The following is a 127,288-nucleotide window of genomic DNA, read 5'->3' as shown; positions in this document are numbered from 1 at the left end:
AATTACAAATCGTAGCAAATTTTTCTCAATGTTGTGAGTGCTAAAACTTCGCAAACAGTTGGATTAAGTACAACTGATTTCCGTATTGCTCAAATAATCGACTTCCCGAGAATTAAGCAGCCCGGCGACCTCTAGAACGTTACATAACGCAGTTCACGAAAACACGTTTAGTTTTCACTTTATAACTTACCAAAAGCTGTTTAGGCAGTCAGAAATGTTGGTTGTGCCGTTTTGCTGGCTGTCTTCAAAGAGTCGTACACTTGTAATTCGTAAGGGTAAGCTGTTAGCAGGAAATCTGTGTTCAAGAGATGTTGCTCTGAACTGACGACTGCTCGGAGGCAATGAACGGAATAAACAACTTGTTTTTCTGCATTGAAATATATAGAGGACCCGACACGAGCGGGGTATTATAGCTATTAAGACCATTTAACACCTCTTTCTTAGGCAAAAAGTGCGCCGCATACGATTAAAGAAAATTACTACTCGTCCGCTAATTACCAGGAACAGGGCTCAAGTTCATAATTCAGAACTAATTGCGAGTTAATTTATTTCAATGGAAGTGTTTCTATTGACAAGAACACTAGTTTTGCTGATGGAAATGGTCACCCATTTTTTTAACCCCGCAATCTTCATCAGCTACAAATTGAAAACACTAAAATAATAAGTGTGTTCAGTGGATGGGGCGGTGATTCCGTCCCTTAAAATCAGCTGCATAGCTCTGTTGATACCGCTGTAAATGTTAAACAAAGAAATACTGGCTCCTTGCCTCATAGCTTTTGTTGACTTGTTCATAGTCAGACGAAGCGCTGAGATTCAAAAACGCTTTGCTGTCGAGGATGTATGCTAATCTACAGTTCAACAATTCCAGCGCATATTTTCAATCTTTGTGGAGTGAATGCTACTCAAACAATGAACTCGACCTGGATTTTCGTTGTGTGGCCTCCTTAAACAACGCTTTTCAACTTAAAGAGGTAATTAGACTGTTAAAAAAGAATGAGACATGGCGTGTCTCTAGAAGGCTACTCCATATCAAGTCGGAGTTTCATTGACTTTAAAAAGATTCCCGTGAGCATTAAATTTCGGTTATCTGCGATTCCCTTTTTCAAAAACTAAAGAGAAAAATCATTTAATGGACGAACTTCGGCTTTAATTATAACCATGACTGATAACGTTAAGTTCGAACAATAGAGATTGGAAAAAATGATTGTCTCAATCGCCTCAGAACGCGCACGGCACGCTTTACACAATACATTGCACCAATGTAACAATTACACTAGTAATATCTCCATACAGAATATACCAGCAAGAATAATTTATTTGCCAGCAGATTAAATCAGGGTAAGATTGTCTCGTGCTAAAGTTACTCAAATTGAGTTTGAATAATTTTGCACAAAAGGACTTGTAACTTTGCTAGAGGCGATAATTGTAAAGCGCATTGTTTAAGTGGCGAAGCGACACGTGTTGTCCACGACTTGACACGCGCGCGAACGATAGTAACTTCTCGCTCGCGAAAAATTAGTAAATAAACAATGATCAGTTATAACGTATCAATAGCTTAGCGTCAATTTTCACAAAACGTTAGCGATAGAGAGAAATAAGCCTGAACAAGACAATGAAAATGGCATTTTACCTGGTATAGAATATCTCGCTTTCATATGCACCTGCTGAAGTTGTGCAAGTCAAAGAACAGACATGGCGACGAAACGGATCAAAGTTTTCCTATCTCTGTAAATTTTGAAATCGCGAAGGTTGGATAATATTTTTTTGATCTTTTGCTTAGTTATTTGAAAAGAGATAAAAGAAACCTTTCCGAGGATCAAGTGGGCAAATCTGAATTGCTAAATAATACAGCGACAAACATTCGCATCTGGTCGTCTTGTCGGCAAATTCTTGTTTTTCTGTCAACCACCCTCAAATTAAAATAAAAGATGGGCTGAGATTTTGAAGTGCTTTCGATTAAAAAATATATATCAGCTCTGTTCTGAAAAGCCGTACAAAAGTTTTGATGAGAAAAGTCTAGGTTCCGGCTGACGGCAAATTTGAATTGGCTGCAATTTTGCTTCCATGCATGGGCTTGTAAATTTCTACAAATGATGAAACATTTGATGACCCAAAACGATGTCATATCTCCATCATCGAAGTTTACTTAGCATCCGAGCCGAAGCTGAAAATCTATGCCGTGTTTCCTCCAATAAAAACCATGAACGATACGTTTTCTAACGTGGTTGTTGTTGTTTTGTTAAATAAAAAAAATAAATAAATAAGTCACTTTATTTAAGTGTCAATGTATTTACGAAGAGCACTAATTGAGGACACTATCCAGATCGAATTGGAATTTAGAAATGTTGGTTTTTGAGAAGAGGGGAAAACCGGAGTACCCGGAGAAAAACCCTCGGAGCAAGGACAAGACCAGCAACAAACTCAACCCACACATAACGCCAAGTCCAGGAAACCCGGGCCACATTGGTGGGAGGCCGCGAGTGCTCTCACCATTGCACCATCCCTGCTACCCCTCCCCTTGTTGTTGTTGTTGTTGTTGTTGTTGTTGTTATTGCTGCTGTTGTTGAAAACAAACTTTGGAGAGCGAATAAATCTGTAGGACATTTGAACAAAGAGCCCTGTTTTGATGGACTAAGACAAAAAAAGTTGAACACAGGTTTGCGAAAATACCCTTGGTCGATTCGAAAGATGTAATGAATGCTGTAATGTGGCAATAACAACAAGGATCATTAATGTTTCAAATAGGAAAACACGATGCAAAATTAACCCTAAGGGAGAGGACATAGAAAAAAGAAGTAATAAAAGAAAAGTAGTTGATAGTAAAGGAAATTAAACCTTTAAACCTTCTTTGTAAGTACGGCGTTTATTAATCAGTAAAGCATAACTTGGGAAAGCGAAACAGGCTATCGCGGGGAATTTTGCGACATTAATGAGATTTTCGACGGCCACCTTGTTGAGTTTGTTTCAAGTGAAGGAAATATGATGGCGCGAATTAGAGGAATTTAGAATCGCGTTTACGGCAAACGGCAAAAGTAAGATTCACGTTTATGTTCTCTTGAAATAATTAGTACATAGCTGAGAATAGTGCAAAACAATTCTGAAAAACTACTCAATTTTACTGAGAAACTGATGCAAGATCCAAAGATCGTTGGTTCGAGGGTTGGTTTCTACCTTTGCGTCAAACGAAGAAACTCCACTTGATATGTGACGAACTAACTTGAGCAAACTTTATTAATGATAAGTTAAACCGCGTTTGATCCAGTTAAATTCGTCAGACTGTTTTTGGATCGTCTCTGCTACGAACGTTGATCTTTCCATGCGTCGAGGACAATAAATACTAATGGTAATGTCATTTTCTTACTGAGAATGAAATCCAGGTTATCCAAAGATTTGTTTTTGCTCTTAATTTGGTTCGACGCTAAGTTCGACGTTCGACCCAACGACCTTCGTCAATTGAGTCGACCAATTTCGTTTCATACGATGACCCGACCCTTAGACAAGAACTTTTGCCGCCTAGAGGGAGGTACCAATATTCCTAGTTGCTTCATTCATACTACAGTCTTAGCTCCGACTGTGTAGGCCACCTGAGGCTCGTGTGTGTCTCTTTTTACTCAGGTTTTTTGAAACTTAAGCTTGCCATGTATCCCTCTGTAATAATCATGAAAAGTAATTAAGTCGATGATGTAGAAAGTGAAAAGGAAATACTTTTCCCGAAGGCTTTTTTCTGATCGCGTTTTCCTGTAATAATAGCTGCGATAACTTGAGAATTTGGGGCAACGACACATGTATGTCATATCTCTTTTCCAGGGAACAAATAGGCCAGCTACGGCCTTACTGAAAAGCAGACCCCAGAAGACGGAAGCGAAAACGTACGCTATATAATGTTATCTAACACATAAAAGGTGATGTAAGTATCAGACAGTCAATCATTTATGGCTGATTAAATGCACGGGGAACTCGGCTTAACATTGCATCAACATCTTGCGCGCAACTTCATAATTTTCTTCAAGCTTCAAACAAAGTGGCCTCAACTTTCTGTCGGCAACAATATCAATCAAAAACAGAATTGGAGATTGAAGTAACGGATGAAGGAAATGAACGCAAACTGAAACTGTTCCATGTGATTTTAGCGGTTGCACCGTCTAACAGAGCCTTGGGAGAAATTTAAATTTTCGGGCTTCCGCAAACCAGCGGGTTTACAATTCTACCTCTCTTTGGAAAAACAATCAGGACTAACAGCGCTAGAGTATGCAAGGGCCTCGCTTTTTATCTTTTACTTTGTTGTGTTCTTTCTGATTCAAGATTCAACGATTAATTTGCAGTCCTACGATTGTAACTTCTCAGCATATATATATACTTTTTGAGGGGATGTTTTCTTAGGTTAAACTGCCCATGTTAAATTGTCGGCGCGCAATCGAAAAACGTTAAAATGTTTTTTTTTTTTTTGGTTTTTTGGAAACAGCGAGATATATTGAAATATTTGAGGGATACTGTCTCTAAAGAAGCTAGAGTCAATTTTTAGCATGTTTTGTTTTTTTGACCATAAACACTAATTTTTATCGCTCAAAGCAGTATCTTAGTCACCTTCGCGTGGAATTAATTTAGCGAGAAAACAATACAGAACTGACTGTTTTTCAGGCACTGACATTGGCAAAGTTTTCTCTCACCATCACTGATTAAAAAAAAAACTACTGATGAGCAGCGAGCACTTTTTAGATTTTTAAAGCAAAATTGTTGAAATTTTATTTTATCAGTTTTTAAGTAGTATGTCAAAATGGATGTACGCTAACGTAACTTGAAACGATGATATAAGTCTTACAGAGTTAGACATTCGCTTGTCGGTTTTAATTTTCCCGTGATTTTGACAGCCATATGACGGTAGATTTACGGCGAAAACTTAAGCACTTGAATTTCGCAACCTGAGCACACGAGTACTTACGAAGGTTCTGCGAGCAAAAACAAGCGAGTACCTTTCAAAATTACGCGAGCACTTAGAGTAGAGGACAATATTCGGGCGATCGAACATAAGGGATTATTCAATACCCCTGCAATATTGGATAAGACAACGATTCTATGGAACTGTAAGTTAGAATTAAAAGTAACTGCTATACCACTATATGAGCTGCCAAATCAATGTGCTCTTCCAAATCGTGTTTAGCAAAGTGTTACGTCTTGTTTGTTTGATTTCTTGATTCCTCGATCGGTAGGCGACGCGCACCTGTGTTTGTGAAACAATCGAGGCGACTGCGCGCATGTTCAGTAAAGTTTGCGCAACACGTGATATTTCGAATCATAGCAATATATGCATCGCTAAGTTTACATTGTTGCAGCAAATACTATAATTTCCCATGTTCACTAGAAACTCGTGCCTCGCAAAACCTTCACTGAAGAAGCGGATGAGATGTAATAAGTCTTGTTGGAAAGACGTCAAAATTGGAATTCATTTTAATAAATGTGGAACTTCGCGGTACTTTCTTGGTAAAAGCCGTGAACTAAATAAAGATTTTAATTGCTCAATAGTTTAAAACTCATTGAAACAATTTAGGTGAATTACGTCTACTAGCCATGTGCTGTCGACGTGGATAACAAATTGTCTGTAAAGAGAAACCTCGCAGTTTTTTTTATTCTTTTCAATGTCTAATTTTTCGAGACAACTTCGATCAACTTTCACCCTCTGCAATGAAAATCTCTACCTCCAAGTTCTGAAACAGTCGCATAAAAAGACTGTTTTAGAGTTATTTATCTTACATTCGCCCCTTTGTTGGCAAAGCGTTCTTCTTTTGTACTGGTAGTGTTTGTGAATGGGAAGAAAATAAACTTTATGCACTGGGCTTCTGAGAAATCCGCTGTGGTTACAAGTATTATTCGAGACAGGATGCGCCTTTCACAACCAGGCGCTTAAACAGCTGACTGTTGTAATCTTATTACAAAGCTGTAATTACAATCAAAAGGCTGTTAATTTTCTCTATTATTGTCTGAGTTTTGGAGAATTAGAAGGTAATTGTAACTGCAACAGAACTTAGCAGGAAAAAAGCGAGTACACGATCAAGAGAATTATTTACGATCAGTTTGTATTGTTGAAGCAAAAAGTTATATACGCCATCGTCAGAAAATTGTTTAATTTGCTCTGTTGCATGTTTACGCTTTACTTTTTGTAAGTTATACTTTGCGCTTTCATGCTTGGCTAACTCAAGAAGCTAAAATAATAATTTAAAACGACGTACTCAAAGTTATAATTTTTTAAAGCCAGCCATTGTCCAAAATTTTACACTGCCTTGTGTCTATTTGTGGAGATAAATTGTTAGCTCAAAGCGTCATCATCGTGTGACGGTATTGTTAAATTCGTTTGGCCAACACGTAAAAAGTCGGCCAAAACATGTTTTCAAAGGCAATTGTTGGCGATGCTTTAAGAAAAGGTGAAGAACTTTTAATGATTTGGCTGCAGCTTTTGCTGGCGTCCATCTTAAGTGGTACGCCAGGTCATATACACGTGCTAAAAGAATACAAAACGCCATTATTGTTTAAAAAGACAATCGACTGAATGAATCTATGTATTAAACAATGGTGAATCGTGTTATTTGTCAAAAGTAAGGGTTCATTAGCTAGTTATTGTACCAAAACGAGAGCTGCATGGTAATCAGGTTTTATTCTTAGCGATCGCTGACAGTTGCCTGTGCTTCGTAAGATTCCTTGATAATTTTAGTCACCAATCGAGCAAACATTCTTTTAACAATTCCAGCAAATCAAACACTGTTACTCAAACGTTCAATCTATTCAATGAAATTTGGTCGAACTAAATCTAACAAGAATACTCCATTCGCGAGCTGAAATGCGTTTTCAAAAGTTGTCGCCCATCCGTTTTGCAATGGTTTCAACCGTAAAAAGAATATTTTCGTCTACGCCGGAGCGTCCAGAATAAAACATATTCCTTTCAATGCGTTTGGCTTTTTTAAGACGCAACCAGTTGCTCCCTTCCCACGATGTGTTTACAAAACAGGGCATGCAGTTTCGTAAGGGAACGAGATCGTTTGGTTTCTAAAAATCTACTGGTTTGAAACTGTTTTCACGTTATGCATAACGGAAGTTAGTTTAGTTCGTTTGGAGCTTGACAAAGTTACTTTATAGATAAGCAGCTACCTTAGAGCAATTTATACTAATTGTGGTCGAATTGTAATTTATGGTGAGAGGAGTTTTTACTCGTTGCTGTTGTTTGCTGCTTCCGCTGCGAGAGGAGCCCACTAATTATATAACAGGGAAAACATGCAGAGTTGTAGCAGAGAAATCACAGTTTGGTGTTCGTTGACAGTTGTTACGGGACAGTTTTCAGTAAAACTAGCCCTCGTTCAGTTTAGGAAATATCGCAAGTCTTTGTAATCGAGAAGCAAATCGTATAGTAGCGGGCTCGAGCAGACGCTTTTTCCAGATCAGTATTGCTTTTGCCCCGCCTCGGGTGGAAGGAAAACTATCCAGTCCCCACACACATCCCCCGCCCCCTCCAGGAAAAGGGGAAGAATTTTCAATTATAAGCTAGTCAAGTAAGGCTTCTCTACAGAAAGTTTTGAAGAGGTTAATAAAATGACACAATTGCGCGTAGTTTGGACAGATATATTTAAAGTCAAGAAGTAAGTTGGTAAATAAGTGAAGATACTCTTTAGCTGTAATTTTAAGGGGTTGCGTCAAGCAGTTTATGTAATTTTATCCCATGAAAGCTGCTCAAAGAATGGAATAGATTCAGTCAATGATAGTTTAAAAAGAACATATGGATGGACAAAAGAGGACTAGTCTGAAATGGCAGCCGTCTCAGCTGTAAAACAAATTTACTTCGATTTCGCTCGATAATGTTCAGAATCATCTTTGTTTGTCACGTGGCCATGATCATATAATATATCAAACACGAAAAAGTGTGTTTCATCAGATATCCAAACACCGCGAATTGGGTTAAAAAACGACGCAGCCGAGTTTTTAAATGAACTTCGAGGTGTTACGCTTGGAAATTAATCGGATGAAACACTCTTTTGAGTGTTTCATATAGTTTGTCAAACCATTAATAATTCTTGCAGAAATTTCAAGCTAGAGTTCATCAAATTTTAAGATAATTAAGACCACATTTCCAGCCCCGGCGCGAAGCGCATGCACGGGCCATAAATCAACGGGAATAAACGAGGATCCCTAACTTAGAGTACGGACCTAGAAAACGAGGTTAGTAAGATATTTATTATATCTCTGAAGTTAATCGTGCACGCGGGAAAGGAAACTATAGTTGAAGTTGAGTGAGCCGCACAGTAAAATGTCGCCCGCAAAATTGACCAATCACACCGCGCGTTATAACGGAGAGATACAATAAATTACCGTATTTCACTGTGTGGCTCGCTTAATTTGAAATTTTCCTTTCCCGCACGCCCGATTAACCTCAGAGATGTAATAAATATCTTACTAACCTCGTTTTCTCGGTCCATACTGTTAGTTACCAATCCTCGTTTTTTCCCGTTGATTTATGGCGCGCTTGGGTCATAAGTCAACGGGAGAAGACTCGGTCCGTAACTTACAGTATGGACCTCGAACTCGGTTGGTTAGAGGTATATACAGCTGTTTCGACAAAGGTTGTCCAAAAACAAAGTGTAAAAGCGTACGCGACAATGCCGAAAGGTAATACCCAATAAATTTCAATAAAAAATTTCGATAAAAGCTCAGAATCCATAATGCCTTGACTGTACAGCGTAGACTTGAGATGGCGGGCAATATGGATTCTGAGCTTTTATTGAAATTTATTGGGTATTACCTTTCGGCATTGTCGCGTGCGCTTTTACGCTTTGTTTTTGGACAACCTTTGCCGAAACAGCTGTAATCATCCTCATCGAGCGCTGCAAGTGGAAATTGATGAATTTTGTTCAATCTCTTATTATAGAAGATAAACGAAAAGGTATCACAGTGCAGACATTTCCAAAGGAAAACAAATTAGCGTGAACATACCCAAACTGCAAAACAGGCGAACATCTAAAAATTGTGCTTTGAGTTAGCTATCAGAAAACTTGTAAATTCGATACTAAAGTCCAATATACTCTTTGAAATACATAGGGTATAAATTGCCAGACCTTGTCGGGGAGTCAATACATTTCCCTTAAAAACAATGGTTCATCGAAAGTAGGTTCCTAATTTTTCTTTCATTCCTGTTGTTTCTACCTTGCGCGCCCATAGGTGTGAATATATAAATTATGAAAACTTTTAAAATCATCATAACCTACATTGTCTTCATTCTAATAGAAGGGCAATGTTTAGATCATTTGACAGGAACATCGTTTAAGTGAACAGCCAGGGTTACACCTGTAACCCGCGGGACAGTAGTGCTTCCCGTCTCCACACGGGACGGCTTGGGGAGCAAAACAACATCCCTGTCCCGAGGAGGAAAACACTGATTCGCAACACGTGGAATTGGAAGGACACATTGTCACCACTTTGCCAGAGTTGTTTTTACAGGGAACAGAATCTGTACTTGTTGCCTGCTAAAAAAAATGCAACAGAAAAACAAAACACGCTTTTTTAAAGTGTGGTCACACTGATAGTTGTCGTTTTGTGGCTGTTCCTGAATTAGAATGGACATGAGATGTTCAATTGATCCATTGTGCTAGTTGATAAGTGGGGATTGAAGCATTCAAGATCTGTTTTCTAACCGAATAAAAAAAGACAAAGCTACCTCACACAATCTACATCCTTTTTTGACAATTGTCTATGAACTATAAATTCTTTCTCATACATATAGTTCTCTTAATTACTCTCCTGGGCATAAATAAGGCTGGGAATAGCCTCTTGGAAGGCTGCCGAAGAACTGCTGATTTTGAGTGGCAGATTACCCGTGACGCAATGTCTCCAAGAGAGAACCGGGATGTGTAAGACTTAGCGAATAGAATGCTCGGGGTCCACCTACATAAAGCAACCGTAAGCGTAAGATCAAGCGGGAGGAGTGGGGGGGGGGGGGGGGGGGGGAGCTCCTACAACCGCTTTCTGTGCTTAAGGATTTTCTTGAGTCCTATGAACAGGAATAGGAATAGGAAAATAAAGTAAGAGAAATGTTTCGGAACGCAGAGAACGATGCGCCTACTGTTTCCGTCTTTCAGTCTTTTTCTCCTGTCTAACGCAGCCTGAATGCCAACGAAATAAGAACGCTTACCAGCCATTTCGGACACTTTGGATTCTCCTGTTCTGTATGACTTTTTTCATCAAGGCTCTGAGAAAGTTCCAAAATGAAACCGTTCACCCTCCCACTAAGATACTCCCATCCTTGCGGGGTGTAGTGAGGGCGCCAATATTTGTCAACAATGATGCAATCAGGAAACGGAACATCACCACAAGCTTCAACGATCCAGTTGTACAAGTCAGCGATCGCCACTGTAGGCCGTTGTTTCATCACGTTGCTTGCTATACTGTTGTAGAGTTTGACGCGATTGTTCATTTCCACATTATCGGGGATAGGTGTAGCAAGAACATACCCAACTTTAGCTCCGGTTGACAACAGTAGCGACTTTATTTCTCTTAGATTCTCAGCGTAATTAGTTGGTGATGTGTATTCCTCGGGCCAAACGTCCATGTAGTTAATGTCGTGAATTCCAAAGTTGAAGATAATCACGTCATAACTCGTTGGTTCTAACATGGCGGTCAACAGAAACATCTGCAGGCATTTAAGGCCATATTTGGAGTCCAGGGCTCCCCCATAATAGTCGTCCCAAGGAGCATGTTGGACTTGATGGCTGTCGCCTAATGCTTCTGTGACCCAAGGGGTGTAACTAGAAAGTAAATAAAAAGATTTAAAAGACCATTTAGCAGTAAGTGATGTGCTGGTTACCGCGTTCAACTTTCTATCGTGGTGTTTCAGGATTACGTTGGTCATTGTCACAAGCCCGGTTGTTTCCTTTAAACGTAAAGAGAAACTATTCAGCTCCACAATAAAAAAATGAATAAATAATAAAAAAAAAACCAAAAACTTACTGGGAGATTACCTTGTCATGAAGTATCCTCCCATCCATTTACCTGTCGGGTTGATGGAGGCATAGAGGGAAAAAGGAAAGTGGGAAAGGAGAAGAAGAAGATGGAGTTGGGAGAAGTAAGAATAGCAATATCACTTGCGAGTTTTTCGAATTTCTTTCAGTACGATCAGCAAACATAATTTACTTCTCGCAAATTGTTTTCATTATAGAAGTAGCATGTGATCATGAATTGGAACATTTTAATATTTGTGCGTTAACACTACTCCGAAATTAAAACATTGATCTTTCTATTTTTTCCCCAGTCAAGAGGACATACCGAATCTAGTCGGCCGGTTAAGTTTTCAAAGTCGGGATAGTTGCCTCTGTTATTTACTGTTTTAGTGAGTTCGCCAGTCACCTTTTTCAAAGTCTCGAGGCTAAAGGTCACTTCGTAAATGAGTGGAAATTATAGGAAACTTTTGTATATCAAATATGGCGGCCATTCTGGTAGTGATATGCCATGATTTTTGCAAATGGAAAACGACAAAAAGTAGGGCAAAATTCTTGATAACCAATTTGTCTTCGTTCCTTTCCCTGTGTTGAATCCAGATCGTCTTTTAAATGTCAGACTATAGTATTTCTAGCTTAACAGTTTTGACAAACATAGCAATTTTCAGTTAAATAAAAAATAAAATACCGCATACCCAATACTGATGGAATCACCAATAACAAGGCAGTTAATCTTTCCAGGCGTTCTTTTCAATGGCGGTCCAGGTAGGCACAAGCGCTCAGCCGGTATTAAGGACCGACTGTCATCCGTCTTCACTGAGGAGGCAAAAACCAACAGGAACACACAGCATACCAAGGAGAAACACAAATTCATCTTTTGATCCTACGCTGTTGATTGAAATTAAGTTTTAGCTACCAACTGAGGAGTTGAAATGTCGGAAGATTGAGTCGGAGACTGAAAAACATAGCTACCAAGTAACATATTATTTTGTTGATTAAAAATTTTAAAACGTTCTCTGGTTAAAAATTGAAAAGGTATGAGCTTTTGACAACCATCCTGTTGTCTTCAACGCGGAATAAAATATGAAGAGAATATAAAATGAGGACTAATAAATACAAAAAATGTACAATACAGGTGATAAGTGTGAAAAACATTATTTGTTAAGAAGAATAAGGTATTGATTGGGGAGTGGGCATGAGTTACTGTCAGCGCATTATATTTTGTCTTCTGTTGTATCTAGCGAAAGCGGACTCATTGGGACCGAGCGTAGATTTCCGCTAACGGGAGGTTGAAAAACATAAAGCGCAAATAGAGGGTAGTCCTTTTGACTCAAATCAGTGTTTCGCGATTAACTGAATAGCATAGGAAAGGGTGACACATAGCTTAGTCATTCACAGTCAGGATATTACACTGTGGAAGTCATGTCTTTCAATTCAAGTAACCGTTCAAATTTCAGTCACAAAACGTTCAACAACGGTGAGGGGCTCCTTACCTTCCACAGCAATGCCGTCGACTCGGTCCAGTGCAAAGGAGCATGAACTACTCAGTTAGGCGGACAAAGCTGACGGCAAACCTAAAAATCGTGAATTTCAAAATTGGTTAGAAGTTTGAAGACATAAGCCGTGCATAGATGCAAAATAAAATCGAATCAAAGACAGAAAATCCACTTATTAACAACTGCTGAAGAGGCCTTACTAAACCGGCACCCTTCATGGCAGGCGAGTTCAAGATGAGCTTGTAGCAGGCATAATGATCAAAGCGAAGTATAACATATGCGCACAGAGTATGAGAAAATCATTTTTAGAGAACGCCGATTTTCATATTCCAAGCTTTAATACTGTCACTTACGGTTAACATTCATTAACATATCTTGGAACTCAGATATGGAATAACCTAGCCGCATCCCTGAGAAATATCACCTCTATTGATTCCTTTGAAAGACAAATTCGAAGGATTGAACTTTTGTCAAGAATAATATATGTGCACGCACGGACTGACCTCTCTGCACCATCCGACTTTTTATTACCCTGTTGTACTTTCTCAGTCAAATGTAATATTGTTATATTAATTCATATTTATTGTGTTTCTTAGTTAGGTAACTAAGTGTCCTCAATACACAGAGGGTCTTATCCCCGGTGGTGATGTTTCACACGCCACATAATTAAGTTATGTAACTTACTTGTTTTCCAATGAATCCAACTTTCTGATCCCGAACATTGTGACTGGGCCAAGCGTGCTATGACGGAAACTTTTTCATTTGATTTCCAAATTGAAAGCTGTCAAGTGCATTGTTCACCTACCTTGGCTCTCCACTGAGCTGTTTATCGAGTGCCTATCCACACAAAAAAGCACGCAAGCGCTCGTATTTTACCAGGGATCTTCCCGCATTTGCAGGGTCAATCACAAGAGAGAAGCATACCGTATAATTGCACACTTTCAGTCAAAACATATTCGTAATTCATATTTTTTATAATTTTAGGGATATTGTTCTTACATCATCCACGGTTGCCTTAGTCACACTAAGCGGGCCTGGAAAAATTTAATTTTCTTTCAGATTTAGTTTTAATCCTTTGCAATATTTTTTTATTTACATGACTTTGAGTTCCCTTGTTATAGATTGATTTTGTAACATTAATAGTGACAGGAAGTGTGTATAACCCGACAAAGAACTTTCGTAGATTTCGGCTTTTATATTGACAAGTGCCCCGCGTGGAGTCATAAGGTCAAATATACCTTTTTTTGGTCTTAGAAAGTGGAGCAAATACATTATCATTCGATGCATGTTTTTATTCCTTTTCATTGGCCGAGAGCAAACCACGTCACCTGCAAATATCTGCCTACAAATAATGGTCTGCTCATGCGCAATACTGACGAACTGTGTTTTGCTGAGTGTTGTGCTGCAAATAATATTCTGCTCATGCGTAATTGAAATCACGCTCTTGTGTGAAAATGGCAGATCACTTCCCTGAGCTATCGGAGAGAAAATAATTATGAAAAACAAACTCGGTGATTGAATGATAAAACGATTATTGAACTCGGTTATCGCCAAATATCGTGGTTTGCCAGTGTCTCGCAGATCAATTCTTTGCCTCAGCCTTCGGCTGCGGCAAACAATTGATCTGCTCGCCACTGACAAATCATGATATTTTGCTCAACCTCGTGCAATAATTGTTGATTATTCTGCCAGGTTGTAACTTGAGGATACAAGCTGGGCGTCGTTTAATGCCTTCCACAATATTCATGGCACGATATTTTACTATTATAGGTGGTTTGCATTGCCGCCATGTTGGTATACAAAACAAAAGAAAATTTGTCCACATAGTTTACATAAAAATGGAAGTTAATTCCTAGAGGAGAAAAATCTTATTGTTCCTGTAAACCAACATGGCCGCCATGGACGACATGCAAACCATCAATTGGATAAATTCGGGTTGCACTTGGTTAATAATTTGTTTGACAGGTGGATATGAAAATAGTTCTTGCTTTCAACTACAGTGGAAGCTCGATTTAATGAAGCCGGCCATGCAAGGGACTAGGGAAATTGGTTCGTTATATTGAAGTGATGTTCCGTATATTTTAAAAGGCCGGGCTGGAGAATATCGTTAATTCGTTAAAAAGAGGACTTCGTTATATAAAGACTCGTTTAATCGAGCTTCCACTGTACCTTGGAAGTACAATGTTCTCTAGAAATTGGAAAAGGACTTCTTCTTCTGGCTGCTGCTAAGAGAAGGATGTATCTAGCATTATTTGTCTTCTGATATAGGCTATGCCTTCCCTATACAGAGCCTGTAAACTTATTATTCGCCCGCGAACGATAAATGTTAACGGGTTAATTACTCGCAGTAAATTTTCCACATTCCTCTCAAGGAAGGACGCGATTCATTTTCTCATTTTTTTAGTAATTTGAATCGCACACGATAAGCCGAACATGGAAACTTTTAAGTTAAATTTCTATACTTTCCCGTCTCTGTACGGCGAGTACAGATCGGGGAGTGGGAGGGTGGGGGCTTAAGGCTCACCCAACTTTGAATCGCGTTTACGGTAAACATCAAACGTGAGATTCGCGTTGACGTGTTCTAGAAAAAATAAGTACATAGATGAGAGTAGAGCAAAATAATAGACCATTTTCGAGTTGCTTTGAACCTCATTATGAAAGCGAGGCTAAGCGCAAAGGTTTTATTATGAAAATTAGTTTTCATTCATATGTAAATAAAACTAATTTTCATATGAAAAGTTTTGCACTTAGCCTTGCTTTTATAGTGAGTTTCTCAGCAACTCGGAAATGGCCTATTCTGGCCTTTGATTTTAACGCAAAACTACTGATCAGAATTTTACTGAGAAACTGAAAACAGAGAGCGGCAAATATAGGATAAACAAGTTCACGTGGTCATTCAGTTTCTGCTGTTTGCCGTGAAAGGAAGGTTAAGATGACGTTTACGGCAAACGGCAAACGTCAGATATGAGCACGTGACCATGTTTATCCTATATTTACCGCTTGCTGTTTTCAGTTTCTTTGTCAAATCGAGTAGTTTTGCGTTAGCATTAAAGGCCAGAATTAGTTTGCACTATTCTCATCTTTCTTCTCTTTATTTCAAGAAAACTTAAAAGCGAATCTCACGTTTGCCGTAAACGTGATTCTTAAAAATGAGTACATAAATGGGAATAGGATATAAATTGAATGTTTTCTTTAATTTTTTACCTTGCGCGCCCGTAGGTGTGAAACCATTATGAGCTATAACTACATTCTAAGACGGATGGTGTTCACATCCTTTGACAGAAACACCAGTAAACTGAACAGTCAGTATCACACCTGTAACCCGCGGGACAATAGTGCTTCCCGTCTCCACACGGGACGGCTTGGGGCGTAAGACAACATCCCTGTCCCGAAGAGGAAAACACTGATTCGCAACACGTGGAATTGGAAGGACACATTGTCACCACTTTGCCAGACTTGTTTGTACAAGGAACAGAACCTCTGCTTATTGCCTGCTAAAAGTTTGTTGTCGACCGCGTGTTGAATGTTCATCCAGAAATTAATAACCTGTGCATCATCCATGACATAGGACCTTACGGTTGCGCTTCAATGGGTCTCAACCTTAACGCCAAACTACAGCACGCGGAAATTTTGCGCGTTGGCCGCAATATTTATGAGATGATTCGTCGACCACAAACTTTCGAAGACTACTTTGCGACGATGGTGTTTCCTTAAGAAAGAGGCCATACGTAAAAGGTTTTTCTTAGTGGATGGTCAGCTTACAGTTCTGCGTTTGTAAAACGACTTGTGTTCTTAATAAGACAGAAATTCGAAAAGGGTTTATCGTAAATTGGACAGGAAAATTACATCATTAGCGAAGTGAATTTTATTTCAGCGTCGATCAATGGAAAACTGTTGGTCTGGAAACTTTCACGCGGGATGTTTTGGTCGATGTAAGCATCAACTTTGTATCGGCCGAGTACCCACGGTCACAATCTGTTTAAACGTACAAAAATAAAAATGCAATTGTAAACATTCAGTACCACAGTACAGTACAGTATTTCAAACGGCATTGTTACGTACTTGTAGTGTCTCCAACAAAATGATAACAGACTGGCTTTCACGTTAATTAAATATGGGCTAAAATCACTCACTCCATTCTATGCCCGCTTAACTCAGGGCTGTCAAAGGGCCTGTTGTTACAACGCCATCATAGACCCTATGCAAAAATGGCTGACATTTTAATATTCTTTTGTCTGCATTCAAATTAGCCTCACTAGCCTCGTTCACGGTGCAACATTCTTTTGATTTTTAAACTCAAGAATGAGGTTAGTTGGGCTCAGTTAAATGCAAACAAAAGAATGTTAAAATGTCAGCCATTTTTGCATAGGGTCTATATTCCATTTGTTTTATCACTGTCTATAAACTGGTAATAGCTATGGCTAAGTGCGAACGGGAAAGGCAGAAAATAGCCGATGTCTTACATATGAATGTATGAAGAGGAGGAAACACACAAACTAATTGCAACAAGTCTATTTTCTAGTTATATAAAATTGAACAGTAATGACTCGACATGCTCAACTGACATCATTCTCAAAGGCCACCTTAGTTTCAGTTTTGTCAGTTCACCAAAAACTATTCTCCCAATTGTTCCTTGTAGGTTTTAGCCCGATTGAACTTGATCACATAAATAAAGAGGCCTAGATCGGCAAATATGGATTAGCTGTCTTGTAGATCAAGATACCTTAACGTGTATCTGGTGGATGATGAAATCTGTAGAATTTCCTGTAAGCAGAAGCTCCATCACAAGTACTTGTGAGAACCGTAAAATCCCTCTCCTCTTACGATAACTCTTCTGCACATTGCCGGTAAGCAAAAATTTTCGTGGGGAGATGGTTTTGAAATTTCAAAGTTCTACACTGGCTACTCAGTTTCGAACTCAATGTCACTATAGGCCACTGTAATTTATTTAGTTCACCATTCAAATGAAAGCTACTTGCTGTGCAACGGTGTTCTCAGTTTCTCTCGACAATTTGTCTCTATTATGAATTAACAGTTAAACATTCAACAGCGGCACTTTTAGAATGGCGACAAACTGGAGGCTTAGATATTACCAATACTTCTTTAACGATTAGAGCGCGGTAAATATAGACCACAAACTTCATTAAATTGTTTGTAAAAAGACCGTAATTATATGTCAAAATACCTGAGAAAGTACGAGGTTCCGTTGAAAAGTTGTCGAGCGTCAGTGTCCACGTGTTTACTTGACAAGGCCTTCTTAATCGTCTGTTGAAGGTTTCGCTATTCCGTTTTTCCCTGACTGGCTTTTAAAAGCAAGAAGAAGGATTTAACGTGGCAGCGATTCGAAAGGAAATATTTTGAAGCAGGAAAACCGAGTTCCCAGAGCGACTTTACTTAACGCTTTTTCTTTTGTTAACATTCGATAACGGTAAGCAAGGCAAATCAGATATAATTTGCAATTCAATAAAATTTCAACAAGCTCCGCGTTGTCTTAAAGGAATATTTTTTACAAACGAAAACAAGTGTTTACAGTAATTGATAGAGTAAAGTCATCGAAACGATTTTCGTATGATTTTCACAGTAAAGTAACAATTTTGGTCTCAATCTAACAGTTAAAACACTTCACGAAAACATCGAAATTACGTATGAACTGTAGAGCATGTACTGCTTCTACACCCCCCGCCCCCCGCCAATACAAACACCTCGCCAATGTTGATCAACATTACAGGGAAAGAAATTAGCTTACGTTCCAACATTTGTGCAGACCGAAGTGTCACGAGACTGTAACACGTAAATTAAAGGATCCTTTCATACAGGGTTTTCTGAAGTTAATTTACAGACACAAACAGAACCGACGAATCCTTGCCCTGAGCGGATTCGTCGGTTCCTTTGATGCACCATGATCCGAGTGATCTTGGATCATAGGCCTGAACAAAGGAATGCAACCATAGTTTTGTGGAGATTAATTATCCTGCGAAACTAACATTGCAACCAAGCAGAACCCAGCAATCTTTCCATTACGCATTATAACAATAATTATAATAATTTCAAAAGTAATTTCCAATTATAAGAACGTTACCAGAATCCTTTGCACCTGACAAATCGCGAGAGCCTGGAGATAGCCTTATATTTTGGCGCCATTTTTTCAAGAGGCAAGGCTTGCCGATCGACAAATCGACGCGTTTCATGAACTGTTCCGTCGCCGACTGGCCAGTTTGGACTTTTGGTAAGCACCCTTAGTAACCGAGCATTCTCTTCGAATCCCAAAAGTGAGCGCTAAGCGTGCGAGCGTTAACTCAAAAATCCCCCTAGTCAGGTTTGGGGGATAACATCAAGCGTTTAGCCGCAGCGCCTTGACTTTGAAAAAAATTTTGGTTACCAAGACCCATCGGAAATACAGTTCGTGAAAGAATTGTTCGAAATGTAGGGGTAGAAACGACGAGAAAAGACAACATTACTTCACTGTGAGTTCAATTTCCTTTATTTAAGACATATCAAACTTACTTTGCTCGAACGGCAGTTTCCCTATAGCCCAAGCTTAGCATCCGAAAAATCTCGCTGTAGCATCAGATCCAAGCGAGATGCACTTATTGAGACAAGGTGACGAAAAGACCGGAAGCGCAAAGGAGCGCGAAAAAGTACAAATACTGCGGAGGAACTCACGAACACAAGCGTGGAAAATGATTGACGTTTGGCAAAAGATGTGCCAACTGTGGAAAAAGCGATCACTAAGCGAACGTAGAATAGCCATAAACTGCTCCGATTAATGCAATGTCAGAGGTGTATTTTCTGTGTCTCCGTGCATTTAGCCGGGAACCGTTAATTTTTTTATGGGATGGTGGGGGGAGGGGGCTGGTAGGTGTTTTTTTGGGAGTGCTAGTTGGAAATTGTATAACCGCCCTCCCTCCACCAAGCTAGCCACTTTTACTCTTAGAAAAAGTGTAAGACGTTTGAATACCTCTATCTTGAGATGTTCTGAACTGTTACATTTCACTTAACATGATTATAATTTTAAATCTCATCCCAAAAGAATGAAAAGTCAATTTCGGACCTCCTAGTCATCGTTCGTCCTGAGTGTGTTGTATCTGGCCGCTCATCGGTGTCTTCCTCATCTGCCGTATCTGCAAGGATGACATCATTTGAGTAATCTCTGTCGAAGTCAATGGCATCACTCTCGTACTCATTGTTACTGTCATGGTCGCTTTCATCTGCTTTCCTGCTGTCACAACAGGGGCCCTGTTGTCTTTTTTTCTCTCACTCCAGTTTGACCAGTTCTGAGAGGACTAATCCGCTGCAAGCAATGTCTTACATTAGCCTTTGCTATTTTATTCTTACTGCTCTTCAGATGCTGCTTCAGTCCATGGTGTTTTACGTATTTGTCTAACTCTGGCTCACGGACCTTTTTCGGCTTGGTTCATGCTCGCTTGGTTACATCGTCAAATAGATCAGCCCATGGATAACCCTGTTACTTCTTTTCTTTTGCCTCCCTACATTCCCTTGTCCTTTCTACCATTCTGTTATTCCTTTAAACTTCATCAACTCAAGATGCTCAAGATGATCTACCACCAACTTCGATTTGAAAAAGAACTTGTCTGCAAATGCAGTAATGCTCTCCAGGTCAGATAAAACCAGCATACTAGTGCTATGTCGTTTCTTTAATCGCACTCTTGGTTATTAATCGTCTGTTTAACGATCCAGGCAGTTCAATTTTTTTTGTCAGAGGATGCCACTTTTCAAAAGGTAGATGGTTGGTCAGAGAGATCAGCAGAGTTGTTAAAACCAGAGTACCAGGTAAAGGCTACTGATGGACGAAGATTGAACTACGTTATAATAAAGCAAGAAGAGGCCTTTGAGAAACTGATTGGTCTTCTAACTGAGAAACTAAAACTCGTGACTCCACGCTCTTCCAGGCCAATAGCATTACTGTGAAGCATGACGAGCAATTCCACTACGATTTCAATATAATGTAGAGCACATCGCTAGCGTTGAGGCAAAGCAGTCACAGGTTTCACGGGAAATAGAAACCCTGAACCGAGAAAAGAAGAAGACCTTTGAACGGATCTTCAAGGGCCTAAAAGGAAACAGTGCATTAAAGAAAAAGAAAATCGGAAATCAAAGGACAGAAAGCTTTGAAAACAACGTCCGACAAGTATATTGCACCTCCGTTGCAAATCCCCTTGCCAATTGCAACGAGCTTCCCCATTGTCTTTTTTTACTTCCCCAACCCCCCTTCTTCCCCATTCTCTGAAGCCTGCATAAACGTGAAAGACGTAGCAACGCTGCTGTTTAGGCGGGATGCATCATCCATTTCTTATCTCTTGCAAGCAAACGTTTTTGCAATACGGCAGGAAGTAGGATGTTCACCAATCTTAAGCCGGACATAAGGGACAGGGTGAACTGTATCCTGGAAATTACCGCACGGAAGACACGAGAGAAGAGGAAGGAGAAGACGATGAGAAGTAGGAAGAGAACGACAAAAAAGAAGAAGAGAACGTCGAAGAGAAAAAGGAAGGAGACGCTTGAAAATTTTAATGATTTGTATAAGAAAGACAACATCTCACCTTTTTCTATTAGAGAGCTATTATTTTTTCCATATCAACGTTGTTAAGGAATTTTTGTTGTTACTTTGGAACTGTTTTAGCATATAATAGATGTATTTCGTGAATAAAGCAGGAGAATTTCTCATCAATTTGTGAAAATTTCATTCCACTTCTTTATCTCAGAATTTCGACCGACCCCTCCCCCCCCCCCCCCCGCCTTTCCTTCAATTTTTTAGGCGGCCCCTCCCACTTAAACATTATTGTTTCGCGTGCCACCTCTCAACCCATCTCATAAAAAAATTAACGGTCCCTTTTCCAAGCGACGAAAGGAAGACTTTCCTTTCTCATAAAAAATCTCCCTTTTTCTCAACACGAAAGTGACTTTATTGTTATACACTGTACTTTTATTCTCATTGCGCTAATACATTATAACTAACTTAAAGATAACTTAAGTGAACGTATCTATACCGTTTTAAAACACTTCATATACTCCCTATACGGTTTATTATAAAATTAGTTTAACAGTTGAAGCCTCTGAAGGCGATCAAGGACAAGTTATTTCCCATTGAATCTATAAACTAAAAACAAACCTTAACTGTTAAGCTGATCTAATATTAATCCATTGAGTATTATACGCCATTTTGAAGCTAAGGTATGTTACTTATTTTACAAATTGCTGTGACCGAGTGCAATGAAAACAATCATTGCCAAAATCTAATAAAGTGTTGACTTATTACCGTCCAAGGCCTTTGTCACCATTTTTGAGTTAGATTGTGTTGGAAGAAACGGATTACGGGAAGGGTTTGAATTTTTGTAGTAAAAAGATCGTAATCTTAGTTTCATAAGGTTTGATCGCACTATTTTTTGTCCAACCTTTTTCAATAAAAATTATGATCAAAATATTACAGTTAAAATTTCAATCGTTTAAAGTTTGCTTATCATTTTTACATAAATTATGACCTAAATTTGGAAAGCGCTACATTTCTCAAACTGGGTAATTGCGATTTTGTTGAAACTTTGTTCAGCGCAAGTCACTAATGCGCACTATGTGTAGCCGAGAGATTCTCACGAAAAAAAGCTGGCAACAGCAGAATTTCGACTCAGACCTCAAAGGGGCGTGGCACTATAACCACGTGACATTTACACCGATCGCCAAATTTTTTTTGCTATATTGTAGATTGATCTATATGTTATACATTCTATGTGTTACACTTACGATAAAAGTAAAGGTGGGGATACCAGAGAGATTCAAAGTAGGGTGGTACCACCAAAAAATAACTGGGTCGAGTCACCTTAAATCGTGTTTTACTGGACCTTTTCTGTCACTTTTCAGTAAGTTCAGCACGCCCCAAGTGCACTGCTTTTAATTTAATCGTAAGCCCACCAAGAAAAAAACCGAGGATAGCCCGACCTATTTCAGTTAAACGAATATTCAATATTCGCTAAGTTAGCCCAGGGATATACTGAATTTAACGCTGCTAAATCTTGTAAATTAAAGTACAAAATATTAAGTAATGGAAATGACCAAAGCATATCACTTTGGAACACTTCTAATGGTAAACATAAATGGAGTTTTTGTCATGATCGAGTACAAGCACATTTCCGTTTTTATTGACGGCAACATTACAAAGACAGCTGGCGTCGAAATGTTGTCCTGTTATTTTAGTTACAAACTTGCCGTCCAGTGTGAAAAGTTGGAGTCTTCTGTTTCCACGATCGCACACAATCAGTTGGTTAAACTTGTCAATGACGAGTCCAATGGGAAACTTCAACTGTCCGTCACCAGATCCCTCACAGCCAATATCATATTGATACACTCCTGCATTGTTGAATACCTTGACACAATGAGCACGAGGATAAGAAACAAAAAATGTGTCCTCGTGATAAACAGCGGAGAATGGCGCATAATCACCATCGGGAGCACTGAAAGACTGAAGCAGGTCATTCCCATCAGGGGAGAGGACTTTGATTTGTTTGTCATTCAAGTCGCACGTAATTATGCAACCATCACTTCCAAAAGATACGTTAATCGTTTCCTTTAGGCGTTTGTTGTTGACGTGTTTGATAAACTGACCACTTTCAGTAAACAGGGAAAATTTATTCTCGACACTGGGAACACAAGCAATGATGTCACCAGACTCGGTAAATGCCGACGAATAAGGCTCAGTTTTGAGTTTAATCTCTCTCAAGAAATTTCCATCAGAGCTAAACATTTGAATTCGCTTATTTTCGGTATCCGCCACTGCAATCATTCCAGTTTTATCGCTCACAGTGATATCCCAAGGTTCGTTAAACTCTCCTTGTCCTTTCCCAGTTGATCCAAACTGAAACGCAAATTGATACTGATGAGGAACAACCTGCACAACCAAGGGACTACCAGTCAGCGGCTGACCATTAACTTGCATCTCCACTCTATGTTGTCCTGCACTCTGTGGTGTGTATGTTACTGTGTACCTTCCGTCTTTGGTCTCTTTCATATCTGTTTTCAGTTGATCGCCTTCTGGCGTTAAGATGTGGACTTTTATGTCATCACCTTCTTGATTACATTGCAATCCATCTGAATCTTTAGTCACAATCGTGAAATTTGTTTCTTTTCCTTCCATTACCTCTTTCTCACTTTGTCTTTCAGCTAACGACATCGAAGGATCGGTGTTACTAACCACAATTCGATCCAAAATATGCAGCTTATTTTCCAGTATGTAATGCACATGTGGCGGCTTATATATTTCAGGTTTCGTTGCATTCAATAGTTCTTCACAACGTCCAACGATGGCCTGATTGGTTTGTAGAATTTCAGCGCTGATGTCTCTTTTTAAGATACTCTCGCCTCGTTCAACGCAGCTTTTCAGTTGAGTGACAATCAACTCAAAGTTTTCCATTCGTGTTGCGTGATGTTTTTGTCGCGCGTCATAAATTTCTGTCAAATTGGCCTTGATTTTGCTTTCATGTTCCCGCAAATCACGAATCATTTCTTCCACTGCCTCAGTCATCTTCTGTTCGGCAGAGAGAATTTCGTTTTTGTTTTTGTCCATCAATTCGATTTGTTTCTTAATTTCATTCTCATAAATAACAGTTTCCGCTTTCACTTTCTTCACAGCTTCCGCCATTTGTATCTTTTGTGCTTGAGCAGCTTTCTGAGTGTCTGTCATGGTGTGTCGATTATGACTCACTACACTGCACTTGTGGCAAATAGGAACTTTGCATTCTTCGCAGTAAAATTCTAGAAGTTGATTTTCATGATATCGCTGTGAACACATGACGGGCCTGTTGATCAACTCTTCGACATCTAGCGTTTGCAATTTGTCGATCAAAACATTGCGATGACCTCTTGTGGCCTTCAAGCGTTGATGAGCCTCAAAACAATCTTTACAGAGAAAATTCTGGCACACGAAACAGTAACTAGTTGCGCTATTCAGGTTGTCGTTACAACTGCCACATTTCTGAGCCTGTGCGCTGCGATCTTTGAGAGCAAGAACATCTACCAGTCGGTTGAGATGAAACGATGTGGGCAAGTTGTTGAACGTATCTCCTTCGGGTATTTGGAATGATGTCTGGCAAACTGGGCATTTGATTGTTGTTTGTAGCTGTCTTCTGGCGAAGCCTGCCAGTTTGTCGAGGCCAGCTAGACAATCTGTACTTTGCGAAATGAAAAAATGAAAATCTGTACTTTGCGAAATGAAAAAAAAAAAAATAAATGAAAATCTGTACTTTGCGGAGTGAATAAATAAAAATCTGTACTTTGCGATTTAAACAAGTAGCAAGTCGGAATTCGCCCTACTGACAATCCACGTTCTTTATCTTTATGTATCTATTGCGTTCCCTGTCGCTTTGCAACATCATAACAGCCGGAAATGTCACGCAAGCAAGAAAATCTGCACTTCGCTGTTGAAGTTGTTACTTTTATGAAAAGGACCATAATCCAAATCTTGCTGTTTTGCGTAATAAGAATAATAAACTGTAATAACAAAACATTACATTATTTATTCATATGGAAATATCTCCAGAAATTGTCAATCAAAATTGTGATAGAAAAATATTTCCCCAAAACAAGATAACCTGTCAAAAGCAAAAAGAAACAAACGAACAAATTGAATTTAACAACATTTCTCAGAAAAAATACATCTGATCTTGATATACCCCAAATAGTAAATGCAAATTGGAGAGTTAAACTGAAACTACTAAACTAACTACTGTTGATCTTATATGGTAATCGATCAACGCTTATATCATATATGTATACTGAACTGAAAACAGTAATCATTCTTCAAACAATCCATTTCTAAAAAAGGTCAAATCAGTTCTGGCCAATGATAGATTGTTAAATTACAAACAGCCAGTGGGATGTAACCCGGAACGATAAACGCGCATATAATCTGTTCATAGGTGTTGAACTCATTACTCTACAATGACACTAACAGCTACTTGAATCGCTCAACAATTTCGGTCCTTTGGAATTAAACCGATTACTCTCGGATCTCAACATAATAACAATTTTGCGGTACTTTTAACAATTCGAAACAGCGATCTACCTGGACATTTTGTCGTAAATGACGTTTGACATCTCAAGTCACGTTCACAATCAGCCTATGGAACTGTTGTGAAAATCTAAATAATAAAGTAATGCAGTTACGACTGAAATTGAAACAAGACGGAGAGGACCACATAAAAGGTAGTTAAATGTACCTCAACAATACGCTTTGGTTTTCGTATCCAGGAAATATAAGAAATGACTATGGGCGGGCTAACTGACGCGGTAACCGGTAAATCAAACTGACGTGTGTAGGGCCTCCCTTAAAAGTTTCACATGGCCTTCTTTTAAGTTCAGTTGGTTAAAATGATGTGACAGGCCTGCCATGACTCCCCTTTTGTGGTCTTGTGGTTGCGACGCATGTTTAGAGGCTTCAGAGTTTCGCTTTGACTAGTATGTCGTTAAGCGATTTCCCTCTTTTGTAGGATTTGATAGGAGGCGTTTTATATATAGTTTTCAGCAAAGGCTGATTTTGAATAAAACTCCATTCGTGCATCAGTATCTTTTTAAGTTCGGTAACTGCTGGGTGGTATGTAGTTACGAACGGTAGGATTTTCTCACGAGCCTTAGCTTTTGTTGTAGTCCCGACTGCCTTCCGGCGAAGGTGATTTCAGATAGTGTGCTCTCTATCAGATGTTTAGGGTATCCACGTGCTGTAAGACGTGTTTTGAATTTAGAGAGAGACTCCTTGAAAGCTGTTTCTGAGGAGTTAGTTCGGAGAAGTCTGATAGCTTCACCTTTGATGAAACCTCTTTTAACACCTGGTGGGTGACAAGAGGTAAAATGGGTATATTGAAAGGTTTCAGTCGGCTTGTAATGCGTTTTGATATCAAGGATAGATTCTTTGGAGAATCTTTCACCCTTGTGCACCACTGTGTCTAGGAATGTGATTTCCTTGTCTGAAATATCAGCCGTGAATTTGATCGTGGGATGGAAGTTGTTGGCTTGTTCTATAAATAATTCTATCTCTTGTTTATTGGTGTCCCATAGAGAGAATATGTCATCAATGAAACGTTTCCATGACAAAGGTTTAATTCTGCTCTGGCCTAGTAACTCTGATTCAATTTCCGCCATGAAAATGTTGGCAAATGAAACTGCCATTTTAGTTCCCATGGCTGTTCCATGAATTTGGAGATAGTTTACTCTGTTAAACCGGAACGAGTTTTCTTTCAGAATAAGGCCAAGCATTTCTTTGAGATGGTGTGATGGAATGGGAGGGCTATCATTGTAGAAACGGTTGTATGCTTTGCATACTGTATTGATACCCTCCTCTTGTGGTATATTAGTGTACAAGCTTGTGACATCCATAGATACTAAAATTGTATCGTGCGATACTTTAGTTTTTTCTATGAAGTTTATGAAATCAGTTGTATCTTTGAGATACGATTTCTGTTTAATGGCAATAGGCTGTAGCAAACGATCAACGAAGGATGAGATTCTCTCTGTTGGACCACTGCAACCGCTTATTATAGGTCTCCCGACCGGTTTCGGTTTGTGGATTTTTGTGAGAGTGTAGAATATCGGTATTCTTGGTGGGTGTGGGGTTTGAAAAAGCCATTTTTTCGTCATGTCATCAATGTGTTTGCCTTGGTGTAGTTGAGTTACGATCTCATTTTTTCATTTCGCAAAGTACAGATTTTCATTTTTTCATTTCGCAAAGTACAGATTGTCTTGCTGGCGTGACATATCCGGCTGGGATGATGTCGCAAGCGATAGGGAAAGCAACAGATTGATAGATAAACAGAAACATCACACAATGATCGTTCAATTCAGTGGATTGTACGGGTACGATGAATTTTGACTTGCTACTTGTTTATTTCGCAAAGTACAGATTTTCATTTATTCATTTCGCAAAGTACAGATTTTCATTTTTTCATTTCGCAAAGTAAGCTTACAGATTTTCTTGCTAACATCATATCCGGCTGGAATGATGTCGTAAGCGACATGCAAAGCAACAGATACGCAGAGGATCATTCATTTCAGTGGATTGTACGGTACGACGAATTTCGACTTGTTACTTGTTTATTTCGCAAAGTACAGATTTCCATTTCGCAAAGTACAGATTTCCATTTCGTTTCGTTCCATTTCGTTTTGCAAAGTACAATAAGCCCTGTAGGGCTGGAATTGGTATCTTGCCAATGAAGGCATCGTAAGAATGTGTAGTCAAGTGTATCCATGTGCTTAGTCGACCCTAGGCTTTGTCGGTGGTGTTGGATGAACAAGAAAATAAATATTGTTTATATGCAAAATAACCCTCCTTGCCTCTGTCTAGGAAAAATATTCTTTTGAATTTTGAGTTTAAGAACGAGGTAAGAAGAGCTAGTTTGCCGGAACACAAACAAATGAATACTATGATGGAAGCCGTTTTGGAATAAGGTTTATGAGAAGCGATGTATGTAAGAATTGAAATTTTATTAGCAGTAATTTATTTTATTACGTTCCACAAAATGAGCAATGGCTCGGTGAAAAGGTCATTCTAGTTGAATTTTTATGTGAAATTGTATGTGAAGCAGTTTAGGATTGCTTAAAACCTCGAACAGATAATAAAGGCAACTTTGGAAACTTCTGAGAATGGCCCCTTGATGAGGGGGGCTAAATTTTCAGACTATGCTATCCCTATACAGAGCATGTAAACTTATTATTCGCCCGCGAACGATAAATGTTAACGGGTTAATTTCTCGCAGTGAATTTTCCACATCCCTCTGAAGGAAAGACGCGATTCATCTTCTCATTTTTTTTAATAATTTGAATCGCACACGAAAAGCTGAACATGGGTGAACTTTTAATTTAAATTTGTATACTTTCCTGTCTCTGTACGATGAGTACAGATCGGGGGGGGGGGGGGAGGGGAGGGTGGGAATTTAAAGCTCACCCCAACTTTGAAGATGTGTAATTACAAAAGCGTTTCACCTACAACCACCTAATTCGATGAGCTTTTACTGGAGATATTTTGATCATTCACTATGCCAATGTCTATTAGCTTCTCGCACGATATGAACTTATATTAAAGCAAATGCACTTCATTTCTATTTTTGTAAATAGAACATAAAATTAATAATAAAAATCCTTGGTTCTCCACTTCGTTCTGTGATTTGTATTCAGCTGGCTTTGACGTGGTAACATAGAATTCTACAGCTCAAAACTCCTTGCCACAGAGTTCCTATTTTAACATATTTTACACATCAGTGAGACTTCAGATCTCAATGAAAAATTTCACATTGATATACTAGGACAAACTAGTGTATCTAATTGAAGGATAACAAATGCTGCGGTTAAAAATGACGTTAACGGCAAACGGCAAATGTGAGATGACCACGTGACCATGTTTATCCTATATTTGCTGCTTGCTGTTTTCAGTTTCTCTGTCCAATCGAGTAGTTTTGCGTTTGCATCAAAGGCCAGAATTAGTTTGCACTATTATCATCTTTGTACTCCTTATTTCAAGAAAACATAAACGTGAATCTCACGTTTGCCTTTTGCCCTAAACGCGATTTTTAAAAATGAGAACATAGATGGGAATAGGATATAAATTGCCAGACCCGAGTCGAGGAGTCAACGCTTTTAATTTTAAATAATAGCTTGTCGGAATGTTTTCTTTAATTTTCTACCTTGCGCGACTCTAGGTGTGAAACCATTATAAGCGTTAACTACATTCTAAGACGAATGGTGTTCACATCCTTTGACAGGAACACCAGTAAATTGAACAGTCAGGGTCACACCTGTAACCCGCGGGACAACAGTGCTTCCCGTCTCCACACGGGACGGCTTGGGGCGCAAGACAACATCCCTGTCCCGAAGAGGAAAACACAGATTCGCAACACGTTGAATTGGAAGGACACATTGTCACCACTTTGCCAGACTTGTTTCTACAAAGAACAGAATCTGTACTTTTTGCCTGCTAAAAAATGGAAACAGAAAAACAAAACACGCTTTGATTGTGATTGTATTGGTAGTCGTCGTTTCGTTGTTGTTCCTGAATTGGACTGGATATGAGATGTCCACTGGGCTCGAGGGATAAGCGGGGATTGACTGTAGCTGTTATAATCTGTTTTCTTAAGAAAATTGCAGCTAATTTTTTTATTATTTTTGAAGTTGTCTTTTAGCTATTCGTTCTGTACAGCGCCCCAAGTTATTCCCAAATTGACCTAAAAATGATCACTATTTTGAAATGATCCTGTAATGATCCCCAAGTAATTTTCGAAACAGAATGGCGTGTTTCACTGCGGAATTGAATCAGGTTTTCTTGATAATTTGAACAACGTCGCGCTTTAAAACTGGTAGGCATTTTGAACACTAGTTACAACTTCAGTTACTCTTAAAATATTTAGTTTTTTGTTGACATGTTCTAATGCTTTCTTAGTACATCTTGTACATAAAAGGAAAATAGAATCGAAAAGGTAGAGCGTTTTTGCATCTTTAACTTTTTTTGTACAATTTATACAAAATTAATCATCTCTCCCAGCTTACAGCGCCGCTTACGACGTCAGATTTAGAGCACACTACCCACCACCTTCAAACGAGGCAAGTAAAACTGATCAAAGAAAAGCTAAATAAATTTTTAAATGAAAGAATTTAAAAGCAACAGAGCCAACAAATTGTCAATTTTACACGATCGTCAACTGAGAGAAGGCAGAGTTCATGCGCGTATTAGTGATAATTTGCACGCCCCTAAATTGTTCATTAATCTCTCATTTGCAAAGTGGACGGCTTTCTATTACCTGTTGCGTACAGCACTACCACAATATTTCAAATTTTCTCTTGAACTGGTAAAAGTTCTGAAAAGCTAAATGCTGAATAGCAAAATTTCCTAGCCGCTCGTGGTTATAATTTATGTGGCTTTTCCCATACAAGGTGGCTCACCGGCGCTGCCCTTTAGTAATAATTTGATCGATTGGTATTGCAATAACCACTCTTTGTCTGTGGATACTACAATAGTTAATGCTATCAATAAAATGCCTAAACATTGGTTAACAAGGCAAGGTCATTTCTTTTTTACCTGATAAGTGGGAGATATGTCCAGAAATGCACGCTAATGAGATTCATGAACTGTGTGATAGGCATCACAAAGTGTCCCCTACCCTAAATTCTTACCAAAACACGAATAATTCGGTCAAACATGAAGTCATATGAAAATGTCAAAAAGGTCTGTCTTATATAAAGTACCCAAAATCAGGGTTAGGTGCATTTCTGGATATGAGTGATCGAATTGTAATCATCATTGGGAGATGCAACTTTTAACAAACTAAAAAATTTCAGGGAAGAGGTCAGAGCCACCGTGGCTTTAAATACCTCTCTATATTTTTTTGAACTCTGCAAAACGTTGCGCCTTGACATGCTGATTAACTCGATTTTGAGTTTCATTTTATATCGTTGCTATGGTAACCTTGTTAACCAATAACTTTGATACCGTTATTGTTGCATCAACCGATAAAGAGTGATAGTATTGATTCGTCAACGCTGGAAACCGGTGCCAGCCACCTTAAAATAGTTTTGTTTTATTGCCGGTAGAAAACTCAAAATGCTAAAGGCACATTTTGAGCATCTCTGAAGTGTAGGTTCGCGGTAGCACCCTTGCATAAAAAACGCTAAAATTAAGAACCTCAGGATGAAATTCTGATTTGTACATTCAGTTATATAACTGAAAAAGCTAGAAAACTATAATGCAAAGCTATACATGCTCAGCGAGGACGACGGCTCGAGTTCAAGCTGCAAGCAGCTTCTTATTGAAAATCAAAGAAGCAGTTTTTTTTTTATATACAGTTAAAAAAAAGTGCGTGAGTAAATTTTTTTAATATCTTTACAGTCAATCCACAACCTCCTGTTTAAACGGCTTTCCAAAAATAACTCTGGAACGTATTACAGGCTGAGGGTAATAAAAAATATTTGGACTGCGGATCTTTGCGGTGTCACGATAATTTCGGGGTCAGAGATCATTTCGCCAGGACTCAGTAACTATACAGTTCACGTATTGTTTTCTTACTCCCCTGAGCATAAATTTGGCTGGGAAAAACATCTGTTGCAACAGTTGCAGACTATCTGGGGACCAAGATCTGAATGAACGGTCCGGGAGGACTTAAGATGCTCATCAGTAGGCCAGTTACATAAGGCAACCTTAAGACAAGGAGAATTCCCACACCTGTTCTTGTGTGCTGAAGGATCATTTCGATCTCTATGATTCATCACCGCACTCAATTGAAGGACAGTTGAAAGGTATAAGGAACACAAAGAAAGGACGGAAAATGCTTTCAAATGCAAGGAACGGCTGCACAAGTAAAAGTAGATTTATACAACGTGGTCCTACTGTTAAAATCTATTTATTTTCTCATTTATTTTTGTCTTGACTTCTACCTCTTCTTATTACCCAGCCTGAAGTGAAGCCATTAACATAAGAAATCCTTACCAGCGATTTCGGACACTCCAGATTCTCATGGTCTGTTTGCAGTAAAGTCTGTTTAGCGCGCCCTTTTTCCAGAAGGCTCTCAGAAAGATCGAGGATAAAGTTTTTTATCTTTTCACTAAGATACTCTGATCCTTGCGGGGTGTAATGTGGGCTCGGTTGCTTAGCAGCAATGATGCAATCGAGATAAGGAGGCTCACCACAAGCTTCAACGACCCAGGTGTACAAGTCAGCAGTCGCCACTATAGGCTGTTCTTTCATCACATTGTTTGCTATACTATTGTACTGTTTGACGCGAGTATTCAGCGTCACGCTATGGTGCACAGGCGTAGTAAGAACAAATCCAACTCTGGCTCCAGTGGACAACAATAGCGACTTTATTTCTCTCAAATTCTCAGTGTATTTAGTTTGTGTTGTGTATTCCTCGGGCCAACTGTCGTTGTAGTTAATATCATATAGAAAATATTAACGGCAGACTGATCCCAACGGCGGAGGTGACAAGCTTGAGAGAGCAAACAACAAAAGCTAGAATAACTGAAATATATTTGTTTTTTAAAAAAACAAATTTTTTTGCCCGATATTTCGGTTTGCAATACAAACCTTCCTCGGGGGCTGAACGAAAAAGAAAAGTGAGAAACATAAAAGGATCGTTACAAAGAAGATTTAAAATATAAAATGCGTGACAATGATTGGTTGTTTAGGACTAAGTGTGAGACATGTCATTGGCGTGTTTCGTCACGTCTATTTATACCAAGAGGGTGCAATGTTTTAGCTTTGTTGATTAAATGAGCTTCACGAGCCTTTCTAACTGAGTCACGTTTGCTGCGTATAAGTTCAAGCGGGATTAGTTGGACGTCGTTGATTGAGTGGCCAGGTTGGCTGAAATGTAGCGAGACAGGAGTGGGGTTGAGTAGTTGATGGTGATTCAGGATAGATCTGCGATGCTCCCCGAACGTTCATTAAGTTTGCGCTTTGTCTCCCCAATGTATTGGGAGTGGCACTTCTTACATTGAATTAAATAGATTAGGTTTTTGGAATTACAAGATATGTAGCCACTACAGCCACAAGAACAGAAAGCCACAAAAACAGACAGAACACCCTTCGTCATATCCTTCAATCCTGCACTTCCCAAAATCTCATCTATTGTGAAAAAACATATCAACATCCTCCAGTCCTCCGCCAACTGCAAACAAGTTTTCCCTCATCCACCAGTTATCGCCTACAAACGTAACGCAAGTCTACGTGATCTCCTGGTCCATTCCGAGCTACCTCAAAACAAGCCCTCCAACCAACAACCCGCTGGAATTCATAAATGCAACCACCCACGATGCCTAACTTGCTCATTTCTCCAAGAAGGTCAAACGAACTACACTTTTTTCAACACTAACGAATCACGCAAAATTTCTGACTACATATCTTGTAATTCCAGCGCCCCTCCGTCAATATCGTCCCAAGGAGCATGCTGGACCTGATGGCTGTTGCCTAATGCTTTTGCGACCCAAGGGGTGTAACTAGAAAGTAAATAAAAAGATTTAAAAGACCTTCTAGCAGTAAGTGATGTGCTGGTTACCGCGTTCAACTTTCCATCGTGGTGTTTCAGGATTAGCTTGGTCATTGTCCACAAGCTCGGTTGTTTCCTTTAAACGTAAAGAGAAACTATTCAGCTCCACGATAATAAAAAAAAATAAATAAATAATACTGGGAGATTGCCTTATCATGAAGTATCCTCCCATCCATTTACCTGTCGGGTTGAAGGAGGTATAAAGGGAGAAAGGAAAGTGGGAAAGGAGGAGTGGCAGATGGAGATGGGAGAAGTAAGAATAGAAATATCACTTGTACGAGTTTTCTGAATTTCTATGGTAAGATCAGCAAAAATCATTTACTTCTCACAAATTGTCTTCATTATAGAAATAGCATGTGATCATGGATTAAAACATTTTCAGATTTGTTATTTTTAAAGTGCTTCGAAATAAATTGTAAGTTTTGTGCGCGTTCTGCTGTTTTCTGCTAAATAGTTCAGGGCTAAGCTCAAACAAAGCAGCCACTCAAGTCACAGACTACTCCGAAATTAAAATATTGATCGTTCTAATTTTCTCTAGTGTCAAGCGGTCATACTGGATCTATAATTGCCTCTGTTATTTACTGTTTAAGTGAGTTCGCCAGTCACCTTCTTCAAAGTCCCAACGCTAAAGGTCACTTCGTGAATGAGTGGAAATTATAGGAAACTTTTGTACATCAAATATGGCGGCCATTCTGGTAGTGATATGCTATTATTTTTGCAAATGGCAAATGACAAAGACGTGCGCAAAACTAGTGATAACCAATTTGTCTTCGTTTCTTTCCCTGCGTTGAATCGTTTGAAATGGTCAATCGGAATTAAGAGGCCAGATAGTCACGCATAATATTGACCTGTCTCATCGTCTTTTACAAGTCAGACTATAGTCTTTCTAGCTTAACAGTGTTGACAAACATAGCAGTTTTCAGTCAAATAAAAAGCAAAAGATCGCATACCCAATACTGATGGAATCACCAATAACAAGGCAGTTAATCTTTCCAGGCGTTCTTTTCAATGGCGGGCCAGGTAGGCACAAGCGCTCAGCCGGTATTACGGACCGACTGTCATCCGTCTTCACTAAGGTGACAAAAACCAACAGGAAAGCGCAGCATACCAAGGGCAAACACAAATTCATCTTTTGATCCTGCGTGGTTAATTGAAAATAAAAGATTGAGCCGGAGACTGAAAAGTATAACTACCGAGTAACATAATATTTTGTCCACTGTTGTATCTAGCGAAAGCGGACTCCTTGGGACCGAGCGTAGATATCCGCTTACGGGAGGTTAAAAACATAAAGTGCTGATAAAGGGTAGTCCTTCTGACTCAAATTGTCAAGCGATTAACTGCATAGCAGCGGAAAGGGTAGCACATAGTTTTGCCATTATACAGTCAGTGTAGTACACTGTGCAAGCCATGTCTTTCAATTCAAGTAACCGTTCAAATTTCAGTCACAAAACGTTCAACAACGGTGAGGGGTCTTCTTTAGTTACCTTCAACAGTTGACCAATGCCGTCGACTCGGTCCAGTGCAAATGAGCATGAACTACTCAGTTAGGCGGGCAAAACTGACGGCAAGCCTAAAAATTGTGAATTTCAAAATTGGTCAGGGGTTTGAAGACATGAGCCGTGCATAGATGCAAAATAAAATCGAATCAAAGACAGAAAATCTACTTATAAACAACTGCTGAAGAGGGCTTACTAGCCCGGCACCCTTTATGGCAGGCGAGTTCAAGATGAGCTTGTAGCAGGCATAATGATCAAAGCGAAGTTTAACATATGCGCACAGAGTATGAGAAACTCACTTTTAGAGAACGCCGATTATCATATTCCAAGCTTTAATACTGTCACTTACGGTTAACATTCATAAACATATCTTGGAACTCAGATATGGAATAACCTAGCCGCATCCCTGAGAAATATCACCTCTATTGATTCCTTTGAAAGACAAATTCGAAGGATTGAACTTTTGTCAAGTACAATATATGTGCACGCACGGACTGACCTCTGTGCACCATCCGACCTTTTATTACCCTGTTTTACTTTCTCAGTCAAATGTCATATTGTTATATTATTTCATAGTTATTGTTTTTCTTACTTAGGTAACTAAGTGTCCTCAATACACAGAGGGTCTTATCCTCGGCTGGGATGTTTCACACGCTACATAATTAAGTTATGTAACTTACTTGTTTTCCAATAAATCCAACTTTCTGATCCCGAACATTGTAACTGGGTTAAGCGTGCTATGACGGAAACGTTTTCCTTTGATTTCCAAATTGAAAGCTGCCAAGTGCATTGTTCACCTACCTTGGCTCTCCAGCTGTTTATCAAGTGCCTATCCACACAAAAAAGCACTCAAGCACTCGTATTTTACCAGCGTTCTTCCGCATTTGCAGGCTCAATCACATAAGAGAAGCATACCGTATAATTGCAGAATTTCAGTGAAGAAATATTCCTAATTCATATGTTTTATAATTTCAGGGATATTGTCCTTACATCATCCACGGTTGCCTTAGTTACACTAAGCGAGCCTGAAAAAATTCAATTTTCTTTCAGATTTAGTTTTAATCCTTTGAAATATCTTTTTATTTACATGATTTTGAGTTCCCTTGTTATAGATTGATTTTGTAACATTAATAGTGACAGGAAGTGTGTATAACCTGAGACAAAGAACTTTCATAGATTTGGGCTTTTATATTGGCAGGTGACCCCCAGTGGAGTCATAAGGTCAAATATACCTCTGTTCATGCGTAATTGAAATCACCCTCTTGTGTGAAAATGGCAGATCGCTTCCCTGAGCTATCAGAGAGAAAATAATTATGAAAAACAAACTCGGGTGATTGAATGATAAAACAATTATTGAACTCAGTTATCGCCAAATATCGTGGTTTGCCAGTGTCTCGCAGATCAATTCTTTGCCTCAGCCTTCAGCTTCGGCAAACAATTGATCTGCTCGCCACTGACAAATCACGATATTTTGTTCAACCTTGTGCAATAATTGTTGATCATTCTGTCAGGTTGTAACTTGAGGATTCAAGCTGGGAGTCGATCTTTTAATGCCTTCCACAATATTCGTGGCACGATATTTTACTATTATAGGTGGTTTGCATTGCCGCCATGTTGATGTACAAAACAAAAGAAAAATTTGTCCACATAGTTTACATAAAAATGGAAGTTAACTCCCAGAGGAGAAAAATCTTATTGTTCCTGTACACCAACATGGCCGCCATGGACGACATGCAAACGATCAATTGGATAAATTCGGGTTGCACTCGGTGAATAATTTTTTCGACAGGTGCGTATGAAAATAGTTCTTGCTTTCAACAACAGTGGAAGCTCGATTTAATAAAGCCGGTCAAAGGACTAGGGAAATTGGTTCGTTATATTGAAGTGAGAACATCTTTCGTTATACCGAGTACTTCATTATATGAAGACTCGTTAAATCAAGGTTCTACTGCACCTTGGAAGTACAATATTTTCTAGAAATTGGCAAAGAACTTCTTCTTCTTGCTGCTGCTAGGAGAAGGATGTATCTGACGTTATTTGTCTTCTAATACAGGCTATGCTTTGCCTACACAGAGCATGTAAACTTACTATTCGCCCGCGAACGATAAATGTTAACGGGTTAAATACTCGAAGTGAATTTTCCTAATCCCTCTAAAAGAAAGAAGGCGATTAACTTTCTCATTTTTTTAAGTAATTCGAATCGCACGCGATAAGCCAAACATGGAAACTTTTAATTTAAATTTCTATACTTTTCCGTCTCTGTACGGCGAGTACAGATCGGGGGGTGGGAGGGTGGGGGCTTAAGGCTCACCCAACTTTGAATCGCGTTTACGGCAAACGGCGTTGACGTGTTCTTGAAAAAATAAGTACATAGATGAGAGTAGAGCAAAATAATTCTGGCTTTTGATGTTAACGCAAAACGATTCAATTTCACTGAGAAACTGAAAACAGAGAGCGGCAAATATAGGATAAACATGGTCACGCAATCATTCAGTTTCTGCCGTTTGCCGTGAAAGAGCAAACGGCAAACGTGAGATATGACCACGTGACCATGGTTATCCTATATTTGCCGCTTGCTGTTTTCAGTTTTTCTGTGAAATCGAGTAGTTTTGCGTTAGCATCAAAGGCCAGAATCAAGTTAACAATTTTTCACCGAAATGGAGGTAAATATCCATCACCTTCACCGACACTGAGGTGAATAATTGTTTTAGTATATGCCACACAAGCTGAATAACTAGTGAACCAAAATTTGTTTTACTTCTGACAATAACCATTATGAGCTATAACTACATTCTAAGACGGATGGTGTTCACATCCTTTGACAGGAACACTAGTAAATTGAACAGTCAGGGTCACACCTGTAACCCGCGGTACAACAGTGCTTCCCGTCTCCACACGGGACAGCTCGGGGCGCAAGACAACATCCCTGTCCCGAAGAGGAAAACGCTGATTCGCAACACGTTGAATTGGAAGGACGCATTGTCACCACTCTGCCAGACTTGTTTCTACAAGGAACAGAATCTGTACTTGTTGCCTGCTAAAAAATGAAAATAGAAAAATAAAACACGCTTTTTAAAGTGTGATTGTATTGGCGGTCGTCGTTTCGTGGTTGTTCCTGAATTGGACTGGATATGAGACGTCGACTGGGCTAATGGGATAAGTGGGCATTGACTGTAGCTGTTATGATCTATTTTCTAAGAGAGTATTAAAAGAAAATCACAACTAACTAATTTTTGTTTCATTGAAGTTGCCTTTTAACTATTCGTTCTGTACAGCGCTCCAACTTATTCCCAAAATTGACCAAAAAAAAAAGATCGCGATCTTGAAATGACCCTGTAATGATCCCCAAGTAATTTTCGGAACGGAGTGGCGTGTTTCACTGCGGAATTGAATCAGGTTTTCTTGATAATTTGAACAACGCCGCGCTTTAAAGCTGGTGGGCATTTTGAACACTATTTTACAACTCAGTTCAGTTACTGGTAATATTTTTTTGTTGAAACTATCGAATTGTAATCATCATTGGGAAATCCAACTTTTTACGAATTAAAAAATTGTAGGGTAGAGGTCAGAGCAACCGTGGCTCTAAATCCCTCTCTACATTTTTTTGAACTCTGTAAAAAGTAGCGCCTTAACACGCTGATTAACTCGATTTTGAGTTTCATTTTATATTGTTGCTATGGTAACTTTGTTCACCAATATTTAGGCATATTTTTGATACCGTTTAGTTATTGCTGCATCAACCGATGAAGAGTGTTTATGTACTGGAAACTGGTGCCAGCCACCTTAAAGTAGTTTTGTTTTATTAGTAGAACACTCAAAATGCTAGAGGCACATTTTGAGCATCTCTTAAGTGTAGCTTTCCAGTAGCACCCTTGTATAAGAAACGCTAAAATTAAGAACCTCCGGATAAAATTCTGATTTGTATCACTGTTGAGTTTTATATCTGAAAAAGCTAGAAAACTATAACGCAAAGCTATACGTGCTAACCAAGGACGGCTCGACTTCAAGCTGCAAGCAGCTTCTTGTTAAAAATTAAAAAAGCGTGTTTTTTTTATATTTTTTTTTATATGGTTGAAAAAAAAATGCGTGAGTAAATATTGTCAATATCTTTACCGTCAATCCACAATCCCCTGTTTAAACACCATTCCAAAAATAACTTGGGAATTATTCCACGTTGAGTGTAATACAAAAAATATTGGGACTGCGGATACGATAATCTCGGGGTTAGAGATCATTTCACCAGGACTCAGTAACTATACAGTTCATGTATAGTTTTCTTAATCCCCTGAGCATAAATTTGGCTGGGAAAAACATCTGTTGCAACAGTTGCAGACTATCTGTGGACAAAGACCTCCATCAACGGTCCAGGAGGATTTAAGTGTAAGAGTAAGAATGAGAATGATGTATTTAATCAGTAGACCAGCAACATAGGGCAACCGTAAGACAAGGGGAGTTCCTACAACTGTTCTTGTGTGCTGAAGGATCATTTCGATCTCTATGATTCATCTCCGCACTCGATCGAAGGACAGTTCAAAGGTATAAGAAACACAAAGAAAGGACAGAAAAATGCTTTCAAATGCAAGAAACGGCAGGACAAGTAAAAGCAGATTTATACAAAGTGGTCCTGTTGTTAAAAGCCATTTATTTTTTTTTTCGTTTTTTGTTTTGACTTCTACCTCTTCTAATTAACCAGCCTGAAGTGAAGCCATTAACATAAGAAATCCTTACCAGCGATTTCGGACACTCCAGATTCTCATGGTCTGTTTGCAGCAAAGTCTGTTTAGCGCGCCCTTTTTCCAGAAGGCTCTCAGAAAGATCGAGGATAAAGTCTTTTATCCTTTCACTAAGATACTCTGATCCTTGCGAGGAGTAATGTGGGCTCGGTTGCTTAGCAGCAATGGTGCAATCAAGATAAGGAGGCTCACCACAAGCTTCAACGACCCAGGTGTACAAGTCAGCAGTCGCCACTATAGGCTGTTCTTTCATCACATTGTTTGCTATATTATTGTACTGTTTGACGCGAGTATTCAGCGTCACGCTATGGTGCACAGGCGTAGTAAGAACAAATCCAACTCTGGCTCCAGTGGACAACAATAGCGACTTTATTTCTCTCAAATTCTCAGTGTATTTAGTTTGTGTTGTGTATTCCTCGGGCCTACTGTCGTTGTAGTTAATATCATGCATACCAAAGTTGAAGGTAATCACGTCATAACTCGTTGGTTCTAACATGACGGTCGAGAGAAACATATGCAGGCATTTAAGGCCATATTTGGAGTCCAGGGCCCCTCCGTCAATATCGTCCCAAGGTGCATGCTGGACTTGATGGCTGTTGTTTAATGCTTTTGCGACCCAAGGGGTGTAACTAGAAAGTAAATAAAAAGATTTAAAAGACCTTTTAGCAGTAAGTGATGTGCTGGTTACCGCGTTCAACTTTCTATCGTGGTGTTTCAGGATTAGGTTGGTCAATGCCACAAGCCCAGTTGTAAAGAGAAACTATTCAGCTCCACAATAAAAAAATGAATAAATAATAAAAAAAAAAACCAAAAACTTACTGGGAGATTACCTTGTCATTAAGTATCCTCCCATCCATTTACCTGTCGGGTTGATGGAGGTATAGAGGGAGAAAGGAAAGTGGGAAAGGAAGAGTGGCAGATGGATATGGGAGAGGTAAGAATAGCAATATCGCTTGCGAGTTTTCCGAATTTCTATGGTAAGTTCAGCAAAAATCATTTACTTCTCACAAATTGTCTTCATTATAGAAATAGCATGTGATCATGGATTGGAACATTTTCAGATTTGTTATTTTTAAAGTGCTTCGAAATAAATTGTAAGTTTTGTGCGCGTTCTGCTGTTTTCTGCTAAATCAGGCGCGTAGGAGCGGGGGGGGGGGGGGGGTTCGAGGGGTTCGAACGAAACCCCTTTGAAGATCAATAATGGCCGAAGAAAAACTTTTAAATAAAGTTTCTGTGGTCGAAATTCATCAACCAAAGAAAATTAGAGATATAAACCCGTTCTTTAGGCCTTATGTCTTATCCTCAGTAAAAATAAAAATTGCATGTGATCCCGACGACTTCCCCAACTTGTACATGCTCCTGAAAATTGCTGCCACCCTTCCAGTCACCACTTGTGAATGTGATCGTTCCATAAGCACAATGAGGAAGTTGAACAACTATATGAGGTGTACCATGGAAGAGAGAGTAGGCTGTTCGCCCCTTGCTCTAATGCATATCAAATGTGATATGCCTGTCAATCTTGACGAGATAGTCAATTTGTTCGAAGGCCTACACCTGAGAATGATGCAGTTTACCAGCTTGGTGTATGACTATCAGCAGATCGAATAGCTATCAGAACTTGACAGGGCGCGGAATGTACATTGAACTTTCTTGTTTAAGTTGAAACAATTATGCCGTCGAAATGATGTATATAGCTTAAAAAGCTGCTGTAAAACAAAGTAGTGATTTGCCTAAAATGGGTCTCAAAATATAGGAAATGAGGTTTCTGGGAACCCAAAAGACCACATACCCAATACTGATGGAATCACCAATAACAAGGCAGTTAATCTTTCCAGGCGTTCTTTTCAATGGCGGTCCAGGTAGGCACAAGCGCTCAGCCAGTATTACGGACCGAATGACATCCGTCTTCACTGAGGTGGCAAAAACCAACAGAAACGCACAGCATACCAAGGAGAAACACAAATTCATCTTTTGATCCTGTGTGGTTGATAAAAAATTAAAAGATTGATCCGGAGACTGAAAAACATAGCTACCGAGTAACATAATATTTTGTCCACTGTTGTATCTAGCGAAAGCGGACTCATTGGGACCGAGCGTAGATTTCCGCTTACGGGAAGTTGAAAAACATAACGCGCAAATAGAGGGTAGTCCTTCTGACTCAAATTGTCAAGCGATTAACTGCATAGTAGCGGAAAGGGTAGCACATAGTTTTGCCATTATACAGTGAGTGTAGTACTCTGTACAAAGCCACGTCTTTTAATTCAAGTAACCGTTCAAATTTCAGTCAGAAAACGTTCAACAACGGTGAGGGGTCTTCTTTAGTTACCTTCAACAGTTGATCAATGCCGTCGACTCAGTCCAGCACAAAGGAACATGAACTACTCAGTTAGGCGGGCAAAACTGACGGAAAGCCTAAAAATCGCCTATTTCGAAATCAGTCAGAAGTTTGAAGATGCAAAATATAATCGAGTCAAATGAGAAAATCCACTTATAAACAACTGCTGAAGAGGGCTAACTAACCCGGCACCCTTCATGGCAGGCGAGTTCAAGTATAACATATGCGCACAGAGTATGAGCAACTTATTTTTAGAGAAAAAATAATAAAAAATAAAAAAACTTATTCTTAGAGAACGCCGATTTTCATATTCCCAGCTTTAAAACTGTCACTTCAGTTCACATTCATTAACGTATCTTGGAACTTAGATATGGAATAACCTACCGCATCCCTGGGAAGTATCACCTCTATTGATTCCTTTGAAAGACAAATTCGAAGGATTGAACTTTCGTCAAGTACAATATATATGCACGCACGGACTGACCTCTGTGCACCATCTGACCTTTTATTACCCTGTTTTACTTTCTCAGTCAAATGTAATATTGTTATATTATTTCATATTTATTGTGTTTCGTAGTTAGGTAACTAAATGTCCTCAATACACAGAGGGTCTTATCCTCGGCTGGGATGTTTCACACGCCACATAATTCATGAAAAGTTATAAACTTACTTGTTTTCCAATAAATCCAACTTTCTTATCCCGACTTTAAGCGTCATTTGATTTCCAAATTGAAAGCTGTCCAGTGTATTGTTCAACTACCTTAGCCCTCCAGTCACTGCAAAGCCCTTTTCAGGGAGTGTCACCAAAGTTTGTATTTCAAGTTATTGTATTGTATTGTTTATCAAGTGCCTATCCACGCAAAAAAGCACGCAAGCGCTCGTATTTTAGCAGGGATCTTCCCGCATTTGCATGGTCAATCACACGAGAGTTGCATAACGTATAATTGCAGACTCTTAGTAAAGAAATATTAATAGTTTTTTTTTTTTTTTTCATAATTTTACTATCCAGTCTTTGAAAACAGTTGCCTTAGTTACACTAAGCGGGCCTAAAAAAAATGTAATTTGTGTTGATCCAAATTAACATAAATTGATATTTTGCCGTCACGTAACAGAAAACCGGGGGGAGGGTAGTAGGTGAAGGCTCACGATTAGTGGTTTGAAAAAGAATCCGTTGAAAAAGTTGTGACATTTTACGGTCAGCCTCCCTTGGCGAGACATTATGTCAAGTTTGTTTGTTTTTAGCTTTTACCTTCGTTTCTTCTGCAGAAACATTGCTTTTTCACCCATTTTATTTCAGTACTGGTGGCTTATGTTAATGTAAACCTTAAACCCCAAAGGTTGCGCCATGGCACTGATTGGTAGGGGGTCCACAGTCGCTATTTTTCCCGTAGCGGTTTTTTAGCCGGCTTACCTGTCCGGCTGTGGCGCATGTAAGCTATCGGTTTGTCTTTATCCACGATATCTTGGGCCTGGCTGACCAACGCGCCCATGCCTCATAGCCGTGTTGTGTTTGATTGTGTGGTGTAGGCAAAATATTCAATTTTCTTTGAGATATTTCTTTGAAATGTCTTTTTATTTACATGGTTTTGAGTTCCCTTGTTATAGATTGACTTTGTAACATTAACAGTGACAGGAAGTGTGTATGTGTGTGTACAAAGAACTTTCATAGATCTTGGCTTTTATATTGACAGGTGACCCCCAGTGGAGTCATAAGGTCAAATATACCCTTTTTTTTTGTTCCTTAAAAGTGGAGAAAATACATTATTCTGTAACAATTAACTCTTGTGATTTTTGCGAATTTCTTCTACGACCACCAAAAATAATTTACTTCTCGCAAATTATCTTCATTATAGAAGTAGCATGTGATCATAAATTGGAACATTTTCAGATTTCTAACCTGAGCAGTTGTGTGTACTTCGAATTAACTTGTAAGGCGTTGAGTTTTAGTTCAGTTTTGTATTCGTTGTTATACAGTTCTCTGCTCTTCATGAAATCCAGTTCGTTGTTTTCTGCTGATATAGTTCAGATGATAAGCTCAAACAAAGCGATCACTTAGGTGACTGAATTACCCAGAAATTATCGATCTCTCTCCTGCGTTAAGCGGTTACCCCTACTCTGGACGGGTCTCAAAGTCCAGATAATTGTATCCATTTTTCTGTCACCAGTCACCTTTTTCAAAGTCCCAACGCTAAAGGTCACTTCGTAATATGGTCATTCTGGTAACGATACCTAATGATATCATGGTAATGATAATGATCATGATATATAATGATATCCAGTAATTTTTGCAAATAACAGAGAAATGTGCAAAACGCTTTATGGCCAATTTGTCTTTGTTGAATCTGCGCTGAATCTTGTGAAAACTCATGAAACTAGACTGCAAGCAGTCCCTTTCTGGATAGTCGAGAGGGCGCGCGAAATAGCCGAGCACGAAAAAACTGGAGCAAACGAGCGGAGGGGAGCTTATTTCTCCTCGCTCCAGTCTCGCTGCGCTGTGAGCGCACCCTCTCGACTGACCAGAAAGGGACTGCTTGCAGTCTATCATGAAACGGACAATCGGAATGAACAGGTAGTTCGGTGACGCGTCATCATTAGGTAACCTTAAACTTATCTCTCTCACCGTGGTTTACATGTCAGACTAGTCTTTCTAGCTTAACAGTGATGTAGTTCTGATCTCCAAACAGGATTACACACAAGCCATGGATATTTTGTTCTCAGACCGTACGAAATTCAAGCCCGTCAAGACAGATCCCACTCATCGACGTCTTATTTCCATCCAGAGGTACCTTAGTACACTTGTGATTCGAGGCGAACTTGACAAAGAAACATATAAGAACATCCGGCCGAAAAATGCCAGAGCTGCCCGCGCACATGGCCTCCCTAAGATCCATAAAGCTTTTGACCGCCTTCCAAAATTTCGTCCCATAATCGATACAACCGGTACCACGCACTATTCCGGCCGTTGGCAAATTCCTAAGTGAACTTCTACAACCACTCACACAGAATGAGTACACACTGAAGGATACCTTCGACGCTGCAAATAGAATCAAGGCAATATCTCCAACCTTATTCACTGAGGGTTATGAATTCGTCTCTTTTGACGTGGAGTCTCTCTTTATTAATGTTCCTCTTCAGCGGACATTAAGAATTATTGAAGATCGAATCTACAACAAGAAGCTTGTCAAAACGAAGCTTAAGAAATCCGCGCTTCGCAAACTTATTCGCGATACATGTACGAAAACCGTCTTTTCTTGTAACAACAAACTGTGCGAACAAACCGATGGTGTCAGTATGGGTGGCTCTCTTGGTCCAGTGCTAGCGAACATCATTATGACAGAATTTGAGCATGAAATTGTGAAGAAACTCATCGATCAGGGCTTAATAGCCTTCTACTGTAGATATGTGGATGACACACTCCTTCTCATCAAACCAACACAATCAACACTTTACTGGAACATTTCCACAAGTTTGACCGAAATATCCGTTTTACCCATGACTTATTCGAGAACACCGCTCCTCACTTTCTGGATATCAACATCGCCAGTGATGGCCTTGGAATTTACCGTAAAGATACTTTTACCGGGCAGTACACTAATTTTGATAGTTTCGTCCCTTGGCGTTTCGCCTTTCGTCCTCTTGGGTTAGAGCACTGATTGACCGCGTACACCGAATCTGCACTCCTAACAAAATTAAAACCGAGCTCAAACTAATCGGACAGTTTTTATCATGGAACGGTTTCCCCAAGCGTATTGCAAAATCGCTAATTAAACGCTTTACTACTATGGCACAAAATAGGGCTCCTGATCATTGCACCAATGTCACCTCCCAAACAAGCCAGGATTCAACTACTATATGGCTTACCATCCCATTCGTTGGTGACCTAACAACACAGCTTACTAAGAAACTTAAGCATAAACTGCGCAGAAGTCTCGTCGACCCGAATGTGGACATTCGAATAAAACAGAAGACCACAAAATTATGCTTCTTCACGAGTACTAAAGACAAAACACCACCATTATGCAAATCAGATCTTGTTTACGAATTCACTTGTCCCGGTTGCAATTGCTCTTACATCGGCAAAACGAACAGAACTCTATTTACTCGCACACAAGAACACGCGCTCACGGATAAAGAAAGTGCTATATACAAACATCTTAGACAGTGTGATAATATCCAACACATTCAAGGCCTGTATAATTTACCAGATATTTTCTCCAATTAGACCGGCCCACCTTCTACGACCACCAGAGAATTTTTCACCGAAACCGTGCGTAGCAACACAAAGATAATTGACAGTGACGACAATTGGAACCTCCTTCTATACAAAGAAGCCTATCACAGAAAACGTTCATCGCCATCCTTGAACAATGGCTTGAAGGCCAGCAGAGAACTCTGCTCATTCTCATGACAGTTTTTTCTCTTTTTGTTTTGTACTCATTTCATTCTCACGTGCCTATTGGTGCTAATTTACCACCCTTTTAGTATTTAAACTTTAGCTACCGCATTGTCACCTAGTCTGACGATGATATAGAATTATATCGAAATATTACTGAAACAAACGACCGTTTCCTTGCACTTATTGCCTAAATATTAGTCTAAATGCACTTATTCGGTTTAACTTTCGTTCTATTTTTAGTGTTGAGAGCATAGCAGTATTTGGTCAAATTAAAAGTAGAAGGCATATCGAATGCCAACGGAATTACCGATAACAAGGCAGTTAATCTTTCCAGGCGTTCGTCTCAATGGCGGTCCTGGTTTGCACAAACTTTCAGCAGGTATCACGGACTGAATGACATCCGCGTTCACTGAGGCGGTAGAAGTATAAAAAGAAGAAACGCAAATCCATATTGTGATCCTGCATGGTGGATTGCGATTTCTTCATATTTTGCCAAAAATTTGTCAGTATACTATCCTGTCTCTGTACGGTGTGCTTAGAAGGACATTTTGTGGTGTATTGCAATTGTGATCATGATCCGCGAATATATACCGGTGTTTTATCACTATGCCACTGTCTATTCGCTTTTTGTACTATGACCTTGGAAATTAAAAATAATGGCTTTCGTCTGTCCTAAATTAGAAGAGATCCTTGCTTTTCAACTTCGTATTCAGCTGGCCTTGGTGCGATATCGTTAAAATTCTAAACCAGGCCCAAAGCTCCCAGTTGCCACCAAGTTCCTCTTTTAACATGTTCTACACACCAGTGAGACGTCAGATCTTCAAGTTAAATAAGAAAACAGAACACTTGGTTATAGCCCCAAAGACGTACAGGAATTCTCCACAAAATGTCTTTCAAACCCAGTGAATGAATATTTCTCAGTACGTTTTTTAAATCGAATGACTTTCGGCACACATCTTACCCGAAAAATGAAGAAAGAAAATTAGACACAAACTAAAACAAAACCAAAGTATGTTTTATCGAGCATGACTCAAATCGACGTTTTCGCGGTTACTAGTCGGGCGTGATAACCACTTAACTATCGGAGAAACCACACTCATTCCACTTCCATTATTTTCATTCCACTTCTTTATCTTAGACTTTTGCCCGACCCCACCCCTCCCCTCCCCTTTTCCTTCATTTTTAAAAGGGCAGCCTCCCTTAAAAGCCTTCTTTTTTCGCGAGCCCTGACAAATGGATAACCGCGCGCTTCGAGGGTTGATTTGCTAGAAATTAGAGATGCCCCTCTGAAAAATTGTTTCCGAGACATTCACTCAAAGAACTAGGCTACTAGCTATTTTGTCACGCTACTATATTTATCTATTTACCAACTGGTAAAGAATTTCAGTGAAGTAATTTTAAAAACTGCGTATTTTAATATCTGTCTACTCAGGCCACGCCAGGAGATGATATTTAATGTCTTCGAACTACACTGAACTCAGCCGATTGGATAATCAGATCGCCCGTTTTGGGCGAAGGCAGACAGGAACGTAACATGACGTTCTCCTTATTACTCCTGTACTATGTTTCAGCTCATTTGGCTTCGGTCAGTTCAGCGCACTCCGCCGACTTACCGTCAGTAATTCCAGCCGAACGCATCTGCAAACCTGGACCGCCATTGAAAAGAACGCCTGGAAAGATTAACTGCCTTGTTATTGGTGATTCCATCAGTATTGGGTATGTCCTTAATCTTAAGCGTATTTCATATACCACAGGAAGTCTGGGTACGGAGTGTTACCGACCGCGTATTATTGCTCGTGTGAACGATCGATTTTGAACCCATTTTTATTTATTGTACTAATTGTGTGCGGACGGATGTTTTTTTTTTCTGATTTGGTCCCAGAATAAAAAGAAAACAAACACAAATACACCAAGAAAAAAGGAATTCGCAGTCCACAGAATCTTAGTTTCGGCCCAAAGACATTCTGTAGATACTTCCACTAGCTCGCTACCTGCTATTTTGTGTAACAAAATACATGCAGGCTCATAAGAAAGCGACCTAAAACTGGCCCGTGCATAGTGTAAGTGCGGTGTAAATAAAACGTTCCAAATCAGGTCCGTAAAATGCTTTTTAGTCGATCTGTGCCCCAGCTTTACCGTGTTAATGGTTTTATTTTTAATATTTTTATTTACCTAGCGGTAAAAACTGAGTCAAAATAAAAACAATACTGCCACCCGCTATGTTGAGCGGTGGTCTATCTCACCAAGTATGCAACCTAGTCACGTGAAACTAAGCTTAGAGTTTGGTTCATTCTATTTTGTTCTCGCATTTTGGACCATTTTCTTCCTATTCCTCTTTTCCTTTTTTTCTGTCATGCAATTTCCTCTTTAGTCACATTATACCAAGGGCTAATCATCAGGCAGGCTCACAAGGTCTTCCCGCTTTGGTTAATTCATGTTTTAGAGTCTGGCACAAGTTAAAGTACGACGTCTGGATATTCCGTCGAATTTTGGTAGCAGAGAAATTAGACAGTTGACCCAGACAATGACATCGAATTTAGTCTTTCGTAATAACTTCGCTGATAAAATTAGAATGTGCTCTCACAAGTATTGAATTGTCCATTTACATGACTGCAATAATCACAGTATATGCATTCGATGTTGCCATTTTCGATTTTAAGGTCACATTTCTGTCGAACGCGTTATCGGGCCCATCGTTCCATGAATCAACTACCTCGAGAGTTGAATTACCAAACTCTTGTAAGCCCTTTCAAAGCTCCCGAGGGAGACGCGAAAGGAGCGGGAGGTAGGGAACGAAAACGAGGGGAACTTGCACTCTCCCCAGTTCAATTCCCCTCGTTTTTGTTCCCTCGTGCCCGCGCCATTCGCGACTCCCCCGGTATACCGAGAGCCTGGAAGAGGCTAAAGTCTTATCCTTCTATATCTTCTCTCCAGTTACATTCCTTGGGTGGCCGAAAGTTTAGGCGATGGTTTTCAAGTCCAGAATGCTCCTTGGGGCAATCTTGACGGAGGGGCCCTGGACTCCAAATATGGCCTTAAATGCCTGCAGATGTTTCTGTCGACCGTCATGTTAGAACCAACGAGTTATGACGTGATTATCTTCAACTTTGGTCTCCACGACTTAAACTTCAACGGCAAATGGCCCGAGGAACAAACATCGCCAAATGAATACGGTGAAAATTTACGAGAGATAAAGTCACTTCTGTTGTCAACAGGAGCCAGAGTTGGATATGTTCTTACTACGCCTATGCCTGAGAACGTCACACTGGACAGTCGCATAAAACATTACAACGCTATAGCAAATCACGTGATGAAAGAATACCCAGCAATTGCAACCGCTGACTTGTATAGTTGGGTGATTGAAGGTTGTGTCAAACACTGCCTTGTTATTAACAAAGACTTGAGCCCTCACTTCACCAAAGGAGGAAACAAGTACCTAAGTAAGAAAGTGAAAGACTTGATTTTAAGCCTCGCTCAAAGTCTTAGCTCCAACAACTCCAACATAGGACATTTTGATCAGAACGTTAGCAGGCTGACTCAAACGCAAGATGAAAATACTCGCTACAAGACAAGGCAGTCACTGGTGAGTTTATCAAAAAACACAATTGGAGGATTGCTTGTGACGTCATGACTGCCATGTTGGGGGATAGGAACAATAGGATTTTTCTCCTCTGCATGGGAGTTAACTTCCATTTTCATGCAAACTATGTGAGCAAATTTTCTTTTGTTTTATCCACCAACATGGCGACAATGCAATCCACCTCTAGAGACTGAACTTAAGTCGTGAGTCATTGACGGTAAACGGGAGTGAAATGTCTCCTTTTGTTGGCTTAGTTTTGCTTCTCGCAAGAGATTGGAAAACCCTCGTTTTGGCGCCCTTTAGTATTCTATTAAGGATGCAGTAGAGTCAGAAGGCGTGCATAAAAAGAGGAGGCAGGAGGGGGGGGGGGGGGGGGGAGGGCAGGGATAGCGTTATGATGACAGCGCCCGCCTCCCACTACTGTGTTCTGGGTGGAGTTTGTTGTTGGTTCTCGTCCCTTTTCTCCGGGGTCTCCTGTATTCCTCCCTCCACAAAACTTCAAAATTCAAATTCGAACTGGAACACATGGGCACCGCTCCTAGAGCTCCTCGGGTAAACAAATAACATTCACTTTTTTTTCTTTTGAATTAATGGTGCACTTCCAGTTGCTGTACCTGACCAACGAACGTCCCTCGGTTCAAACTATGCGAAGTAGAAATCCTATTTTATGTCGCTATTAATATTGTTAATCCGATGACAGTTCGGCCATTCATCGTACAAGTAATTAAAAAAAACTGGTGATCGTGTAGCAGGAGACCAACTTGTTTAAACAGCACAAACCGAAGTTGATGAAACTGAAAGTCATGCTAGAACAAAATGAATAGAAACACTGCAGCTATTTTCTTTTCTAGATTCATAAAAAAGGGAAGATACCCAACTGTCATATTACAGCGCACAGTCTAAACACTTATACATGAGGCGTGCACAGCTATAATCCAGGCTGATTTGAGGATGTTGTTGTATGTTTAACAATTGTTCCACGAGCGCGCATTGGATGTGAGATGGAAGATAGCCAACGAGGCGCGTAGCGTCGAGTTGGCTATCTATCATCTCATATCCAACCAGTGCGCGCGGAATAATTGTTTTATGAAAAGCAATCAAGAAATGTTGCTAGATCGTGCTGATTTCATTTTGGAAGAATGGCCAGAAGACGATTTAATGGCCGCTAGTTCTTGAGCATGGCATAATGGTTGATGTCCCATGGCCTCTTAGCCAATCAAAACTCTTAAATTGCGCTATCCAATGAATCAGTACGTTATAGATATGAATGAGTGAATGACCACAGCAGTTAAGTACGCAACGTAAAAATAGTTGCGTAAGTGGTTATAGTAATTAAACACCTTGGGTATCTTGGATAACGCACAACCTTTGACCTCAGGCTAGCTTTATCAACTACAAAAGCGAATGCAAGGTAAGAGTAGAGTTGTACCGCGCCATAGGTCAAGGAATATTGCTCCCTTACTTTTCCTTTTTCTTAGTGGATGCCAGGCAAACCATCCGTCCCTTGCAGGAACAAGTTTGGCGAAGTGGTGCTAGTGTGTCCCTATAATTCCACATGCTGCAATAATGTCCTCCATACCCCTATGGGGCACGGATGCTGTCTTACACCCCAAGCTGTCCCGTGTGGGGACGGGAAGCACTGCTGTCCCGCGGGTTTCAGCTGTGACCCGAACTGCTCGCCTTATAAAAAGTGCTTTTGTCGAAAGAAGTGAGGAGAGAGGCCGCCATGTCAGTTTGAGCACGTACATTAAATGTCGACCCCAGGGTCGCATGAAAATTCAAAATGGCGATACCTTTGTGAGCCAGTCGTCTTATTGAAAGCGGAGAGGGCCCTGGAGACGAGTTTGGCCACGCAAACTACAAGTAAACAAGCGATATTACTCCGAAAGTTGGGAGTTTACCTCATTTAATCGGTGTGCAGAAAGCACACATAAAAAAACAAGACGGAACAAGATGACTGAACTTTATTAACCATGTATGGGTTGGACGGAGTATCCCCCTATGCTACTACTTTACAATCGACAGTAAGAACTTGATTAAACAAGTGCGTTTTTACACTCCTTTGGGCGGATTTAAGAGCAACATTGGCGTGCCATACAGTACTGTATTAAACCAGTGCCTTGAAAAGGAAGGCTCTTCAGGTGTCTGGTCTGTCTCCCCAGTCTCCTCCTCTGCTGGCGCCGCTTTGTCGTCACCAGTTACGTCCGCCTCGACTTGATGTACGGATTTCGAGCCTCCATCCGATGCAGCCTCTTCCTCTGGTACAGTGTCAGGTGGTTTTGGAAATTGTACCAGACCTCTCACGGCCTGTCCTACTGTTTTGTTCGTTTCAAGGAGGCCTGGAAATTAGTTCATCATTAGCAGCTAAAAGTTGAACATCATTTACTCTACACAAGTACAGTTTATTTTGCAATTCTTAACTCAAATTAAGGAGTAGTTTGTAAAGAAGATGATGTCTTTGGGCTCTTGAGAAGCTAAGGGCTACAACTGCTTGTGCTTTAGACGTCTTGAGACGCTAATGCATTTTAATCACAAAATGTTTCTTACAAAAAGAATTGAAATGTCCAAAAATGTTTCCGTCTGAACAACAAATACATAGTCCGAACATTTTGAATTTGTATGTTTATAAGTAAATATACAAGTTAATGTAGTTTTGGGCATTTTACAACAAACAAGGCTTGGAAAAATTCTCGAGTTGTGACTTCATTCGCTTGGATAACATTGTTAAGAATTTAATTATCGTTTTCTTCAAAGTTTTTGAAATTTGATGGAGTGACATAGAACATTAAATACCTAACCGAGCGAAGAGTCAGTTTCTATGCACTATTCACTCTGTTTCGTGTTATTTTCTCTCAAAGTATTTCTGGTCAGATCGTGTAGATTGTTGTGGACTGTCTAAATGGAACTGTTTTCAATAAATGTAACATAATTTACACGTTGTATAGTCTTAGATTGTTATGTCCGAAGCGTGTCTACGAATCGTCTGAACGTTTGTTATCCGAAGTTTGACATCCGAAAAATTGTCATTCCGAATATCTTTGTACTTAAATTATGTATTCTCTCTGTAGATGTTATTACCTCAATTCTTTATTTATAATGTATTTATTTGTATATGTCTATATCTAATCTTTATCCTCTGTAAATTTGAATCAAAATACATAAATTATCTGAACTGATCTAGAGGCTCATTAAAATTTAACGATTTGTCGACCCAATAGTATCAAAACGCAAACTGCACGTGTATTTTGACACTCCATTTACGGTCGAATAGAGAAAACGAAAGAAGGCCCACAACACCGTTGAAGTGCAACAGACTACTTAAACCAGGCCGACATTCTGGAAGAAACAGGACTTCTTTCGATATACTAATTCTCAGCTTCACAATAAAACAAAAAGGAAATTGAATAGATATGCTTATTCATTCCTCTAGGCCTCGCTTCAGTTAAAAATCGAAAGAAACCTATTGCGGTATCAAAATCCACAATCAAAATCGGCTGTTAAAATCAGTACATGAAATGCTGTACTGCGCAGCACTGGTTATACAGCTGAAAATTCAGAGAATTAATTCTGCAGTAAAAATTTAGAGCTGGAAGGAAAACACATCATTTCCTACTGAATATTGTCCTAGTAAGGAAATGTGGTCCGCACTAGGTAAAGTATTGATAGCACCCGTAAAACCTTTCTAGTATCACCTCAAGAAAAGGCCGTACGCGTTTGTTGTATTACAGATGGGACAGGGCTACCACACATTTGGATAAACAAATCCTGACTCTCCAAAAACAATAAACCGATTTTCAAGCAGATATTTTGAAGGTAAACCACAAAATTAACTGATTAAGATACATTAGTTTACAATGTCCTACATGAAAACTCGTTAAATCACCGTGCCAAGCAGAAAAAAGAAATCTCTGAGTTTTGATTGCGCGCAAAATTGGAATTTTCTTCACTTATTCAGAATTGTTTAAATGGAACAACACTGTTTCTTTCACGACTTCATTAACCGTGGGAAGACAGCTCTTTTTTTACAAGTCACTCCACAATTCACAAGTATAGGTCACTGTTGTACTGGTATATAACCAAGAGGGTTAGCGTGCTCTAGGCCTGAATTAGCACCGTAGGAATGCTAAGAGGAAATGTATGCGGTTTCATTTACAGATCAACTCACCGGTGAGGTAAGTATCAAGCTTGTGCCTGTTATCAGCTAACTGACAGTGCCACTGATTCGACACTACACCAGCTACACCTACTAACGATAACAACATGGCGGTCTCCAAAGGACGCTCAAGCCACAGTTCACCAACACTGACAAAAAGAAAAAAGAAAGACAGAACAAATTTAGATTAAGCTAAACAGACAAACAAACAAAAGCAGCCCCACCCCCTTAGAACAAAAAGACAAAAAGACAAAAAGACAAAAAAAAAAAAAAAAGAAAGAAGGAAAGAAAGAGAACAGATTTTGATACAGCTTACGAACACTGATGTAAACAAACAAACAAATAGAGCCCCACTCCTCCACCTAAAGCAAAATAGAGAGAATCAAAATGATTATCGGAAATGAAAGTAACGTTGTTTCTTACGCTTTAGTGGCATCGTTTTTGCCCTGTCGCAGGAAACTCTGGCCTGTCTGAACCAGATCCAGCAGCACAACTAAGTGACAGTCTGTAATATTAACAAACACATCGGATGTCAGAATCAAGTCAGATTGTACGAAAAAATATATCAGAATTCACTCAACAAAAACAGCAGAATATCCACACAACAAGCCAGAATTTGAATTCAAACTAGGGAATGTTACCAACTTATCCCTGTTCCCTATATAACCAATCTTGTTTCTAGGGTCTCCTTATCTGCTGATAAACAACGGGAAGGAGCGAGAGTTCTGGGGGATGTTACTGATTTGAAATTTGAAAGTCGTACTTGTACTCTGATCTGAAGGTCACTAATATCTTACGCTTGAGAACTCAAGTAAAACACTTTCTGCGATGGGACTAGTGCCATACAGTGCTATGTGTGAAATACCTGTGATGTTCATAGGAGCCAGCATGTTAGGCGACAGACATCCAAGGAAGCGCTCGGTACCGTAAAACACGAAGGCACTGCTTTCAGATACGAGATGTTGAAATTCACCAACACTTTAGGAACAGATGAAAAGGCGTCAATAACAAATGTTTTAATAACTGAAATTAGTAACAGCAGGGGCATGGATAATTGTGTAATAGATACAATACAATGCAATGCAATTCCAATTCAATCCAAAGAATGCAATGCAATACAGTGCAATTTCGAAAACGTAGTGAAGGGATCATGCTGAAAAATGCTCGACTTAACAATCTTAAAACTAAGGAAAGAAACTAAAATGCCATTCATTCAGTGAATAAATAAGTGACTCACTAAATAAACTAATGACTGCAGAGTGGCCTAACTAATTGACTGCTTTGCGAATTCACTGATACCTCCTGGCTGAAAGCTTGGATGGCTACTTGACCACTGACTAACTGACTGACTTACGGATGGACAGACCAAGCAATACTTTATGGTATTTTGCCTGAATACTAACATGAGTTCTTACAGCTTACCTTGGTAGGTGGTCGCTTCCCATGATCCCATTCCATTTGGCTGTGAAGTTCTTAAATTTCGCGACAATGTCATTCATTACTTTAGAAGGATTGTCATCACCTATAACAAGCAAACCAGCAAGAAATAACGAGTAGATACCGACACAAAAATATGCTGGGTAAACTGTGACCGACTATAAACTTTCAAGGTTTCAGTCGCTTGAAGCTTTAATAATTTTGGCATTATTTTTTGGCGATCTTGGGGGCGAATTTTACGAACCGTGAAAGCTAAATCCTATAAAACGGCGATAAAACAGCAGCGTACGGATGTATAAACACTTCTGGATTAAAAAAGACTTTCAGTTTCATAGGAAATAAATATTTTATGGCATTTTCTCAGCACATTCATCGTGCTTGGCTTACCTTCCTCGCTACATTCGTTGTAGGGATCGACAATGTCTAACTTGGTTAAGTTTTATTTTGTTTTGCTTTGCTTTTTACTAAATAATAACTCAGCGTAATTCATACGTGCATGTGGCTAACTATTTTCCACAAAATGTAATTTTTTCACTTTTTTTATCGCTTTCTTCAAAATAGCAAAAGGTGCCGGTTAAACCAAACTAATGTTACACACTGCAAGTATTCAGAGAGTAACTTTGTTACGAATGTTTTATTTGGTTTTAATCAACAGCGTTGATAACTAAAGGTGAATAAAATTTACTAACCGAAAAAAACATTCTGTGGTCATGAAGATCGCATAGTAAGTTTAAACGGCACGAGGAGGTTTGAAGTCTTTTGTGAGATTTGATACATGCGAGAGCGGGAGTTACGCAACGAAGACAACGCATTTAAGAGTAGGGATGGAGGAATTCAAAAAGGGGACACGATCAGTTTTTGATGCTACGGTGCACTTGATGCTACTGTTCACGCACAATGGTCTCGACTGTTTACTTTTCCTGAGCGATCATATCTGCGAAATTCTGTTTGAGTCAGTTCTTCATCAAATGCTACAGGGAAGTACTACTCAATAGGTTGGATACTCAAGGATTTCACTAAAGTTAGCACCAAATTTTAAGATGCAAAAGCTAATTCAATGGGAAGGAAAGGCTTAAAAAAAGCCTAGGCCAATATTTGACGACAGTTTGTAATGCATGCTCTAGCCAGCATTGAAGCTGCTGGTCACAGATCAAAGGATACATCTTATTCCATTGAAGTCCACCACAGAACCTTCTTTGGGAACTCCACTTCCTACTTCTTTACCCTGGTATGAAACAAAATGACAGATCAGGAATCTTGAACCCAAAACTGACAATGTTACAAAAGGCAACGTTCGTGTGAGTAGGCTCGCCACATAAACTACACGAAAAAACTGTCACGCGAAATACATCCTGCATTGGACATATTCCTGTATTTTTCCGTTACTGTGATCATTGCATGAAGTATAACTAAGTTTACTTTAGAAAAAAATGCGGAAATGGAAAATTTACTACATGTCACCTTTGTAAGGTTTGTTAAACTAGACTACTTTTGAGTTGCAATTTTGAGTAGAGAGAAGATGCGCCAAACGTTGCCTCGTACAACTGCCCATGATTCTCAACGCATTTAGGGATTCTTCTTCGCTGTTACCTTTTTCTCGCTCTTTTGTCCGGATTTCGCTGTGGATGGTTTATCCGACTTGGCTTTGTCCGACTTCTTCGCTCCTTTTCCGGCGGCTTTACTTGCACTTTCTTTGAGACATAAAAAAGCTTAAATTGGTTTACAGTACGAGGAAATATTAAGAGCACTCGTCAGGGAGTAGGGTCCATTTCCCTGGCCGTAACACTGTCATGGACTGGCAAGCATGCCTGCAGGCTCTGTTAGAGAAATACGGTTTTCAACACTTGTAAACGTCCGTTGAGCCGTGGACCCTCGGATTCCAGTGACTGTAGTCTGTACTTACTTCTCAAATACTAGCTATATCACTGTGGGCCATGGCTCTTGCTCCATGTCGATATTTCTCTATTGCTTTCAAAGATGCCCTAGGAGTTTTATGACACTCGTCTACATTCTTTTGAAGATGACGTAATAGTTTCTAAGAGAATTGTAAGGCGACAACGTTCCCTTCCAACCAAAGTTTTTAAATTTTGTCTCGATTCGGGTTTTGACTTGAAAAACGACACATTTTCATGTTTTACATTCCACTAAAACTTGCTCTAAAGCTAATGATAAAATTTAACGTAATCTAATCTGGGTTATAATTATCAATTAACGTACACGAATAAGGAATGATAAGACAGAATGGCTTACAGCAAAAGAGAATTACCTTGCCAAGCAGACGAATTCAAGTGCCGGTAAAATCCGGCGCGTGTTAGGCAAGAAAGAATCCCCTTCATTTGATTCACAAGTTACTTAAGGTGATTCCACCGAATTGCATTGCGCATCCTTGCTGCGCATAATTTTTCGCGTCATTTAGCGCGCGCACGAGCGCGCGCACGCACAACATTGCGAGATTTCCTTGAGGTTAAGCTCGACAGGAAAATAAATGGTCCTTTTCTTCTAAACGAGCACGGTGACCCCCATTTTTTATTCAACGAAATTAAAGAAAATACGACTCTCTAAGTTATATCCCAGTTTCAATAATTTTTCATTATTCAATTTCGAAAAATTATTGTGGAATCACTACTACGATCAATTTTGGACGTTTCGCGGGAAGCGTACAACCGCTCGAATGTCCCCTATTATGCCATGGGATTAATTTATTTAGCCACTTTATAGCGTTTTACTACAAAGTTACAGTACTGTTATAAGAAAAATGCTAGTATTTCATTGTCAGTACTAACTTTCTGGAAGTAGTGGGCACTTCTCGCTGAAGACTAGCTCTTTTAATATTGAGGTCACATGCCTAGAAAATAGTGAGATACTACAGCTCTCTAGGGTGAAAACAAGCACGGTGACCCCCTCTTTTTATTTTATTTTTCTGATGTGCTAGATGTACTTAACATCTGTAGAGATTTTCAAACAATTCTTATTACAAACGTTCTTTCGATGGAATCACCTTAAATTCATGTGCCCTAACTCCTAAAAACTGACAATCACCAGTAACTGAATGGAAATGAACCTTCCACCATATTCGTAACAACACAAACAAAATGCTTCACCTGATCGCTCGGCTGGGTGCACGCGGTGATAGTGGAACTGCAGTGAGAAGTCACGTGATATACTCGTGATCTGAGGAACGGCAAAGACCTTGAGCGCTTCGAGTGGCAACTGAAGAAGCCACTCATCCGCCAGCAGGACAACTGATTCGGACACCGTCTCTGGACTGAGTAAAGGAAGCACAAGAACTAGTTTCCTCCTGTTCCTGACAGGGTAAGTAGGGGGGCGCTTTTGAGGATACGCCTAGTACGAGCATTAAGTTCTGAGCGATCGTGTTATGCCAAGCGCCGAAAAAATCCAAACGCCCCAAGTAAAGAAACGAATTGTTTCAACATTTTGAAAGCGGATATTTTTTAAACATAATTACATCCAGAAAGGTGTTCCAACTAAACGCACCCTATGGGGTGGTTTCTTGGCGATTAATTTGAGTGGTTTTAGAAAGTAGCTTGCACTTTCTTTGGTTTTTCTTTTGCACGGGCTCCATAAAACTCCAGGAAAAATGTGCTCGAAAGCAAGAGCAACGGAAAAATTAATCTTGACATATTTAACCTGCGTCTTCCCTCGTTTGGTACAGCCTCACTGTTAAAAATGCACAAGGCAAGACGTTTACTACCGTTTACTCAAGGTTTTGTTTCTTGGTACAATCAACTGCTTCAACTTGAAGTTGAATTGTTGATACATTTCAGGGTTAGCAAGAAGGCACTTAATTAAGAAAAAAGGCAACAAATTTTCATGTCAGAGCCCCAAACATCGCAAGAAGGTCGCACTCCAATCTCCAAGATGGTGGAATTTAAGATCGAGAAAATTACTTACTTCAATGCAGGGTGAAGTTTAGTTAATACAGGATCCATATAAGCCTCAACCGCTGCCACCACGTCTTTGAAATGAGACTGAAAAGAAAAGAAAAGAAAAGAAAAGAAAAGAAAAAAAAACAGGTTTTCTTTACAACAATGTATGACATACTTAGATCCAGGAATTCTGATTGCTATTTTCCCATCAAGAGTCCAACTGTACAGTCTTAAAGCATGTCACGCTTCCTTAAACCCACGGGCCTTGTACATTGTAGAGGAAGGATTTTGATTAAAACCATGTTCATTCCTAGCGTTCAAGGCATATAGTTAGCAATTATTCCACGAGCACACGTTGGATATGAGAGTTAGCTATAATCATCCAATATCCAACAAGCGTGAGTGGAATAATTGTTTTAAAAACAACCCACGAAACATTGCCAAATTTTACTAATTTCCGTTGCAAAATCAACCAGAAGACCATTTAATGGCCGCTCTTTCTCGGGAATGGCATAATAGTTGATATCCCATGGCTGCTAAGCCGATCAAAACTCTGAAATTGCATTATCCAATGACCTAGTCTACATACATATACTAGTAAGATACGGGAGGTTATAGGCTGTTACCTCCAGTTGGGATTCTTTTTCAGCAAAGCTAGAGTCAACACTCAACAGTTCCTGTCAACGAAAATGTATCAAATGAGAAACTAATGCAGCTGAATGTAATTTTTATAGTTTTAAGTCACCTAAAATCGCCACACATTTACAGCAAAGTTTGTTTAGGTCGCCATCCAAAGTCACGAATGCGAACAGCCTCGACCATTCTTTTTTTCATTGCAGCTTAATATACTTCACCCTTGGTGTATTTTTCTACCTTAGTAAACTGTTACTTTGCATGGGAAATCAAAAAATTAACAAAAGGAAACCAAACAAACGCACAAAACAAATCAAAACTCTTTCAAAAGAACACTATGCCAGTCTTTTTGTCTCTTGTGTAAATTCACTTGTTGAATGCTCACTCACTAAACCTGTTCGCAGACAGTAAACTCAAGCAATACAAACATCTAACCTGGCTGTCAGTCTGTAAGCTATTGTCCTCTAGCTTTGCCAGCATCTTTCTTCTTTGTTCTTGTTGTCGTCGCACATAGTTTCGCCTCATGAGTTCAGATGCGGTGTCTGATTTGAACACACTGAATTCCTCAATCAACTGTTCAAGTTCTGCTGCATTCACGGCCGCGCGGGTTATTATGGGTTTTGTAGGAACTGAAGAACAACAAAAACAAGCACTACATAAAGCAGTTTCTGTGGTTAATATTTTGAAATGAAAATCAGAAATATAAAAAATCGACGTTTCGGCATCATCGAGGTCATTTACCAGTTTAGGAAAAACGTATAAAAAATTAGCACATGTAGCTCTTTTCTAACTAACTTGAGCATTTTTATCTCTTTATCGTTTTTGCACGTAACATTCCCAAGTTTTTTAAAAGTAGTATAAACGTATGCTGATGTTCTTTTTTGGAACTTAAAACTTACCTTAGAAAGGTCGAAGCGTCGTTTATTTTACGGATGATTTTTAACCAAATTTGAAACAAACGCGAGCATTGTCAGAAGGGAGAAAGTACACGGATTAGAAAGATTAGAAACATTGTAAATATTAATTTTGATTTATCTACGGCCTGGTAGATTTTTTCAAATTTAACAAACAAGTTTTTAAAGTTGAGTAGTTGGAGAGGATCCTTGAAGACCTTGTCTATGCTACGGCAACAATTGTTGCTTGGAAGCTAATGAGAAAAAAAAAAAAAAGAAAAAAAAATCGAAGCTCGTCTTTTATCTGCAACCTTGGTTTTAAAAAGTGCATCTTTTGAACGTGCAAAAACAAAGACAATTGCTAGCCTCCTTTTTTTTATTTCATCATTTATTTATTTGCCTTATTAAAAATAGAAGAAATGATCGAATTTACAATAATGGCGAGGAGACCTCAAGAAACCACCAGGCTTATAAGAGAGGCCACCTCGGCTGTCATTAATAAGTAGAAAATATGGTGCTGCGTAAGTGCGGCTTGGTCAATTAACTTCCTTAACCTCACATCCTTATCATCAGTTGCGAGCCTCCTTAACATTTCTGTTAAAACCACATCAAAAATCGCCTGTGTAAACGTTCCCTAACTGGCTTCTTTTGTGCAATTGCTATTTCACCATAAAGTTAATCGAAAGTTTTGAAGCTAGCAAGTTTATATGTGCCCATGAAGGACCAAAGAAAATGAGGTAAAGTAACATACCTGGGAGGGTGGAGGATTGCTTGTTTGCCTTGCCACTTGGTATCGGTGAACGGCCCTTGTCTAACACAGCACCGTAAAGATACCGTCTGTAAAAAGAAAGACTGTTCAAACAAAACATCTGCAGGTAAAATCAGTGGCGGAACTTGTGAAGCTGGAAGATCCGGGGTGGGGTGGGAGAGAGGGGGGACTTCAACTTGTGGTGAAAAAAGGGAAAAAACTCATACTTACCCACAACCCCCCGCCCCCCGCGCACCTCTTCTCTCTTCACGCCGAACCCCCACGTCATTGGAAGTTCTAGATCCCCTACGGAATGCACTAATGCACTTTGATGGAGAAACCAAAGAGGTTGGACTTTCCCGATGACAAGAATATAAAAACTAAGGAGCCACGTAATTACGATGGTATTTTTTCGTCATTATTATTCTAGATTAGACTTTACAGGTTTACGGCGAAAGTGATGAAGAAGATCTTCAGTCAAGAAGGCTCCAAGACAACTTACCTATCAGGGGAATGTTGAAGCACGACAAACTGGATATTGGTCGCTGAAAACTCTCGCGTCAGTTCCAAATGATTTCTTGCGATTGTTAACCGTCGCCATGCCTGGAAAAGGAAACCAAGAGTGCAAGTGAGTGCAAAGATAAAGTTTTAGTCCTTTTCTGCCTTTGCTCTGACATCTGCACATGGTTGTCCTCGGACAAGGACAAAAAATCGTAGGCCCCGTATCACAGCACTTTCACTGATCTCCCTTGTGAAACGTAAAAGAACCACTGGGGACGTAACAAATCTCTGGCAGTGACCACCCCTGGGGCGGGTTGTTCGAAAGCCGATTAACGCTAATCTACGATTGAAAGTTAAGAGGTTTTCATCTCGCTCTTTAAAAGTGATTTCAAAGTCTAATTTCAAGCTAAAGGTAAAGAAAAGTTGAAGTCAAAACTGAGGGCCAAAACTATTTTGGAAGAATCTTTATTGGTTAGCTATTAAACTCCAATCAAAGTTCGCGTTAGGATTAGCTTAATCGGGCTTCGAACAACTGGGCCCTAGCGTTTATCTCAAGTTCGTTAATTCGCTTTATCCTGTTTCACAATCACAAAAAGGGGTTGGACCAACAAATGGACTGATAGTGGCGGCATCATCATCATCATCACCACCATCATTATCATCCTCATCACCATCTGACAGGATCAGTTGTATCAATTACCTTAGGAGCATATATCCACACCTAAACAGCAAATGTTACCTCACAGTCGGCTAGATGGTTCGAATTTGAGGCCAAAACACTGGAAGAGGTATCACTCAAGAACTCCATCTCATTAAGCAGTTTCCTCTGATGTAATAAGGCGGCCTGGCGGGAAACAGACGGGTCCAGTTGAACTCGCCTCAATACTCCTTCCAGTACTTGGGACAGGTGACAGCTCTGGTGGTGTAACATAACAAGACTTTAGGGCGAAACTGTGGTTCAGGAATTTCTTTTGATTGTTGGTCAAAGGTGTACTCAATTTATATCTAATTACGTCGCTATAAATTAAACACGTATGACGACTCAACTGACGATTTCAAGTGATGTTTCAAAGAAAGAACGAGCCACTACCTGGTTTGACTGAAGACATAAGGGAAGAAGTTAAAGTGGCCCGACGTGTTTTCAATCCATTTCTATTCGCGGTCCTGTCAAAGATACTTATTGATAGTTTCAGTGCACAGTACTAGTGGTAACAGCACTGGACCATTGATTTCATGATGGTTCAATTCTTACTGTGAATACAAAACTGCTAGGTTTGATTAGCAGCCATAGTTTTGACAACCGTCGAGCACGCGAAGCTTCTCCAGAAAGGAGGAAGAATACCGGATCAGAGAAGACGGCTGCAGCAATCGAGCTTACAGAACTGCTCGAGTCGAAGAAACGAAAATTACCGTAAGGTCCTGTAACAGAGTTGAAGCTCTTGCTTTGAGTGAACATTAAGTCAGCTTAGTAATGGAAAATCAGCGAAACGTTTTACAACGTTTCTAGTGTTTGACAAGATATACTGCTAACATTTGAGAAAAAAGGACTCATAGTAAATATCACTGGTATGATCCCGAGAGGAGAAAGCACCCCCAAAATATTGTAGATCTTTTCATAATCCTTTTCTGATTAATCGAAAACAGCATCCATTTATACTCCAGTTCAAACCCAACCAAAAAAAATACAAAAACCAAACCAACCCAATACCCATACCCTTTGGGGCCGCTAGCTTTTATAAGGGAGTAACCTGCCGACAGTATGACAAATTTACCATGCTTTATTTCAAAGATGAACGATGCGACACATCTTTGATTTGTTCCTCGAAAAAAGGTAACTTTGTTAGCGTGGTAAGGTAAGGCAGAGTCGCACTAGAGCCTAAGTGGCCCACACGGCCGGAGCTTAGCCCAGTTTCTGTAGCATGAAGCAACTAGGAGTACTAGGAGTATTGCTACTCCCCGCTGGATGGGATGCTAGTCTATCGGAGGGTTACCCCCGGCAGTATGTCGCCGGTAGCCATTTATACACAGGGCCCAGTTGCTCGAAGCATGGTTAGCGCTAACCCGGGTTAAATGCCACGACAACCTATAGGTTTTAATACCTCTTAACCAATGGTTAGCGCTAACCATGCTTCGAGCAACTCAGCCCTGGGTAAAAAGAGACAACGTAGAGCAACGTTTCGTGTCTACGGAACCAACACAGTATAATGCAGACGGAGACAAACCTAGCTTCAAACCAGAGTAAACTCTTCCGGCTCCTTGAAGCAACACCCAACTTTAAGTGCCAAGTGTGTAAATTAACCAAGCCCTTCACCAACAGGCGCACACTTTGCTTTACATACCTGATAAAGCGCTAGGTAATGTGATGCACTCAGTGGATCATGTGCTCCTATGGAATCCACCAGTTCACGAGCAGCGTTACAAACAACATCCTACAAGAATTTAAAATAATTAGTGTGTTTGGTTCACAGCTTGATGTGCAAAGAACTCAGAAATCTGAACTTTACTTTACAGTCAATCCACGTCACGCGTGACCGGTATTTTTGAAATTTGAACGGAGTTTTTAAATTTACCTGTCAGTTTTGAACATCGCCAACGAAATTTCAGAGTTCCCCTAGAAATCTCCCTAGTTTACTGACGGTATAAAGCTATGAAGTTTTCTTTAAATTGCTGCATTAAGTATTTCAAGAATAACAATCCTTTTTTTTCCCACGTAATGCGTCTTTTTCGGAAAGATTTCCAGAGAAATGTTGAAGATTCCATTCAATGCCGGACATTACGCGTGACGCGGATTGACTGTAATAATGACAATTTTCTTGTTAAAGATACAAATCCCTGCTTCCTCTCAAAAATTGCACTCGATGAATTTCTTACATCCTTTTTTTTTCACCTGTGGTGTAGGCCTCAATTGGAATTTTCATTATTGTCTGTGCAAGAAAACATTGCTTGTGTACGCGTGACTTTGAGCGATGTTCCCCGCAGGATAGAAAATTAAAGGCGCGAATATTTGGACCAAACTTTATTTTAGTTTAAAATCCTTGGACTAACTAAGAGTGTATTTACATGGAGAACCAAACAATCCGATAAGAAAGTCAAAACAAATTATGGCCTACCATTCCCTCTCCCGTCAACACTCAAATTTCTACGCGGATGGTTACATGTATATGTTTTCAAAGAAGTATTTCCAATCAATTAGTTAAAACCATAATACTAAATAATCTACTAACTCTGTAGCTTTGCTTGAGTCCTAACTGAACACACTGTGCCAAGCATTCCACAGCCTGGCTTAGATATCTTTTGGAAGTTGAGAATTCCGCCTGGAAAAGCAAACGTGAAAAAACTACTTTATAAACAAACTGCTCTTCGACAGTGACCAATTTCTTCCAGTTCAGGAGCTAGATTCACGAAGCACTTCTAAGTCAAGACATACTGTATCCTAAGTATTATTAACAGACAATGGTCTTTGTTCGAATAACAATTGGCTATTGTAGGGGAAGTATCATGGGGTTTTTGATATCTATTGTTAAAAATGATGAAATAAGACGTTCAATCACCTGCAGTGCCAAATAATTCTAGAACGACGAGAGGAACGAAATCAACTTAATTCTTGAAAGAGACAACTCGTGATCTGTTCTAGCGCATTTTGGAAACAAAAATGCGAGAACTTGAAAAACGACCTAATATTTTTCAAGTTTCAATCCAAACCGGCCTACTATGTCTCTGGCCAGAGGCACTAATCGACAGTTTTATTGCACTGGGGTGATAATTTTTAACCAACTTGACAATTATTTCGTTGTTTCTGCTGATAGTCAAACATTTTTGGGTTTTGAAATGACCGCAAATTTTCGGGATACTTCCCCTTTAACAAACAATACTTAGGATACGTCTCAAAAAACTTACGAAGACTTCGTGAATCTAGCTGAAAAATTAGAAGTTATCACTGACAATGACTATCCCCATGCAATGACAAAAATTAAACCGTAGTACCATTTATGAGTAGCACAAGCTCCTGCTACCCACTCTCATCTGAAAAACCCGTTAATAGGACGAAATTTTAAAGGATTTCCACAAAACATTCTGTATAGTTATATACCATATTTATAATTTGTTCGTATTTCAAACCCATGATCACGCAATCGCGAGGATGTCCGTTCTGACAGAAATGGGGATACTAACACCACTAAAAAATCGAACTGCACCGTAGAACCTCAAGAGGCTAGCGGTAATGATGAAGAATAGAAAACGGACTAATTTTATCCGTTTTCAATGTCTGGGATAAGGAGAAGGCGCATTTCTCATCTAAAATGGCACGGAAGAAAGAGCTTTTTCCTTACATTCAACTCAAGGGCTTGATTGGCCAATTTAAGGAACTCCCGCGATGGGTTCTGGGTAGCCTCGTTTTCAGGATCTGCATTGTCCTGGTTGTCGTTCCCAGTTTCCACAGTGGGTGGGTCGGGAGGTGGAACTGGTTTGTCCCCTTCCGGTTCCTGGGATGAAACCTGAATCAGGAAAGGGAAAAATGCTGTAACTCTTCATAACCAACGCGGTTTTAAAGGTTAATACAAATTTACGGAACACAAATTTACAACAAGAGTAAAGGAAGACAAAATTGCGAGGAAGCCTAAGAAAAACCTCGAGATTTATGAAAAATTAGATTTCCTCTCAAGACCCAGGATTTAATGACCTACTATAAATGTAGGTCAACAAGGAAAGAGAGACAAAAACGAAAAAAGAGAAAAATAGAAGATTACAAAGGTTTTTTTAGAAACCTAAAAATAATGGTCCATTTTTGTTACAAATTACCAATCCAGTGTACTAAGGCCGTCATTACTGATTAGTGTCACTGTTCATAGATGGACTGAGTCGGAATGGAATGGATTGGATTTTCGTCTCCAGAATGAGCTACAATATAATTATCATGAGTTGATCCTATCAAGAATTCTGTTGATTTCTCTCTCTGTATTCTAGAATTATTTTGTAACTAAACTAAAGTATTTCTGTACCATTTTCAAGGGAAGGGTCAAAATCCCGTGATAGTTTCCCTTTAAGCCCAAAAGAAACTATGGGTGAGCATCATTATATTAGCAGTTTTTTCTCTCACCTCTATTTCCTTCCACTGTGAGTCTGCATCAGGAGCAGTGTGAGCCGCCAGTACAGCTAGGCAGCGGCCAAGGACGTAGAGCGTCTACAAACAAAAACAAAAGAACGTCAACCTTCGACAGTGATGATCGCCACTGCCTAAGGGACCCTAGTCAGCCTCCGCCATTTTCGATGCCATCGAAATTATTGATATTAGATGGTGAAGCGAAATCTCACTGTAAGTTGTGTTCCTGAAAGTATGTTTCAGTATCTTTAGTAGTTTCACAGTGATTTCGTTCATTTCGACACGCTGCGAATTAAATATTATAGCCAAACTCTCGCATATAAACAAAAACAAAGGTGTGGCTGACTAAGGCCCTTTAAAATGTTAGCAGTCTCTTAGCACAATTACCTTCTAAAGGAAGAAGAAGAAAACAATTTAATGAATTTAATTTAAAAGCTTATAAGGCGCAAATATCTATATAACAACGACAACAATTTATTTGAAAAACAACAGAATGAGTGGCTTGTCCCGCAAATACTTACAAAACTTATCGAGGCAGGACAAGACGAATACAGGAACACTTTAGAAAACTAACAAGAACTTAACAAATACAGACATGCAAAAACTTTACGTAGAAACAGATTTAAAGCATTTTACATTAGTTTACAAGATAAAAGATAACGATGAAACGATGGTTGCATATTTTCTGCAACATTGCTAACACGTTTGCTAGTATTAGCGAAAGCTATCCTGGCCCCAGTTGTTCAAAGAGCGGATAACTTTATCCAGCGGATATGTCTTGTCCAGAGAATAAAATGCATTGGTTGGAATACATTTTATCCACTGGATAGCGATTTATCCACTAGATAGAGTTATCCGCTCTTTGAACAACCGGGGTCAGAAGTGTAACAAACTTAGAACTAAGTACACCGGCACTATTGGAATTTACGTTTTAAAGTTGTGTGCCCAGTGACCCGGCCTTTGAGTGCAAGCGAGGCTGGAGTTAACTTTGTTTTAATACAAACCTTAGTGCTTTTTATGTGTAAATGAAAAGTAGTTAGCATAAGAACACAAAGGTTTCTATCAAAACAACTCAAAGTTAACCCCAGCCTCGCTTTCACTCAAAAGCAAGAACTGTAAAATGGGCTATTCGCTATTATCCTTAAATAGCAAGTGTAGTGCGGAGAAATATCGCACCTTGGCTTTAAGGTATCCTACGTTACCCGTCAGGCCATGTGCCGTCGACAATTGCATCATCGTGTCCTCAGCAAGGGTTCTGCCAGGTGAAAGAAAATAAAGATTATTACATAGAGTTCACAACAAAAGCGAAATAAGACATTTGAAGACGGTCGGTTTACCTTGTAACTTCTCTCCATTTTTGTTCTTTTTCTGTCGGTGATGGCTCCACACCAACAAAGTCATCTATCATCTGAAACAGTTGATGAAACATGTTACCGTGGGTCGGCCACATTCGGGACTAACAAATTATACAAAGAATAACAGCCTAAGAGCGCTTTTTTTTTGGGGGGGGGGGGGGGAAGGGGATCTTAGACTTACACGAAGTACTAAATGTGCCATTTGCATTTCACGCAATTGAGCAGAAAATTTTGGCTAACTTGAAAGCGGTGACGGATCCACATTACCATAGTCATCTATAATCTGAAAAAATGAAATATTTACCATGGGTCGGCCACATTCGGGACTAACAAATTATACAGAGAATAAAAACAGCGCTTACTTTGGGAGCTTAAACCCAAGAAGTACTAAATATTCCAATTGCATTTCGTCTGGTTAAAGAGGAAGTGTCATGGGGTTTTTGATCTCTTTGGGTAAAAATGGTGAAAAATGACCTTCATTTAGCTAGAAAATAGTTCGAGAACAACGAGAGGAAAGAAATCAACTCAATTCTTGAAAGGAACAACTCGTGATCTGTTCTAGCGCATTTTGGAAACAAAAATGCAAAAACTTGAAAAACGTTAGCCTAACATTAATCAAATTTCAATCCATTCCGACCTACTCTGTCTCTAGCCAGAGGCACTAATCGACAGTTTTATTGCACTGGGATAATAATTTATAACAAAACTAGACAACAGTTTTTTGTTTCTATTGACAGACAAACGTTTTTGGGTTTTGAAATGACATTAAATTCGCGTGATACTTCCCCTTTAAGGCGAAAATTTTGGCTAAATGCAAAGCGGCGCAACAGTCCGCACAGGAGTAAACCATCAGTCGTTCGATTGAGCGCGCACAAGCCAAGCATTCTAACTTGCCTTTATGACGTAATTTGTTTTTGAACTTCGTTCTGTTCAGTCGTGTCGTGTTTCTAATGGAGAAAGTCGTTCATGTACAAGATGGAATACGTGTTTATTACTCACAGCTGTAATTCTACGTTGCTTGGAATCTCATCCTCTTCAGGAAAATCAACAGAGAAGGTGAGATTTGTCTTTCAAACTGTAAAATCTTGAACTAGCTTTTTTCTCACATGGCGTAAGCCAACACGAACAGTTCAATGTGCGCGCAAAAAAATCAAAATTTAACCCATTTATCAAGGACTGTCTTAAAGCTAAATTGTTTGAGGCGCAGCTAGTCTGGGTTCTCAATATCCGCAGCTAAAACAAAATGAACAAAAGCGCTTTTTTGCAATATTCTCCTTGCGGACTCGCCGAATGAAAATCCCTCTTTGATTTTGTTGCCATGGCTTCTTTTTCATGAGCACGCGATTCTTTTGCGCGCGCGCACTCGGTTGTTGTTTGAAATTTCATCAGCTGTTTATTTATTATTATGCAATCAATAGAATTAGCCCCGTAACAAGTAGTATTTCTCCACACAGAAATTTCGTGATCTTTTTGCCAGTCCACACTAACGAATTTTTAAGGAGTTCTCAGAACATTTTAAATGTGTTTTTGCCTATAATCCAAGCTAAGAAAAAAAAAAAAAACAGAAAACAAAAACAAAACAGCAGGTTTCCTTTTAAACCGGTAGACACAACAATACATGCGTTTTCAGAGCGATGCGGTGTCATCCATCCACACTAGAAACGGTACGCTTTCAAAACGTTGCACTGCTCCCACTTTTAAAGCCATTTTTCACTTGAGTTTTCGGTCGTTTTGCGTGTGGAGAACAGCTGGCAAAATTGCATCATACAGAGTGAAATTTTTTATAAGAAAATGCGAAGTACCCGAGAATAAGATCTCAGAGAATGATATACTATTCAGTGAATGACACAGGCATACTCGGAAAAAGGAAATCCGAGTGTTCCTATCAGGAGTCGAACCTAAGACCTTCCGATTACTAGTTCGGATGCTCTACCACTGAACTACAGGAGACTCGTGGGAGCTAAGGCCTTTAAACTAGGTTCATGGGACAAACAATAAGATCTTAGTTTGTAAATTTCTGGTACTTATCCCTGGTCTGTTTGATTTTTTTTGTTCTAATTTACTTGTTCAACAAGTCTCTTTTCTGTCATTCGAAGTATTGAATTAAGGCAGCAATTTCAAAACATTTTTGAGCCTTGAATGCCGGTTTGAGAAATATTGAAAAAGTAACTAGCTTTTCTTCTTGGTCATATTAACAGTGGGTTAATGAAACATAAAGAGAAGCTTATAGAGACCTTCTAGACAGAAATATCATAAACGAAAGGTTATGTTTAAGTACCTTTTGAATAGTTCCCTTCTGCGTTTCTCGTTCACGCTTCCCTCGATCTTCGGTAGAGAACTGTTTTAGCATGTCTACCATCAAATCAGAAATCATAAGCTTTGTGTCCACTGCCTCCCGTTGAACAGGCAAGCTCAAGTTACGGAGCTACAGGAAAGAAAGAAACAAATACCACTTGAATATCATACTTTTCCTCACTTTGAGTTGTTCCTTTATCTTAGTGGCGAGGCTCGTGTCTCAAAGTTGATGAACGCAAAGGTTGTGATAGCTAACTTCATGTTTCCGCGTAAGTTCAAGTTTGCCGGAATGGCCTTGTTTTAAAACAAGTACAGTTTCCACTCAAGTACACTGAATGACAGCAACGATTTTCCCGCCAATGCTATTGAGTGAGGAACTGTTGCAACTTTTAAATCAACGGTCACTCCCACCTCGCCTAACCCTGTCATTTACGCATTGTTGTTATTTGCCTTCACCTTTCACCTACGCCTATGCACTGGTTTTAAACTACGAGCACCAGCACATTCGCAGTGGTAGGAGGGGAGGGGGGGGGGGGGGTGATCGACACCGTTTGCAATGTCTTACATGGTTGGTCAAAAGAACGAAAGAACGAACAACAGAACAATGATCCCAACCCTAGAAAACAATGCAGCTTCAGGTTATCAGGGTCCAGTGAAAATAGAGCTTTTGAAAGGTGCAGGTCTATTGAGTAATGGATCTAATCTCTGCGCAGTAGGAAAAAATCTTGCAGCAAATCAGCTCAAAATCAACTCGGCGCTAAGCGCCTCGTTGTGTTATGAGCTGATGATCATCAACAACTTGATTTCGATAACCCAAATATTACCCAAAATGTCGTATAATTCACCAAACTTTGTCCTTGTGATCGGGCACATCCATTTTTCCAATCTTCTATCGCTTCTTAGGCCCATTCACACTGATCCGTTTCGTTTTTAAACGCAGACGGATACGTTTGGACGGGCCTTAGTTACGAGCCTCCTAAGTCAAAACTTACCTCTGAAAGCGTAGAGGCAGATTGCACGTCATGTAGCACAGCATCAGATAAACTCACAGCTTCTTTCAGAATATCAAACGCCTGTTAACATAAGTTAGGAAATAAATTGGACTTAAATGAACATTAATATATGAAACTCGACATATGCGAGGGTCTTCTTCTAGTTAATTCAAATTAGAATTAGTCATGGATCCAAAGAGAGTCTCTTTTCTTTATTCCCAATCAACATGCGTACCTTAGATTGTTAGAATGGAAAGCTCACAAGCATCTTCATTCCTTTGAAACTTTATTCGTATGCGGACGGATGCGTTGGTCCACATATTCAAACGTGCGTGAATTCAAATGTGTGTGCGTGGATCTAATTACGATGGATTTGTGCGTACACGTAATATTTACGCGTACTGCCAGAGAGAATTGTAAACAAAAATTGTGCAGTTCAGCAGTCAGCTGTTGAGAGGCTACGGTGACCGATTTCTTGCAAAGTTGAATCAGTCCAGAACTATATTTGATTTCGAGCTTTTGTGCGCACGCAGCACGAATTCGCGGTTGTATTTGAATTTACACGCGTGTATACAGCGTGCGTGTAGTACCTCCAGCAAGAAGTCTTGTTTTTCCTCGGGCGTGTTACTGTCTTCAGCAAAGGCTTTCTTGATAGCAGCGTGTTTCAACAGTACTTTGACAGCCTCTCGTCTGTGACCCAGAGTGCTCAAGTTTGTTGCTGCACGGGACAAGTGCTGCGAACAGAAATCAGAAACTCAAACCTTAACGCTTTCTTCTAACTGTTCTCCTTACACTTGCTTGGAGAATTTGTTTTACATTAACATAAATCGTCTTTGATGATCAGTTCCTTTACTCTCATCAACCGTATATGGGAAAATGTAGTAATAATGCAAGAAAAAATTAAACATTGGTCAGTACTGCTGCTTAAAGGGTTATAAAGCCTGCTTCGTTAGTATTCGAAATTCGGAGAAAACACGATCCTCGTTTAGGTAAGACTTATGTGTACAATAATTCGATCTACCATCACAATATTCTTTCCTATATTTTGGGAGAAAATTAACGTTCGGATGTATAACAAGGGTGGTTTGCCACACTGGAAGTACCATAAAACATACAATTTTCAAAGTAAAAAGTATACAACTTATTCTTGTTCGTTTGACCAAAAGCAAAAGCAGATGTTCCCAGAGTTGTTTTTCGTTTGTTCTACGGTACCAAAATATAAGAATGTTACCATAATTATTATATAGAAACGTGCAAAGGAAGCCTTGTGAAACAAACGCTCAAATAAATTTTCCCAAAATGATGTATTAGTTCGGCTTCCTCCCTCTCAAAAAACCAGCATTTTTCAGTAACTTCCAATTTGATTTCGAATCTCAGTTGAAGACTATAAGTGTTATCCTGGTTTAAAAAAAAAACAGATTAATGTGCCAAATTTTTTCTTCCCTCAAGTAAAAAACCGGTTCAAAAAACATCAAGAACGCTGAGAGTTGGCTGATACATGGGCTAAAAATATTGTTTTTTCTCTTTTCGTTTCTTTAAAAAATGTAGCTAAAAAGGAAGTTTATATCCTTAAAAAAAACCGTGGAACATTACAGACCTTGCAGGCGATAATCAAATCCCTGTGTGCACGTTCTCCCTTCCTTAAATGTGGATCGTTAACCACGTGACCTGACAATAGGGTACCGAGCCTGTGTCAAGAAATACACAACATTACTAGAAAATCACGTTACTAATTTATCGGATCGACGATCGCTTGAAAGTCAATCAATAATAATAGTGTGATATTGTAGAATACCCACAAATTGAGTGGATGAGAGTTGATTGGAAAACATTTTAGAAATATGAGAGCATTAATGTTTATTCAACTTTAAAGATTTCAAATTCGTTTAAAATTGTTTTAGAACAATGTTGATTAAGGACCGATGATTAAAGGACGTCCGAGCTGGTTTAACAGCATTTCAGCGAGATCCAACAAAATAATAAGCTGTTCAGACTAACTAGCTGGTGTGTTTTATGTCTGTGGCAAGGCCGTCTAGACACGGACTATAATTAAATATAAGCTAATGTAAACCCGTTTAAGAATTGAGGTTGACTCTGTTAAGCTGTCTCAACGTCATCGCACAAATAATCGGTCCTTAGAATTTATAAATGGTCCTAACTCTACATCAGTTTTACAGATAAGTTATTATAGTTTAACGCAACTGCACGGTAATCATAGCTCACCTGGCTTCAAGGACAGCCTCAATATACTCGGCCATGTTGGCTTTATTGGGATTTTCTTCCGCCAGATCCTGGAAGACTCTTTTTGCACAAACCAAGACATCACGTGCCTAAAAAGATCAAGGTGTAACATTATCCTGGTCAAAGATTATCAACGAACTTTCAAGACACTTTGCAATATACAAAATCTTCGTTGTACAGACGTAAATCTCTGAGAAAAACCTTGGCAAATACACCATAGAAAGAAAAACGCCATAGAAATTAACATGACTGTGTCGTATCGGTGATCATTTATGTGTAGAAGGCCAAGTTCCTGTTCGGTGAAAGATGCTTGGTCTTTTCACAGACAACACGTCTAGCCACAGCTTTATGAAAGCAGCTCAAGCAATAACTAAAACGTCGCTTAGTATAGAGTGGAAAGTAATTCGCGTTTACTCTGGTTTTTCTCTACGTTGCTATGTCATTAGTTGGCAAAACACGCGCCACTTTCTCAACAAATTAGGAGCAAAACGAAAACAAGTGGTCAATTGATCGCAAGCTTTTTACCACGCTTTAAGCGGGTTACTTGTAATTGCTTCGAATTCTGATTGCGCTCATTGCGCTGTTTACGACGATAAGAAGAAAATTGCAATCCTTTTCCACTAAAAATTTAAGACCAATTGTGCACTTTACCAAAAACGTCTTTTTTCATCAGGTAAATCTTTAGACACATTTTCAGCAAGCTAACTTAAGGAATGTAAGCAAAAATACTTTACCCTCTCTTTAGCAGTTGGATCAGGCGTGTTAAGCATGGTGGAATTTTTGTCAATCTTGGAAAAAGATGCTTCACACAACAAGAGGATGGTGGTGAGCCAGAATCTTTGATCTCCGTGAAGCTTCTGCAATGAGAACGGGACAAATGTTATTAACTTACCAAGGTAAACAACCCACTAAACTCTTTTAACAGCAGACAAAACACACAAAAAATCACGGCTCCATCGTCCTACTTTGGAAATGTTGCGTACTCCCCGGAGTTTAGTTCAACTCCTGTTTGCAGAACAGCGTCCTAGTCTCCCAATCTAGCACGTGTTTATCACGTGTATTACGATACCTGAGCTTCAAGTAGCAATGACGTAGCTTGTCCCCAGTTAGACTCGGCCAAAGCCATCACAGCTAACTGAAGCAGAATATTAGATAAGCATCGCTTGTCATCAAACGCCTGAAAAAAAAAAGGGAAATATAATTGAGAATCTATCGGAAATAGGGCGAAGCTGGCAGTAAATAAATAAAATAACTCACCCTTGCTGAAAGATTTGCCTCACTCAAAAGCTGCCGAGCAGGGAGAAACTGACCCTAGGGAAGAAAGAGAGAGACATGTTAAGGGGGAGATAGGTACACCTTATGCACATGACACGCTTGCTTATTCCCCACTCCAGAATCTACGGGGAGACTCCTGCGAGTGAGGGATTACGGGATCGTTGTGGTAGACGGATGGAGATTGCGCCGGTGGAAAAAAATGGTTTCCAATTATTTTTCTTGCTTCAAAACTGTCTCTTACAGTTCTTTTATTGTGTCTTTTATTCAATTCTTACAAGCCTGGATATATCCGATATTGTAGCCCTGTTCTCTCTTCTGTTCACTATAGAAATACACCGAACCCTTTTCTCTCTACTAAACAAAGCACATACAAAATACTCACATTTAATACACAATATTTAAACCTTCCTATAATACCGTACCTGCCGGATAAGTATTTCAGCCTGCTCAGTCCACAACTCTCGGTAGCACACATCACTTATCACTCGTTTATAGTTGTTCCAGGACTCCTCTTCAAGGAAGTCCTGGCCACCTGGTGGTTGGGGTCTGAGCAGAAGATTCGAGGTCTTTGTGTCAAACACAACACTCTTGGTGTTTTTGTTCTTCTCCTCTTCAGCTTTTACTTGCCGCTGTTTTTCTTTCCACATCTCAATTTCCTCGCGACATCTTAATGGAAAGCAAGATAAAATGTTAGATGGTTTAAGTTTGACGCGGAAAATGTCCGAGATTAGATTATTATTATTATTATTATTACTATTATTATTATTATTATTATTATTATTATTATTATTATTGAAACATAAGCAAGCGAAAATTAAAGTTAATAGCCGACGTTTCGGCGTCATCGTGACACCATTCTCAAGGCAAAGTGGATAAATTAATGCGTAGATTTGATTTCTATACTTTACAATCTTTACAAATTAGCATATTACAAATGTTCTAACAAATTTGATTGCCTAATTAAGGAGATGCTTTTCATAAGAAAACTTAAACCATCCCTAAACGTGCAAACAGACTCGATTCGCGCAAAGGTATTCACCTGAAGAACTTGTGATCCTTTGTTAATATGCTAATTTGTAGAGATTGTAAAGTATAGAAATCAAATCTACGCATTAATTTATCCACTTTGCCTTGAGAATGGTGTCACGATGACGCCGAAACGTCGGCTATTAACTTTAAATTTCGCTTGCTTATGTTTCAAGAAATCATTATTGATCAAAATTATTATTGAGAATGATGATTATTCTAGAAAGTGACGCAGGCATACTCCCATGAACCTAGTTTAATGGCCTTAGCTCCCACGAGTCTCCTGTAGCTCGGTGGTAGAGCATCCGAACTAGTAATCGGAAGGTCTTAGGTTCGACTCCTGATAGGAGCACTCGGATTTCTTTTTCCGAGTATGCCTGCGTCACTTTCTAGAATAATCATCATTCTCATTCATTCACCAGGCTGGAAATATACCATCACATTTCTGTCAAAATTATTATTATTATTATTATTATTATTATTATTATTATTATTATTATTATTATTATTATTATTATTATTATTATTATGAGACACAAGTATTGATACATGAATGATTGTATTTCCTGGATATTTTAGATTTTTAAATTTTTAGATTTTAGATTGTTAGCTAATTATTATCTTTCTTTTTGTTTTTGTAATTTTATCTGTTTATTTGTGGGGTTGCTATAAAGTAGCTTTTAGCTAAGTGGAGTGCCACGTAAAATAAAGTTCTTATCCTTTATCTTCTTATCTTATCTTTATGTGTTCGCTGCTTGCCAATAATCTTTCACTTAACACACACTTTAACATGGAAAAGCGTTAAAATGAAAGGCGAAGTCATCGATGATTTTATATGAAATAGTAGCAATCGATACTTGGGTCAATGTCGATTTTCCTCATTGTTGGAAACGATCAAGCCAGAATTTTTTAAGGCTTTCTTTTCGAGATTGCTTAAGTTGCGTACATAACTTGGATGGTCTCATTTATTAATTCTTTAACCTGCAGTTTAAATAAATGAATTTCATACGTTTCACTGCGATCTCTTTTCACTGTACAGGTATGTTACACATTCACAAAGTAAACAGCACCCAGGTGTCTTCAAAGCTCAGTTGGTAGAACACTGCAGTAGTATCGCTAGAGTCATGAGTTCGAATCGCGCTCAATCCTAAATTTTTTTTACAGGCTTTCTTTTCGCAGCTGCTTTTATGCAACTTAAAAGTTGCGTACATGCCTACATAACTGCGTTGGTCTCTCATTTATTAATTAGACACTGACGTCTGTAATTTATGATAAGAGCCGTTTAAAGGATTTAACTGTTAAGTGTCAAACTAATCACCCCTACTGTCTTACTTGGCTTGTTCCTGTTCCGTAAGTAACACGCGGCCAGCGGCCTTCTCGTGATGAGACACGCCCGAATGTAAATTCAACTCCTGACAAAACTCCATTGCTCTGTACGAGAAGAATAAAGTACAACAGTCTACATGCCTTTTAGTATAACAAACATAATATTCAATCGCAAAAAAGCAGGTCTCTTTGGGAAACGTCTTTAGCCTTTCATTGAGCGAGATTAACAAAAAAGAAGTCTACACTATAAGCTACTGTTTTGCGCAACCGTTATTCTCGACATTGGATTCTGAGGGACCATTTGTTCCCATCTAGGGATTCTAGAGGGCCTTTTTCCAGTTCCTAATTACGATGAAATTAATAATGAATTGCTGTAAAATTAATATTTTGAGATACCATCAGTCCATCAGCAATTTTTTATAATATGCTTTGATTGTAAAGCGCAGCGTCATTCTTCAGGTGTGCAGAGTAGAACGATCTCAAAATAATACATCTGTGTTCGCTAAAGGTTTCCAATGGTCAAATTTCTTTGTAATAGCAAACTTTACGCGCCAATAGGTTTTGTTAGTCACAATGGTTCTTGAGATTTCTTCGCGACAACACAGATGAAGGCTGTCAAGGACACCATACATACCTGAGGTGAACAAGTTTCTTCAGCTGAGCGTCACCAAAAATCAAATCTGCTATGAGCTGCTGCATGGCAACAACAGGAAGGGCGAGTTGGTGGTATCCTAGGTCACGCAGGTCACGCAACAAGGCTTGAGTATAGTACAGTGTCAGCATCTATTGAAAATGGAACGGCCCAGTAAGAACTCTTTGAAGGGGTGAACAACATGAAATAACACAAGCGTTTAGGGTATAATTAATAACTATTCCATCAGCGCGCGTGGGATATGAGATGATAGATGGCATAAGAGGCCTTACTGATTTCACCAAAAGACGATTCAATGACTGTTTTTTTTTCCACGGGTATGGTAAAATGGTCGAAATCCGATGGCCACTAAACCAATCACAATTCTAGAATTGCACTACCTAATGATAAAATGCCTAATAAAAGAAATAACAAATGGTTTGTTTCACACCGTTCGGAAATAACTGCTTTGTAGCAATCTTAAGCTGTATATCGTTGATTAATTTGATTCGCTTTTGCAAGTTGTGCGAGATTCGACCTAAACTGAGAATCGAATGAGACCACAGATTACTAGAGTATAGACCCTTTTCATAAATGGCGCCCAAATTTGAATAACAATACTTTATACATCCTAAGCCTCATATTCATGTGAAAAATCCTTTGTCTGGAAACACAAACACGAGGCTTAGGATGTATCAATTATTGTTATTTAAATTTGGGTGCCATTTATGCAAAGGGTCTATAGTCGGCAGTCCGGGGAGTTTCTTGCTTAAGTGCAGCAGCACCCAGCCAAATGGGTGTCTTTTACCGACAGGCTACATAACTGTTGCCCGAAGCAAATTTAGTAAACAGAACTTACCGGTTTTTGGAAAGTAGATTTGTTGATCATTGTTCCTGTAATGTCGCACTTAAAATACTCTTGAAGCTGCAAGTAGAATGCGAAACGCTCAGAAGCAAATTAAAATTACTTCCACAATGCATTCGCTGTATTTTGGCTTGTATAGAATTCTGTCTACCTCTTTCTCCTTTTGCTATTACAAATAACGTTTACCATTGTCTTACGCCCGGCTAGCGACAGTTGTGATCGGGGAGACAGTTTTGACTTTCGACAATTACATTACAAAAGAACTGCTGCCCCAAATCAGTAGACCTGCACCTTTCAAAAGCTCTATTTTCACTGGATTCTTATAACCTGTAGCTGTATTGTGTTTTTGGGCTAGGAGCATTGTTCTGTTGTTCGTTTTTTCGTCCTCTCGACCAACCATGTAAGATATTGCAAACGTGCAGGTCTCCCCCTCCAAATGGCTATTACTGGAAAGAAAAGTATTCTCAAATGTTTACTTTCTTGACGAAACTTTCTTTAATCTATAATAAATTGCTATCTTTCTTTCTCAAACTTGTGAGAAGCAAATAAAAAGTCTCTAATGCTAACAGCTAACCTTCTCTGAAAGTTCAAATGTCGCCCATCCTTCCATCGTGTTTGGGAATACGGTCTTCCCGCTTGATTTCTCCACTTTCGTTTGAGACTGAAACAGAGGTAAGATGAAAACAAGAAATGCGCATTTCAAGACCGGTCCCTCGTGATCGCTGAAAATCGCAAACAATTTTTGCCGATACAAAACTCGACCAATGTTCAGCGCCGGACCATGGGAGATCCAGGCTACACAAATGTCGCCGTGTATACGATTTTAGCATACCTCAGTGACCGACTATCGCGTAACGCGCAATCTGATTGGCTACACAGGTGCCGTCTATCGATCGATAGACGGCATTTGGTCAGAGCGCGCACGATTTAGCATGCATCGTTGCACAAATATATCAAAATTTATGAAATAAAAAGATATTTTGCTTCATAGATCGATCACAGAGGTATGCTAAAACAATTAGACGGCTCGCTCTCGGTTTCTATCGCCTTTGATAGTTGGCGAGGGGCGAACCGTCTAATTGTTAAATAGCTGCAAAATAGTCGGTATGTTTTGCATTGGGCGCGTGGGTTTCCGAACTAAAGGCCTGGAGCAAGCGAGGAACTGGAAAGTGACTGAGGGGAATTCACGATTTCGGTGCTCTCGGCAACTCGTCTTTCAAACCATGATACAAATAAGACTTCAAGGAGACCCCCTTGAGCTTGGGTTATAGAATTAGAATTAGAAGAATTAGAAGAAAATAAGCTTTAAACAACAAGACTTCACTAGAAATAGAACATTAAAATGAAGGTAAAGAAAAGAGAAGGTTACAGCCGCAGAAATAGAGTCCAAGGGTCCAAAGCCATTGGGGGACGCACTGTCATCTGCCTAAGATAGGAGAGAAACAAACTTGCAGGTTCAAGAGACATTGTATGCGAAAGACAACCTTCATAAATGAAAAGAGCCGATAGTCCCTAAATGTGTGAATTTTTACAGCATTTTTCAGCGCCCTGCGCAAACTATTACTGCTTCAGACTTGAGGAATCAAATAACTCATGAACAGATATAGTCAAAGAAAGTTAAACTTGGCAACACTGTGACCATAGTAGACATTTGAAAAAAAGGGTGTGTGGACTTTTTGCAATTAACGATATCGATTACTAATGTAAAAAAGCTACGACTTAACATACTCGTAACGAACTACAAATCATGTTGATTCAGTTAGCCACTTAGCCTCCACCGTGCAAAATGGAAGAGTATTGTAGCATTGAGTTTTGATTGTCTGCTATGTAAATAATTGTTCAATCCTGTGTAAATCAAGTATCGTAACGTATCAGTCTAAGAGTACTATATATAGTATTATTAAGTTTTGTTTAGTATTGTAAAAAGTCATTTGGTTCAATAAAAGTATTAACAAAAGATATATATCGAATTACAAAAAAAACCCACAGTACCCAACACCTTGGACTGTTCACTAAAGGTTATTCCGTTAATTCAATGCAGCAGTACTAACCTCTTTAGCTTCCTTGCCTTTCTCTTTCCCTTTCTTGGAGGGAGCTCGCTCTCCAGGTTTTCCTCCTTCCTTTAGGATGCGTTCAGCAGAAGAGATAGACACCTAGACACGAAACGTCCAGAACAATCGATGAATTTTCAATACATTTTACACGGCCCTTAACGCCAATTGAAGTCCAATGATACATACAAATACTCAAGAAATTTTTTCTCGACCCCTAGAGTCAGCTGATTAAGTTTTAACAAAAATCAATAGGACCAGCTCCCAACTGGCTTGATAGCTCACTTGGTAGAGCACTGCACAGGTAATACAACTGCAATGGTCTCACATTTATTCATTCTTTTCATCCGCAGTTCAAACGGATGCCATTTCACTTCCATCTCTTCACCTTCAACTAGTACATTAGGAACTCACAAAATAGGAAGATCCCAGTCAACCTTTTCGTTTGCATAAAACGTTGGACATACCGTAATCTTTCGGAAGTTTTATGCCATTACTTTCCGACGATTTTAAAAAAACGTTTTCATCACACATAATAAATACTCCCGTTTCCAAGCATCCCAATGGAAAAACATTTTCATTCATGACATACAATTCGGCAAATCGTGACATCATTTCAATCACATGCCTATTACCTGCCAAATTCTATAGAGGAATGCATACGCCATCAGTACGTAGTCCCTGGAGTGTGGTGAAGAATGGCCCGCCACCTGAGCCAACATGACATGGACACGCATTAGAGTCTCTAGTTGCCGAATATCTGTGATATCTTCCAGTTTGACAGCCACGTCTGAAGGTCGCACACCTATCAGTGACTGGCGCTCTCCTGGTATGAATTTAGCTGCATCCAACTCGCTCTCACTACCACTCCTGCCATCGCTCTGATCATCTGAAATGTTTAATGGACACTGGAGTCATAAGTGTGTACATTGCTACAATTTAGAACCGTCGTATCCATTAAAAACCCACCGTAAGAAAATATTTTTTACGGCTGCTACATCCGTGACGTGCATTCAAGATGGTTGCTGATTAGTGTTTCAACCAAAACAACAGAAAATAACATTGGAAGGGCTTCTCCCTAGTGGATTGCCAACTTGTGGTGGTCGGGAAGTGTTAGCATCTCAGTGACCCTAGAGCACTGTCTCCTGGTAAGGCCATCCATGGTGGACAGGTCAAAGGGTACAGACCAGACTAAGTCCGATCCACTGACCCTTCAGGTTAGAGGTTAGGCACTGGGCTAACGATTCTTTTCTGTAAAAAGTTTAATGTGACAGAAACCGGCGGCGACACAGTTACAAAACACACGTTACACTACCTAAAGCTTGAAAATGTCGTTCAAGCTCATACCACAACTCACGTCTTATAACTCTGAATCAACGTTTGCAATAAATTCTTGATGACACCTATTACTTTCGCCTACAGCCAAGCGATTAGTCAATGGTCGAGACGGAGCCAATGTGTAATACACAGTAAGTAAACTAAAAGCATTACCTTGTCTGCCATCCCTGTTTGGATTCTTGTTGAGCAAAATATCAGACGCCCAGAGAAACTAAAATGAAAGAGATAAAGAAAAACCTGAATACCTTGGAATGTTAAAAGAGATGTACACAAAAGAGCCGGCTTTTGGTGGCAACGAATTGACGTGATGGCTCAGAAGTTGTGAATAAACATTCAGTTCTAGAGAAAAAAACTCGTGTCATGTAATAGGGTTCTTATTTTCCATCTGAGGATGAAATTCATCTCACCATTCAGATGAGAATTACCATGCGGTACTATCCTGTGGTAAAGTGTGTTATGCATACAGTGTAACACAGCAATGTGCCGCCATTTTAAAAAAGGCCACTGAGTAGTAATTGTCTGTGGCACTTCTTATCACACTGTACAGAGTGGTCCTCTGTAACCTGTTCCGAGCCTACACAGAATGTAGAGCTGCAAAGACAAAAAGGAGCGAGGAAAACAGGGCAGTGAAGTCTGGTAGTCTGGTAGTCTGGTAGTCTGGTAGTCTGGTAGTCTGTGGATGAAACCTTGACGTGTAGGAATCAATTCAATGAAAGCTACTGAGTAGTGCTTTCCTGGGAGCACTGTACATCCTACTGCACAAAGTGGTTCTAACGTTTTGAGTCGCGAAGGAAATCCTACTGTACAAACTGGTTGTAGCTCTGGAGTCTGTGCAAACATCCTTCAGTGTGACAATTGAAGTTAAAGCTACTGAGACGTACTTTTCAATGGTGTTGTTAATCCTACTGACCAAAGTGGTTTAAACATTTCAGTCCGTAGATGAAATCCTAAAGCGCGATAATTCGAACGAAAGCTACTGAGCAGTACTTTCCTAAATACCACACTGCACAAGCTGGTTCTAGCTTTGAAGTATGTGTAAAACGCTTCAAGTGTGCCCTCATCGAAGGAAAGCTACTGGCCAATACTTCCCTGCGGTACTGTCTAACTTTGATGTCTGTGAATGCAATCTTAGTGTAAGCATTCAAACGAAAGCCTTTCGGTGGTACTTTTCTGTGGTACTGTTTGTTAAGCAATATTTTGGAACCGACTTTTTTTTTTATCCAGTTTCAATCTTACGCACACTTAACAAGAAAAATAGTTAGTTACTTGATCTAAAGCGTCAGCTACAGGATACTCATTGACAAACAACCATTCACCAAACTCCATCAAATAATCAACCTTTTGCCAGTCACTTTCTGGATTCTGTAAGAAACAAAAAACACCATCACTTCGTTTTCCTTTCTGACACTGTGATACTACTCTTGTTTCAATAAACACGAAAACTGTTATGGCTGCTTATGTAAGTCCAATTTTTGAGCTGGTGAACAGTTTACCAAACACTTAAAGATTGTGCATCTATCGATATGTTCAAAAAGTTTTTTTTCTTAAAGTGGACGATTGTCTTTATTCCATCACGCTCTACTAAATTGGTAGTCTCCTTCGTTCAAGGTTTTTTCGATGTTTCTCTTTTCAGCATTTTAGCAAAACATCTACTTGTTAAATGTTACTTCAAGCACATTCAGTGCTGCAAATGGAGCACACTTATGCAGCTCAACAAAATCTTTTCTCCACATAGTATTATCACCATACCTCGAGAACTTCAATAGCATTCTGGTAAGCTGCTAGTTGATCCTCTGATGCCTTGGAATTTAGCGCAACGTGGCGCCACATGGCTGCAATAACATCCTCTTTCTCATTCTGAACAAATATAAGTTATGGAATGACAATACTTTTAATAAGGACAACTGTTGCTTTAAGCAAAGGTAACAGAGTTAGAAAGAGTCAAATGTACTGTCGAGAAGTAAAAGCGGAAGAATATTTTAAGACGTGATGTGACAAGGGACCTTGAGGAAGATGAGGAAGAAGAGGAGGTGATGAAGGCAGAGGGAAAGAAGAAGGCAGAAGAGAAGCACCAGAGGGGTGGAGGAGGAGGAAAAAGAAGGAGAAGGATAAAGAAGAGGAGGGTGAAGAAAAAGGGGGAAAGTAAGAGGAAGAATATAAAGAGAAGGAGAAGAAGTAGTCGGAGGAAAAGAGGAGGAGGAGGAAGAGAGACAGGAGTTGGAGATAATAGAGAGAGAACAAGAACCAGAGAGAAAAAGATGAGAAGGAAGAAATATAAGAGAAGGCACATGAAGGAAAACGAGGAAGAGAAGAAAGGATAGGAAGAAGAGGGAAAGAAGGGAGAAGGAAAACAAGAGCAAGAAGAACGAGAACAAGAAGAAAAGGAGGAGGACAAAGGGAAGGAGGAAGAGAAAGATGAGGAATATGAGGAAGAAGAACAAAAGGATGAATAGGAAAAGAGAGGAGGAGAATGAAGGAGACGGCAGAAGGAGGAGGGAAATGAAGGAAGGGGAAGGCCAAAAGGAAGAGGAGGCAGAATGAGGAGAAGTAAGGAGAGAACCAGGAAGGACGGGAGGAGGAAGACGAACGACAAGAAGGAAGAGAAATTGAAGACAGAGACAAAATGAAGAAGAAATTGGGAAGGAGGGGGGAAAAACGAGGATGAGATATCAAGAATCTTTTAAACAGTTCAACAAGAATAAAATATTTTTTAAAACGCTGTTAAAATGAAATAAACACAGCCTTTACCTTGAATTTGCCCATATCAAATACAACGTTTCTTCCTAGCTTGGCTTTAGTAATGACGCGATGCTTGAAGATCAGCCTAACGAAGGATTTAAAATAAGTAAGTAGTACAGCACTAAAAGATTTTTCAGTGCATTTATAGTATTGATGCAGGCGGAACAAAACACTCATGGGTTGAAACCCAACAGTTCCTTGTCCACCATCCCACCAAAACAACGCCATGTCCTCTTCTCATACTTTAGCTCAAATCGCAAAGAATGTCTTAACACATTCACTAGTACTTAACTAACACAGTACTTAACTAACATGGCAGAGACCCCTACTCACAAACCAAAAGATACATCCTTAAGGACGATGCCTACTAATACAGAATGACTATGGGGGGAAAGCAGATCTTAACAAGAGCTATTGGAATCCAAAAAGAAAATTGGGGGTAACCGCGCAGATAATTAAGCAACAACATTTCTAAAAAGCGCCAAAATATAAAAGCAATTCATGGCAGTTTTTCCTAAATTGAAACTAATTTATATTCCTGTATTAGTAGGCACCACCCATAGGAAACCCGAGTATTTCGAGATGCACAGAACGTATGCGCAGTAACAATAGTAGGCACCGTCCTTAAATCTGTTAAATGATTCTTAAACATATTTGGTAGTACAAACAGGGCAGACTTACAATCTATGATATGTCCTTGGCATGTCCTTCACTGCCTGGTCCATGGCTCGCAACCCCTGTTCCCATTCGCCCTAGAAACGTCAAGAAATTTACGATGACTCAAGTACCATGTCGGCGAAAGGGTGGCTATTCCGAGCCACATTATACCACGTACATTCCAAAAATAATTCTGTCAAGAAATATAACGTATCTACTTGTCTGAAGATTGCCTGTATTACTAATTGTTGAAGTGGACTTAGGGCCTGTTTATCTGGAGAAAGGTTGTCCCGGTTAACCAAGTCAAAGTTAACTATTAATCAATTAATCATTGGCATCGTTTAGTTCTTCATGACTTCAATGCCCCTCTTTCTTTTGGATTTCTTTCATTAATTCCCTCACTGTGGTCACCGTTAATTTAGATTTTTCTTCTTTAGTAGTAATTTTAGCTACAATAGTCGTTTTTAAAAGTAAACCAGACTTTACGTGACAAGCAGCATGGAAAGAGGTGGCCCAGATGGGTGAGCTGAAGTGTTGATATGAGAAAAAGTGGTCTCGGCTAGCCACGTCACTCTACCTTCGAAAAGGGTGACCTCGCTTGACGGGTCAACTTTCAGCGTTCGAAGCGTTTCGGAAGAAATTGTATGAAACGTTGGTTCGCCCATAGCTTAGGCAGGTGGACAATTTACCCAGGACAACCATTTTCCATATAAAAAGGTCTCATGGTACACCAAATCAAGGAAGAAATCATGAAAAACGGGAGAGATCTGTCCCAGTATATGGCTCAAACTATAGTTACCGTAAATTTCCTGTGAAATTCACAGCTTCTTACTTTTGTCATCGTAGAAGGAGGGCTTGCTAGAAACAGGTTGTTTATTAGACGGAGGAATGTCTTTCTATTTCCTTGAATAAATTAAACAAAACTAAATCTTTTGTAACTTGAACTGACTGTAACAAAAGAAACATTCAAACTTGCTTCTCGCTATGTGTTACTGTCGATATAATTTCCTTTCTATTAGCATGTAACAGTACACCCTAAATAGGATGGGACGGGCGTGATTGAATTGTTTTGTATGTACATTTTAGGGTTATTTATAAACGAAAACGCCTATTATATTGGGTAGTTATCAGATACTAACAGTGAGTTTATTAGAGACAAAGGGCGCTTTTCATCTGTCAGAACTGGCCGCCGGCCAGACCGTTTATTTTGTAAACAGAATGAACCAATTTGAAGAATAAGTTTTATCTTCGTCCTTGGAATTTCTTCAAAATAGCGCATGCCATTTTCGAAGTAATCGCGTTTAAAGATTTTGTAGCACCACTGCCTACAAAATGACGCAATCGATTACAGACTGGTCGGTCAGTTCTGATAACTGGAAAGCGCCCTAAGTTTTTTAAGAGGACAACAAGTGACTTGCCTTGTCAGCATAAGCTTGAAACAGGACTCCATACATGGCAGCACGGAGCATAAGATCCTCATCATAAGCGCTTGGTAAGGCTGGATGCTTCTCTTCTTGTTCAGCTGCTGGCTTTCCTGTCTTTCCCTTCTCGTCACTCACCTTGCCGTCCTTTGAATCTTGTTTGTCGGTCTTGCCGCCTTTACCTGCTGTTTTGTCTCCTTTAATTAAATAATTTGGACGCTTAAGAGTGTAATTTGTAACAGTTTATGACTTTTTGATATTCTGGGTTTATTGACACGCGACCCCTTAATAGGGAGCCTACAAGATCTGTTGTGCATAGATAGTCCTTAATAGGTATGAAAAAAAAGAGAGCTGCCAAAAAAACGAGTTCATGTTGTCCACTCCCATCTCAAATGATACATCACTTTTGTCATTACCTGTTTTTCCTTTGTCCTTGTCCTTCTTCTTGTCTCCTTCTTTTTCTTTAGATTTTTTCTCTTTCTCGCTCTTCCTGCTCTCAGGTTTCTTCGGTGTTTTCTTTTCTGGAGACGATTCCGTATCTTCGTCATCGTCCTAAAAGGATTAAATGAAAAAAATCTTAACGTGAGTTTTGCCTTGACTGAAAATACACTACAATAAGTTATTTTACTACAACTAACAGAATCCTCCTCGTTTTTCCTTTGTAATTTAAATTTGGTAATCCCAATGAGTTTTAGATAACAATATCCCCAATTTGCAAGAGAAAACAACAAACTGAAGGATTCTGGAACGATTGGTACTTGAAGTAAATGAGGCCATCGTGAAAATGGCCAATTGGTTCAAAGCTTGCAACCTGCCTCGTCCCTAAGCGCCAACTACTTTCGCGAGAATTGCGGAAAAACAGCGGCGCAGGGCTTGATGGGAACGACACAACACCATGCACACCACGTTCGACTAAAGAGAGACGCCTGGGGATGATGTGGGCGCCATCATAAGGATTCGTGTTAAAACCAACAAGTCTCTTTTTATGAGCCTTTTCGTACCTCATCTTCCTTGCCCACTTCATTAGCAGCTACTGCTGCAATGCACTCCAACACAGCCTCCATTGGCTCCCTGAGAAGCTCTCTCTCAATTGGCTCCACAATGAATGGCTTGATTGCATTCCAGTAATGACGAGCAGCCGCTATTACCAAATCATAGTTCCCCGCTTTCTGTCCGAACCTATTTAATGATAAAAGTCTTATATCAGAAGGTAAAACTCGTTTCTTTGAATACGATAAGATTAGGGAGTGCGTTCAACGATCTAGATCCCAGGTTCTCTTTCCTTTGCCAAGTTGATGACGATGTCATCCGCCCATGCAAAATCTGCGGGGGATGCCAGATGCGCGTCCCAAGATCCATTCATTCATCATCCCATACAATCTCGACTCAAATCTGCGTTCTTTCTACGTCGAATGCAATTACAAAGGAACGATGATTACTCAGAGACCATTGTTTCGGGAGTGTTTGAGAGTATTCAAGTAAGTAGCTAGTGTTCCTGAACGCCGATTGTTGGTCAGGCAGTTATAGACCCAATGCAAAAGATCAGTATTTCAAGCATCTTAACCACAACCTACAAGGAGATTACTCTTATCTATTAACAAATGGAAAACACATTTTACCTGCAAGCATTTACAAAACAGACAAGTGCATCCCTTCGGATCTCATTTTTCCCCTGCATGTTCTTCATGAGACTTTGGCCCATCACAACACTGGCATAGTATAACATCTCCTGCTCTACCACAAGCTTGTGCTGAAAAATGCTGAAATTCAAAAAATACATTGATGTCAGTGATAGAGGAATTTTTTCAGGCACTGACAAAACGAAAATCCTAAACAGTAATCGGAAGGTCGTAGACTCGACTCCTGTAGAGAGAAATCGGATTTCCTTGTTCCGAGAAAAATTTCACTGACTCATTGACAAAGTACCTCTATCATTTATGCACCAGGCATAAAATATAACATCACATTTCTTTTCTTTCACATTCAATTTAATGTTAGTCAATGTCATCACAACTATGATTGATGGTAGTGTGAAATGCATCTTTTAGCCTTGGGTTTTTTATATTGAGAATTCCTTTGTGATTTAGAATTCTCCTTTGTCATGGTCGTTTCAAATTTTGATGCAGGTCAAGGAACGAAAATCCATCAGCACCGCTGGAAAGAAGACCTTAAAGTTAATACAATGGCTGCGCTTGAAAACCTCGTCTTTTAAAGTAACGTAGACATAGTTTCGTGCAAATTTTACAGGCGTTTGTATCGAGACGGGGAATCCATCGTATCGACAAAGATGGCGACTGATACATTTACCCATAATTCTTAGCGTACGAAAACCCTAAAAACGTTCATAAAAATGCACAGAAAAGTTCTAAAAACTTCAAACCTAGCATACACAATGTTGGTAGTACAGGGACGAATTTCGCAAACAAAAAAAATATGGCTTTCTACGTTCCTGTTGGCTGTGTTAGGTTCGGAAGGTATTGTGGTAAAATGTACAACCGCCATCTTTTTCGGTACAGTGGATTTTTGCCAGCCTGCACATAAACATTTGTAAATTCCTAAATCTACGTAACAACATCTTCTTCATTTAAAAGACACGATTATCAAACTTGGCCTTTCAGGTCTTCATTCTAAAAGTACCTTGGCCTATGTCAAAATTCAAATTTACAATGATAAGGGTCGATTGGGTAACAGGAGTCATTCAGTTACTCTGCAAATCGCACAAATTAGACGTTATAGTACAATACAGTTAGGGAATTATATTTTAATAAATGTATAATGGTAATAAGAAAAAAAATAAAAGATTATCACGTATTGTGGCATGAACAACTATTAACAGAATAGGCGGAACGACTCTTCCTTTCAACACAACATCACCACACAAGGAAGGGTGGGGTGGTTGATATGCTATCACGTTGCAGAACCAACTGGTCACAGGTGGGATTCTTACTAGTTTATATTAGGTACTTTCGAATAACTGTCTTTCATTTGAAGTGGTATGCATATCCACTCTCTATTTCAGGTTTTCACATTTCATCTGTTTTCTCCGTTTGCTATTCTGATTTCTTCAAGGCCTTTGCCCATCCCCACAAACATTAGTATTACCTGTCGGGTTTCTTGGGAGTTCGTTTTGCCAGACATTTGTCGCTCTCTGCAAAAGCCACTGCCCTCTGACCACAGTGAAGTACGAGTGAATGATTCTCGGCATTAAAAGCCAAGACAGACAGTCTGCTCCACATCTGTAATTCCACCAGATTGTCAGTCCATTGACAACCATCCACCAACTTTACAGTCTGCGGAAAAAAAACAAAATACCGAAAAAGGGCTAAGAATGGGCAGATTAGAGCTTGTGGTTCACTGTACACTGCCATGACTTTCAAACAAAGAAGACTGTAGTTCAAACAGTCGAAAGCTTGTATCTTAAAATTTTTAACCAGAGAACGTCTTAAATCTTCACTATGACTTATCTTGCCTACAGCCCTTCCAATTTTGTTAGACAAATTTTGTATTGTAAATCAAATGTGACTTTCATTGCAGTTGAGGTTCCTTCGACAGTCTATGAGGCAGAAGTGCTGTAGAGTGATTAACAAGGAGAGATAATGTCTCTGCAATTGGACGATCTTCAGTTAGCTTCTTTGGTTGCAAAATCATCACATTCGCATTGAAAAACTTGGGTAAAAAACAAACGTTTTTATTAATGTCGTCTGGTTGTCTTGGCTGCTGGAACAACGAGCATTAAGAAAGCTAACGTTTTAGCCCAAACCTGAACCATTTATGGCAGGATAAAAACAGACATCAACTTTGAAAATGTAAAAGATTTAATAACTCTTGAAGCCTCTCCTGTGATGAGCTTAAAATACACTTGTCCATCTACAATCATGGACAAAAGTTGTTGAGACACATGAAAATTGCCAACCTTTTTTCCCTAGGTGTAAATTCTCCTCTCTCTCCTCGTGAAAGGTAGATTCCCCTTCCCCTTTTTTTCAATATTGGAAACAAATAAACATCCAGGAAGCGCTTTTGCAACATTGTCTGGGGGAAGGGGGGGCGTGACTACAGATGAAAAAGGTGTTTTCATTCAAATACAATATACCATTGTTAGTTCGAAAACGTTACTTTTGTCCACGATTGTAGCTGATCTACCCCGATACCTTCCAGTAAGAGTATTTCAGACTCACCTCGGGAAGTGTAGGGCATGTTCCACTGAACTCTGGTAGCCCATTGTTTTGCAGAGATAACATCTCAACGGCACAAAGTGCCCGGCACATAGGACCCTGGCTTTGGAGCTCCTGGATAAAAAAACAACATAAAAACTATTTGTAAACTAAGATGAACAACAAAATGAAATAATCGGCAGAGTTCATTCGTATTCTATTGTTACTCACTCACTCACTCACTCACTCAACACGTTGACAAAGTGGCTTTCGCCTCTGTCGGAGGCAATAGCCACAAAAACAATTCTCAAGGAATTTTCCTGGAAAAGAATGCTGGCGGCACATAGCGATATTTCTGCTACTGACAAGAAGACACTTTAATCTATTGCCCCTTGTCGTATTCGCGTGGTCAGACATTTGCTACTCACACTTATGATTTTGGACGCTATACCTTCCATTTAATGATTTATTAAAAAGTCAGCTATCATACGTTATTGTCAAATGTTTCCATACAGTTTTGTTTTATACAGAATATGTCCAGAGTAACAGTACAGCTTCAGTTAAGCTCATGCGAGCTCCAAGTACCTCAAAAGACCAAGTGGAACGTCGAAATTCGACTGGCCTTAGGTGCAATTAAAATAGTCTGTTGTATGTGCATGTATTGTTGTTATTGTACTAAAAGATTTTGCACCATGAATTTGAGCAGTTACGGTGATACCAGGGAAATGCAAATAAAAGATAATCAGATAAAGAAAAAAATACATCCAGTTTCACTTCAGGCAAAATTAGACTAGCAAAATCCCTAAACAATACAGCTTGCAGCTGACCTCATCATCATGGCCAAGGTTCTTTGGTATCTGCTGATTCAACAGCTGTTTACAAAACACCCATGAGATGATTAAAGGGTGACGAGTGCTGATTGGCACGAGATTCTTGGGCTCTTGACCACTTGTAGTGTTCAGTGCATACTCCAGAACCTAAGGGAAAAAAACACTAAAATCAGATCACTGACTTCCTGAATGAGAATAGTACCACGGTTTAGCGAGGCTCAATGACGAAAAGATAAGTTTCTAATTTGCATAAATATGTTTGCTATTTAAAAGGTATGCAGGTAAAAATGCCACAGTGGACTGAAGCCAGAACAAAATATATAGGACCATTTATTCACAAAATAGCATCAAGCCTATACACACTGAGCTCCGTGCCAAATTAGGTTCCGTTTAGGCCCGGTTCAGACGCCGAACTTTTCATGAGCCGAACCTAATACCTCGAATTAAGTACATGAAAAGTTCGGCGTCTGAATCAGTTGAGCACGGCTGTTACAATTGGAAACTCAGCCGTTTTTCCCGCCTGGCTCAGCCGGGAATTTCGGCTTTGATTCAGACGTCGAACTTTTTATGAGCCGAACATAATGCATAAATTATTATAACGTATTTCAAATAAAAAAAAAATAATAATAAAAAAAACCGCTAACATTTCGATTGGTTTTGCTTCAAGTAAATTACGTTCGGCTAATTAAGTTCGGCGTCTGAATCTAAAGGCGGGATTTTCGTGATTTGGGCTGACCTTAACTTGAATTAAGTTCGGCTCATGAAACGTTCGGCGTCTGAACTGGGCCTTACTTTCTAAAAACGCTAAGAGTCAGGTCCGCCTTTTCTATGAGAACAACACTTAGCTGCAATGTGGACACTTGGACAGCTTTCACAACTGTTATTATAAGTCCATAACCAATCCAGGTGTTTACCATTCCTTGCCTAATGCCACACTATAGCTATTCTTACTTCCAGGGCTTGCTTCAAATCTGGTGTAGCTTCAGGATCTACAACGACTGTCTGTATCGAGCCTTTAGATGGCCCTCCCTTTGTTCCTTTGCCACTCTGACGCCCCTTTGCCTTTTCTGTCTTTTCACTCTTGTCTTTGCTGGGCGTGGCTGGTGCAGTGGGAGGAGGGAGAGCTGGAATCCAAGGCTGCATGAATCCTTGTGCAATTGAATTACACATCTGGCACAATAACACTGTTTCACTGTTTGAAAAAAAAAGTCAAGTTAGAAATCTGTATGAGAAGGAATAATCACTCAAAATGAACTTAAAGGAACATAAGAAAGTTAGTTGCACGTTGTACGCAAGTTAGCTACACGTGGCAGTGACCAACTTGAAAGCCTAAGCTCCTTTGGTCACTGCGCACATTTTACCTTTGATGATTTACGTAATTTAATGTTGTCTTTATGTTACCTTTGCGATGTATCGTAATTTCCTTTTGTAGTAAACGTTGAAATAGTGCATAAATAAAAAAAATCTGAAATCTGTATATATCTGATATGACTTGAAATGATTATAAGCACATTTGTACTACACTGATGAAAAAGGCAACACTACTATACAAGGTATTTCATTAACATTTTCAAGAAAGTAGGCAAGAGGTTAGTGCACCTAGGTAGGACAGTTACTTGGATGAGATGTTGGTCAAGATGTTAAAAGCAGCTGAACAAAGTTGTGTTCACAGACAGTCAATTTGCCCGATGTTCCGCCCTTAATGAAACCTCTGACTAAACAGATGACTGCCTTATTGACCAATACACTTCGAATCTTAGACAAACGTCCTTTCTACCATCAGTATAACAAGTATGACTTTCATGTGTTAAAGACAGTTAGCAATCTTCCTTCTCGTCAAAATTTGAAAATTTTTAATAACCTATTTTTCCAGGTACTCGAGTTACATCTTAAAGGTATGTTTATATCATCTATATCGCCTAGTCACAATCGGAAATCCACCAATAGTTGGTAGCTGCCAACAGCCACACAGAGTTCCGTCATTGTTAATTTGAGATAGAAATATAAAAAACACGCAAAGGCAAAAAATGACATTAAAGGGGAAGTATCACGCGAATTAGATGTCATTTCAAAACCCAAAAATGGTTGTCTGTCAACAGAAACACAAAATAATTGTCTAATTTTGTTATAAATTACGACCCCAGTGCAATGAAACTGTCGATTGGTGCCTCTGGCTTGAGACAGGGCAGGTCGGAATGGATTGAAACTTGACAAATATTAGGCTAACGTTTTTCAAGTTCTCGCATTTTTGTTTTCAAAATGCGTTAGAACAGACCACGAGTTGTTCTTTTTAAGAATTGAGTTGATCTCTTTCCTCTCGTTGTTCTAAAATTGTTTTATAGCTATGTGAAGGTCTTATTTCACCATTGTTAAACACACAGGTCAAAAACCCCATAAATATTAAAAATAAATATTAAAAATATGGAACCCTTTTGACACAACTGATATTACTAGTAATAATCAAAGATGGGGAGGGCGTTTGGTGATCTCCATCCCAAGCTCTTTCTCTCCTTTGCTAAGTTGGCGATGGTGTCATCCGCCCCCGCAAGATCTGCAGGGGATGCCAGATACGCGTCCCAAGATCCATTCATTCGTTGATTGATTGCCCCATACAATCTAGACTTAGATTTGTATTAAGAATGCGTTCTTTCTACGTCGAACGCAATGAGATGAAAAGCCGACTGTACTTTCAACGACAACAAAAATGACGCATATGAGTGGTTTTGTCTTGATTATCGGTGTTTAAATGACATAAAGATCATTTTCTTTGGTGTCTTTGCAGAAATCTCACTGTTACATTACTCCCTATAATTAAGTTTACCCTGCATGTCCTGTAACCTTCAGGGCCTCCAACACAGGCGAGTAAATAGGTATGACCTCCTTATGCCTTCCCTGTGACAGCATGTGGGTGCTGTAGTTCCATAAGTACACAGCTGCATTGCACACAAGCCATGGTTCTGTCAATTCAACCCCAATCTCTGCTGCACGCTGGAAACTGTGAATTACTTCGTTTGATAGGGACGAAATCCACTCGCTAGCAAAACAGAAAGGCAAATCTTACTACCGATCTGAACAAAAATCATCTAGCTGTCACCAATAAGCAGCAAGACATTCTTTCCCACTTAACCTTTTTGGTCCGTTCAGTTCTCTTTCAATCTCTACTGTTGAACTTACAATTCAAACACAACATCAATCTATCTTTCAAACGAAAGCCACTGAGCTACACAAGTCTGCAACACTTTTCAACTTTTCTTCCCCAGATGGTTCTAACTGTCGAATCTGTGGATAAAGACCTGGCCCCACTCTTAAAGAAAAGATAACTTTATCCAGCGGATAAAATTTATTTATTTATCAGAGTTAATTTATACACTGGATTACGTGATCCGCTCTTTGAGCAACCAGGGCCTGAAGTGTGACAATTCAAATAGATGATCTCCAACAGCACTCTATTGTAATGCTGTTTGTTGGTCCATCTGTTTGCTTGTTTTAGAGCCATTTGGTAATTTTGACCCATTTCAAACTTGCACACTTTGCAGCCTCAAGGTGGAGCAAAGGGAAGTCACAATGCTCTATCAACAGACTCAAATCTACTGCTGCTTTCTTGGCAAAGTTTCAGTTGACCTGTATTTCTCACTTCCAGTACCAGTAATATCAACAACAAAAGAAGACATTTACCAGTAGGAGACCCACTCTGGTATCTCATCAAAATTGACCATCTGATCCCCATATCTCTTTGGACGTAGCTTTATGGTATCCTCAGGTGGGACAGGTTTGTCACCCAGCTCTACACCTTCTGTTCTCAGTAAGTGTACCAGCGCCTGTCAAATGAGACCCACAGATGTGTGATTACGCATTGTCTCAAGAAACTAAGTGTTAAAATTAGAATTTGGAAGAATGAGCTGGTTGGAAATGTGGTACCAAAGTTAACAGAAAAGACGGTTGTTAATTTGAGAAGAGATTTCAAAGGTGTATTGTAGCTAGAAAAATTAAGAGTAACGTTATTCGACGTTTCGATGCATCCAACATCATTATCAAGAATGGAAAAACAATAATGTCAAGTCTAGCCTAAAAAATGGGAAATGCAAAAAATGGGCATCCTCGTAAATGCCGTATTATTTATACTAGTATATTGTTAATAGGCCTAAAATTCAATTCAGAAAAAAGAAAGAATATCTGTACGGTTCTGTGTTGATTACTAGTGTTTGAAGTAGACAATGTACGAGATTAAACCTCATTGTGCCCCACGCCACATAAGGCCCTAACGATAACGTGCAAATGAAGGTATAAACATTTTTTTTGGCCTGTCTCTGTGAAGTGCTTGACTCCCCTCGCTTTTCAAAACTGTGGATATGGATTTTCTGCGTTCTTGCATTTTGCTCTTACTCTACAAACAGCTGTGTGCAAAAAAAATACTATGTAGTTTTTTCTTTTTATGAAATCCATAGCTCTTAGATATCGTGTCTAATTACCACATGACAAGACAATCCTGTATTCATTTTCCACTACGACTTTGGAGACTTTTCCGTCAAGGCATAGTACATACCTCAGCAAATATAAAGCGTACTTCAGCTAAGGTCCTGAGCAAATCCTGTTCTACACTAAAAGGAGTCATTCCCTGAGGATATAAAAGCTTCATCCCTGTAACGTCCAGTTTACTGCCATTTTCTCCTGGAACTGGAGACTTAGCACCTGCTGGTTCTTCCTTGTCTGCAACACCATCACCACTTTTTTCTGAAGCACTTCCAGAATTTTTCTTGGACCAACGGTTGTCATCGTAAAGGAGACAGAATCTGGCAGCAACACGTGCTACATCCCACACCTGTTGTTTGCGAGCTGTCTTGGCGAGATCAGCCCAAATACGAACTCTAAAAGAGGAGACGAAATTTAATGTAGTAAAGGTAAGCTGAAAAATATCACCAGGGGGAAATTAATGTTTCTTTTAAGATGGGCTCTTTGTAAGTTCTAATCTCTTGTGCAACTTACTATGCTTCCTTCTGAAACGTCATGGCACCTTCCAGTAAGTAATTAGGTGTTAACTATTTTGCCATGTCCTACTTGAGGAGATTTTTGTCTTTGACAGTGTAGCAATCATAAGATACATAATAATACTCCTTCTTTGTTAGAATCGTGCGCGAATAGAACAATTTGCCCCGCTACGTTGTGGAGGCTGGAAATTTAAGACGTTTTAAAGTTACTCTTAAATCGTATATGTGTATTTAATTTCATTTTTTTATGTAAATTTTTAATTCTTCTTGGACAATTTGGACTATTTGGACTTCTTGGACAATTTTCTTGCACTTTTATTCTTCTTGGACAAGATGGCTCGAACCAGCACTTCAAGTAATTTTCTAGCATGAAGGCCCAAGTAAATGAAGTCTAATTCTAAATTAAAAATTCGCCTCATCCACATCTTCACAGTGCATTACTCTTTCGTTACACTTGTAACTGGATTGTGTCCAAAAACCATCACCAATAACATTTTAAGAAGTTTAAAGTGGGTAGATTGTGGTACGCATGATAACATTTCACTCACCTTTCCTGGTCATTTTCATCACCTAGCCTCTTCAAATGACCAGCAGCCTTGCTAACTCCTTTCTCAAACTGCTTTGCTCTTCCAGCTAGCCTTCCTAAGGCAGTTGGTGGTCCCTTGGTGGTTGATGGGTCCTTTGTGCTACTTTCACCATCAAGTACAAGCATGAAGGCATCCGGTGAAAGAGCCTCTCCTGCTTTCACCAGTGAGGCCCTCTTCATACGCACTGTACTGGCATCATCACTGGCTCTCGCCTTACAAATAAATAGCCATGAAATTCTCCAATCATAAAAAGTCAACCAATTACATGTGTTACACGAGAAGATTGTAAAGAAATTAATTTCATTACAAAAGAGGAGACAACTTGTCAACAACACGTTTCACTATAGAGGGGATAGCACCCTATTCATCAACAAGTAAAATGCACATCTGCACTTCTTTCAGTGATAGAACATTCTGAACAGTCTTGAACATTCTGTGATCTTCTACTGTGTGCTTTGAAATCTCCAAAATATTTCCTCAAAAAATTAGACAAGCCTCCTATGTTTCAACCAAATTTTCATCCAACAGTTTAACAAATTTCTCATTAATCAATGGTGAAAAAGATAGGCAACATTTGCCAGTTGTTTATGCTATGGTTACAAAAAAAGAACATTTCACAGTCTACCACTGGACCAACCAGGACCCGTTTCTGTGGAAATGTTGTGTTTAAGGGCAATAACGACAGCCTCACCAGTAATTATCATATCACGAGGCCAATTTGTTAGCCATAGAGTCACGCAAGGGGTTAAAAGCTTACGGCAAGAAATTGTCAGTTAAACTCTGTTCAAAAAGAAAACTACCCAGCTGCTTGACTTCTTGATTACCATTATTATTTACTGGAAGAGTAAAAGTGGATGTCAATTGGAGTCTTAACCAAACCAGCAATGCCACCAACCTGTTCAATTATCATGGCAGCCAAGTCCTCTGGTCTTTCTGGAGTTTTATACAGTGTTGCCCTTAACTGGAGCCTGGTGAGAGCTGTCTGTAGTCTGTCATAATACTGTCCTGAGTCATCCAACTCTAGCGCCTTCCTGAGATGAGTGACAGCATACTCCAGCTGATCTTCTGCTTCTTCACACTTGGCTAGCTCAGCATGCATTTGACAACGCAACAATACCAACAAACTAAAGAAATATGAAGTTAAACACTAAGACAACAACAACAACATTAACTTTATTTTTACAAACTGAAAAAAAGGCAAGGTAATGGATATCTGCTTCTTAACCGATAGACCATTACTGCCTCCCATTACCATCAACGACGAAGTTGTCAAGCAAGTTGAAACTTTCAAATTACGCGGAACAACTAATAATTAGTAACTGTCTAAAATGGTCTGACCATGTGGATGCCATTGAGTAAAGCCTCTAAGCGACTATACCCTCAACAAGTCTTGAGTAAATAAGGAATTCCTCGAAAAGTGTTTGTGCGCATTTACTTTTCCTTAGTGGGATCCACTAGGTTTGATAGTAAGAGTTTTAATGCCCAGTTGTAAACACACTATAATTGTAACCCAGTCTCCAATTAGTAATACATACTTTTGAACATCTGTAAATTTACTGCGATTAATTTTTTTTTTTTCAAATCAAGAAAACATTGATTAAGAGAAAGATGGTAAATTCATATTAAGCTCTGAATAAATTGATGAAGAGCTTAAAGAAATGAACTACCAGTAGCATATGACCTCGGATGTTTGTTTCACCTTTAGTTTATGGGAACAAGGTGAGATTTTGGTTTCAAAGTCCTCTATGCCATACAGAATAAAAATAACAAAGGATACATCCTATTCAATAATTTTCTCTAAAGATACCATGAGCAGAAGACACTTTACAGATACCTAGATAATTTACCATACATATAATTTACCTGTCAATGTCCTCCAGCGCTTGTGCAGCAAGGGTGAGTGGTTTTCGTACATGATGTCTTAAGTTTGCTTGGAGTAGTGGTAGAGAGAGATTCCACATTGTTACACATCCCGCCTGAAAAACGAATGGTGCCGCTTGTATTTGGCTACAGTAAGAGTTAGGCTTTGGTCTGCCAACATAGTAATAAAGTTTGGGGTAGAGCCTGTGCTCAAGATGTGGCCACGTAAAAATGTCCCAGAATAGCCAAAATTCACCTGAATAAGTAAATGAAGTGCTTTGAGAAATAATATGCCAACTGACATTGGGCAATTTTTCACGCTATTTCCGGAGACAAGCATTTTCTTGTCACAATACTGGCAGCTTTAGATTGATCAAATTTAAAGACGTGAAATTCATTTTGGCTAGCATCGCTTAGGGAATTCTGAGATTAGAGCCATGACACTAATTTCGATGTACTGTTAAGTCTAAGAAATTTATAGTCAGAGGTTTCTCTGTGTCGTTTCTGCTTCCTTGGTATAATTTGTTGCTTCTGTTTTCTTTCATCTCTCGACAAAATATAGAAGGTAGCAGAAAAGACTCCTCTGCTAGCAGGATATTGGCAGTTAGTGATCGAACCTGTATGACATTTGGATTTCCCATCCTAACAGCCGTCATGATGTACTGCTCAAGTTTCCTGATTGCTTGGATACGTCTCTGGGGAAAAAATTGTACGCCATGATTAAAAAAAAGTTTCACATCAACGACGTTGCTACCGGTAACGACATGTTTATTATCATAATAAAAGACATCTTCAGTTTGTTTAAAAGGTAACAATTTCATATAGGCATTACTCACCTCCACAATAGCCTTGCTGTAATTTTCTTTCTTTTCTCCAAGGGTTTGGACCATCAACTCGCACTTCATAAACTCTATCTCCAACAGTGTCTCAGAATTCTGTTAATAACATACAAGTGTGTCTGGTGAACAATGCTATCAGTGAAAGTGAGAAGTGATCATCGCAGTGAATTTTCCAATTTATGCAATTGGAAATTGGAAGCCTGAAAAAAATTCAGGCTTCAACGGGATTCGAACCCGTGACCTCCGCGTTACCGGTGCGATGCTCTACCAACTGAGCTATGAAGCCACACATTGGGAGCAAGGTCAATTGTAGGTTCCCATTTTCCCGTGAGAAGATCACTTCTCACTTTCATCTATATCCGCAGTTCATATATGAATTATTTCATATACTTTACATCATTTCACTCCTCTCACGGGAAAATGGGAACCTACAATTGACCTTGCTCCCAATGTGTGGCTTCATAGCTCAGTTGGTAGAGCATCGCACCGGTAACGCGGAGGTCACGGGTTCGAATCCCGTTGAAGCCTGAATTTTTTTCAGGCTTCCAATTTCCAATTGCATAAATTGGAAAATTCACTACGATGATCACTTCTCACTTTCATCTATATCCGCAGTTCATATATGAATTATTTCATATACTTTACAATGCTATCAGTGGAAGCCAATCCAACAGACAAACAAAGTGTCTTAAGGCTGATTTAGACGGTGCAACTTTTGCTTACGACTGTCGCATGCGATTTCTTGAGCGCACACGGCTCGCATCATGCAAAAACTCATGCGCAACTTTAGTCATTCAACATTGCCTATACCTGCGATTGTCGCAGGATTTTTAAAACATGTTTTAAAATGCTACAACATTTTTTGTGACGTACACGACAGTCGTAAGTGAGTTTTAGGTTTGACTTACGCAAAACAATTCGTGTCGTAGGCCTGTCGTAAGCTTGTTGCATGCAACAAAGTCGTACCCTGTAAATCGCCCTTTAGAAATAGCTGGAAATTTGGAAAACGATAATTCCAAACGGGGCAAAACTCTTGCAAGAGTTGTTTGTAGAGAAATCCAGGAGATTTCTACAGACCATACCACATGCCACAAGTCAAAGGCTTTGATTAGCCCTTCAAGCTCCAAAATCAACATGTATATTCTCGCCACTGTTTTCTGTATATTTAGTATTATTAAAAACTAGATCATTGTATAATGCAATTCCAGCGATTTGATTGGCTTAGCGGCCATGGTATATGAGCCATTATACCATGCCCGAGAAATGGCGACCAATAAATTGTCTTCTTGTTGTTCTTTTAAAGTGAAATCAGCAAGATCTAGCAATAATTCTCGATTATTTTTAATGAAACAATTATTCCACTCGCGCTTGTTGGATATGAGATGATAATAGTGATCCTTTCCTTCATTCTTGTTGCATGTACAGTGTACATGTATGTTTGATCAGGTAGTGAACTTGTTAGGAAATAAGACGCTGGCCACCATTGCAACTTAAAGGGGCAGTGTCACATATTTCTAGTGTCACTTTGAATACCCGAAAAACATAATTGTATGGATATAAACGTCGAAATAACGGTTCAGTTTTGTTAACAACACCCTACTATTGCACAGAAACTAGTGTCATTCATCTTCATCTGAGGATGGCTAGGATGGAAATGGATTGCAACTTGAAAAAAGGGGCCAATTTTTTCAATTTCCTCCTATGCATCTTGGAAAAATAGCTAAAAAGTGATTATAGGTTGTTCTTGCTCGGAAAAATTGTTTCATATCTTCTTCCCGGTGCTCCAAGAGCAATTTCATGTTAGAGTAGAGGTTCTCTGTAAAATGTTTGAGCACTTACCAACAAGCAGCAAAATTCCGTGACAGTTCCCCTTTAAAGGGTTAAGTTAACAACATTTGTTACAGGAATCTTTGCCAGGATCTTTGTAAGATCCTTGCAAGATTCTTATCAGTTCCTGGAGGATCTTTACAGGTAGTGTTACAAGATCTTGCAAATGCAGGATCAAAGATATTCAAAGATCCTATGAGGATCCTTTGAAAATCTTTATCTTTAAGGATCTTTGGTAGGTCCATGAAGATCTTAAAAGATCCTTGAAGATCCTGTGAGGTTTTTCACCATGGTGGCGCAGTGGTGAGAACACTCGACTGCCACCAATGTGACACAGGTTTGATTCCCGGAGTTGATGCCACATGTAGGCTGAGTTTGGTGTAAGTTGCTTCCCGTCCCTGCTCCGAGGGCTTCTCTCTGGCTACGTCAGCGATCCTCCCTCCACAAAACCAAACTTTCAAGATTCCAATTTGACCTGGAAACAGTGGACGAAGAGCCACTCTGTGGATGTGTCACTGAAATTCCCATGTGCATTTATTTTATATTTATTGCATTATGTCCGGAGCCTAACATTTGTACTTCTTCTTGACTTGTAAAGCAGAAAAAAGGGTTTGGGTAATCTGTGGACACGACACCCACATTTCCACTATTAAAATTGACTGGCTAAAAGGCCTGGATCGTGATGCCCGCCAAAGGGAAATTCAGTCAAATTTTTTCAACAACATTACCTTAACTCCTCCTTTGAGATTTTCAATACAGTCTGCAGCCAATGCATGTTTATTATGCTCCAAGCAGAGTCTACCCAACTCAATCAGCAGAGGTATCCTGGCAAAAATTTTGCAAAAATAAACAACATGAAAATGAAGGAAGGAATTATGGACAAAAGCAGCACTTAACTGCTCCTTTCTCTAATGCTGGTGCGTGAATGGAAGCCCGGCTGTGAACGTTTTGCAAGCAAGGTTTATACAAGGTCTGTGTTGATGTACCAGCAACTTTTCTTCTAACTGGCACACCTTTAGATAGCGAATCTCCAGAACAAAACAATGTGGATCTTGGGTCTTAATCATAATACATGAATGATTTGATTTCCTAGATATTTTAGATTTTTAAATTTTTAGATTTTAGATTGTTAGCTAATTTTTATCTTTGCTTTCGTTTTTGTAATTTTATCTGTTTATTTGTGGGCTTCCTGTAAAGTAGCTTTTAACTAAGTGGAGTGCCACGTAAAATAAAGTTCTTATCTTATCTTATCTTATCTTATCTTATCTTATCTTATCTTAAGATTGCAAATGCAAATCTGGCACATTTGAGAGTTCATGACATGTAGAGTACATTTTATCCTTTTTTCAAGTCTGGCGCATTCACTTATACCATGTTACCTTACATATTCTCACCTGTCATTACTGCCGACAACATAGGGTGAGCTGGCTTTACTTGTGGTGGTGCTGACAGACATGGCTGTGCTTGCACGATCTGTAGTATCAACGCCCTTGACTATTGACTTGTAAATCTTATTCAGTTCCAGTTCTATGTCCACTTTTTCATCTGCTTCAAACAAGCTGAAACACAACATGCTCTTCCTGAATCTCACACTGTTAACTACGTCAAGGGCTTAGAAATTATCATGATAGTGATCTAACACAAACAGAATTACTAGACCTTTTCATGCTACTTTAAAGCCATTAATATGGCCAACAATGAGCCGCAAACATCTAATTCTTTTATTTGCATGACCAGCTTCAAGTTGTTCTACAAAAGAAAATGATCGCAAGTTCTGCACCTTTCATTTAAAGCTAAATAAAATAGAATAATGTAATGAGGCAAGGTTCTAATGTGTTGATTTTTCTGGAACTGATGTTTTGCGTCAAGAACTGTAGCAGGTCTGCTGCCTCTAGCATTTCAAATGTCATCATATAAGCCATTTAGACGGTATAGGGCAACAGCCTACAGGGAAGGCACAGTGGTGTCAGAGCACTCGCCTCCCAATTAATGAGGCCCAGGTTCAATTCCGAGAGTTGATGCAATGCGTGCATGTGGGTTGAGTCTGTTGTTGGTTCTCGTCGTCAGTCAAAAGTTTTACTTAGGGTAAACAGTTTTTCTCCCTCCATAAAATACGTCATGTCCAAATTCTAATTCCATTGGGAAACAGTGGAATACTAAGAAGAGTCACTGCAAATTTTTACTGAAATTTCCATTAATTCTACTTTATATTGTAAAGAGGTCAAATAAAACCAATGCAATTTATGAGGTCATTTCTATGCTCCATGTAAGTATTATATTATGAATGATTTCCTTTCAGTTCATACCATCTTCCTTAGTTTGCTAACGACAAGAAAATGGACAGAAAGAAGAGGACATAAGACTCACGTTCTTAGCCTCTGAATTTTGTAGAATATGTACAGCTCATTTGATGCCCTAGCTTCTTTGGATGCTTTGGACAAATCAATCAAGCGATGACGAACCTACAGTAAGTGAGAAAAAAAACAAATAAATCCACAGACAAAACCAATTTACAGTCAACCTACATTACATCACATGTGACTAGTATTTTTTGAAATTTGAACGGAATTTTGAAATTTGCATGTCAGTTTTGAACATCACCAGCAAGATTTCAGAGCTCCTGTAGAAATTTCCCTAAGTTTATTGACGGTTTAAAGCTATGAATTTTTCTTTACATTACGACATTAAGCACGAATGTTTCCCCAATATTTTGATTCTTTTTTTCAGTTAATCTCGGAAAGATTTCCAGAGAAATGTTTAAGCTTCTATTCAAACACCGGACATTACAAAGAGGAATTTAAATGTTCATTTCATTCTCAGAAAGACTAGTCATGCGTGACGTAGGTTGACTGTACTATTTTCAACTAAAGCATTTGAAAACATTACAGATAACCAGATACACACATACAAAATGCTAGAGACAATCAGAATCACAGGTAACACCTACCTGGAGTCCAAGAACTGTTGTGTACAATGAAGGAACATTACTCTTGGTGAAGGCTAAGGTGGCAATACTAATTTGTGTGGCATCTTCTTTGCGCCCCGCATCCACATGGCACTCAATCAGTGCACTATAGAAACAACAGTTACCAAGTATTAAATAGTGTATTGCTTATTGTACATTATTTAAATACAGATATGGCCAGAATAATCACAAAAGAATGTACTGTAGCTTACATCATCAGTTGAGCTCTCCAGCCATAATCCTTATCATCAATGTCATCCAAGGCTTTTACAACCTGATGTAGACTTTTGGCCATGTACTGACGATAGTTGGGCTTCAGAAAAGGACGACAGAACTGCCAGTACAACACTGAAGCATTGTACACAAGGAAGTAGTACCTGTATGTAAAGTAATGTTAAGAAGGAAAGGAAAGTCTTTTAGGTTCACAACTTCCAGACCTTGTCTAAGTCAGGTACTACCTATCTGACTTAGCCATTGCCGACTCATTTCGTTTTAATGGAGTTAAATGCAATTTAACTTAGTTAATGACAAGGAACAGGAGTTTTTGTTGTATGTGTGGACAACAGCGTCATAGGCATTCCTAGCATGTTAGCATTAACTAGTGAGGTGGTTTTCTCTGTGCCTTGGTATTCTTAGCATGTTAGCATTCCTCGGTGTATTGGCATGTATCAGCATTGCTGTTTCATTAGCGTATCAACCCCCGTTTGCAGCAGTCCTAGCTGCTTGTTACTCAGACGGGGATATGGTCAGCAGTCGCCTGTGCCAAGTGGCAGTGCATGTGCACGCCCTCACACTTGCTCTCAGTTGCACTGCAGTTCTCCTAGCATGTTGTTGTATGGGGTCAGGATTTTAGAGATTTTAGATCCTTTTTTTTCACCATTTGTTTGGTTTGTCCAGTGTAGTTTGTTTTTCCCTGGTGATAGGAAGCATTCTGTTCACTGTTTGGGGTTCTTGGCTATTTTCATTGCAGTTTCTGCCATTCCTTGTTTTAGGTTCTTGGTTGTGTGTTCAGACTTTGTTCATCATGGTTAACCTGCACTCAACTAACAACAGTTTGTCCACTGGGGCCGTTTCTTCAGCGCCTTCTTCGACAGCAACTTCTTCACCTTCGATGCCAGCAGTTCTTACCATTACTTCTTCAGTGTCTTCATCGCCTTTTTTGGCTAATGCTACATGTATTGCCAAGGCTGCTGCTTGTATGATTGGGAACCCCCTCCCAGCAATTATATCAGTGATGTACATAAATCCTGCCACTCAGTGGAATTCTTTAGCCACCATTTGGTCCGCCTGTTGTACTTAACCTAATGCTCGGTTGTCCTCGGCTGTTCACAGTGGGGCCGTAGTTTTCATAGTGTCCACGGTGTGTTATGCAGGTATGTTGAGGTTGCCAGGGTTTGTCTCAAACTTTTCACCAGGAGCTCAGCAGCCATCACCAACAAACCTCGACTTGCCACAAGGGCCCCTGTGCTGTCCACAGTTATCTCTAGCAGCACCACGTCTCACCCTTTCTCCATCCCAGCTCCAACACTGGAAAAAGCGCTTCTTATTAGTCCTGGACATACTCCTATCCCTGCAAAACTGGTGTCAAAAATTATCAGCGGCTATTTTGTAGACCCCCAGATATGTTGTCTGTCAATCTCAGGGCAGCAGAACATGAGCCCCAAACTTTTCTTGATGGAAAACTGGTGGTATCCTCATCCAAACATCGACAAATAGACATTCAGGTCATCCCAGTATGGGCTATCAGCTGCTCATGTGTTCCACCTACCCCAACAGATGGTCGGACCTCTCAAAGTACAAGATCTTGATAATTCAGACAGCATGACAGTTTCCTAGTCAGGCTTGGCTAGAGTATGATTTCCCTTTTCACAAAGACGCAGCCGTTTCTGGTCTCAGTGACTCATCGCAAATGAATTCAGAACTCTACAACTTCCATCTCTGTTATCTAGCAGCCTCCTCCACTCGGCAGCTGCTGTTGTCCTCTTCCTCCAACTGTGACTCTGGTGTGCAGACCCCAAACTGTATTTCCTGGAATGGTGGCCTTTTAGCAGATGCAGAACTCGTCACGCTTGCTGCAACTGCAATGGAGACCATTCAAAGGCCACCTGTCCCTTCTCCCCTCTGGACTTTGCTTCCATTGCCCCTCCCCTGCCAGCAGGGAGGATCGGTACTGACTCACTGGGTCTTACCAATGTCTTTATACCAACTCCAAGTTGAATTGTCGACCAACCAGATGGAGCAGCAGTGAAGTATGTTCTTACTGCACTACAGGATGAGTTTCACATCAGTTTTGTAGCCTCTTCAGTCTCACTCAGGTCAGCATCCTCTAACATGCGTTCAGCCCTAGATCAGCCTTCAGTGGTCAATGCCTATCCACAAAGAGAACTCGCTTCTAGTCAAATTATGGGTCCTTTTTCCACTCCTCCAAATCCTGTTCTACAGGTCAGTTGGTTTGGTGTAATTCCAAAGAGCAATCAACCGGGAAAATGGCACTTAATCTTGGATTTCCCATCCCCTTCTCAGAGGGCCACAGTGTTAATCATGGGATCCCGAAGCCTCTTCTTCTGTACAGCATGTAACAGTGGACTCCTTCATTGACGGCATTATGACCCGTGGCTAAGGCATATTTATGGCTAAGTTCAATGTGGCACATGCTTATCGAAATGTGGCAATCCACCAGAGGATTGTTCTCTCCTGTGAATGAAGTGGCGCAACCAATATTTTGTGGACATGGTTCTTCTCTTTGGGCTGCATTCTGCACCTTTCATTTCCACAGCCGTTGCAGACATGATCAAGTGGATGCTGGTTCACAACCAACAACCATTATATAGATTTCCTCTTCTACTATCTGGATGATTTCCTTATGTTAGGTCCCCCAGCCTCACCAGTTTACATTAACAACCTGCATATATGCATTTGGCTCTGCATCTAAGCTTGGCATCCCACTTCACCCTGATGAGCTGGAGGGCCCAGGTACACACCTAATGATCCTTTGTATTGAACTGGATTCAGACACGCTTTGTGATCAGCTCCTTGATGACAAAAAACAAAGGTTCATCTTGCTATTAGAAGCTTGGTCAGTCAAATGCTGATGTTGGCGTCGTGAGTTGGAATACATGCCTGTAAGGTTGCACCACAGGACTGTACCTTTCTTTGCCGCATGATAAACCTACTCTGATCACCATGGGGATCTCCCCTTTTGGCTCAATCATGAGTTTCAGTTGGATCTGGCCTGGTGGCAAGAGCTACAGGTTCCAAATTATGGGAATGACTATGTTTTTTTCTCAGGCCATCATGGGCCCTGCTCTTAGACTTTCAAGTGTCATCAGATGCAGCTGGTTTGTTAGGCTATGGAGAAGTCTTCAACAGTCACAAAACCTGGTCTGGTTCTTCAGTGCATGGCCAGCCTCTCAACATCCCTTGCCAATTGCGTTGAAGGACCTTTTCCCTGTCGTTGTAGCAGTGTACATGTACCTTGGAGGCCTGCAGTGGGTCTCGAGGTGGGTTAAGTTATTGTGTGGCATGAGTCGGTGATGACGGTCCTTGCATCTGGCATGTCAAAGGACCACAGCCCGATGGCGTTACTAGTACATTATTTGTCCTTGTTGGCTGTCTGTCATTCTTTTATTCACTGCCTCATCAGTCTAAGGAAAGCTCCATAGGGTGGATGCTCTTTCTCGCTTTCAGTGTCACCGATTGCAACAACTGGCTCTTCATGCAAATCGAATACCCACTGCAATTCCAGTCTAACTTTTGACCAATCTTCAAATAATTTAGTGGAGAGGTGCCAGTTCTTCCTCGTGCAGGGCCTGGCATTGTCAGCTTGTCGGTTTATCACTCAGCTCAATGCTGCTATTGATGAATTTCTACCGGCAAGACAGTCATGTGAGTTCCAATGGCTTCCTTCCGCTAGCAGACATGTGTTTCTCAACAGAACTGACAGACAGCCTAAACTATCCTTAGTAAAGGTCTACCGTTCAGTGGTGTGCTCCCTGCATTTGGACAATGGATTACCGGAGCCATTGGTTAACCGTCTCCAGCTTCAGCATCTATTAAGGAGCATAAAGCATGTTCAGGGCTCATCACTTCTTAAGCGCCTTCCTATAACCAATGATCTCCTGAGAGTTATTCAACGTGCCTTAGACTTTGATATAAAGGATCATGTCATGCTCTGGGCAACTTGTTGCTTGGGCTTCTTTTGCTTTTTGCACATCAAGTGCTGTGATATTTATGTGGGCTGCAGTTACTGTTCAGTTTGTCCTGTTTTAACTCTTGGTCACTACCTACTGTTGCATGGTGCTGCTACAGGACCGCTGTTCATGTATGATGATGAATTGATCTCCCATTAATGTAGCAACAGTTGCCGTCAACAGTGCAGTCTTAATCTTACACTCAGTAGGGTATTGCCATTCCTTTTCTGGTCGTAGCTTGCAAATTGGCACTATAACAACTACAGTTTCTGGCAGGCATCCTGATCACCTTATTAACACATTAGGGAGGTGGTCTAGTGAGGCCTACCAAGTCTACATCTGCACACCTGTGTGCTCCACCATCCACATCTCTAACCAGCTGGTATAGCAGGTATTGGAACTCTCAGTGTGCGCCTAGCTGGCAGTTGGGAGCCTCACGTTTTGGTGCCTTGGGGGCTGACTACAGAAGCCCAGTTCCATGAGGCAGAGCTGTCATTAAGAGCCGTAACCCGTAACACCTGTTAAGGCTGAATACCCTTGAAAGAACCTTGATGTTACAGCTGATCTTGATGGTTGAAGGGTTATTTTACTCAGAAATTAACAACACTGTTACGGGTGAGAAGCTTAATGCAACAGGTGGCTGAAAACTTAATGACAGCCCTGATGAGGCCTCTTCTGGCTTTGCGCTATTCTAGTCCTGGAGATCCTTTGGTGTGGCAGCAGGGCTCGTGGCTGGATTGTGGGTAGGGCAGGCTACTGGGATGTTCTACCACCTCAGGGTTGGGCTTGTGGTTTGACAGCTCCCTGGCTCTTGGGCACCCAACTTCCATTTGGAATGTAGGCAATTTAGCTTCGGCCACAACTAGGAGCAGGAGTAGTTTTTGTTGTATGTGTAGACAACTGAGCATCATAGGTGTTCCTAGTGTGTTAGCATTAGAGTGGTGGTTTTCTCTGTGCTTTGGTGTTCTTAGCATGATAGCATTCATCAGTGTATGGGTGTGTATCAGCATTGACATGCATTAGCATATCAGCATTTGTGTGCAGCAATCCTGGCTGTTTGTATCACAGGTGGGTTATGGTCATCAGTCACATGCGGCAGTCTATGCACACACCACCACAAGGGCTCTCAGCTGTACTGCGTTTCTGCTAGTGTATTGTTGTGTGGGGTCAAGTTTTTAGAGTTGATGTTCATGTGTTGCTGGTAATACGATGGTGCTGACAAAGAGAATAATGTCAAGACATACAAAAGATAATATAAAATGATCATACCTAGGGTTTTTCTTGGCAAAATTAATGGCTTTTAGCAAATATTCCACTGCTTTGTCAAGTTGCTCCTGTAACAAACAGTCACAATGATTAAAACAAGCACCAACTTTTTGGTGTCTGTACATCTACAGATCAGTCTGGTGTGTCTATGACAACTATCAAACCCAAGGAAATCTCTGGGTTCTGGCTTTTAATTACTGAACTGACAGCCCAACGTTATAATAGATACATATATGTTAATAAAATGACCTGTGTAACAAAGCCACAACTTACTGGATTCTTTGATGAAATTGGTGCATTAAGCTGAGCTTGACACAAATAAGCACGGCATAAGAACTGGTTTGATGGAGGAGTCTTGAGAAAAAACATCTTGATACAGTCCTCCATGACATCCAACTGACCATGCTGTGAATCAAAATAACATTTATTTAACAATTTGCATGCTGTTAAACGAACTAAATACAGACACCAAAAAGCTACAACTGATTGTCAGTAGAAGAAGTGTCCTTGAAGGTTGAGGACCAGGGATTTCCCATGCATTTTATTTCATTTTAGGTTACCAGTTGTTTTATCAAGAAAAACAAAGCATTCTCCATTGGAAGACAGATGTTTGACTATGACAGACACAACCTGCCCACTGATTCGCTCTGGCGAAGAGCTACTGTAATGCTCGAAATATCAGGTCTGCACTTGAATCCCTTTACGTTGGCCAAATTACCTAATATCAACTCTGTTGATAAAACCAAACATTCAGCACTGACATAGTATGTGTATATCTGAATAACTGATATATTGATCATTACAACTCAAGGATTGGGGGAAGGGAATAACTTCCCAGTAAGAGGCTGATGTGAGATGCTGCAGGGTGGGGTCACATTTTCACTACTGACTAATGACAACAATGGGGTTGGACTTTTAACTGTCAAGTAACTAGAATGGGGTCACATTTTCAATGTGACTGCAGCCTCTTTGGAAAGGTAATTAATTAAGTCTCCTACATTTAAAAAGCATGTAAATTGATTTTATCAAGACCTAGGTAAAAGGTAGTTTCATGCATGTGAAGGTAGATGCATGAACACAAAGTGACTAAGTATTAATATAACCATGTAAGTTTAGGTTGTGCAATTTTCATTTGCAAAGAAAATGACTATGATGGGATCTATGTTGTGGTTTTGATAATTTTTTTTTAGTTTTGGTTTCAAATCAGTTTAATTTTTAATTTTATTCATTACCATAGTCTGAGACAATTAGGGAAGTAAAAATCAATCTGGTTTGAAAATTTTTAAACCACAAAAAATTGAACCATAACATCCATATCTATAATGGCCACAGAACTGACTGTAACATATCAAGTAGCTAGAAATTCTTAGAAAACAGCAGTAGATAGTCCCAGCAAAAACTGACCCAAGTATGCCCCTAAGCATTATTTCTACATTTACTGATAGAGAGACTTGATAGTATTGAGTGCATTCAGACTCTAAACAATCACCTTACCTAAGGATTTTTATGGAAAATTGTTATACTTTGACATTTCACCTTGTCACCTGCATGCCTTTATGTGACTAGGGACATTATAACGACAGTAGTTATAGGTACTTAATTTGCCCGAATCAGTTTTCAGTTACAAAAATATTGGTGTCAAACTAATTTAAAAAGGAGCTTGTGTGCTACACAGTTGTTTGTTACTATTGTAGGTGCTTGTCCAAACGAAGAGAGGGAATATAGTGTACAGCCGTTAAAATAATGGTAATTAATGCACCACTGTCATACTAACCCTTGTCCAAAATGATGAGCGTGAATAAAGTTTGAGTTGCAAAATGTCTACATAATTGATCTATGGGGCTGTGCGGAAAACTTGCCCATTAACGGTATAATTAATACAAAAATGATCAGTAATTGTACAGTAATTAAGCTTAATTAATACTTACTGAATATTTATAATGCATTAGATATAAACAATTCTACATCAAAGCAGAGCAAGAAAGGTAAAGTATATGCACTAAATATAAATGAAAAAGGCAACAATACATACCTTTAAGGCTGCTTCAGCGCACAAAACGAACAGATCCGAAGAAACTGCATCAATCTTGTCGTCAGCTGAAGACTGCCTTTCCTTTCTCAACTTGTCATAAGCTTCCGTCAGTGCAGAGGGATCACTATCCTGCGACGCGGCGTGAACAAGCTTCCGAATATTACTGTCCATATTTTCGCAGAAGTTTACTGTTATCTTAATTGCAGTATCCTTGTTTTGGTTCAAATTTTCGGAAATCGTCCACCATCTTGGATTTTCTCAACACAGTAACTATAGTAACGAAAAGCGCGGGAGGTTTGATTTATATCACGTGATGGAAGTAGGTCGCGGAAGCTTGGAAACAAACCGTGTGAGAGGAAATTTTTCTACCATGAATTTCAATGACGATCGGGAGTTTTCGTTGAGTGGGAGTTTGCTGATCGAAACAACCGGTATACTCTACATCTAAATCTTCGATGGCTTATCATCGTACGGATGAAATGTCTTCTGTTGCTGGAATACTGGTTCCAAGCGAAAGCAGTGAGCGGCAGGGATTTCAAAGCATGCGATCGAACGGCTGGTCTGTAGAAATGGCGATCTTCCTCACGTCTTCCAGGTAAGGTTTTTGATCTTTTTATAAACTTATTCCACTCTAGTTTCTGATACCTGGCGAGGGATTTCGGATATTTCAGAAAGTCTTTTGAAGCCGTATACCTCTGAGCGGTTCAAGTTAATGATTTTAGTTTTCCAGCGTGCAAATTTCCTTTTCAGCCACATTGGGGCGGGTAAGCTTATAGCGTAAGCCGTAGTTGCATTTTTCAACATACAGTCCAAAGTATAGCTGGTTCTCATTTTGGAGCATTTGGAGGCATCGATTTACTGCGTTAAGTTTAAATTCAGAGGGATAGTAGCCATTCCGGAAATGCATGTTATTATTATGTAAGCAGCGATAAATTCGGCAATCTTACTAGTAGCTACTAGTGAAATCATGTAAGCTACTCAGTAGACTGTGTTCACTGAAGGGAGTGGTGGTAGTAAGAGCTGTTGTTCATCTCAGCCAATAGTTGGCTACCTATTAGCTGATATGTTGACCAATTATCGAAAGTGAATGCTCAGTCAAACGATACATAAACCAACATATCTGCAACCACCAACCCCTAAAGTAAACATGATCCAGGTCACAATATCCACCATCCACGTTTTGTGGCTACCTGAGGAAGTAAAAGAAGCAGTCTTGAGTGAAAGGGTAACCGCAGAGTATAGCAGAAGTCGACAAGATCTTGCGCATACAAGGACATTTTACTGGTGTGCACTGCATGTAGTATGATAATCGAAGTGACCCGCGTGCTACTGACGAGAGCAGGTTCAGCTACACTTCAGTATAAAACCTCAGCTGGAGATTATAAGTCCCAGCAGGGTTCTCATTAGAAGGCGGGACCGGGTACAGGGCTGCAAATAACTAACAGGCAGGCGACGGTCACGTTGTCCGGTCAAACATGTTTTTGCTCGGACACTTCGCGGTTTTGGCCGGTCAAATTTTAACAGTCGTAACTCTTTCGATAGTGAACCCAGATTGCACAGTAATCCTTTGATAGCTAAAAAACAACTGAATCCAAGTCGGTTTGGCAATAAAAAGTACAAGTTAATAGTTTAACTACCTTTTACTGCAGAAGCAGCCCCGCATTCAATACGTGGAACGCTTACGCAAGATACAACCGCAATTGTCCGTTTTACTTTACATCTGGCAAAATCACTTATAATTAAATATTACACTTTGGCAATCGCCACATCATTTCTACGACTGAACTTTAAGTAAAATGTGCAGAATATATGAATGCTGAAGGGTTCAATCGGTCTCTTTATTAATTTGAAAAAAGAAGCTAACTGAAATGTAGACATAAACAAGAAACACTTAACTTTAATTCATATCGTCTTAGGGTTTCGAAATTCGGCAGCACTGTATGTAATTGTATTAAATGCATGGCATCCTATTCCAAGAACAATTGTTGCGCTCGCTGACTTTCTTCCATTTAGAATCCCTTTAAGACGACCTTATTCTTCCACTTTTATACGCTCCATTTTTGAGTTGCATCGAGTGTTGAAATCACCAGAAAGCTTAGTAACCAAGCATGTTTTGCAGGGTATGCTGGAAGTAACGTATGGTTTGTTCGCTTTTCGCACTTTGCAACAAGTGCTACGTGGCGTATTCTTGGTGCCACGAGATTAGTCTTCGTGAGGGTGCTTTCCGATCATTCAATCAATCAAATAATCAATCACTTTATTTTAGAGTCAAACATGGTATCTAGCCAAAGATAAAACCCTCTACTAATTGGGAACACTTAAAGTAAATAAAATAACGGAAGACACGATGATTTGCAGTTGCGATAGGACTTGATAACATCGTGGAAATTTGCGACTACCCGGAATCTCTACTACTAATTTGTCTAGTTTTATATTCGTTTTTTTTTTCTTTCGGAAACATGAATGTTGTCCCTCGTGATTATCAAATAGTTAACAATTAAAATTTCTCTGAACGAGTCGGTAAAGGACCGGACAAGATGTCCAGCCATCCAAGGGTTTGTCGGTCAATACCCAATTTTGACCGGACATTGTCCGTTGACCGGCCGTTATTTGCAGCCCTGGGGTACCGGTACCAGGATACACAAGAGTCAGTACCTGCCTACTTTCAAACTGAACATAAAGAAATTCACTTCAAGTGTAATTTTCTGCCCAGCTACTCTCCTGTAGGTGCCCCCCTACTTCAAAACTTAATGAAACCCCTGCCGAGGCCTGAAGAAGCAGTATCTGGAAAACTCCTCCAGGTTGAGTTGTCTAGGTCCCACCCATGCGCAGTGTTGTAACGTGCAATAGCCCGAAGTCAAATGTAAAAATAATCCATGACTGTTATCTTTATTATAATAATACACCCATTTCACCAAGAAAATCACATTTGCTGTAAAATTTGTGCCTTAAAAGCAGAAAATTTACCAATTGTTTGAACAAAAGCCCTGTAAATGCTTACAGTGTATAGATTGGTGTCTTCTGCATAGGTGTCTAAGAGGGTGAGCAAATTTTATTTGCAACCTTGTAAACAGGGGAGATGAAAGACCCTGAGCATGAGATTGTGTTTTTTGTTGCTAGAAACCTCTGATATTCTCTTATATTAGCCTGAGAGGCGATCTGAAACGGCCAGATTTTGTGTCATTAAACACATGTCTTCGCAAACATTGCAAAGCAAGAGAATATATGCTATCGCAATTAATGGACCATGATAAAGGAGATTCTCCTTTATAAGAAATGTATCTACAATGTACCAAAAACAAACCTCACTACTGAGAGACCACCTGTTACAAGCAACCCCTTTTAATTAATTTCTATCAAATTTTTTTACTCAAATCACCTTAGTTTTAAGTAACCACTTGTAACTACTTTCAGGACTGATGGCTTGGAATGTTTTGTTGTTGTTAACCTCTCATAAGCAACCACTTGGCACATGACTTAGCCTGAGTATCAGGCTTTTCGGGGAGCAGGGGGGGGAGGGAGGGGGAACAGAGGAAGGGGAAAAGGAAAGAAAAGCCTGAGTCATGGAAGCATTGAGACAAGTATTCCGCCCCCTCGATGAGCATGCAGCTTTGCCTCAAATAGTAGCCAATCAAAATAACTTCCGGTCAAGCAACTGTCATGTCAGCGATGACCACTGTGAGAGACATGAATTGAAGTTACACACACAGCTCCATTTTGAAAGACTCTCCAAACAAAATATTTTCTGTTGAGCACCACTAAGCAGAATTCGAAACTCGAGTGGAAAATACAAACCTCACAGTTCAGAACGGTAAGAATCGATGACAAAAACGTAACCATAACTAATCAAAAGACAAATAGCCATGATAAGACACACAAGATCTTGCTACGAAAACAAATAGCCGGCCGGGCCCAGCAATACAAAAACTATGCACAGGATAAAGATTATTACACAGTTCAAACCCTGACTATGGAGGCTGTACTGACACTGGACACACTGAAACAAGCCAAACCAAACCCAAATAAAATGCCTCAACGGGCATAAGAATGACGGTTGCTAAATGGTAAAAACAAGAGGTGAAAAAAAAAAACAGGTGATAAACGCAGCACTCGTAACCCAGAAATGACCTTTGATATCAGAATACAAAACATGTGACAGTTGCATTGTTCAGTCTATCATGCAAATACTCCAAATCATCATGTTAAGCTGCTGCAAACATACAAGAAACTAAATTGGTGAAAAGACTGAAATGGAAGCAGCAAACATGCGTGTAGAAATCTCTCAAAGACATTCTAGTTGGAGCTAAATATATACCACGTATGAACAGCACAGGAGTCGTGTTGACCCATCAACACCTTTTTTTAAAAACTAAGAAACGATTCTTGTATTTTTTCAGTTCAATACCAGGGAAGAACTTTGGAACTTCGTGTTTCCTTGGATTTGTCTTTTTCCATAGCACACTCTGTACAATTCAAATCGAGCTAATAACGCTTTTTCGTTATCACAGTCTTTCGAAATCCAAGATGGTTCCCAACAAAATAATCCTCACACTCTTGATGATGTTTGTTTCCACCTGTGTGATGTAACCCTTTGTGTTTCATCCAATCAGAGCCAACATCCGAAATTCGCACGTTCGACACAGACTTCAGAAAGGTTCTGTCCTCTCCTCTTCTCCTCATCCCCCCCTCCCCTCCCTCCTCACCCCCAACTCCCCTTAGGAAGGCCTGATACTCAGGTTATACATGACTGGATCTCAGATCAGGCACAAATTTGATAACCCGACACCATTTACAACCCTGATACTGATGACTGCTGACTGCGTTCTTACATCAGATTATTCTTTTTTCTAATTTCTCTGCCAATTCAGTGTCAGTTTCCGTTGTAACTCCTAAACTTCAATTTTTCTCCAGTGTTATGACGACTTCAAGAATAGTGAATTCATTTCAGTACAATCGTACAGTAATCGAGGAGTGGCCAACTTGATTTTCTTTAGCTAAGAGTTATCATTGGTTATCTGCTCTATGTAATATATATGATCAAAGTAAGAGGGAAAATATTGTAAGCTGCAATCAAGCTTCATTTTTGTTTTGCTTCACCTTGGTAAACCATTTCAGTAAGAAACAGGGAAATAAAGACTAGAGCTTCCCGTAAGTTTTCACAGAGCATTTGCTATCCACTTATTTGACTGACTGGCAGTTGTCAAATCAGTCAAACAAATACTTGAACCATCATTTGATACTCGTGAGATCTGGTGTGGCACAGTGCTGGTTGAATGGGAAAAGGAGACAATACTTTGGTGTGGTTGAATTTTCCTTTGGAAGTTCTTACATTATTGAACTAAAAATGGTTAGTTCATGGCCTCAGAGATAGCACTTGGGACAAATTCTGTGAGTCATGGAAAAGATATTCTGTGTTTGGAAACCCTGCAAGTAAACAGTTTCTTGTCATTGATGATCAAATGCCAATTGGTTTTTAAATGACTTCAATTTAAAAAAAAGGTACATGTACATTTTAGCAAGCAACCAAATAAGTAGCCTGCAAATACAGCGCTGCTGCCTTTCATTGCTCATACTATTATTGGTGTTTGCAGTTTGCCAGTTTGTAGGACTCTACAAAAGTTGACTTAAAAAAAAATAATAGAGTCCTGACTGCACAACTCAGATATTTCATTATCACACTGTTGCAAAAAAAAAAAAATTGGAAAAAAAAGTCAGGCTTGTAACTGGATTTGAACCCATGATCTCTATAATACCAATGCAGTGCTCTTCCAACAGAGCTATCAAACCAACTGGGAGCTGGTCATGTTCTGAGTTCATAATATACCCGTGAAGAACAAACAAATATGAATATATATGCACTATGGATGAAATGTTATATAGAAGAAAAGATGCTCACAGTTATGCAAACATTGACAGTAATACAGCCAAACTCCTATGAAACAGCCACCTCCTGTCAAATAGTGAGTGACCTAAGCCTCAAACCTGTCATCAGTATAATGTTGTAAAGAGAACCCATGGCCACTGTTTGGCTGTCCCAATGAGGGGCCTACTATTGATAATAATTTGTTTTTGCCCCTACATGTATCAAGTGGCTACAGAAATTAAATGCATGTAGTTTGGTGTTCCATGACCCATAAGAATGATTTGAGTTCAGATCTTTCTGTCATTTTCAAGCTTGATTCCAACCATGTATACCACCTTAATGTAGTTGTGACCCTATTAATATATTAGTTTTTCTATTTCTGACAAGATTTAAAGGCAACAGACACAAAAATTGACAATTTTACTAATAATTAGTGGGTAAAATTGGCAATTTCTTGGCTCTGTTGCCTTTAAATTGTGTTAGAAATCAAAAATTATGTCAAAAATAATTTAAATGACTTTTTTTTAATTGACGTCCACCATCACACAATTTAACCAGCTCTTTTGAAGGTGGTACACTGTAGGTTGTGTATTATTGGTAACTGCTGTCCAAAAAAACACGATGAGATAGTTCTCCTGTAAATTAAAAAAAGTTCGTTTCTGATCAGGAATAATTATAATAATATTATATTATATAGTATATTATATTATATAATAATATTAATAATATTATTATTAATATTTATTATTACAAGGAGTTAATATACGGTAATTATAATATAACCCATATGCTATTGAAAAAATTTTAAAATAATAATAAACATCAATTCTCAATGGTCTCAAGATCGCACTTGGAATCTGTAACTCAGTCATAAAGGATACAACTTATTTTCGCGACATTTTCCAGTGAAACCTTGAATGTATAACTAGCACTTGAAGGGACGGTATCACGCTATTTTTAGTAACACATCGAAAATAGGAAAGACGCTATTCGGTTGATAGCAGCCAAGATATAATGACAAAATTCCATTTAAAGTCCACCAGAATGCAAAGAAACTATCCAAGGATATTTTCGCTGGCAGATGACCAAGATAGAGAGGGGTTCAAATTTGAAAACGTCTGGCGGACGTTTTCAAATTTCGTTGTTGTAACGCACTAAAAATCGCTGGTTGTACTATATTTTGGTTCAACCTTTCATCTAAGCGACTGAGAAATTAATTAACATAGTGTTCAAAGTTTAAATTTAGTGAATTTTGGCCAAAAATCATGATATCTCTCATCGATCTCCCATGATACTGCCCCTTTAAGGGTTGTATTATATACAATTAGAGTACTTTCTGGACAATACTTCCATTTTCCGAATTTAAACCTAACGTTTTTGGCACTAACCAAACAACATCCTTCCCTACAAATTTTATAGACTACCTTATATCGCGAAACTCTGTAGGGGTTCCCATTAATTAGTTGTGTTCCATCGGCTGGTGGTATGACCATGTTGACAACTTTAATGAGGTCAAAAACCGTGGAAATCTTTTGGTTTCCAAAAATGTCTCAAGGTCTGATTTTTCACATGTTTCATCAATTGGGGGTCTGTGCCGGTGGGTCTCTGAGATCCTTATATACCAGACCATGTTGAAACTTGAACTTGTTCAGCTGCATCTCATCACCCATCCTAGACTAGACACCAAAAATCCCTACCCTATCACATTTTTGAGTGTTAATTTTTATTCCTGGGGACCTTTTCCAGACTAATGTTTTCTCAGTGATACCCTATTCTAGGTGAAACCTCTCTGATATCTATACCCTACTCCAGTCTTAAAACTGCTTGAAGAACATACCCTTCACGGCTGCACATAACAATATAGCATAATTTATTTAGTAATTATTCCATGCGTGCACATTGGATATGAGATGACAAATAGCCAATAAGGCATGTAGCGCTAAGTTGGCTATAATCATCTCATATCCAACGAGCACGAGTAGAAAAATTGTTTTATTAAAAACAATTAAGAAATATTGCTAGATCTTCCTGATTTGGCTTTGCAAGTACAACCAGAAGATAATTTAATGGCCACCATTTCTTAGGCATGGTATAATGGCCCATATACCATGGACACTAAGCCAATCAAATGCAGGGAATTGCATTATACAATGATCCAGTTATTAATAATTATAATAAATATACATGTATATTTATATACACCCACCCACCCCCCTCCCTCCCTGGGCTTACATGCACCCCAGGGTTATCACACCTCATAACTCAAGTTCCTGCTTTGGAGGCTAGTTTGGTTTTTGTAATAATAATAATAATTATAATAATAATAATAATAATAATAATAATAATAATAATAATAATAATAATAATAGTGATAATGATAATGATAATGATAATAATGATAATGATAATGATAATAATAATTATGATAATAATAATAATAATTATTATTATAATATTAACCTTTAGCACTAACATAGCTAATTGGGGACACCAACTAAATAGCATAATAAAAAAACTTATTATGTACAATATCTTTTTAAAGTGCCCCTGAGACGAAAATTTCATTTTCCATCTTTTTGCATTTTCGTGTAGAATGCGACCTTCTTACTCATGTTACCAAATTTCAATTCTTTACGGCGATCGGAAGAATTTTTTTTTTTTAGCTTTTTATTCGAGATTTCACGGCCGCCATTACTTGGCCTTGTTCCGGAAGTCAAGGCTCAAATTACAGGAAGTGACGTCATTGGCTCAACACGAAAAATTCCACATGGGTAATTTTCATATGGATTCTACTTCATAAACTGTATTCTGCTGTTGCGAACTAAATAACAGCAGAATACAGTTTATGAAGTAGAATCCATATGAAAATTAATTTTCGTCTCAGGGGCACTTTAACTAGTAATAATCAAAGATTAGGGAGTGCGTTTGATGATCTCGATCCCAGGCTCTCTCTCCTTTGCCAAGTTGGTGATGATGTTATCTGCCCCTGCAAAATCTGCGGGGGATGCCAGATATGCGTCCCAAGATCCATTCATTCATTATCCCTTTCAATCTCGACTCCAATCTGTATTAGGAGTATTTCTACGTTGAATGCAATGATACAGAAAATGTAAATTACAATTAATTCAAATTTAGATGCCATTCAGGTGCAGTAAATTGGTGCCTCAAGCATCCTTTGAAAAAATATTTCTCTATATAAGACCTCGGTTTCTCATTCAGTTAACAGGGTCTAGCTGAAAACTAAGCCAATTGAGCCAGTAAGGGTCGTAGAAAAAGAGGCATGTTGTTTGTCAGTTGTTTATGTTAAACGTGTAGTAGCATAGGCACAAAACTAAAATATTATTGATATCAATAATGAAAATCAAATCATTCTTGAACAGCTACAGTATGTTAGCCATAGCTTAAAATTTGTACACAAAGTTGGAATAATAAATATTGTCAGACCTGGAAGATGGAATTATGTAACTGGCAAACCTGCACAGTCAGTAATGTTATTTATTAAGAAGGCTAATTTGTATTAATCTTACAAGACTTTTTTTTGTAGAAAAAGAATTGATTGATGGTGAACTGCTAAGTTGACTGATGAATTAAGATGTGACAACACTTGATAGATTTCAAATTAGCAGTCAAGAATGCTTTTTTATTGTTGAGTTTATAGTTTGTGAGTCTATAACAATTTTACCATTATTACAATATATACAGAAAGTGTTTTTCAACACCAGTTGACAAATTTGGAAGTAAGTTCGGTGGAATATGTTCTGTACTATGACATCCAACCAAAGGAATCTTCACAGTTGTTATTTTTGCCATGATTTTGTTGTTAGAAAGGAAGATGAAAGAAGAGACACATGCCACTGCTTCATATAGTTTCACTTACAAAACAAGATTTAATTGAACATCTGCTATAAATATATATGATTTGCTGTTTGATATTCTAAATTCCTTTTGAAAACTACAGTACAGCCTTCAGATATTGGCTTGGATTACAATGATTTCAAATTGATGTTTTAGTTCATGTGGTTCTGAGCACCATTTCAAAAATTTCTTCCTCGAATAGATTTTTTGATAATCTCTTATTACAGAATTAATAACTGAAGCAAAAAGTAAATGTTTTGTTCTTAGAGGGTTATTGTTATTGTCAAATAGGAATATAATTAAGTAAACAATAGAGTTTCACCATAAATAGAAGCTTTGAATTATGTTTGATCAATATATTGTCAATTCACTGTGCATATATTAAGAGAGTGACATTTTGCTGTTGCAATGACTGTTTCTCCGTAGAGATTTGTGAGATAAACATTTTATTTCAACTTGAAAAGAGCCATGTTTTCATAATGAGTTAATTTTTCATGTAGTTTCAGTTACTGGTTTGATATGCACCACATACAAAAAAAATTAAATATAGTTAATTAAAAAGTAGTTTTCACTTCAGTCAAAACAAAATCACTGTCTTTTAATTATTGATTGAAGGTCAATATGAAGTTGAATATTCCATCTTTTTATTTTTCTGTTTCTTCACGTTGCTACACTATACAATGATCTTTTATTTCCTTTTGAAAGCTAAATATTTTCATGAAAATGAATCATCATGCATACAAAAATAAATAAAGCTGAATTTAGTCACAAATCAATCCGCATTCAGTAATGTTATTAATGGTATGACGTCATTCCTTCAAAACTTCTAATTTGCCTCCATTGTTAACCAATGTATGGAACAGGAGACAATTTGTTTTTACTAAGTTTAATTCCACTAACCTGTGTGAATACATACTAGATGGAAATTTTTTTGAGAATATTGTTTCTTAATTTTGATCATCACTTTGATCTTGTGACAGCTTGTTATGTATTGGTCGTTATTTTAAAGGGGATCATTAAAGATGGTTTCGTTGGAAATATCATTCCTGACATTCAGTCTTCTTCAGTAATAATTATTATGTAAGGGTAATGTTCTGTGGCAACTTTCTTAATCATTTGTTTTAAAAAAAAGTCATAATTTCCAGATTTTTTTCCTACTCTTTAGTTGCGACTCCTTTGTTTTATTGTAATAAATTCCGATATTGCTTAAAGGAAACCTCTGGAAACTCTTGAAATATATTAATTTTAATAAATTTGTTCAAAAAACAATCTCCCAATTTTGTTGAAAAACATGGAAAATATATCTGATGTGGTTTAATTTTTTTTCTTTTTGGTTTAAAATTTTTCAAACCAGTTTATTTTTATTTATTATTTATTTATTTATTTTTTGGTTTTAAATTTTTCAAACCAGTTTAATTTTTATTTTCCTTTGTACAGTATTCATTGCCATAATCTGAGATAGAGGGAAAGAAAAATCAAACTTTAAACCAAAAAAAATTGAATTACAACATATCAATGTCAGACAAAACAGGATTTCGTTATCACCTATTTTTCACTTTTAAATTTGCCAGGTACTGTCAGTTTGGATACCATAATGTCATACAGTAGTCCAATAATTATTGTTTCACTCAAAAGAACTTCTGCTTACTGACGATACTGGCAACTGTATGATGTCATAAAATCCAAAATGGCAACGCGTGAGAAATTTAAAAGCAAAAATAGGTGATAATCACATCTAAATTTTTAGTGCACCTTCAAACCTTATTTGTACGTTTAAAAATAAAATTTAAAATTTATTCTATCAAGCTACAGTGTACAAGAATGATCTGTGACAGTTGTGTACTATCACTGGAGGAACAAAACTGTATTAATATTTTAGAGAGAGAAATGCCTTGTAAATAGATGTAATAGAATTAATGGTTTCGCCAAGGAGGAAGTAAGGGTGACTTAAATAGAGGACAAACGTTGGGCTTGTCTATTTGCATTACATTATTAATTTATTTTTATTCTTATTAATTTATTATTTATTTAATATTTTTATTTTCATTGTTTCTGGCTTGAACCAATTTTTAAGAATAATACAAAATTATATCCAAGTTTCTTCTTAGGGGTTAAATTACTTTAATTGGTAATAGAATTTTTAGAATAAAGCTGGAGTAACAACAGGTGTCGTCTTCCGTTTGAGAAAGCGAACAGTCCACATTATCCCAGGTGTTCAAATTACATGTATAAAGTTACTGTTTGTCAAATATTTCAAATCTAGCATACTTATTACAGCGCATGCCCGCCACACATTACTTCTGAATGGTTCCTGATTCTTCTTTATTTTAACCAATCACAGGTGATTACTGTGCGTCATTAGTTATTTTCTTTTTAATTATACTGTAGGCGTTTGACACGAACAGCATTTTTGTGGTCATTGTGTCAAGTTTAAAACCATAATAAATATCATAATTTTGTGAAACCAAACTGATAAATAAAATGAATATTTCTGGGGAAATGAAGATATATATATTTCAGAACAGTGTGGAATTAGAAACATCTTCATGGCCAAGCAGAATTTGCCTTTTATTAAATTAAATTAACTATATAATAATTTGCACAATTTCAACAATGTTTTAAATTAAAAAGAAAAAAATACTAGCTTTTTGTTTAACCTGAGCAAAACTTACTGACTTAAGCAAAATGTCGCAATCGGCTTGTCTGGGTGTGGAGGAAGTTGTTTGTTCCCGATCGTGGGTCAAAATGATTTCCGATGAAATTTTCATGCATGGCAACAGGAAATGATCAATAGTCGAGAAACCAGGAAATGCACTGAACGAATACGCCGCCACTGTTTAAGCAAATTCCGGTTTGTTTAATTTTATTCTATTACAAGCACGTTTTCCGATGCTGTATGTTTTCAAATTAGCAGGTCAAAAGAGAAAAGAAATTGGAAATACCGCATGCGACAAGCGTGTGTAAAACTGTCAAAGTGTTGTAGTGATCGATCTGTGACGTTTTCAAAGTCACGTGGCCTGCCAAACTTTAAACCTCATTTGTTATGTGTGGCGATGTCAGAGTAAACTTCATCTACGATGCCCGCAACCGAAGTACAGGTATTTTTGATTTGTTTTCGTTTTTAGCGGCCCAAATTTTCACCCGATGTAGCCATTTATTTTTCGGATCCTTGACGAATATTTTGAGTTAAAACAAACGCGTCAATCGACTATTTTAGACGTGTTCAATTGATTTCAATTTTGTAGCATACCATGACAGAATTACTGCCTAACTGACTTTAAATTATTGATTTTTATTTTCAGTGGATCGGAGCCAGTTGCGGACGGCACAGTTCATACACCTTCTACAGGGGTTTCAGATTAATTGTCGATGGAGTTGTGAAAAATTTCTGCCTCGGAGAGTTTTATTTTGTGAGGAATTCCACAAACCAACCGATATGCATAGCTGAGCTACAATTAGTGTGGCACGATGCAACCAGTGACAGCCAGCTCGCTTCCGCAAGACTTTATTTCAGACCCGAAGATACTCCTGTAGGACGGCTTCCAAACCACGGACAGGTCAGTTATTTATGAACTATTTGTACGCGATTTAATTTCATTTTTTGTGACTAGATTTGCCGTTTTAGAGCCTATGAAATGGCCAAGGTTAACAAATCTTTAAACACTAAAAATTTGTTTGTTGAAGTTATAATGCTTCATTGATTTTGTCAAGACGTCGTTAGAAATTTGCCTCGTTACTTAGTTCTATTTTCTGTTTATATGACAGTGAAAATCGGAAAAAATCAAGCAATTATCTTTCAACTTATTTCGTATTAAATTCTTAAATCTCAAACAACTGGAGAAAGAAATCACGGCGCATTATTAAACGGAATATTTTGGCACGGTGCGACACGCTCTTTGTAGTCGACCACTTGTGTGTCCTATATTTAGATGAATATTTATTAGAACTAGGGAAAAAATAATGTGCCTAAAATATTTTGTTTTTGATTAGAGATCCTTTAGTTCAACTGCTCTAAAGTGTTGCGTTTGGAGGAAAACGAACCGTAAAGCTGAGATTTGGCCTTTTGTTTCTATAGCGCGCCGCGAGGAAGTTAAAGAATTCCCATGTGCTGTTGAAGTTCATTAAATTTCATTTCTTAATTTTAATAATGTCCGAGTTGATTTTATGGTCTCGTAATTGGCCTGACAAGCTGTTTGAAAATGCGGCAGCCTAGAGAAACACATTGACACTTTTTCTGTGAGTTTAGGATACACTGTAGCATTTTATTAGAAACAGCATGGCGGTTTCATGTAATGAGGTTTTTACAACACCACGCAATTTATATTCATGAGGTCATATCAGTAAACAACGTTTTATTCATCCCGTGTAGCGTACCGTGTTTACAATAATTTCTAATTTTTCTGTCGTTTGGGGTGCAAATTTAATTTAAATTTCGCGTTATTGT

At 39.2% G+C, this 127,288-nt stretch overlaps 7 protein-coding genes, 2 non-coding genes and 1 pseudogene across 18 annotated transcripts in view; 3 read left to right on the top strand and 7 right to left on the bottom strand.

The window, feature by feature from the left end:
- Positions 1-7,589: 7,589 nt before the first annotated feature.
- On the bottom strand, positions 7,590-35,690 carry LOC146470497 (uncharacterized). 9 transcript variants are annotated; one of them, XM_085122579.1, is made up of 5 exons: positions 35,666-35,690; positions 12,461-12,541; positions 11,663-11,850; positions 10,166-10,778; positions 7,590-9,500 (listed from the first exon to the last, which is right to left on the bottom strand). In XM_085122579.1, the coding sequence occupies exons 3-5, from the start codon at positions 11,839-11,841 to the stop codon at positions 9,273-9,275; spliced, it is 1,020 nt and encodes a 339-aa protein (XP_084978705.1). In that variant the 5' UTR covers positions 11,842-11,850; positions 12,461-12,541; positions 35,666-35,690; the 3' UTR covers positions 7,590-9,272. The 9 variants fall into 9 exon arrangements, with proteins under 9 accessions (XP_084978705.1, XP_084978707.1, XP_084978708.1 ...); XM_085122581.1 differs by lacking the exon at positions 35,666-35,690 and adding an exon at positions 17,649-17,697; XM_085122582.1 differs by lacking the exon at positions 35,666-35,690 and adding an exon at positions 13,269-13,418.
- Positions 22,303-24,626, bottom strand: LOC146470500 (E3 ubiquitin-protein ligase TRIM71-like). The gene has a single exon (XM_085122019.1). The coding sequence runs from the start codon at positions 24,258-24,260 to the stop codon at positions 22,554-22,556; it is 1,707 nt and encodes a 568-aa protein (XP_084978145.1). The 5' UTR covers positions 24,261-24,626; the 3' UTR covers positions 22,303-22,553.
- Positions 25,905-27,100, bottom strand: LOC146470499 (uncharacterized; annotated as a pseudogene).
- Positions 29,016-34,623, bottom strand: LOC146470498 (uncharacterized). The gene is made up of 4 exons (XM_085121939.1): positions 34,440-34,623; positions 33,338-33,439; positions 31,932-32,382; positions 29,016-29,429 (listed from the first exon to the last, which is right to left on the bottom strand). The coding sequence occupies exons 1-4, from the start codon at positions 34,616-34,618 to the stop codon at positions 29,202-29,204; spliced, it is 960 nt and encodes a 319-aa protein (XP_084978065.1). The 5' UTR covers positions 34,619-34,623; the 3' UTR covers positions 29,016-29,201.
- A 2,125-nt stretch (positions 35,691-37,815) lies between the features above and the next one.
- On the bottom strand, positions 37,816-41,691 carry LOC146470496 (uncharacterized). Its single transcript, XM_085121938.1, has 4 exons — positions 41,508-41,691; positions 39,662-40,347; positions 39,099-39,115; positions 37,816-38,022 (listed from the first exon to the last, which is right to left on the bottom strand). Exons 1-4 carry the CDS (start codon positions 41,684-41,686, stop codon positions 37,816-37,818), a joined length of 1,089 nt encoding a protein of 362 aa, XP_084978064.1. The 5' UTR covers positions 41,687-41,691.
- A 6,216-nt stretch (positions 41,692-47,907) lies between these two features.
- LOC146470495 (uncharacterized) lies at positions 47,908-51,865 on the top strand. The gene is made up of 3 exons (XM_085122575.1): positions 47,908-48,165; positions 49,384-50,032; positions 51,508-51,865. Exons 1-3 carry the CDS (start codon positions 47,984-47,986, stop codon positions 51,739-51,741), a joined length of 1,065 nt encoding a protein of 354 aa, XP_084978701.1. The 5' UTR covers positions 47,908-47,983; the 3' UTR covers positions 51,742-51,865.
- A 113-nt stretch (positions 51,866-51,978) lies between these two features.
- Positions 51,979-113,393, bottom strand: LOC146470492 (cilia- and flagella-associated protein 46-like). Of its 2 annotated transcripts, none has more exons than XM_085122554.1 (65): positions 113,127-113,393; positions 111,368-111,499; positions 111,098-111,162; positions 105,851-106,015; positions 105,621-105,744; positions 105,041-105,135; positions 104,068-104,232; positions 103,402-103,498; positions 100,844-100,942; positions 100,625-100,702; positions 100,011-100,123; positions 99,043-99,271; positions 98,109-98,359; positions 97,119-97,440; positions 96,251-96,393; positions 95,397-95,609; positions 93,527-93,767; positions 92,573-92,722; positions 91,770-91,880; positions 90,697-90,884; positions 89,214-89,354; positions 88,596-88,773; positions 88,011-88,146; positions 87,592-87,791; positions 86,198-86,268; positions 85,526-85,601; positions 84,527-84,634; positions 84,044-84,139; positions 82,931-82,988; positions 82,075-82,328; positions 81,440-81,541; positions 79,963-80,049; positions 79,383-79,448; positions 78,527-78,675; positions 77,899-77,997; positions 75,963-76,206; positions 75,523-75,576; positions 75,335-75,442; positions 75,000-75,122; positions 74,248-74,354; positions 73,622-73,712; positions 72,615-72,758; positions 72,025-72,105; positions 71,016-71,162; positions 68,720-68,790; positions 68,559-68,637; positions 67,380-67,463; positions 66,613-66,777; positions 65,506-65,595; positions 64,621-64,710; positions 63,021-63,197; positions 62,283-62,383; positions 61,784-61,869; positions 60,575-60,768; positions 60,133-60,183; positions 59,532-59,608; positions 58,721-58,884; positions 57,210-57,310; positions 56,781-56,844; positions 56,007-56,042; positions 55,605-55,704; positions 55,048-55,160; positions 54,606-54,687; positions 54,195-54,331; positions 51,979-52,368 (listed from the first exon to the last, which is right to left on the bottom strand). In XM_085122554.1, the coding sequence occupies exons 1-65, from the start codon at positions 113,295-113,297 to the stop codon at positions 52,082-52,084; spliced, it is 8,421 nt and encodes a 2,806-aa protein (XP_084978680.1). In that variant the 5' UTR covers positions 113,298-113,393; the 3' UTR covers positions 51,979-52,081. The 2 variants fall into 2 exon arrangements, with proteins under 2 accessions (XP_084978680.1, XP_084978681.1); XM_085122555.1 differs by having other exon boundaries at positions 87,592-87,776.
- Positions 101,060-101,132, bottom strand: Trnat-ggu (transfer RNA threonine (anticodon GGU)). Its single transcript has one exon. It is a non-coding gene; the product is annotated as a tRNA-Thr (tRNA).
- Positions 101,302-101,374, top strand: Trnat-ggu (transfer RNA threonine (anticodon GGU)). Its single transcript has one exon. It is a non-coding gene; the product is annotated as a tRNA-Thr (tRNA).
- Positions 113,394-125,601: 12,208 nt separating the features above from the next.
- LOC146470491 (uncharacterized) overlaps positions 125,602-127,288 on the top strand; it is an 18,539-nt gene continuing 16,852 nt past the window's right edge. Inside the window, exons 1-2 of the mRNA XM_085122556.1 lie at positions 125,602-125,942; positions 126,147-126,401. Of these exons, the coding sequence (XP_084978682.1) occupies positions 125,922-125,942; positions 126,147-126,401 (276 nt within the window). The 5' untranslated portion in view covers positions 125,602-125,921. The remainder of the gene's footprint in view (positions 125,943-126,146; positions 126,402-127,288) is intronic.

This window comes from Pavona decussata, unplaced genomic scaffold (assembly GCF_977016875.1).
Source record: "Pavona decussata unplaced genomic scaffold, jaPavDecu1.1 SCAFFOLD_114, whole genome shotgun sequence".
Taxonomy (NCBI): Eukaryota; Metazoa; Cnidaria; class Anthozoa; order Scleractinia; family Agariciidae; genus Pavona; species Pavona decussata.
This window is presented reverse-complemented; position numbering and strand designations above follow the sequence as displayed.

Coding starts and splice junctions, on each gene's coding strand:
- LOC146470498 (XM_085121939.1), bottom strand. CDS start 34,618: ATGAATTTGTGTTTGCCCTTGGTATGCTGCGCTTTCCTGTTGGTTTTT. Junction 32,383..33,337: donor CTGGAATTACAAGATATGTA/GTCAGAAATTTT, acceptor ATATTTTCTATA/TGATATTAACTACAACGACA. Junction 29,430..31,931: donor TGGAGTGTCCGAAATCGCTG/GTAAGGATTTCT, acceptor TCCATTTTTTAG/CAGGCAAAAAGTACAGATTC.
- LOC146470496 (XM_085121938.1), bottom strand. CDS start 41,686: ATGAATTTGTGTTTCTCCTTGGTATGCTGTGCGTTTCTGTTGGTTTTT. Junction 40,348..41,507: donor GGTGATTCCATCAGTATTGG/GTATGTGGTCTT, acceptor TTTACTTTCTAG/TTACACCCCTTGGGTCGCAA.
- LOC146470500 (XM_085122019.1), bottom strand. CDS start 24,260: ATGTGTTCACAGCGATATCATGAAAATCAACTTCTAGAATTTTACTGC.
- LOC146470495 (XM_085122575.1), top strand. CDS start 47,984: ATGACGTTCTCCTTATTACTCCTGTACTATGTTTCAGCTCATTTGGCT. Junction 48,166..49,383: donor GGTGATTCCATCAGTATTGG/GTATGTCCTTAA, acceptor TCTTCTCTCCAG/TTACATTCCTTGGGTGGCCG. Junction 50,033..51,507: donor ACAAGACAAGGCAGTCACTG/GTGAGTTTATCA, acceptor CCTTTTTCTTAG/TGGATGCCAGGCAAACCATC.
- LOC146470492 (XM_085122554.1), bottom strand. CDS start 113,297: ATGGACAGTAATATTCGGAAGCTTGTTCACGCCGCGTCGCAGGATAGT. Junction 100,943..103,401: donor ATCTCAAAGGAGGAGTTAAG/GTAATGTTGTTG, acceptor TGTTATTAACAG/AATTCTGAGACACTGTTGGA. Junction 61,870..62,282: donor CTTCAACATTCCCCTGATAG/GTAAGTTGTCTT, acceptor TTCTTTTTACAG/ACGGTATCTTTACGGTGCTG.
- LOC146470497 (XM_085122579.1), bottom strand. CDS start 11,841: ATGAATTTGTGTTTCTCCTTGGTATGCTGTGTGTTCCTGTTGGTTTTT. Junction 10,779..11,662: donor GGTGATTCCATCAGTATTGG/GTATGCGGTATT, acceptor TTTACTTTCTAG/TTACACCCCTTGGGTCACAG. Junction 9,501..10,165: donor CAAAGTGTCCGAAATGGCTG/GTAAGCGTTCTT, acceptor CATTTTTTTTAG/CAGGCAACAAGTACAGATTC.